Below are 124,168 nucleotides of genomic sequence, written 5' to 3'. Positions count from 1 at the left end.
ACAATTAGATCGACACTCGGAAATTGATTAATCTACGATTAGAAGAGGCAACGGCTGTTCGAGTATTAAAAATTACAGAACAGAGCGCGCGTTCTCCAAAAATCGGGCGGGAAAGGCTAGCTTTATCGATTGTACCAGGATACCTACTTAGCCGCCCAAGGACAATGGCCGCGCTACCTTCGCAGTGAAACGCTATACACGATTATTTCGAGCGATATATCGCCCCCGCGAGGCTGGCTGCTGGCAACACGGTAAAAGGACCTTTCGGGAGATCGAGATAGAGCTTATTGTCCTGGAACGACGCCCGGGCAGGTGTGTACGCTTAACAAATCGGCCGTCGTCCTCGCGAGACCGAGAGTACGACTTTCTTGCGCCTCCTTTTCTCGCTGTCTCCTACTCGGCCTACTTGGCGATTTTCCTCGATCCCCGGACGATAAATCACGGCTCGAGCACGCGGACGTGGAAGGTGAACGTCGTTAGCAGAGGAAGTGTCGTGTTTTGAAGTATGACGAGAGATTTTTGCAAAAGAGAGAGAGAGAGAGAAAGACAAAATCGTTAATAGTCCTCTCTGTGCTTGTTTTTCGCGATTCTCGAACGCGATTCTTAACCCATTAAGGGCCAAGCGATCATTTATCATAATATAATAGATGCAGATCAGATGAGCCTCCGATATCCGATCAATTAGGGAGAGAAAAGTGTTCGATTAATGGAACGTTCGGATAATAGAATTATCCGATTTTATTAAAACTTTACTCCTTGTTTCTCTTGTCTCGGATATTCGACGTCTGACCGGTTGTAAATTTTAATTTTAATTTTTTTCTTGCATTTTTTTTTTGTTTGATATGTTTCAGAGAAATAAACGTACAATTAAACATTTAAAAATCTAAGGTGTTAGAAATTAAAAATACATTTCAAACGTATCTTTAATGGATTAAAGAATATATGATTGAGAAAAAGTGGATCTTACAAAACAACGTTCTTTGACAAAATTTTCTTTCTAAAAACAACGAAGATATTCGAGTGCTAATTCTCATCGGACCACCCTTTATGTACTTACTACGTTCTGAAAGCTAATAGCTTTCAATCAAAGGATTGAAAGACTGAACATGCAGACGAAGTTCAAATGATCAGAGATCAGAGATTACGGAAATAGGATACTAAGAATTTTGAAGAACTTCAGAATTTGTAAACGGAGACTCTTCTTGGAAACGAAGGGCTTTGATAAACTTCAAAAAAATGAAAAGTTTCTGTGAAATTTCCTTTGTTTCGTTATAAAGTTATTCAGTGTAGAAAACACTTTACGTGGATAATTTTTACGTTGTATATATGAGTAGAGAAAGCATGTATAATTATTATATAATTATAATTAAAGCTTAATAATCTAAAATTATATAAATTATGCATTATTATTATTATTTTATTCAATTGTTTTACGATTAAATCTTAATATACTTGTATCATAATGTAATTGTTAATTAATTTTTATAAAAAAAGAATATATACATATTTGCAGTATTATATCACATATTACGATGTCAAAAGCAATAATTGCAGTATATTACGATATCAAAAGCATAACAGTATTATATTACATATTAGTAATAATAGACAATATAATAATACATAATAGTATTAATAGATATTACAACAGAAATATCAAATATCAAATGCTTGCCTAATTTGCGAAACTGACAAGTAAAATTCGAAAATCAACAGAAAAATGAATTTGTTTAAAATTCCTAAGTACAGTTTTAACACATACTTTTCATATATAATTCGTAATATATAATACTTAAGAGTACCTTCTACACTCGCCACGCAACGTTTCAACAAGTTACAATAACGTTTACTTAGAAAATTGATAGATGTTTACTGAAGAAATATAGTCAATGAGACATTCAATCACGAAATTTTGAACAATTATACGCATGATTGTGAGATCCGCCTCCATTCATTAGACTTATTAGGATTTTCAGCGAAAATCGGCGAAAAGAGCACGGAATTTGTTCAGCTGACGAAGGTCAACGCAGCCGATCAATTAGAAGCGTGGCTGTTAATTAGCGGGGGGGGGGGGGGGAATCGGGTAATTGATACCACACCGTGGTAAATCGCGATCGAATTAATCCCTCGGTATTCACGGGCTTAATTGGCTGGCGACGAATTAATCCTGCCCGATCGCGACGTCTCCAACGGGACTCGGTTTTTCCAGATTTTAATTGGTTCTCGCGAAGAAAGGAGGGAGAAAAGAGAAGATTCTCATTCGTATATATATATATATATATATATATATACGTACGCTCGTATCGTTCGGCATAACAGGGAATTTCATATCGTATCGCGTTATTAATGCCTTCATGAATTTTCATTGCGATTCTTTTCTTTTCTCTCTTAACAGATTCGAGCGGATCGAAACGCGAAGAAGCTCTCGTACAGCAGCAGGAACTGCTTTAATACTTTCGAGGTGCATAACAGAGGAAGTCAGTGCTCGAATCGGTCGGTGAAAATTTCGTTTAACATTTTGTCAAAACGTTTCGAACTCTGTTAATTATTTAACTTTCGGTGAAATTTTATTACGACGCGCGATGAGAATTCGAATGTAGCAATTGGTAACAAATTTCACATGTATGTGAATTCGGTTATACAGAGATATTAATAATAAATGAGCGAGATAAAAATATCTATTGAAATATTTTTAAAAAGTTATTTATAATATCTTTGAATATTTTTTGAATATTATTAAATATTTTCGAAGAATTAATGAAATCGTTCAATGGCTATAAATGAGCAACTGCCATTTCCAACATCCCCAACGACTGACGAACAATTTTCTACTGTTAATTTCATATTTTTCATATTTGTACATGTTCACAGCGACGTTTCATAAAATTTGCATAAGTTTTTTTCAACGTGGTTAGAAACGAATACTAAACTTTTACCAATGAATAGACACACCTAAAATCGCTCTTGCGAGATCCTTAGCCACCTCTTTCTACAAAAATCTATTAACTGTATGAAATTAAATTTAATTGAGATTAAATTAAAAAGCTTCGCTTGAATTATATTTCACGTTGCAATAATTCAGTTCAACGTTCAGATACTAACGCACGCTTGTGCATGAGTGTAGAATACTTAGAATAGATGCAACGAGTTTAAAACCTATCGCGAGTCAGGAAATTCTTACAGCTACCATGTAGCTCAGCTGTTATCAAATCATTGAGTATTCTGCAAAGTATGCTACTATAGCTGTGTGTATAACGGGCGAGCTTAGCTTCGTGACTTTCCAATCTAATCATTTTGCATGTATCTACTCGTTCGTTCTGTCTGTGTAACTGTAGAGCCTATCTACGTTCTACTAAACGTTTATCGTCACGTTGATCTACACTCTACTGTCAATGCTAATTGGAACTTTACGTTACGCGAGAAGTATGGTAAATCTGCTTTAGGCTTGACGAGAAATGACGAGAAGAAATGGCGCAGCAAGTTTTAAAGACCATCTATCAAATCTAGTCATGAAAAAAATTTTTTCAGTGATTTCAGAGACAAGTAGACTTTTACCATTTTTTTTTTTTTTTTTTCTGAGAAAAAAAAATATTTTTACTTTCTCATTCGTTGAAACATGAAAGTATCTTCAAAAAAAAAACAAACTCAAGATCAAAGTAGAGGATAATGTATTCTCTTATATCATTCCAAAGGTAAGTAAAGATACTTCTTTCCTCTCAAATTTCTTTTAAAAACAATCCTTCAAAATTAATTATACGATTTTCTTTCACAAATTTAAAATACAATTTCTCATTTATACCCATTGTATATAGAGTGTCCCAAACGACCACAAAGAAAGGCTTAATCTACACATAATAAAAAAAAAAATGTTACATAGAGTTTGTCAAAAAAACGCCTTGTTACAGAGTTACATTCAAATATTGTACATATGAAATAGATAACTACGAATTTTTCTTCACCATTTGATTTTCACTCGTGGAGTACTTTAAAACAGAAGATTGACTCAATACACGGAGAATTAGTGCAAAAAGTTAAAAAAACGTAATTTTATTCAAATATATTTCACGTTGAAACTCTCAGGAACTTTACAGGTTAATATAAATTTTATTATTCATTTTAATATTAATATCGATGGAATTAAAAATTATTTCCCATTGTGTCATTAAATTAACAAAATATATATTCAACTGTATATTCACTGATATTAATATCGATGGAATTAAAAATTATTTCCCATTGTGTCATTAAATTAACAAAATATATATTCAACTGTATATTCACTAATATTCAGCTCGAATGGAATTAACAATTATTTCCAATCTCTGTAACAAAGCGTTCAGCGTCGAATTTTATCCCTCTCTTTACCTGATAGATCAAGCCCTCGCAGCTTCAAGCCGTTTAAGCTTTAACACGCCGTGTACGTACAATGAACGAACGGTGTAACGAGCAAGAATTCTAGAACGAATCGATTCGTTATGGGATACCACGCGTTTTTTTTTCTTTTTTTTTTTTTTACGCCTCTGCGTTAACACGCGCGGGATAAAAGAATGTATTAAATAAATCTCCGCGGAGACCTCTGATGGAAGAACGTCGGATTAACGCGGGATTAAGCGATTCCTATTTCCGAACGCGCGCGCGTCCAACCAAGCTGCTCGCGTTAGTATGTGTGCGCGCGCGTGTGTGTGTGTGTGTGTGTGTGTGCGTAACGAGACGACGAGACAGGTACAGGAAAGCAAGATTCTTCCAGGGTTATAGACCCCCCTGGATTACACCGTTCGTAGACTACGTGGCCGCCGAGCGGAATCGCTGCCTACAAAGCACGACCGCTTATGAAATTACAATGTCCCATTTCGTGTCGGTGATTATTTTTTTTTTTTCCGTTCGCGGGCGTCGCGGAGCCAGCGATTTATTAGGACGAAGATGTTACGCGAAGATAGCGCCGGATATTCTACGCGTCGGGGTGAAGGGGTTAATTTCGTAAAAGAGAGAGAGAGAGAGAGAGAGAGAGAGAGAAAAAAGGAGAGGCGATAGTTTATCAGCGGAGGATGTTTGGAAGATAGCTGTGAGGAAGCTGTCGTACCGTTACAGGCCGAAATGTTGCAGAATTTTGTATAATAGCAAGTATTTTTTAATTGTGGATGATCGAAGTGGTTTCATTGTTTTCGCAAGTATTTTTATTATGATATTTGTACAATAGCAAGTATTTTTTGATCGTGGATGATCGAAGTGGGTTCATTGGTTTCGCAAGTATTTTTATTATGATAATGAATACTATGATAATATTGAAATATATAATTATTGAATATGGAATGCTATAATAATAATAATATAATTATTGATAATAATTTATTAGAATTAGAAGTAGAATCAATTGCTGGAGTCAAGAATTTTATTTATTCCGATATGATTAGTTTTGTGTATACTCGTCGTTTCGAATGTTGTCGCTTTAGAATCTCAATTTTCATTTTCGGCCGGTTAATCACGAAGTAAACTTCGTTCCAATAAATTTATAATTCTTTTATGCATAAAGTGATAGAAAATATTTGAGCATTCGCTGTATATAAAATATTTAATTTAGTTCATAATATGTATATGTAATTCAAATTATACATATTATATTATATGTATATTAATTAATATTATAATTTTCCTCCGGTTAATCATGGAGGAAACTTCGTTCCCATAAATTTATAATTCTTTTACAAATGAAGTGATAGAAAATATTTGAGCATTTACTGTATAAAATATTTAATTTAGTTAATAATATGTATATGTAATTCAAATTATACATATTATATTATATGTATATAATTTCAAAATTATAATATTAATTAATATTATAATTTTCCTCCGGTTAATCATGGAGGAAACTTCGTTCCTATAAATAATTCTTTTACAAATGAAGTGATAGAAAATATTTGAGCATTCACTGTGTGTAAAATGTTTAATTTACTTAATAATATGTATATGCAATTCAAATTACACATATTACATCATACGAATATAAAGTATTTTGAAATTTTATTGACGCTATAATGAAAAACGACTGATGAAACTTGAAATCAATCTGAAGATGTAACGACATAAAATCGACAATGACGTCTCTGAGACGTTCGCAAGTTAATATATAAGGATACGTACATATATAAGGATGTAAGGAAATATTGTTCTACATGCTTGATACGGCAAGATTATAAAAAATTATTTTCGTTAAGTTTACACAAATGTTAAAAACGAGAAATAAATATCATCGGTATTTATTTGATCACGTATACCAAGGGATTTTTAATTTCTTCAATTCATTCTTAAATGAAGTGTCGTGCCAAACACGTTCGAACGTGTAAGCAAAATTTTCCAACCATCTGCCCATTGTTCCCGAATCGATTGAAATCGGCACGAAGGCTTCGTCCTTCGGACCTATTCGCAACCGATAACGGTTGACCGTTAGCGGACCTTGAACGCGCGGGATCAGCTAGAACGACTCTCGCGTAATTTACTTGGCGAACGCGCCGCCGGCGTCGTTCTCGTTAGTTCGCCGATCTTGAGGATCAAAGGGGAGAAAGGAGCATCTGGGAGAGACAGAGAAGAGAACGTGAAAGTAAGAGGATCACCAGCCTCGCTGTCCGACCAACACACACACACACACACACACGACCAACCTATCTCGCTTCAGATGGAGACCGATCGATCGATGAATCACGATCGGAGATGGCGAACGGCTACGTATGCGTTGTCGCTTTGCGTGTCTCTCATCGTTGGGATAACAATATATTTTATAATTAGGTATTTAATAATAGGTATATAATATTATTTAATAATAATATTTATATTATTGTTAAATAATATTATTATTTTATTATATTATATTGTTACTTTTATATTATTATTTATTATTTAATAATAATATAATAAGGTATTTAATAATAATTACATAATTATTAATTATTATATAATTAGGTATTTAATAATAATGACATAGTTATTAATTATTATACAATTAGGTATTTAATAATAATTACATAATGATTAATTATTATATAATTATTATATAATATAAGCATTTAGTAATAATTACATAATTTTTAATTATTATATAATAAGGCATTTAATGATAATTACATAATTTTTAATTATTATATAATAAGGCATTTAATGATAATTACATAATTTTTAATTATTACGTAATTAGGTATTTAATAATAATTAGGTAGATATAATAATAATTTTTATAGCCTCGAACGGTCAAATCTCGTTCGTACACATACAAATTTCACTGTACATAAGTTTCACGCTGGTCTAGAAATGTTCAATTACATACAGATGTGAAAAATTAGACAGTGATCTAATTGTAGAATACTTTCTTTCCTCTTGTCGCTATACAATTTGCAAGAAATCTTCTATTCGTGGATCGAGAGATGAACATTGAAAAAGTTACGAATAATTTTGCTTTAGGGGGCCTCTTTCGACGACGCATGCTTCTTATCCGATAAGAGGAGGGGAAAAAAAACGAAAATTTGTTTTGTTTGGACGCGGTATTCGCTCCGTAAGTGGGCAAGATCGTCCGCCTTTCAGGGGTTATGCAAATTCTCGTTGCCTCGCCGGACGCGATAAAAGCGCCGATCGTCGCTCATTTTCATCGTGCCGGCGACATCGACGGATCGACAGGTTCGCGAAGATAGCGATTACCACGGTGATCGCGTATCGAATGCCACGGTGGCGGTTCATTATCAGTCGCTCGTTAATTTCATCGGCTAATGTGTCTCGGTATCTCTGTCATCGAGGCCGAGGAATTTCGAACGGACGCGCGCGCTCGTTTCTTCTTCTTTTTTCTTTTTTTTTCCTCTTTTGCCAATCCGTGAGACTGGCGCGCGCAATTTCGATACGCGACAAGTAAAGAAAAACGTTTTAATTGGAGATTTTTTTTTTTTGATGGAGGGTGGAAGAAGTTCGTCAGGTAATAAAAAGTGATCGTGCTCCTTTTTCATTCAAAATTAGAGTTTGTATCAAGTTAAATTTAAATAATTAAAATACGCTTGAAGTTTGAATTGGTAACCGTGCGATTTCTTCAGCTCTGTGTTTTTATTCAGCGAAAGAGAATTGATTAAAACTAGAAATATTCTGTAATTATATTATACCGTGATATGTTATTTTGCAGAAGTCGTTAGTTACCAAACCAAGAATTCATAGAGACAGTCAAATTCTGTCAAATCGGCCACTTGCGAATATAAATATGACACAGGTGTACAATCTAGTCTCAACAATTAGTTGTGTGAAAAAACAAATTATCGAGTCCAAAATAGGAATCACTGAAGTGCCGAGTTAATTAATCATTTAAGTCCAGCCCTGTAGCAACTGGCCCGCCAAAGCCGCTACATTGCTGCCTCTCTTTGGGAAACAATCCTCGACCCGTTATCTGTTCCCTCGAATCTGGAAATCGAACGCAACGACACTCAGAAACTGACAGATCGAACGGCGATTTTAATTGGAGGGCTCCGCCGAAAGAAACGCGAGCGAAGAGCTGCTGGCGGAGCGGATGCCCCCGTTACCTCTGTCACCGGTCGTCTATCCGCTGTCCTCTCGTTTAACGTCCGCCACAGTGTCACCGAGATTCCGCTAATTGGACGGCAGAGATTCTCTAAGAGGACGACTGTCTACGAGGACGCGAGGATTGCAACACGTATCCGGTGCAAGTTTGGCGAACGCGTTCGCTGCTCACTTGAATTTCCATTACTCACTGCGCTGTACGAGTCTTCGCGAGACGTGAAATTCTACTGCCTCGATTTTTCACATTCACGAAAATATCTTTCACTACGATTCTCAAATTTTTATATTTTATATAAATTCTTAATATTCTTTATTTTTATATTTTTTCTATGTTTATATTATACTGTGATATATTACATTTTATTTATATATAATTATTTATAATCATTTATATATATTATATTTATATTATCTTTATTTTATATATTTTATATACATACGATCCTAGCAAAATGTTGATCAACCATCGTGTTACTAATCAAATTGAAATTACTGATTTTATATCCCCGATGTTCAAATGAATACAGCGAGACGTGAGATTCTACTGCCTCGATTTTTCACACTACGAGAATATCTTTCACTACAATTCTCAAATTTTTATATTTTATATAAATTCTTAATATTCTTTATTTTTTTCTATTTTTTCTATGTTTACATTATACTGTAATATATAACATTTTATTTATATATATATTTATATATAATTATATATAATTATTTATATATATAATATTATATTTATATTATCTTTATTTTATATATTTTATATACATACGATCCTAGCAAAATGTTGATCAACCATCGTGTTACTAGTCAAATATATATTTCAATATATTACATTTTATTTATATATATATTTATATATAATTATATATAATTATTTATATATATTATATTATATTTATATTATCTTTATTTTATATATTTTATATACATACGATCCTAGCAAAATGTTGATCAACCGTCGACCATCGTGTTACTAATCAAATTGGAATTACTGACTTTATATCCCCGATGTTCAAATGAATACAACTTTATGCAAAAATTTTAATATCTCTGAATATCTTTGACCACTTGTCTCAATTTCCAGGATATCTGAATATCTTTGACCACTTGTCTCAATTTCGTGTCTCTACGTATCTTACGCTCATTATCAATTTGGTGAACGAGAAAGATCTCCGATTTATACAACCACCTTCAATCTCTTTCAAAGGAATAGTTTTCTGATTTACACAAATCTCCCTAAAGAAGTATTAACCTGCGTGTATCGAAAATACTTTATTAATTTTATTTTAGGAGAGACATACTAAGACACTTACCCTGTAAACGTAAAACGAAGCTGGCGCCTGTAAAACGAGTCAATAGAAGAGAGCGACGATCGATAACGATAATTAAAACGATTTTTTCTCTCCCCCCCCCCCTCCCCCGTCGCGGGGATGCTGAAGACTGTGAATCCTCCTCTCGAATTAGTACGGTATCTCCATCGGGAACATGGACGATCGCGTTCGGGGCAGGATCGAGGCAACCGAGCACAACGACCATCCACGTGGACGTCCGAGTCAACGGTCGTTAAATTTAATGGGCCTGCTCGTTAATTCCATATACCGACGGTTTCGCGTACGCAATAACAAATTACGCAAACGACCCGCTTCGCTTCGTTCACCTCGCCTCTCGCCGTGGACGTTTCGCGAACATTTTCATAATAACGTTACCCGGTCCGGGAGAACGAGAGCGTCGTCAATTAAGCGTGCGCCGCTTGAAACTCGACCGACCGGCCGAATTTCGCCGGGGCCGAGGAGGGATTAATTTCGACGCATGGCTCGAGCGATAGCGTTGCTGCAACCGCTTGCTATTGCTCGCGTGCGCGCGTACATGTGCATACGTCCGATATTGCACCGATGCGATATAAAGGCGTATTAACACGTTCGAGACGGTGGCCGACACTTCGTTATTGGTTTGGCCGACTCGCAATATTCGTTATTACAATATCTACTTGATTCTTATTAATATAAAGAGTAAAAAAATGAAAGTACAATTTGTGTGAGATAAAAAAAAATACACAAATTGTTAAACTGCGAAAATATCTTAGAAGTGATAATGCAAGTCAGGCCCACTGGCACCGTCGTAATTTGATGATCGTGTTACGAGTCTCGTAAATGTGCCATTTCGGTTAGAGCAGGTTGTTAGAGGAAAATTCAGTATTACTTGTGAAAAATCTAATAACGCGTGTGACATTATTATATTTTGAAATTGAAACTTTGGATCATATTGGTGAAACTCTCGTGAAAGGGAAGTATTGTAAAAATTATAGTACACGTACTATTATATTACATGAAATTGAAAATTTGAATTATGCTTACGTCAGTCAGAGATTCATGGAAGTATTTGAAAGTGTTAGAAATTAAATTAGGTTGCATAAATAGGTCTTTCGTATTTTGAATAAATTGTGTCGCTGCAATCGTAATTGTAAACAATATTTATATATAATAATTAATAAATAATCGTAATTGTAATTGTATATAATATTATACAATAATAGCATGACTAATATATTAGAAATAAATGCAATTTCGGTATTCTCAGGAAAACAGAATTCGATAACGTAAATTGATTGAAACAAGATTGCCAACGGAATGTTTCGTTGACATAAAATCAATCCTTCATGGATCGAACACTTTTTCATTATAGCGTATACGTTTCGTACAACACCATCGATGCATCGATGTGAAAAGACCACCAAATTTCATATATTATTTATTCAGAAATAAAAGTTACCTATATTTATTCACTTTCAATCGGGAAATTTCAATCGCGGAACAAAAAACCGTGTTAAAAAAAATTTCGCATCATAAAATCGCCAAACGTACACATATCGGCTGAATTTTTATGCATTTGCAGGAAATTTTAAAATGCGAAACTGCAGACAACACAGTATGAAGGAGTATATAAAATATCCACACAGCACAATGCTTTCAATAAAACATTTAGTATATAAAATTAAATGTTATTTTCTATGGGGGATCTATTTATTTAATTATATTCCCAAAGATGTAAATTTACATTAAAAAAGAATCGCTGTTCCTGTATAATTAAGAATTACAACATTTCATTTGCAATCATTTTCGATCGATTTACATTATCAAATATTATTCTTCGTTGTCGAGACTACGACAGAAAATTCCAAATATTTTTTTATTGTTACGTCTCCCAATCTGACCCTACAATTGTACGAAATTTAAAGTAGATTGAAGTATTTGATATTGTCATAAATTATTGCTTGGCCCATTTAATTAAGAAAAATTCACTTTCACGACAAGCAGAACGTTCGTTTGTACATTGAAAAACGACTTCTATTCTAAAATCCGCCAGATCGGAGAAAAATCAATAAGAGCTCCGAATGATCCGAGTATTCTTCCCGAACAGTTCAATGACACAACAATTCCCGCCGATCCTTTTACTTGAGAAACTCTCTGCTCGAGAAGAAGGCGAGAAGCTCGCCTGACTGTTGCAACGAACGTTGTCACAAACATCTCCGACAATTACTTAACCCTTGCTCACCGAGCAATGGATTCCTAGATCGACAACGCGGACGGCCAATGTCAAAGGTCGTCGAATAATTGTCTGTCACGACGCGTCCGAAACGGCACGGTTTCGTCACCATCGACGGATTCCTCTGGCTCTTCTTCCTCTTTCTCTCTCGGCCTGCCGTGTATCGTACGTCGGATCGCGAGTTGCTCTACGATTTAAGGAGCGTCGGCTTTGTCGAGTCGTGACGACGATCGGTTCGATCCCCTTGGTTGCAACATCCGTTCACAGCTCCGGCAAAACTACGACCGTTTCGGTTACATCGATCGCGAGGTTCCTCTCTTAACGATCCTCGATCCAGTATACCGATCGCCTCGATCGAAAGTGCACGGCTGCGCTTTTTCATTCAGCTCTCCGAACTGTTTGGAGGAAAATACTCGTCGAAGTAGCAGCACAATTTGAAACGTGGAATTTTGTAAGATGAAAGAAAACTGCGTCCAATTTTGTGAAATTAATTTCTGCGAGATCACTGCTGGATGAAAGTTCAGAATCTTCGTGGCCGGTAATGATTGAAATATCAAAATCTATGTTTTATCTATTCAATGTGGAACACAGTGAATAGAAAATAGAATGTGGATAGATTTTATATATAATTTTATAACAAACAGAGCGTATTTTTAAGTTTCTGTAAATTAAAGAAATTTGTTTGATTTATACAAGATGTAATAAATATTCTACTTTAGGTATCTTTGCATATTATGTCACAAAATTCTACTAATTAAAAAAATTCTAAATAATATACAAATAATATAATGAAAAATTCTAAATAAAATGTTACAAAAATTCTATTATAAAAAAAATTCTAAATAAAATAACATAAAAATTCTATTATCTAAATATAATATCATAAAAAAATTCTATTATCTATTTATAATATTCTATTATCTAAATACAATATCATAAAAAAAATCTAAATAAAATATCATAAAGATTCTATTATCTAAATAATATAATAAAAAATTCTAAATAAAATATCATAAAAAAATTCTATTATAGCATAAAAATTCTACTAATAAAATGTCGAAGACACAAAAACAGAGTACTATACTATATTACACGGACTTATGAAAATATTTGAATATTTTTAGAAAATATTTGACATAAAACAGTTGTAACTATACCTATATATCTAGATTATCTAAGATTGCACATACATTCATATGTAGTACGTATATATGATAGAATTTAGAAACAAACGCGCGACGAGCCGGCAAACCGGTGAGAGAACCGTTTGTTCCATCGTCATCGAGTCGCGAATCGGCTTCCCGATTTTTCCCGCGGCTCTCTTTTCTCTAGCGGCTGATTTTCGAGCCGGCCGATCGGGCAACCCTCGTTACGAGCCTCGACTAGCCGTAATCAATTTCATGCATTGATTAATACGAAGTAAATGAATACCTGGGAATCGTTGCGGGGCCTCTCGATGGCGCGAGCTCGCCAGCCCGCGAGATGATTTATCCGGCGTGGGTCGAGGGCTGGCCGGGCCGGCGCGCGTAATTATCATACGACAGCCGATTAAAATTGCGGCCGTGCTCGCGCTCAACATCAATTTCAAGCTAATTACATGCATTTTCGCGTCTGGAAGCGGACCGCGGAAAAATCGGTCGTTACGTGACCCGACCGCTGGATCTGCTCGCGAGATCGAGACCCGCCGCAGCGTGCTTTACCGGTTAGATCAGTGTTTCCCAACCCCGGTGACGGACGAATGCAGCTGTACGCGTTCTAAATTGACATTGGATCCGTCGTTCTTTGCAATTTTGAGAAATCTGAGATCTACGAGATAGAGGGTACATTTCACCGTGTGCGAATGGTTTATATAAAATTGGAATTCTTATAATCAGAGACCACCGATGATTCTTCCAATTAAATGTTAATTTAAATTTTATATATTAAATACAAGAATAAATTCATATAAAATTCTGTAGGGTCTTATCGTCCCGTAAAAAAAAATTCTTAAATTCATAATTTATATATGAGACGGTATATATTTTAATTGATCCTTTCATTCCAGATTTCATTTAAATATCAATTGATTATGCCACCTTTGTACAGTCACTTGTTGTTAGAGATTTTTCGTTCGTAGAATAGAAGCGGATTGAATCAGCAAGAATTCGTTTAATCGGGTATATTAGTTCAAATAATCGGAGGGTATTTCTGAAATAGTGGCCAGAAGGTGATTCCACGTGAGAGAATAAATCAAAAAGGAAGAATAAATTCTTTCAACTTGGGACTTCGTTTTCGAGAAAATTAAGTTTGAAAATTTACTAGTTCTAGAAAAGGATTATTAATAGGAGAGTATTCTATGTACTCTGAAATAAGTGAAAAATGTAGAATGAAATTTTTTCATTTTTGAATATGTTTCGTTAAAGGTTGCATGTATTTGATAACTTTTCAAGCTCGATTTTCTCAAAAACGAAGCGTCGTGTGAAAAAGTTTTATTCTTTTCTTTCGATTTATCTTTAAACGTAGAATCATACGTGGCCGGTTGTACCACGATTTTGGAAACATTCTGCAAATTATTGAGAGCAAAATCACACATTAGGAAAAGAAATTAGAAGTCGCAAAAGATTCAAATTAATAATACTTTCCATAAATAGAAATATAAAGATAATATAATAAAAAAAGTATAACAGAAATATAATATAATATAATAATAATAAATATAATAAATTAATAATATACTATACTATATAATATACTATATAATATACTAATATACTATATAGTAGTATATTAATAATATACTATAATATAATATTTTGCAGCTTTTCGTTTAATATGTTATACCTACATATTGTAATATATTAGATATATATTGTAATATATAGATTTCAAAATATATCACCCAGTTAATAGTTAAAGGGAATAATAATATACTACTATAGTAGTATACTAATATACTATAGTATAATAATATACTATATAATAGTATATTAATAATATACTATAATATAATACTTTGCAGCTTCTCGTTTAATATGTTATACCTATATGTTGTAATATATTATAGATTTCAAAATATATCACCCAGTTAATAGTTAAAAGAAATATATACAATATGCGGATATAATTATATTTACAGATCGTGATGTAAGCCAATAAATTTCATTGCATAATACAATACTATATATATAATATTATATAATATTCTGACTTTTAATTATCCCCTGTATAACATTCTGACTTTTCACAATTTAGTAATCTCTTCTCAGGAATCTGTCCGTAAGTACAAACTTGTTTCAACACCTAAATGTTCACTTCATCGTAATTTTTCGCGAATTTAGTTGCAACTTCTAATTTCATTGACCTATCATTCGTTTAGAAATCAGTTTCAATAGCCTATTCACTCACCGAAACGGCGCGAACGTCTGACGACCGTCCCCGGAAGACAGCTCCTTCGTTCGTTTTCCGTTTTTCAGCTTCTTCCGGAAGCTGTGCCTCGCGCGGATCCACGGAACGCTGGAAGACATCCTCGACAATCTCGATTCGCGTCCCTTCCCCACTGACGCAGTTAAACGCTCCCTCTTCTTAATTTCATTCACGCAAACCGAGCGCCCATCTCTGTTGCTCTTTTCATCAACGTCGACGAACCTCTCGCTGCTCGCTGTCTCAACTTTCGTCTCGCTTCTACGATGTGGATCTGGATCCTTTCCGGAGGCATCACCGACGTTGGAAAAAGAAGCGTCGGCGGTGAAACGCTTTCTCTTCTCTCGCACGAGGTCGATGGACGAGATATCTCTAGGAACTATCGAGGAACTCGACATGGAGGATTTCGAGAGGCTCAAACGTGGCACCGACGCGCCAACGTCGTCGAGCTGGGTCGAATCGACGTCCTCCAAGTTGCAATTGCTCCTCTCGCAGTTCCCCGTTCGGGATGATCGTCCGCTTCGAGAGGGATCGGGAACAACGGCGCGTTCCAAGGTCGAGGCTCTCGATGAATTTCGAAGCGTGAACTCCTCGTGAAGATTGCCGGCGACGTCCTCCAGCTCGGCTACGCGTTTCTCGAGGAACGCGATCCGACGATCGCGTGCTCGCAGCAGATGCAGGGCTTTCTGCGCTCGTTGCTCCTCGTCCAAGGCATTTCTGAAAAACGATCAAAGTGATACTTTATACTATATATGTGAGTTTAAATTCGAATCTTAAATTTAAATTTAAATTTGAAATCTTAGACCGGCGAAAAATTTCTCGGTTGTCGTTGAAATTCGCTTTGTACGAGTGCGGTGTTGAATTGATGTATTTATGAATGTTGTACTGTACATTTGGAATTGAAATTATATTTTTATATAACATTATATATAAATTATATATATTATATATAATATTATAATATTTAGTAATAAATATTATAAAATTAATTAATTATAAATATTTATTATATTTAATATTATAATATTTAATAATAAATATTATAAATATCAATTAATAAATATTATAATATTATAAATATTTATTATATTTAATATTATAACATTATAATATTTAGTAATAAATATTATAATATTATAATTAAAATATTATATATTAAAATATTTTATTAGAGAAATATTATAATATTTTAAGCAGTTTTTTAAATGTATTTTTGTTATTTATACTGGGCAAGTGCAGTTGAATGTATTGCATGTAATCTGCTTAGAGTTGAGATCTTCGTCAGAAAAATGTTATAGTATTATTATAATACAATATATTTAATATTATATTATAATATTTATTATATTATAATTATATATTATAATGTTTTATTACAGGAATATTATGAATGCAGTTCGACATTCTCTACAAAAAACGTGTGTCGAAAAATTATAAGATATTTCAATTTCATTTTTCTGTAACACACAAAAGACAAAAATAACACAAACCTTTAAACACTGTTTCGTGTATTTATTTCTGCATGCTATTCTATACAAAAGCCAAATAAAATAATTTGACACGTAAGTTGATATTTTTCTTTTACAGAAAATGATGTGTTGAAAAAAGTATGTAGTACAAGAAAACAAAATTGATCTTCAAATTACCTTTACACGTCCACTCAAGAAAAAAAAAAAGAAACCATCATCAAAATGTGTCCTCCCAGTCATTCGACTTTTATTTGAAATATTTCAACAACCAACATGTCGAACTTGGATAAAGATACATAAATGTCTCATCCCTGCATACACTTTCAGATTCATCTCAAACTTCTCAAATACATAATCATGATATTTAAGATATATCTCGCGAGGCTGTTAGAAACACCAAGAAGTGACAAGAGAGAGAGAAAGAGAGAGAGAGAGAGGATGGCGGTATTCACCAGTGGCATTCACGACAGTATTTTCATAAGCATTTATCAGGACGGCCAGTTTTCCAACGGGCTACCGGGAGGGAGGATAACACGGGTTCAGCAGCAAGTAAGAAGGAACTGCAGGAGCCGAAAGTTTATCCGCGAAGTTTCGAGTGCAGAGCCGGTTGATTTATCGGGCTCATTACTGCCAGGAAAGAGGGAGGACTACAGGCAACACAAGCCACCCCAGCGGCGTGTTTTACAAGACGGCATTAATTGCCCGAATTAAATATGCACCTCTCTCCGTGCCGTAATTTATTTCGGTTTCCTTAAGCACTTTAAGTCGCCGGGAACTCGCCGGCCGCTCGCGCACCATCGCCGACGCTTTCCACGTCGACGTTAATAATGGCCTCGTAGGATATTAATTGACGCTGCTTCTGTAAAAAGCTCCCGCTCTACACTTTAATCCTGACCGCGCGGGATGAACCCCCCCCACCGAACGGCCGATTTTATTCGCCAGGGATTAGACCATCTCTTTATTTCGTACATGTAGAGTTGCTTCGCGGATCTTGCTTTGATGAAAATTATGCAATTGTATCGAGCATTGATCGAGGAATTTCTCAAGAGTCGATCTTGAGATCGTGGTTGATTTCTGTAATCAGGGGCGAAGAATTTATTTCTACCGACTGAAATATCATTCACGGAATATATCGTGTGTATTAGAAATTATCATTGTTATGTATTGTGAGAATCGTATGTCATGATTGTATTGGCGAAATTTGAGGGAACTAAGTTGAAAACGTGTATCGAGAAGTGTAGCGAGATATGTTATTCATGTGAAACATTTTTCATTACGAATAACGATAGAGATGTCAAAATTAGATAAAAGACGCTCTGTATATTTTTTTTAGAGATTGCAAAAGTATTCGATTGGACGCTTACTATGTCACTTAATAATATTAATTATTAAGTGATATAGTTATTAATAATATTAATTTTTTATATCTTTGTCATAATTTTTACATGCAATATAAAATTATGCAAGTTGTGTAAATTTGTTACGATGCCAGTGACATTTCGAAATATCTTAAGCAAAATTTACAATATGAATATAAAAGTTCAAATATTTTCTTGAGCTTGTGCAATACGTATATTATCTCCTTCATTTCTGAAGAAGAAAAGACATTAATGACTTTGATATTTTCATACATCACGTAAAATTTGAAAAGATAAAGCTGAACGTAGATTTTGATATTTTATTGAGTGTGAGATAGAGCGTGATTTTGAAAAGTAAAGTGAAAAATACAGAAGCAATAAAGTTTACTGAAATTTTGTCGAATTGTGAAACTAGTTCTTTCGAAAATAACTTTCTCGAAAATATTAGCTGACTTGTATCGATAAAGCGTTTAATTACTCTGTATGTCTACGAATTTTATTTTATAATAACACGATCGCAATGTAAACCACTGCAAAAGATAATTTTTCTATTTATCATCTAACAATAACAAACTATTCGACGATATTCGTATGACTTCACTGAATTCTAAAATTAAAAGAAAGAAAAATGTGCCAATGAAAGTTTCACTTTTGTTAGAATTAACATAACTTTCTTCAACGTAGCACATAGTAACTAAATTATCGAGAAAACTAAAAAATAATTCTTAGCACGCGTCAATCACACAAAAGTCACACAGGAAAACTCGAAGCATTTGTCAAATTAACTCATCCCTAAAAATGAAAGTTTCACTTCTGTTAGAATTAACATAACTTTCTTCAACGTAGCACACAGTAACTAAGCTATCGAGAAAACTAAAAAATAATCCTTGACACGCGTCAATCACACAAAAGTCACACAGAAAAACTCGAAGCATTTGTCAAATTAACTCATCCCTAAAAATGAAAGTTTCACTTCTGTTAGAATTAACATAACTTTCTTCAACGTAGCACACAGTAACTAAGCTATCGAGAAAACTAAAAAATAATTCTTGACACGCGTCAATCACACAAAAGTCACACAGAAAAACTCGAAGCATTTGTCAAATTAACTCATCCCTAAAAATGAAAGTTTCACTTCTGTTAGAATTAACATAACTTTCTTCAACGTAGCACACAGTAACTAAGCTATCGAGAAAACTAAAAAATAATTCTTAGCGCGCGTCAATGTCACAGGAGAACTCGAAGCATTTGAGAAGAAATTTGTCAAATTAACTCAACTCCCTCCGCCCGAACGACAAATGTCCACGTTAATCTCGTCGATGAATCTTCTCCCGCCGTTTTTTACATGCCCCGCGCGATCTTCCAAGCATTATCGGAATTAATAACGTACCTCGTTCGAAATTAATCGGCTATTTAATACAGGACATTCTATGAAATCTAATTAAGAGGGGCCATCGGTCGGTAATCGCGCGCCACAAATCACCGCGCCGCCCCCGCGGGCCGTGAAACACGGTGTTGTTGTACCAGCGCGAATCCCCGTCCCCGTAAACTCGAGGCCTGTCTGCCCTCGGCCCTCCGGGATCTCCGCGGCGATTAATTAGGCATAAAAATCTGGTCGTTTGCGAGAAAAGAAAAAAANAAAAAAAAAAAAAAAAAAAGAAAGAAAGAAAAAGAAAAAGAAAAGAGAAGAAAGAAATGCCGCAGATTGCTCCACTTAATCCCCGGGCAGCCGCCTTCTGCGCTGGGGATGACGCCTCCTGACGTTCCGCTGGAAATTCATTAAAGCGATATCCCATTTATTCCGAACGAGCCCCCGCCCCCCCCCCCCTCTTAGTCCTCTAACCGACCGAAAAAACAAACGCCTAATCCGTTAATCAAATCGCCGTCGACCCCTCGGAATTGCTCTTCCCTCCCATTTTCTTCTTCTTTTTTTTTTTTTCCTCTCCGTTTTTCCTCCATTGTTTCGTCAGAGATGTGTATGTAGCGGAGCGGCAGACATATCTGAATCTTCAGTTTCTGTTGATGATTGCGAATTGGGTTACACTGGGTCTTGGATATTTACTGTTTACTCGTGAATTTTGCAATTCTGAGTGAATCTTTTGGTAATAATAATGATATTATACAATTGTGAAGCTGCAAACGGAAATACGATTTATCATCTTTGAGACGACACACGTGACGACAAATGGACGGAACTTGGAATTTCGTTTCATTTTATAACAAAATTAAAGGACGTGTACATTAAATTATGTACGTTTATGATTCGTTGCACATGCATATTCAATTTACAATGAAATATTGCAACCCTAAGTTGAAAAATATAAGTTCTGCAATTAAGTAACTTGTTCAAATTTCTATCTATTGGTTAAAGTGTTACGATCGTGTACTTTATACCTTATATTCAGTCATGCATCACGTACACATATATTCGTAACGATTAAACTCAAATTTTGTTGGAATAAAATATTGTTGATTTTGAGAAGTAACGCAAATATCCACAAATCATACATTTTCAATTACGCAGCTTCTTAGATTTGATTGATCGTTCGTGTTGTTTACACCCTAAATTCATCAAGTTCGTCATTCTGTACCACTTAATTCAGAATTACACTTGTGTGTAATTTCCAAACGACACGTTTCTTCTGAAACGTTCAACTGAAATATAATAAACATGACGTATAGTGAATATTTTGCTCGCGCTGGCAACTGATTGCGGACCGTAACGAGTGACCAAACCGGTCACCACAACAATTCGTCGCTTTCCTTTTCAACTAATAATTTCAAGTAATAAATTTATTATTTTGTTTTGCCTGGGTTATACTTAAACATACTTAAAATTTTTGGGACAAAAAGTTCGTGGCACGTCACTTCAGCGCAAGAGTATTTAATTCCTAGCTCGTCTGTTAATAAGAAACGAGCAAACAAACATCTCACTCAAAGAAAGAAACAGAAACAAAAATCATCTAACCACCGTTTAGAGGGAGGAAACTGGAACGCGTTTAACCAAAGTACGAATTATCCTGGGGACTTGGTCCGGCAGCTGGCGGGACAGACACAAAAGGAAGCCGTTTCCGTAGCTGCGAGCTCGTAATATGGCTTATTAAAATTACACTGGCGCCGGGGGAAAGGATGGCCCGGGTCCCGACCGCATCCCGTCTAGGGACAGACCACGACAGAGCCAAGACAGCCCGTGACCAGGGGCTGTCGAGTCTTCGGATCCATTCCACGGGACGTTGTTGCTTTATACCAGAATCCATCCAGCGACTCGACCACTGGGGATTCCTCTTCGTCGACCGCGAGCCAGGCGACCTTTCCGGTCGCCTCGTTGTCCTGGATTAATGTTATTGCCTACTAGACTACGCTTTACCTACGAAATTCCCGGGCAAATTGAAAATTCAGAGTGAATTTGTTTGGTTTGCACTTGTTTGCTCGCTCAACATTCTGAAACTCTTGAGATTTTTTTCGTTTGCGAGCATCGAACTGTGCAAGATTGCACAGAAGATATTTATATGAAAAAAAAAAAATATATATATATATATATAATCAGAAAGGAAATGATTTCATATACGTATATATTAAGAAAAAAAGGTATAAATAATTTTTTTTATCTGAGGCCTTCGTTTTCGAGAAAATCGAGTTTGAAAATTTATCTAATTCTGTGTATTTGAATTCTAGCTAATTCTAGACTAGACAGAAATGAATAATTAACAGTGGATTGTTCCAATTAGAAAAATAAGTAAAAAGAACGTGGAATTTCTTCGTTTAAAGTTTCAGCTTTAAGAAAATTGCTTTGGTATGCTTTATATGAGTAGGGATGTCCCATGCGATTTCGCATTTTGAAATTTTCTATAAGTGTATAAAAATATGCAGCTTTTGCATACGTAATATATTGCAAAAACTGCACAAGTCATCTATTTCACACATTTTAACAGTACGCATGTAAAAACATATATTTATGTTACAAAAATATATATTTATGCATTACACAAATCTATGAAAATTTGATGCTTGGATCAATTTTTTTCCTTAAACAGTGGTAGCGAATGCGTTAAATTTTTAATGTTAATTTTTTGTTATCAAAAATTACTTGTAATATGATATTATAATATTATAATATTATATTGTAATATTATTAATATAATATATATAAATATTATTAATCTAACATAAATATAATTTATAATACATTTATAATACATTTATGTATTTATATATAATACATTTATAATACATTTATATATTTGTATGTAATACATTTATAATACATTTATATATTTATATATAATACATTTATAATACATTTATATATTTATATATAATACATTTATAATACATTTATATATTTATATATAATAATATAAATGTATTATATATAAATATATATAATATTATACATATTTATATATAATACATTTATAATACATTTATATATTTATATTAGATTATTATTAATCTAATATAAATATAATACAATAAATTTTAATTATGAAATAATATGTTAATTTTAAATAATTAATATTTAATATAACACAATAAATATTATTGTGATATTATGTAATATTATAATAAATTTTTCACTCCCATCCTTCTTCATTTCATGTATCAAACCGACAAACGCACATTTTCCTTTGGCCCGGTACACCTCCAAAGAATTAAAATATATATCCACAAGAATCCATTAGAAAGTAGCGTCTGAAATTAATCTGATCAGATAAAGTTCGTGAACAGCAGGATAGACGGTTCGATCGTGACCTTCAACTGCGACATTGGGATGTGATTTAATGGCTGGAATTCTGACAGGTTTGCGAAATTACACGGGGAATAGGGTTTCAGGGGTAGTTTGGATATTTGGTGGTTGGAATATTGAGCGGGGTGACAGTAGACGGGCTTTGGGGATGGAAATTGATAAAGGTTACGGTAAATGGGGGTGATTTTGTTGATGAGTAAGGCACAAGTGAAAGCTTCGGTTATACAGTCGAATCTCAATAATTAATCTCAAGTTCTCCACTGGGTTTAACGAACGAAAATTCAATTAACAGACGTTAAGTTTTCGATTTGTGACGAGTGCAGAGAACATGTGAAAATTATATCGAATTAACCGAAACGTATTACCGAAATGGAAGCAAACGAAAAAGAAACTTCATTTTTTTCAAATTATAGAGAATGCGCCTGGAGATTCGAGTTATCGAGATTTGACTGTACAATAAAGGATGAAGTTTATTAAATGACGAAGTGAATCCTACTCATTATTATTATCCTACTGTGTGTGTGTGTGTGTCCTACTTTCTGACTTTGAAGAAAAATTTAGAAAATTACCATTGATACAACGGTTCTTAATTTCACATAATATACCATTATACACATACACGATAAATTATATACGTCAAATGTGTTTTTAGAGACTTGTACATCTTCAACGATCGCTCTGCAACGAAGCACCACTTGTCACGCTAATTTTCGAACAAGTTTTCTGGAAGACAGACACAACGGTACGTAACAAGCGTGTATCATTATATACACGTCGTTATACGCACCCTACCGTATCATTTCACATTATTTTATCTTCGAAATCGACGAAAACGACCGACGCTCCAATTACGTGTCACCCTTGTCTCCTTAAAAAAAGAAAAAAAGAATCCATCCACAGCTGCTTGAGTCGCGTTTATTCATCGACTCGAGCAAAAATACGATTCTAATCGCCAGGTAGACACGGTGTCCATAAATTTTCCCATTTCACGGGAAACGCGGCCGGAACGAATAAATCACGGCGCGGCCGCGTCTTTTTGTCCGGTGGATAAAGAGCGACTCTCTAATAAAACCGGTTCGCCAATTCTATTTCTTTTTCTCTCCCTTTTTTCCCCCCTTCTTTTTTTTTTCATCGCCGTTTAATTCGTTTCCTGGTTACGGTTCATAAAATGCCACCGCAGACGTAAACCGATTCCCTTTTACCTTTTGTTTTTCCTGTTTCTTGCTCGCCTCGAGAAGAACAGGAGAATACCTCGTGATGTCGTCGCGTCGGCTAGAAGCACAGGGCCAATTTATTAAGGATCTCGTTGTGATCGAATTTAACATTAGCTTGCGATCAGTTTATTGCTAGACGAAGTTTGACAAGTTTTGTTTTTGATTCTCTGTTTAAATTGATCTTTGATCATTTATTTCAATTCCTGGGTAGCTAAATGGTAAACATATAATATTTAGTATTTTTAATATTAAATATTTAATTTAAGTTTTAATATTTTTAATGTTAAATATTTAATTTAAATTTTAATATTTTTAATGTTAAATATTTAATTTAAATTCTTGGGTAGCTAAATTGTAAAAATATAATATTTAATATCAAATATTTAATTTGAATTCTTGGGTAGCTAAATTGTAAAAATATAATATTTAATATCAAATATTTAATTTAAATTCTTGGATAGCTAAATGATAAAAATATAAAAATATAAAAATATCAAATATTTTTAATATTAAATATTCAATAGAATATCAAATATTTTTAATATTAAATATTCAATAAAATATCAAATATTTTTAATATTAAATATTCAATATAATATCAAATATTTTTAATATTAAATATTTAATTTAAATTCTAGCAAAATAGTAAAAATAAAACACAATTCTACAAAAGTTACATTTTTTAATAATTTCACGAATGCGAACATTTCAATTCTCCATTCTTAGATAGTTAAATAACAAAAATATAATATAATTCCAAACAACTGACATTTTGTAATAATTTTAAAAATGCACATATTTTGATCCTGTCCCATTTGAATTCTTGGACAGATAAATAATAAGAATATAATATAATTCTACAATACTTATACTTCTTAGTAATTTTGCAAATGCAGACATGTCCTGTCCTATTTAAATTCTTGGCCGACTAAATAGTTTTAATAATTAATTAATTATTCTCTTTAACTACACATCAATATCTCAAAAGTATCTTAAGTTTCTTCTATCCCTGTTTTCGACTATTTGTATATTATTATATTATTACTATTTATTATACATTGTCACAGTAAAAATATTTCGTCTAGTAATTATTCTCCTCGACCACGCGTCAATCCATCGAAAGGGTTGCAAGTGCTATTGTACAGCTCTGAAAACGATGAGTTTCGATAGCTTAGCCGTCGTTAGCTCGGTCGAAAATAAAAGCGTGTCGAAAAGCGGCCGTTCCATTAGCCGTTCGCCGTGAACCGAGGTGATGGTGCCGCGATCCGAGGCTGAAGAACTGTCCGGTCGGCGGTGAGTCGGCTAATCTTCCGATTCACACGAGGCAAGGACGTGGAACGGCCTTTTGAAAGGTTCCGCGCCCTCCGAGACGACCACGCGGTGCACCATCCTTCTTGCCACCGCATTTACAATCGTTAGCGAGCCTCTCCTCGGGAATCGTTTAGCGTAATTACGCCTCTTGTCGCAGTCTGGCTTATTTTTCGACCGATCGTACGCTGCACCATCTATCTCTGATGGATACTCGGACGGTCGGAGTCTTTTGCAAGGTCTCTTCACCAACTGCTAGCTATTCGTGCATAAATAATTAGACACGATGCAATTCCAACGAAGGATGGATCCATATTTTTGATTCCCGTATTTTCGTAGTTACGGTCGAGTTTCTTCACTGTTCGTTTTCGCTTTATATCTTGTAACTGTAATATAACTGAGATCAGATGCTCTGTTAAGTTAAATTTGTCGCTGAATTTGTCCAGCTTCACGTTTACTGGTAATAAACGACTAATTTTACTTCGTAAAATTTATGTACGTTTACTTGAATGTCATTAAAAACAAGAGTTTCGATCGTGTTTCATGTGTCAATATTGTATCCTTGGTCAATTTTCAATTTTATTTTAAGTTACTTTCAATTTTATTTTAAATATATTACTTTCCCCTCCTCCAATGATGTTCCGTTCACTTAATAAAAGTTCAGGTTCAAGTAAGTGAATTTAGCCAGCAAGAGTTCATTTCACTGAAAATTTGGTATTTGGCATGTAGAACTCCATTACAAAATTTATATTCTTAAAATATAAAATAAAATATAAATATAAAATTATAATTATAAAATTAATACAGAATTAATATAAATACAAAAACTAATACAAAATTAATATAAAATTGAAATATAAAATTTATATTATTATTGTATTATATATATATATTATATTATTATTGTATTACGTTATTATATAAAATTTAAATAAATGTAACTATGTGTATTACGATAATAATTTATCACAATAACATACAACACTATATATGTATATTAAATATTATATTATATTAAATATAATATAATATTAAATATATATATAAATATTTAATATAATATTATGTTACATTATACCAAACATTACATACTATATTTTCCTATACAATTTCCTACGAATGTACAAAAGTTCACAGTCCACTGTCTCTGATCAGAGACGTATCGTTTACCATTATCCACTCGAGTCCCTCGCCACGCAAGCGATTTCTTCGCGCCGATCGGAAACCCGAATTACGAGGACGAGGAGAACAATCGGATGCCTATCGACCATCGTGGCACCACGCTATAACACACCGGACATAATCGTCCGTTAATTCGTTGACCAGCGGACAAAGGACGTGTCCGAGATTGATACAAAGTCGCCGTTTCGGTACAACGTGGCGGGGAACCGATCCTTCGCCTCGCTGGTTTCACTCAGCCGTTTTTGCCCACGTTGGCTTTTAAGCCCACTGCGATTTCTTTTCCGCCGCATCGCAGACGGTTATTATGCGGTTGATAATAGCGGTTGGCAAGTTAAATACAGCCGGGGACTCGCTTTTGTGGGAAACTGGCGTGGAGATTCTTTTCGAACGGCGATATCGCGTCGATTCACAAAAAAAAAAAAGTCGAAGGGACGTGATCGAAGGAGCGATGAGTTTCTTCAACAGGTCGGGATATCGGTGTCTCGTGGAATGGCGCTTCAGAAATATACGGAATATCGAAATAATAGAAATATAATATAAAAACTTTGACACTTTTTTTTTAAATAATATTACGAATGCAAATATTTTGATCCTGTCCTATTTAGATTCTTGGATAGTTAAATAATAAAAATGTAACGTAATTCTACGAGACTTGTACTTGTTAGTAAGTTTACAAATGCAGACATTTCGATCCTGTTCTATTATATTTAAATCCTTGACCGACTAAATAGTTTTCCTCCACATTCTAATACGAGCGAACGAAAATTTCTGAGAGTACACTTACAGTATTATGAAAATTTAGTTGAAACTGATGTTTTATTCTTTATTAAGTCAAGTTTCAAAGTCACGTAGTGAATCGTTTCTACGTATCGATGCTTTTCTTAAATATAATTTGTCATCGGAGAAATGTCTGTCTGATCTTTTAAATAAATTCATAGGAAATTTCTTCTAAATTTTGGGAATAATGGATATGATAAATCCTCCGTATCATGAGAAATAACCACTAATTACAAAAAGGCTGAATAGATTTCGAGAAGAAAGAGAACGAAAGTGGAAACATTTGTAAAAATCCCACTGGAATAAGAATAGATGCTCAGAATGACTATTTCTAAGGTAACAATTAAAATAAATAATTCTTACAAAAATTTTCAACTATTTGTATATACTCCAAAGTCGTAATAAATTCCAACATTCCTCATCCTACATATCAAATCATTCATAGAAATCTGAAATGGAACGACTGTTTCAAGGTTGATAATTTCAATGCAGACAATTAAAATAAACAACTTTATACCAACTTTCCGCTCGCACTTTGTACTGTCATCAAATTCTCGAAACTCGAAGCTCGCAATAAATTGCGACAAAGCATTCCCAAAGCTTTCTGAAGTTCCAGGTACATCTTCAAACAGTTTGAAGCCTAACTCGATCCAATATAATCAACCAGAGCCTGATACCGACAATTACTTAAGATAATATCGTGGTAATCTTTCAAAAAAATCTGCACACAGATTTACTCATATTTAAAGAGTATTTACAATAGATCACTGACGAGCGTGCATAACAAACAAGCAGATGAAACGAGGAGAGACAAGACTCCTCTTCGAAGAGCATCGTCGGTTGTTTCGTTGACGGTAATTACGTAACGTTACCGGTGATAGAAAGTATCGGGAAAGCCTGTTCTTAGGTCCCTAGAGAGAGGACGAGAGGAGGGTTCGACGCGTTCCTTTTACAGGGTTGCCCCCTTAACGATCTCTCGCGCGATACCACCTAATGACTAGCGGGCGCGCGCGCTCGTTCACGCTCGCGCGGCCATCTTCTTTCCATCCGCTGTCCCGATACGGCATTCGAAGAAAAGCATCGTCAGAGACTTCTCTGTGCCAGAAATCGAGCTGCAAGTCACGCCGGCGAGAGAAGTGCTTCCGAGATCGCAGCCATACACACTCGGTTCGTGATATATATATATATATGGCTCTTTCTCCTCTTCCTTTCTTCCTCCGGACGGTGGCGGCGTCGTGCCACCTCGAGCGGCTGCTTCTTTTGGGGCCATCACCGCCGAAGAAGTGGAATCCACGCTTATTGACAGGTTCACGGGCTGCCGAGGATGCTCCTCTGCTAAGGTATACGCGGCACGTATTCCCTTTTCTTTCTACCGTGGCCGCCGACTCGCGACCTCTCGAAAGTAACGCGTCGTCGTTCTCGAAAAAAAAGGAGGAAGGTCGAAGAGGTTTCCCTCCGGATGACTGACAATGAGTCTGTTCCCGAGATCGGCTAACAGAGGGTGATTAATGGGATTTTTGAGAAATCGGTTTCGCTCCGGACTGTTTCGGTTTCGGACTTCTTTTTTTTTTTTTCTTTTCTTTTCTTTTCCCTTTGCGAATGTGTCTGTTTTCTACGCGGAAATTTACATTCTTTCATTAGCACTAGTGTGAAAATTAAAGTACAGAACAATCGGTCATAAATCGATACAATTGTCGGTAATCCAGGTCGTCTCGAACTTGAAGAGTGACAACGAGACAAATACTTTCACAGAAACACGAACTTGCATAAAAATCCGCAACCTGGTTATAATGTTGGGATTTATTAATTTGGGGCAGTGGAATATTAATTCCGAAGGGTTTTTACTTTTAATATCATCTGAATTGAATATCTGATTTTATAGACACTTGTTTACTGTTCGCTAGCTTTATTCTTTCTAGAACTATCTTCGTTTTACATACCGTATATTATATACAAAATATATAACACAAGTATATAACACAAACTCTCACACTTTGACACGCGGTATAGGTTGGCAGTTACATTATAACATATAAGAATATCATAAATATTATAAAACTTTTTGTCAAAGTTCAATTAAATTAAACGTTCTAAAAATTTCGCGTTCACAGAAACCCTACTTTTGCACAATTTTTGTACCAGCTGTGAACCTAATGTGTTTTCGAAATACATTGCGATTGTATTCACACGTGGCAATCTTCGAAGCTCGAATTATATCGTGATCTCTCGATGACTGGCCAATGCCAATTACCTCAATTACGATCCTTGCAACAAACGACAGGCTCGGCAAATCACAAGAATCCTCTGTGGACCGTCACGAATTCCACCGATTGTCCACGCGACTGGTGAACAGCCAATTCATATCCATGCCCGATACAATCGATCGCGACCGAGACACACGTGTCTGAAACAAGCCGCGAAGAACGTGACCAGAGACCCCGAAGGAGCCGCGGCGACACCGAAGAGCGAAGAAGCGGAAAACGGTCCGCTGGATGGGAATAGGGTGTACCAATGGTTGACCATTAACACCTCCCGGACAAATCACTCGATTTTCTCGGACGATTTTCCCGCAGCACGTCCGGCAAATAAGAAAACACGATGTATCACCCGTGGGACACGAACCATGGCGAGGAACAAGGGGAGGAGAGGAGGAGAGGTTGGTTTACTGCCCGCCGGTAATGACGAAACAGATGGCCACCAACGGGACGAAGACGCACGAGGCAAAGGAGTTGTACGTGTCCCTGTCCCCGCAGGAAGAAGGGTCAGGGCTCTCGAAGGAAGCTTGATGAAGTGCCGCCATTATCGGGTACAGGACAAAACCCACTTCTGCCTGGACGTCCGGCGAGTTTATTACCCGCGAACACACGCTTCCACACGCCCGACCGAACTGTCGTTCGAGCTCTACGAAGCTTAACGAGCCTAACCGCTATCAGGGGCTCCGGCTTCCAGGCAACGTCGCGAAAACACCGCTCGAATCACTGTCTTGTGTTTCGCGTTCCTCTTTGCGCTTTTTTCTTTTTTTTTTCGTGCTTTCGTTTGAAGTCGTTCGATACGAAAATGACGGTACGAGAGAGAAAATTTGCTTGAACATGGTGGATTCACGCTGGCTCAGAAAAGTAGTTTGAGAACGCGGAGTGTCGTGACTTCCGGAGATGATTATATTGGAAATTCGCGACAGAGTTTGAAAATGTGTGAAATAATATAAGATCGTCTCACTGAATATTGATGCTTACCAATTGAGAGATAATACTAGCTTAAGGAACGTTATCATTAGTGACAAAGATATTCTAACAAATTTTACTGCTTTTTCTTATTATTATTATTATTCTGTAGTATTGTTTTATTATTCTTCTAATATCTTATTTAACAGAAAAAATGCGTAATAAAATGACGAAAACTATGGATGGGTTGATTGCTCAAATACTTTGTAATCTCAATAAAATACACATATTTGTATCGAATTTAAATCTTTTTCTACTTTCTTAAGTATATATACAATGTTATAAGCTTTATCAGTATAACCATGATAGCATCATTACAATGTAATAAAATTAATAAAATTTCAAAATGTCTCGTTTAACACATACAATGTAATAATTATTGCAAACGAACAAATATTATCGCATAATATAATTTGTTTGTTTGCAATGACATGATGTAATTTCACAATACTACGCAATAGAACTTATACATTTTTAAACATGTCCAAATACTCTCGTCGACCAATGTGATTCGTTCGATAGTTTTTAATTCGGTGTTACACCTTTTGCTGTAAGAACTTGCAATTTAAAAACGTTCTGTCTGTTTAAAAATATTCTCATTTTGTAATTAATAATATATCAGGGGAAAATCGAAGCAACCAACCCTTATCACACCTATGGTTATTAAAGTGAGTCAGGGGGTGCTTCGGACATCATTAAAACGCGAATGCGCGAGTAATTTCAATTCGAACCCCTTGCGCGTAATAATACATGTATATATCGAACAGCGATTAATGAATTGCTCTCGACATATTGCTTTCGTCTCTCATGTCGTGTAATTCTATCCTGTTACGATTTCACGGGCTATCGCTATTATAACCCTTCGTGCACCTCGTACTTCGTTAAATCGACATTTTGTAAACAGTACACGATGATTAAATAATTTGGGAGAATTTCAAAACTACGTGTTTTCATTATATTTTTAAATAATACAGTAGATGATTATTGGCAGCATTGAACATTGTTGTTTCCTTGCTGGCATTGCTGACTGCATAATTTAAAAAGTTATGCAAAATGTAACTTTTAACGCAGAATGAAACTGTATACAGGGTGATTTACGCAGATGTGAGCTGTACATTTTAATTGAAGTTGGAAGATATTGAATTAACATGAAATGAACAGTTCAAAATGCACTTGCGCCACTTTTCAAAATGAAGATTCATTTTGTGTGAAAAGATATTTATTAGGAAATTTATTAGAATTTTAGTTTCAAAATGTTGCAAGGTTGATCTCGTGCAAATTGTAAACAGTGTCTTTCAAAATTTATTAGAAAAATGTCTTAGAAAATTTATTAGAAAAGAATTTATTAGAATTTTAGTTTCAAAATGTTGCAAGGTTGATCTCGTGCAAATTGTAAACAGTGTCTTTCCAAAATAATCGTTCTTTGACCGCATTACTCTAACTTTTACTTTCTCACGTATAATCAGAGTATTGTGGAGTAAAACGTTTTCGTGTTAAAAGAATATTGCAACTGCAAATTGCACATGCATTATTTATGTCTAAATTTTGATTCGCCTCTTTCCTTCAATATCTTTTTCTCTAATGTCAATATTTTAATATCCTTCGATGTTAATTATTTTTAATATTACTAATTTCCTTTAATATTTTTCTTCAATCTCAACTGCAAAAAGAGATACGGTTTATTACAGTTGAGTCACCCTATATATCTCAGCTCTGGTCCAATTACGGTAGAAAAACGATAGAACGCGTTGTCACTACTGTTCGATTTAATACTCCTCTTAAGTATCCTTATATCTAATCTATGCCAAGGTTCGATAAATCGTTACACACGGCTCACATCCTCGTCTAATATATTTAACCGCGCGATTATTCGCGAAACCAGTTGTGCACAATTACACCGTGGTAATCGGCATCAGACGTAATTTGCCGAATGCAAAGTATTAATCCCAGCGAATATGTCAATAATCCTCGATGTTCTGTAGCTCGTAATTTATGTTGTCCAAGGTGATACGGCTAATTTATCGCGCGAAATTGCAGGATGTCATAGCTAGAAAAATATATGCTCGGCTTCGACGCACGGCGAATACTTAAGTGTCGCGTATGTTTGCATCGATGATCGAGCGTACCTAGCCATTTTTCTCCTTTTTTCACTGATAAGTGACGCAATAATTATCCCGTCCTTGCGAGGTTGTATAATATCAGGGGAAATGTTAAAGTATAAAACGAGAAAAATATCAATATTGCTATTTTCGTTACAATGGACGTGACTGAAAATGAGTTGATGCATCAAGCTTATACAGATGTTAATCAGGGACTATTTGTAAAATTAATAACGTTCTTCTGCATTTTCTTTTTGCAAGAAGATGATATTGAAGAAAAATTTGTAGTTAAAATTTAAAAAAATTAAAATTAAAGAGAACGTTGTACTTGATATATTAATATTATACTACTTGTTCCTTCTTTTTTTTTTAATAATAAAACGATAAGCAATAGAATTAAAGTTAATTTCTAATATTTAAAATTGATTTTACTACTTGACATTTTCACAAGAACTCAAGAAAAGAGACATTTCACTCGCGAAGAAATATATAATTTCTATAAAACTCAGTATCTTCTGAAAATTTTATTTTTGAAAAATCCTCTCCAATATGTTACATAAAAATTAAATATTTCTTCCGTACAAACCGTGCATCTGTAATTTACAACACCGTGGAGATGGTCGCTCAAAAATTCAACCACGATTTCAATTGAATTATACAAAAAAAAAAAAAAAAAAAAAAAGAAAAGGAAATGTGAAAATACGAGGAAAAGAATAGACAAACAATATCAGCACTGTTCCAAACTTTATCCCAATTTCATTCCTTTGTAAGAAAGAAAGCTAAATCAATTAATTTAACACGTTTAAGGTCATCGTTTTAGGATTACATTTAAGGATTTCATTTAAACTTATTCAGGTTCAACAGAAAACTGTAAATATGATTTTATTCCTTGTCGGATAGGGCAGGAGTGGCGAGAAAGACGAGTCGTATTCTCGAGCACACGTACTTGGGAGTTAGAAAAACTAACTTGCAAAAAGATATTAAAACGATCGTGCGGCTGGCAATTTCGCAAGGTGACAGTTGAATAAAAACCGAGGCAATCTCAGATGGTGGCTAGATCTAATTCAGCCGGTGCACGGTCGTTCTTGCGGGTAAATAATCACGCGATGAACTTGTTGGTATTCACCTCAATTAGTCACGCGATATTAAGCTGGCGTGCGTAGCGATGAAGAGGAGAGCGTTCTTTCCAACGGGGCTCAGCGAACGTTCGCACCAAATTATCAGTCGTGTAACAAATATTTCAGCTACCTGATTGCGTAACGAGCTAGTCCGTCTGGCCACGTCTGGTCGAATGGGTTGTAAGGATTTTCCAAGTTTAAACTGCTGTAACAGATCCATTTTTATCTAAAGGAGAACGTTGTTCTCACGTGAACTTCTCGGAAGGCAAATTGATTGACTCCATCTTTTATTATTTCCCAATGTTTCTTTCGGAATTTTTTTAAATTCAAATTTAAATTGACGTACAGATCCGTTTTTGTCCAGAGGAAAATGTTATTCTTATATATGAACTAAGCTTAACTTCATAATTTCGCAAATGCAAGATTAATATTTAATTCTTATGAAACAAGTGATTTACTTTCGTCTGTAGGAAATGACGTAGGTCAGTGATAAATTCTGAAATAAATTTGGAAAACAATGTTTATACCTACTACCATCATTTCTCTGTGCTTCTTAATTTATAGAGTTGATCAATATAGTATTTTGAGTGTCAATTAAATTACCATTTATTATTTGCTGCCATTTACTAATTTTTGTCCCGTTATTTTGCAACAGTTTCATTTAATATTATTAACGAATAAAAAATTCTTTTACACGCTAATTAGAATTATCACCAGTCACAATATTATCATAGTATTATTCTGAATCGAGCAAAATATTATCTTCTCAAGTAACGAATAATTAACAAGGCAAAAATACTGAGAACGACTCGGGAATATAAAGCACACAACAAAATACGCAATAATCAAGAAATAACCTACGCTATAAATTCCAAAAAGCTGACTGTCAACCTAATCATAGATCACAATATGGTTCCTATTTTATTCAAACATCGAGCAAACATTGCTTCCTCGAGTAATGGATAATTAACGAGCTAGCGCAAGGATACCGAGAACAACTCAGGAATATAAGTCACACAGCAATCAAAATACGCAATGATCAAGAATTAACCTACGCTGTAGACTCCAAAAAGTTGATCCCCAACCAATACGATCCCCAACCAATACGATCCCCTTAGAATCGAGAAAACGAGCGACCTCAGAGATACCGAGGGTAGCTGCGGACCATAACGAGTGACCGAGAACCGTATACGATAATTTGCGTCTTTTGAACTCGTCAGTATCATTCTATCACTGGATAGAAATTATTATTAAGTAACAAACTTAGTAATATTTAGTGATAAACTTGTCACTTGTTTTCTCTGCGTTGCATTTAAATATACTTATTAACTGAGAGAAAATACTGCAATTTGGGACAAAATACGTTCTCGACGTCGTTTCCAGCGCAAGAGGTTAACACAGTAGAAACAAGTTGCCGCGACCAATAACCACCGCGTTGCGTCAATCGTTGGGGAGGAAAGGGGAAACGAACGAACTTCCGTCTCGAGCCACTTTGAAATTTATTGCTCTATTCTGGCCAGTTCGACGCCAACAGTAATCAGAATTGTATTCCACTCGTTATTGCCTCATAAGCAGGGCTTAATTTATACGCGGCGCGGCACTTATAATATTCCGTCGGTGAGTCTCATTACGACTTTCTCTATTCGCCGAGGTGCGCGGCGTGTTCCCCGCGTGAGCGATTTATCGCATCGCCCCTCTCCCCGAGCCGAACGAACGAACGAAATCCATTACAGGATGGATGCACGACTACGGTTGTACGGTTGTGTAGGAATATAAATGTGAATCGCTCGTTCCGCGATGTTCCCTTGACGCGGTTGTGCACAGGGTGTCAAGCTAGCGATGGGCGCGAGTAGCTCGCGCGCAGCTGTCGCACAGAATGCGTTCTCGATTTTTGTAAACGGGCAACAAATTTTCTTCGTCGCCTCGTTTCTCGAAGGCTTTTTTTTTTTCTTTGATCCTAGAAAAACGCGCGTTTTTCTCGAAATGTGTTTTACATCGATGACGTGATCGTTCCTCTCGTGTTGAAAAATAGTTTTTCATTAGTGCATTGAAGATTCATGGTAATTGCAGTTCCGGCGTTTGAAAATGCAGTGGAATAACTTGTTTTCCATTACCGAATGTGTTTTGGAATTTTTAATGAAACGTGTGGAGATATGATAACGTGTACCTGGATACGTCGATGCTGAAACGAAGAGTTTCTTTCACCAGATTGTGAGATTGACAAGTCGATATAGGGGATGTGAATATGTTTACATGGTAAATATCTAGTGATAAATATTCAAACCTTCCGAAGTTTTCCAATACTGTAAAAAACGATTCGATATCTTAAAATTCTTAAAAATCTTGAAAGTTTCGGCAGATGATTGGAATGTAAATCTATGTGTATTTCCATATCTCAAACTTTCCAGGTATTTTTTTCAATATACAGAGTGTTTCAATTAAAATATCTCCTTCACTTTTTATGACATTAAATTTTAGTTAGTTTAGCTTTATGACAATTTGAAGAAATACCCCGAGAAACAAATTCTTTTTCAACTGATTTCTTTAGTGTTTCTTTTTTTTCAAGATTGTTAGTATTTTTTGTTCCAGAAACATGTATTTTTTTCTATTGCATTCTCCTTGAAAACCAATGTGATGAAATTGCTAACTTACTTAATAAATTATGTTAGTAAATGTTCAAAGTGTTCATCAGCATCGACCAACTTGGATAAAAATTTTTTTCCAGAATATTCCTTTATTGAAACTGTTCAAATTGCGCTATAAACATTTTTCGTGTCACAGAAACTGAAGTAATCCAATATTCCAAGCGATTCGAAGTCAATCACTACAAATGTCTTTAGAATGTTTCAAAAATTCTGCGAGAAGAAGGCAAAGATGAACTAAAGTTGAGAATATTAAGAGTACTATAAATTAAGAATTTAAAAAAGACATTCGTCTTAACGGGGATACGATTAATATTATGCTAATTTTAATAATTTAACTCGCACTGTATAATTATAAAATTACAATTTTCAAGGAGATCGAACTAGATGAATAAAAATTATATCAGACGTAGAAATCAATCTTGTGCTCTTACGATATATTGAATCAATCATAAATCTAAATTACCATTTGAAAATTTCACACAATCTCCAATTATGAATGGCGATTACTTTTGTTAAAGTATAGATATAATAGAATAAATAGAATAAAGTACTAATTTATCGATAAACGAACGATAGGATCTTAAAGCAAAGGCACCGAATTAATTTCTACGTCCAAAAAAAAAAAAAAAAATAATAAACAAATGTACAAATGTTCCATTAGTCTCTCTCGCGTTACGCCGCGCGTTGAGAACTCGCAAGATCTTGCAGACGTTAATTCTCCGGCAGCCCGAACGAAAGAAACGGACCGGACCGTTAAGGGTTAAAATGTAGATCGGCCGGTGTCTGGCACTCACCGTTACCTGTCAGCCAAATAAAACAGCGATCACCAACTACCGCGAGAAAGAGGCAAGAGGGGCAAACGAGAGGCTTCTAAATTGGATCGAAGGCGCGTGGCGTACATGCCCGGTCGTGCATAACCACCGTGGCAAAAACTATCCGCGATCTTGTGCGAACGTTCGGAAAGTATCATTCGATCGTCGATCATCAGGAGCCTCGTCGTTTGCGGTCGCGGAATCGGACAGGGACCCAAGACGATTTCGCGCCAAACGAGCAGGCTCGTTTATTCGAAACATTGTTGCGTGCGATCCGACATGTAACACACTTGCGACTGGTATAACACTATGGTGCAAGTCAAGGGACGTGATCTTTTTCAGTTTATTATCACTGCGAGGGTAAAACAATTTTTACGTCTATTTTTACACTTATTTTTACTATATAATAGTATAGAATACAATATAATACTATATACTATATAAAACTACATACTATAATACTATATAATACTATAATAATACTATACTATAATACTATAATACTATATAATACTATAATATATAATACTATAATCATAATAATACTATAATAATACTATAATACTATATAATACTATAATAATACTATAATACTTTATAATACTATATAATACTATAATACTATATAATACTATAATACTCTATAATACTATATAATACTATAATAATAGGATAATGCTATAATGTACTATAACAATACTATAATATACTATAACAATACTATATAATAATACAATACTATAACGTACTATAACAATACTATATAATAATACAATAATACTATATAATACCATAATAATACTATAATACTATAATACTATAATACTATAATACTATATAATACTATAATAACACTATAATACTATATAATACTATAATAGTACTATAATACTACATAATACTATAATACTATATAATACTATAATAATACTAATATACTATATAATACTATAATAATACTATGAAACTATATAATACTATAATACTATAATACTATATAATACTATAATACTATATAATACTATAATACTATAATACTATGTAATACTACAATAATACTATAATACTATAATACTATAATACTATAATACTATGTAATACTACAATAATACTATAATACTATAATACTATAATACTATGTAATACTACAATAATACTATAATACTATAATACTATAATACTATATAATATTATATAATATAGATGGAAAATGTATCAATAAAAATACGATTTTAAGGAGAGTTGATATATAGTAGAATATTACACTAATTGCAAGTTTAGAATCTAGGAATAGTAAAAGCGATCCCGAATTTTGAAATTTTCTCAATTTCTCAACTTCCAACAAGAATAAAACTATTTTTACTATATAATATAGATCGAAAATGCATCAATAAAAATATTTTAAGGAGAGTTGATACATAGTAGAATATTAAACTAATTGCAAGTTTGGAATCTGGGAATAGTAAAAGCGTTCCCGAATTTTTAAATTTCCTCAATTTCTCAACTTCCAACGATCGACGCAGACCGAGACCAATCTTTCCAATCATCGAAAACACAAAATTTTGATAGTCCATCAAAGACGAAAACAGGAGAAGAAAAAAGAAGAAACTTGTCGAGAGGCAACGATGTTCCGGATTCCCGGTGGATTTCAAGAAGCAGGAGGACAGGCAGGAGGTCGCGTGCAACGCGTAACAACAAACGCGATCGTCGCACCGAAAAAACTTTATGAACAGTTTATGAGCGCAATAATCCGCTCGCGAGTAACACAATACAGGCTAATTATAGAGGACGAGGTCCACAAGCTGGCCGACAGGCATTAACGTACGCGTTAAACTCACGGCCACGACAGCCTGGGTGGCTTCCCTATTTTCATCTTTTTTTTTTTTTTCTTTCTTTCTTTCTTCTCTCCCCTTTCTTTCCACCTCTTCTCGTCGCTCTTTCTCTCTCTCTCTACCCTACCGACTCGGTTGGTTCTCGCACTTTGATCATCAGCTAACGCTAATGCGTCTCTGTTATTTCAGTCCTTATCCCTGACAGCTAGACACCGACGGTGCGGAACGCGCGGCACCGAGAAATCGACTTTTTCGATTCGTTGTAAACCGATCTCGAACGTCCTCGCGCCGATCACCGGACCCGCGAGTTTAGCTCTCGGTGACATAAGTCTACCCTTTTATGGGTGCACCGGATTGGACTTACGTAACGGTGATCCAGCGACGATTTCGAAGGTGAAAGGAACGATTTTTCGCGAGAGACGGAGATTCCTTTGCAGTTTGCACGGTCGATCGCGGCGTGACTGCTAATCGCGAATTTTTTACATTTATTATTATTAACAATTAACGTACAGATAGCCTGACATTTATGATCAGGCACAAATGATTTGATGGACGAAGGACCAGAAAATAATATTTGTCATTATATATCGCGAGTGGATTTTATGGCGAATTTTTATCCGTTTGTGGGAAACTGTGGAACTCAGAATTGCAAAAAATACAGGAAATATAGTAATGATATTTAATATATGAAACAAACATTTCTTGAAATTGGAAATTCGTATAAAAATCCGCAGACTAGTTACGAATATTTGAATTTAACGTAAAGCTATAGAATCTAGATGGAAAGCAATTGATGAAAAAGCTACGAAGCTTTCCCATTCGCAGCTCCAATATTGAGAAGTATAAGAATTAATATGAATTAATCGAAAAGAATTGCGAATGAAACGTTAACATGACGTTGATCTTTGATCGGTGAAATCGTAATGAAAGTTTGGATGTAAGAAAGTATTCGCACAGTCGATGAAAAATTGTCGATAATTTTGAACTCTCATAATTTTGCGGAGGGAGAAGTCGTACAACGCATTTCAAAGAACCATAATGGATAAAAACGTGGCACGTCGTACTTTGTCTCGTCATTCTACCGCTTGTTTCTGTAATTTAATCTTTTCATCGATGAAATATTTATCAAAATTAATAAATCATAATAATTTAATAAATAATAATTTATAGTATATAATAATTTAGTAAATTTACATACCAAACGCACGAGGTATGCTCATTCTTCACCGATATAAAATGATCTTTACGCTTTACTGAAGAAATTGAATTTTTCTAAAATAAATACTTGAGAAGCTATTGTTTATTGCGACGCGTGGTAACCTTCTGCAACCATAATTTCTATTTACTAGGGAGAGAAAAAAAAAAAAGAATTATTAACGCTAAGAACTACCAAAATGGTCAAAATGATCATTCGAATATTATTGTTGGATATTTCATAGATATAAAACAGTGTGTTTTTGGAGACTTGAATCATTCTTTGTAAAATACATAAATAAAAGCTTGCGTAGCCCTACGTTTCTTTTACTTCAACGTCTCTAATCGGAAATTTTATACTTCGGTGTTAATTGATTAGCTATTGATTATAAATTCTGCGAGCTGTTAAATAAGCAATCTTCGATACTTGCGTGTTAACGAAACACAACGATCGGCGAAATAAGTATAGAGATACAATATAAATAATGCTTATTTAATGAAAATAATGATAATAGAGCAACAAATAATTAAACAAGACAAATTACTTTAAAATAACACGAATTAACAGCTCAAATATACTCTTTTAACAACAACAATTGACACTTTTTTGACAGTTCTTTTTCAATGCTCTCTCACGACTCTTTGTCTTATAAAAAAGAAAAGCGCTCCATGCTTACGTTAGACTTCATACTTTATCATATTTCTATGATCAACAAACATAGCCGTCTGTTACATTTAAACATAACTGAAATCACAAGTACAGATTAATCATAATAACCGATACTACATGCAAGCATCACGAATCACGATTTTGTAAAGTAACGAGGTTAACGACGTTCGTGCGAGACATTATTTTGCAGAAACGTTGCAATCGTTCCCTCACTTCCAGTTAATGGCCAAAGAAATTTTCGTAGAAACGCTTCTTTCGCCCGATCGTTTAACCGAGCCGCAGCTGGGTAATTTAATTACGGTATCGCGATGTGATATTACTCGGTCCTGTACGTGCGAGCGAGTGGCAATAGCTCGTAATTGATACATCCAGCCGGGGCATTAATTATTCCGGGGCAGAATGAATCTCTTGTTCCGAGACCGGAGACCTTCTGCAGCTTTTGCACGAGCCGGCGATGTGCGTGCTGGAAACGCGTAGTACAAGGTGCAACGTCCCGTTTCTGCCGATCGTCTTTGTTAGTCTCTCGCGAGTGTGATCGATTCGAGGGAGGTTGAGGCAGAGGTTGCGAGTCGGCCAGTCGCAAAAAAATGAAAACGATTTGCGGTCGGCATTGCCGCTCGGTTGAAATCGAGTTTCGGTGTTGGAGCTTTCCTCTCGGTACCATCTTCGGTGTACGACCGCAAATCGTTCCAATTTTTCCGCGAAACGAACGTTAATTCGTCTCCACGCTGCTATGCTAAAATGGATTTGTCCGACTGTGGCTGGAAAATTCCTCGTCTTTTCTTCTTTTTTCGCGGCGATAATGTGTCACGTGTGCTTGTGTCCAATGGAATCTGAGTTTTCAAGGACTCACCCATTGACCAGTTAGCTGTAGTGCCGCTTGTAACACTGGAACTATCGATTTGCGTATAATATTTCCATCAGAGACATTAAAAATGAAAAAAAAAACAGAAAAACTGTATAACAATAACTTTTTAATATAAATTTTTATCTATATATTTTACAGAAAAAAAAAAATCATTTAAATCTCTAAAAATGTACTGTTCGTATGTACAAAATTTCGAACGAAAAATTATAAACTGGTTTTGACCACTTTGGTAGTTCTAATGTTAAAAGTGTCGTGTCGTTAAACGCGATGACGATTATACTCGTCAAGCACAGAGTATGTGCAGCTACTATAAAATTAAATTAAATTTTAAGGGAATAAGTAGTTTTTTGGGGAGGAAAATCAATAATTAATATCAATCAATTAATTAATAATAATTAATATTAAGAGTAAAAAAGGTATTTAGAAATGATGTGAAAAGAACTAGTCGAGTCAAGTCGCAAAATATTTTAAAGTGTCTCAAATTTACAAATATGTTTTATTTCCTCCAAAAATTTGATTTAAGTAAGTAATTGTAATTATTTCTCTCGCGCGATGAGTATACTCGTCATTCACAGCTAAAAGGTTGAACAGCGGATTAAGAGAATGAGGGGAGGCAATTTTAGGCGATTGAATACCAAGCAAGTTCATCACATTATAAATACACACACACAACATTATAAATACTACAGTTCCTTCAAATTTCCTAAATCATTGTAAATCAATTTTTATAGTAATAAAAAAAAAGAAAATGTTACATTAACACAATGTCAGTTTTCAATGAATTAAATATCTGTGAACGTTTCAGCAATTGCCCTTTATTTGTCTAAACATTTCAAACTCGCCCAAGGAAGATTTCTAACCTCGTTGAGAAAAGATCAAAGATTTCTAACCTAACTTTTTTACGTAAGATCGCAGGATTTTATTTCCATTGAAAAGAAGCGGAAACATTCAATGGATTAAATATCTACGAAAGTTTCAGTAATTGCCCTTTATTTGTCTAAACATTTCAAACTCGCCCAAGGAAGATTTCTAACCTCGTTGAGAAAAGGTCAAAGATTTCTAACCTAACTTTTTGACGTAAGATCGCAGAAAGAAGCGGAAACGTTCAATGGATTAAATATATACGAACGTTTCAGTAATTGCCCTTTATTTGTCTAAACATTTCAAACTCGCCCAAGGAAGATTTCTAACCTCGTTGAGAAAAGGTCAAAGATTTCTAACCTAACTTTTTGACGTAAGATCGCAGAAAGAAGTGGAAACGTTCAATGGATTAAATATATACAAACGTTTCAGTAATTGCCCTTTATTTGTCTAAACATTTCAAACTCGCCCAAGAAAGATTTCTAACCTCGTTGAGAAAAGGTCAAAGATTTCTAACCTAACTTTTTGACGTAAGATCGCAGGATTTTATTTCCATTGGAAAGAAGCGGAAACATTCAATGGATTAAATATCTACGAACGTTTCAGTAATTGCTCTTTATTTGTCTAAACATTTCAAACCTGCCCAAGGAAGATTTCTAACCTAGTTGAGAAAAGGTCAAAGATTTCCTAACCTAACTTTTTGACGTAAGATCGCAGGGTTGTAATATCGCATGGGAAAGAAGCGAAAACAAAGAAAGAGTATCGCCGATTTATTAAACGCGACAGAAGGGAATAGACGAGCCTCCGAAGGATTTAATTATGATCCAGTGGCCGGTAGAGGTGGGAACAAGGTCGAGTTCTTTCGATGACCTTTCGCTTCGTGGAAGGAGCCCCGGTGATTCAATTTGTTTCCGAGTTTTTCTACGCTCGAGCGTATTAACATTCGTCTCGCGGAGACGGTATCAATTACAGTGACTGATCGAGGGAGACCGGGAAACAAAAATCCGTCCCTTCTGCTGGAGTGCTCGCTCGTTTTGCAAATCGGAGACAAGGTCGCGTGAAGTACACGTAAGCGAGAAGCTTTTTTCTCATCTGGCATGATGTAGCAAGTGGTACTTGTTGACCAGAGATTTCCAAATCGAATTAAATAAAAACTCGTTGTTGTATCATTATAATCAGACTGCGAGTTTTTATTTTGTTCGTTAACAGAGGAAACTCACTGTAGAAAGAAAAGGTACGTAGGTGCAAAGTATAATAATAAAATAAAACAGTACGAAACGAACAACAATTACCGCCTTGAAAATGAAAATTCTATGCATTTGTTACTCCATTTTAAAGTTACTTTTATAAGAGTTACTTTTATAACCATTACTGTATTTTCTGTGATTTCTGAGAAACTGTTGATATTTAATTGACAATTAGACATTAATCTATTTGGCTTTACTCTCGTAATTCCAGATTCATTTTTCTCAAAGATATTTTGTCATCGTCTAGCAAATGGAAGAAAATGAATTCAAGCTCGTGAAAGCGAGGATTTAAAACTGATCATTGCGCGATTCTTTTCACGATATTTTTGTACTAAAGGAAAAATCTCTAGAACAAACGGTCATTCATCAGCTTTTACGTAACAAGCGAATAATGCAAATGAATGGAAACGAACTACGAAAGCGAGTAGCGTATGTACCGTGTCACGGAGAGACTTACCAGCGACAAACATTGTGTATCGTGTGCTATAACAGACAAATGACGAATGTCAGACACAACCTTCGAAGTCAACACCATACACGAGTGGTCTCCATTATGCGATTTATACGCGGACGGATTTTCCCATAGCCGATCACACCAACTACGTGGTTTGTACGCGTGTAACCGAGCTCTTGAAGTAAATGTCAATGCTGTCAGATCCTGCAGATACGTATCTACGGATACTTGGAGATCTTTGCGCAGATATTGCGTACAAATGTTTCCAGATAACGGAATACCGAATAACCTCTGTTAAAAAATATCGTACAACAGCGCACAGGGCGTTTGTAAAACGGCTGCCCTTTGTTTCTGTTGCATTGTTGCCGTGTTGATTGATCGAGCCTTGGATGTATCATTGTTTTTCGTATTTTTATGGTAATATCGTTACGAAATCTCTCAGTACCGTGGAATGAAAAGCAACAATTTGACTCTCCGAGTCGTGCAACTCTCTAGTTTCAAAAATGTCACGGAATTATTAAAAAAAAAAAAAAAAATTCAATAGTTGATCAAGCATTATCGTACTCGAAAAATTATCAAATTTCTTTTCATTAAACGAATGACAGAAAATCTTTCTCTCAGTGTCTTCAACATGTAACGCAAATAACAGAAATTATATTTATTTCAATATAAAGAAAAGAAAACAATAGAAGTATGATAATATTTAGCGAGTCAAAATGATATTTCGTGGAAAACAAATGGATAGAAAGGAACGAGTTTGATAATTGTTTAACACTTGTATAACACCTCTTCTGCATTTAATAACGGTAGCCATTCTTTAAGGCAAAGGTTTATACAGTCTTTTGATGATTTCTTGGCCTATTTCTTCCCATTTCTTCGCTCGTACATTTTTTTAAGTTCATTGATAGTTGCGAATTGTCTTCTATTCCGATATATGGCCCTCGACAAACTCTCCCAACAATTTTCTATAATATTTAAGTCTGGAAACTTGGTTTCAAACGCGAATTCTTTCGTTTGAAAAGTATTGTGTCACTGCTTTTTTATTATTTTGAAAAATGTACTTATTTCCAGCACTTACTCGTGTCGTATACGTCAATCATTTCAGTAAAGTATAGAATAAAATTAAATAGTAAACAGTATACTGTTTACTATTTAATTTTCCTGCAATAAATTTTATTTCCAACTTACCGTCGTAACCAATATCTCCCCAAATCATTGCACAGTTACCTCCTATGAATCGACGACTCGACAGTTGTTGCTCCTTTCGTAAATCATGATGATAATTAAATCTCTTTTCATCGGTAAATGTGACACTCTGCTATTTCTTATTTATATAAATATATTTCTCTGTAAATTGCAAAGGCTTTCGTTGCAACTTTCGTTTCGAGTGTTCACAGTTCTTTAAAAGGCGTCGAACATTTCCAACATTTGTCCCAATTCCGGCATTTTCTGTAATTTATCACAAGCGGTCAAGCTTGAATTTGACACTATATGTATTATAGCACGTTTATCCCGAGCTCAGAATAATGCGATCGTTCACAATTATCGGGATCTTTTAGTAAATTCACTGTCATTTTACCACTTCTCATTAACTGTTTTGAGTATTTTTGTTTTTAATTTCAGTGTATGTATTTCAGCTGGATTTCATTTCTTTCCGCGACCCATTTTAACAAATGTCAGTACGCACTTAACCGACTGTATTTCACGCGTGTATGTTACGTTTTCGATAGTTTCTGCACGACTGGGGCGTAAATATTCGACTCGTTCAAATCTGTCTGCCTCGAGGCTGACGCTGAATATTTATATTCTCGTTTTTTGGGCAATTGTCTCTTGGAAATGACAACATCCAATATTCCAGGAAATCCTGATGTAACAATTTACTCTACGTTCGCTCTACTTTATTTACGACACATAATACAAGAAAATATAGAGTACGCTGTTCCCTTTCGTTCCTGGATGTATATTTTACACGTATTAATGATTTAAAGCCGATGAATAATTACCAAATTATTTATAAACAGTTTCACACAGTTAATTACCTAAAATATGCATGCTCCCGCAAAAACAAGTTCTAGAAAATGTTTTCACATTTATTATTCAATATCGTAGACGATAAAACATTCAAACAACTGTAGGCATATTTTGTGATATAATTGTTCATACACATTAGCATACACAGGCATTCGTATGTAAACTGATGCATTTGATTTACGACGCACAATACAAGAAAATATAGAGTGTATAGCCCCGTGAATATTGTCGTTCGCGTGTTCCAAGCGCCAAGTTACGAATGCTGAAGCGTAAAATTTGATATCGGTCGCGGCGTTTCGTGTTCCCCGGCGATAAACGTTACACTTGTGACCGCCGCTGCGTTAAACTACACTTTCTTTGAACGCTCTAAAACCAACACCTAACAACACCTCAGACCACGACAGAGAGAGAGAGAGAGAGAGAGACAACGTACCATCCCTCGCGTCCTCCGTTAATGGAGAACGAGTCGATCGCGTGAGACAAGCGAGATTACCTCGAGTAATCGCACGTGAAGGAGCCGGCGCGGCGATCCCGAGGCCGGTGGAAGAGGCGGGCCTCGCTCGTCGGCGAAACTACAAAAACCATCACCCTTGTCGTGGGTGACGAGGCGATTTCGACGACCCCCTCGTTTTGTAAACTAGGCGCGAGGGAATTTCCAGCTAAAAAGCGGGTGATTAATGATCGGGTGCCGGCTCTGAAGGAAAAAAAAAAAAAAAAAGGTCGTCGCGTCCCCTGCCTCTTCCGCACCGTGACCGTGCCAGTTCCTCAGGGCTGCCACGGACTAGTAATTGATTCCGGATTACTTGTCGCCGACAAGAAACACGACCGTCGCGAGAGAATCACTCTTGACATCGCGTCACGGTGTAATCTGTACCCTCCTCCTGCTCTAGTCACCGGCAGAAAATTATTCCAACACACGCCGAACCTCTCTTCTGCATTTCTTCGGCATTTCTTTCCTTCGTCGACGCTTTACGCGGAGATTAACTCGGTATCGGGACGTAATTTTCGACGACACGGTTCTTTCTTTTTCTTTTTTTTTTTTTTTTTTTTTCTTTTCCACGTAATAGGAATTAGCTCGTTCGTAAATATATTAGCGTGCATGTGCGGAAAGTGACCTGTGACATTTATTTACAGGTCAGGCAATACACACTTGTAACTACGTTTGAACGTAAAAATAAAAGTTTGACGTAGGGAAACTTCAAAGTAAGTAATTGATCATTCTATGACGTATCGTAGAACGTCATGGTCTACGTCATTTAGGTACTTAATGACGACGATTACGTAAACGCGGAACGCTATAAATATCATCGATAGCCTTCGTTACGAAACTATATCGACTTCCGATTTGAATCGGAACGTCTAGAGGTCCCTTATACTGTCGAATGTATATACACTCCGTTGTTAAATGAAAGAGAGGAAGAAGAAAAGAGAAGAGGGGAGAAAAGAAAAAAAAATATCGTGCTGTATTCGTTGCAGATAATTCTATACTGTCCTTTATATTTAGATGAGTCTGGAAATTATCGCGACGAAAAAAATTAAGTGGAGAGAGAAATCGATTTGATACGCTGTGTTGATCAACTCGGATAACGACTTCAGCTTCTCGAAGTCGTATCGAACCGACTTGCCCGTCAAGTCCACCGGCGTTTCTGCCGAGGGCAACGCCCTCGTCAGCCCTCTCATCCCCATTCAGAAGAAACGTCGAAGAAAAAGAGGAATGTCCCGAGCAAGAGGGCGGGAAGGGTGAGCTCTCGTAGGGGTAGAAATGACGGACGGGTTACCGAGTCGATTCACCCTGCCCCCGAGGCAGCCTGTTCCACAGGTGAATTCACCCTGACGCATCTTAATCCCGATTGCGTTTCACGCAGTCGTCAAGCGATGAATGCGTCACGATACATAATTGTTTCGTAAACAGCATTCACAACTTCAGATCCGACCAATTCTAAGCCAACGCGGGAGATAAACCAAACGTACAACCTTTTTGTGCTTTCCTCTTTATTCACCTCTCTCCCTTTTTTCAACAATTCAATTAAGTTTCACTCACCTTCTCTTCACCTGCGCCTGCACAGACTGCTGAGTGGACGTTGGAGATTGGAACGAAGTGGTCGACGGTTTCACGGTAGTCGATCCGGTCGACTTCTCGGATCTCTTCCGACGGTCTTCGTTCATGTAGTAACGGGAGTATGATGGAACGTCCCACACTTGGGGCATCTCATATCCCAAATCGTTCATCATGACCTTTCCGTAACTGAAACAGAAAAAGAAACAGGAACAGATCGTATCGATTGATTCGATTTCAAAGGTGAAGTATATTTCGATTTATTAAAAAAAAATCGCTTACTCGTAGCTTCTGTCGTATGGAGAAAAGGAATCACGATCGTAGACAGCGTTGTTTGGTATGTTAGAGTGAGAAGGCTTCTCCTCCTCGGCAAGAGCTGCTTTTAGCCCGCCTAGTCCGGATGCGGCTAGGGTCCCTTGAATCAAACGTTGATTATAAATCAGAATATTTCGAGGTACATTATTATAATATTTTATATATAATATTTAATATATATATATATATTATATTATTTATAATATATTATATTATAATATTTTTTAAGATACGAAAAATGATTGAATGGTGCTTGTTATTTAATACTTAAATACTCACTCTTTTCTGCGGTAGAGGTGTAAGATGCGCTTGGTTTTTTCTCCGGCTGGCGATTTTGTTGGTTACCGAACATCAACATTTCCTGTGCCCGTTTAGCTAGAATCGAAACGTGTCATTAGCGGGGCAAGTTATATAATTGTATTGTGAATCGTAGAAAATGATCCGATGTGCCTTACGTTTTGGTCTCATTGTTTGTTCAGTCTTTTTTGCATCGTCCGCCAGATTCGTTGGCAGAGATTGTGCTATCACGAGGAGGGAGCATAAAGTTAGTAACCACACCCAGTTGCACGTCATCTGGAAAAAAAAATATTAATCGTTGGGTTGTTGATCCAAGCTTCGACTAACTGATCTGATGAAATTTATCAGAGGGATAAGGGTAAAGATGTCTTTATCGACTATGCGCAAGGGTTTCTTGACCCTTTAATCAAATGTGAAATTGATTAAGGGTGCAGTTTGAAGAAGTATGGTCGCTATAAAGTGTGTACAGGTGGAAGTTTACACTCCTCGCAAGCGCAGGTAAATGAAGATAGCAGGTCACTACGAAAGAAGCTTAAATGTCACATAATGCGAAATGTCAAGAATCTATTTCCATTGCATGTAAAAAATTAACGGGTATACATGTCGGAAGTTCCATAGGAAATTGTAAATGTTTGTACGATTTTGTAAAGATCTAATAAAGATGGAGAAATTCTCTGAATTATTGACGATTCAATCAAGTCAGTGAAAAAATTTAATGCATCAATAATGCTCTCGTAAATATATCTTATCTTATCTTCTACTGTCTAATTTCAGAAGAATTTCTTGATAATAAAAAATAAGTTAAATTTAACGATAAATTTGACGACAAACATCAGTTTGCACGAAGTGGAATTAATTGTGTTATTCGTTTACTGGTCAGTTTCATGGAAAATGAACACCAGATGCTGGAAACTCTATGGCCTTAACAAGTGATGCTGATAATTTAATTACAAGAGCTTTGGAACATACGGGCAATTAGTTTACGTCGATGCACGGGAGTTACCGCTAATTAGATATGCAATTAACTAAATCTCAACAGAGACAGCCTGGAAATTTATAATCGACTGCTCGCAATGGTGGTTCCATTAGTTCGAAATATCAGAGTTCAAAAGGATGTTTCAATCGCATACGTGTATACATTTGGTAAATATTATGGGAAATTTACTTCGTTCATTTCTGTTTCTTCTTACATTACTTTCGTTTTAAAAGATTCAGTCTCAAACACATCGTGTACTCTACGACAATTATTCGCGATACTCAATAAACAAAATGAAATTTGCGATTTAATTCTGGTGATAGCATTGAGCAATTAAACCTGGCCAGGAAATAAAGCTAAATCGGATATAGTAGACCCAGAAATCGCACACTTGTTGCGTCTAGAAATACTATAGTCATTTATCGCGTTTGTATACGCGTCTATGTAACTCGCAATTAAAAATACATTTCATTGACTGTACTTTCATTGACAAATCCAGACGCGCGTAAAGCGTCAGTATTATCTGCTTCGACAAAATATGTTTTAAATAGTTTTCATAAGTCTTTACGAACCAACGTTAGAAAAGTTACAGACCTATCTGAAACTTGTTACTATTGTATTCGAAGCTAAGTATCTTCCAGCTGACAAACTTATATATGCGTGTGTAAAACATCTCCCACTGAAATTTCGAATCAAATTAATTTTCTATCTTTAGAGTTAAACGGCGGCACGAGGAAGTATAGTTACTTATCGTTGATAAGGAATCTTCGTGACTGAACACGAATTCTCTATTCTTACTCCCCTATTTATATCCCGAGCAATTTTAGCAGGTCTTTATCTCGCGAAAAATTGGCCAATTAAATCGATCGAACGATCGCCGTCCGTGATTTACAATTTCAAGCAGTAACATTTCGTACCGGAAAGGGCTGGATATTGATACAATTGAAAGATTGGTTCCTTCACCTTAATCAGCGTCGATTGTTCTCTTCGTTCTAGATCTCTGGCCAGTCTTCCAAAGACTTCTTCTCACGAGAGCGTTCCTCCGAAGGATGCAGAGAACTAGCGAGTTCGGCTGATCGAGGTAGAATGAACGTCGAGGCTGAGCAGGACGACTAGAAAACTGGCAGAGGGTACGGTCGATCAACCACCCCCACCTTGGTGAACGAGCACCCCTACCCTGAAAGCAACCCCTACCGCGTCTCTACGAAGTGATATGACGTGCACACGCGCACGGTTATATGAACATTCTACATGGAACATGTACACACACACACACACACACACACACACACACACTCCCATTGTACCACAAAATACGTCTACCCACGCGATGACCCGAGGCAGATCCTCCGAGCCAGCCTTGAAATTTTCTCTTGGTCACATCTTGGCTCCTTGTTTTTAGAGAACTCACCCTTCGAGGAGGAGGAACCCCTTGACAATTTTTTCAGCGACGTCTCGTTTCGATCCGTGCCTGATTTTATTCGACGAAACTAGCATACTGTATAATCTAAATTTTAAGGAAGTTAGAAATAGATGTACCGCTCTATACCTTGGAATTGTTACAAGTATTTGTGGCACATCCTTTGACGATGCTGAACTTCCTTCATTTTGCTTTGCGCTGAAGAAGTTGCGGGAATCTCGAGTTCTTCAAAATCCTTCTGTTCCAGTGCCTCGTGGCCGCAATTCAATCAAACGTTAAATGTTTTCTAAGAAGATAATCAAGCAATTAAAATATTTTCTCTGGTTTTAATCGAATTACATAATTTGTGGAATTTTATTGGTACATTGAACAAAAGACCGCGCTTACAGATTTCCTTTGCCTTAATTACCATGGAAATGTTTCGTAATATGTAGCTTTTATTGAGAAAAGCAGGATGAAGTGTAATAGAACATGCATTCTCAATAGAATTGCAATTGCAATTCAATGGATTTGGTGGTTTGGAGGAAGAATATTTTTCCCAGCGATATCGTGGCGCATTTTCTCTTGGTTCTCGTCGCAAATCCGTATTTTCTTTCATGTCTGGAACACCAGCGGTAGGGTGGTGGGCTGTGCCGGAGGAATTGTAGCACCGTTTTCCGTATTCAGTCCCCAGCCACTTTTCTTCAGCCCCCGCAACAGGCCAAACGCCTACGCCGTCGTATAACGCCCACGAGCACCCAACGCCCACGTATATTTTCTATGGCGTACGAGAAAAAGAGAAAAGGACGATGGGAAGAAGAAAAGAGAGCAAGCGAGGTTTTCGAAATTTTCTTTTTTTTTTCCTGGCCGCCCGGCGCTGACGTTTTGCAACAAAATTATTACCGTCGATGAAAAATTTTTAATGTACCTGCGAGACTCCTGTGGTCGAAATGCTTTTGAATTATGTATATATTTAATACTTTCTTCGTCTTATCAACGTGTAATTCTCTCGTCGACAAACAATTGATTTGATGCGTTCAACGGAGAGAGAAGAAATTGCTCTTTACTCTGGAAGAAAATGGAAATTCATTCAAGCTGAATATATAAAATTTTAATTTCGGTTCGTCTGTTTGCGTTCACCGCGTTTAGAAAACGAAGAGCGAACGACAGACGTCGAAGAAGAGCGGCATGGAATTATGTACTTGGGTGAAACTCTCTGGAGGGAAGTTGGCAAAATTCTCTGAAGCAACCGCTCTTTAGCGAAGTGTTTACTTGAGATACGACGCATCCTAGCGCACTGTGTGCTACCTTAGTAATTGACCTATTTCTAAAGAATCGGCTGCACGCTTGCGCGAATTAAAAGTAGTTGCACAAAAACAGGCATAACTCGCCTCGTCGGATTTCTTGCGAAATAACAACGCTCACGGTTGTATTACGGGGGCGCGTACAACAGATGATCAGAGACGGCCATTCCTAAAAGATACAAGTAAATTTGTTATATATTTTTATATATTTATATATTTTATATATTTGTTTTGTTTTATATGTTTTTATAAATTTGTTATAAATTTGTTATTTTAGAGGATACCTTTGGAATCTAACCTCTCTACTGTTTCGACCAAAAAAAGAAAAAACCGGAAATTACCATATTGTTGTTTATTCAACGTTCAAAATTTTCCTACTGTTTCGACTCGGGAGAATAGAAATTTCCATCGTTAATTGTATTTCATTCTAATTGTAAACTAAATTCACAAAATACGAAAGGTCAGATAGAATAGGAACACGCGATCGTTGTGAATTTTTTGCAGATATATTCCCTCTTTGAATTTGAAAATGAACCTCGATGAAACGCACAACTGCATTTTCTGCATTTATAGCAGAAAAGTTAATCTTCGTAATTTAACCAGAAGCTTGGAAATTCTACGGAGAAAGGATCCAGCCGTCGTTGTAATTACAGGGGCAAGTTCTGTGAAATAATATAATTCGACGTGCTCTATCCGAAGGTTGGTTCCCATTGACGTCAGTCGTTGATTCTGGAAACGACGAATCCCCGTGCTTCGAAAACTTAGTGGGGAGCATACGCATGAGGAAATGATTCGTGAGAGGGGAGCATGGATCTCCCAGGGACGTGAATACCACCAATACGATAAATCCAGGATTCAAATCATTTAACAACAAATAATAATCATGCAACTATAATTAACCATTATACTCATCTTTATCGACAATTACAGGCTGACTATAAAGTCGTAACATTTTAATTTCTCATGCGACTAATTGTACTTTCAACGCGATATTACATGTGCGTTCTTGAAGATTTAATAATGTTAAATTTTAAAAGTTTAAAATTCTATTTTATTCTAAATAAGAATTAAGAATGCAAAATATTAAAAGAAAAATTTACTATTCTTAATATTATTACTCTTCTTAATATTATTTCTCAAGAAAATAACTTGAAAAGCACAAAAGTACTTCAAAATTTCAATTAAATAACAAATTTTAGATAAACAAACACCGTAGTGTAAATTTATGTTGGGTCAGGTATTTCCGATTATTGATACTACCCTGTGAAATAGAACCTGTAACCAACAGCGAGAAGGGGATATCCCGAAGGAATAGATCGATGTTTCACTCTGTGTAGTAAGAGACGCCTGTTGCTGTAAAACAGGAGTAACTTCATTCATGAAAATGGTAAAACGTATATGCATTGTATCATTTTAGATTTTTGTAAAAATTAAAGACTATTCTAACTGCTGACGAATTTTAAAAGTAAACGTAATATTTCTATATTTTTATTAACTAATCCTCATATTTCATTTTATTGATAAATGATATATAACAATTGTTTATCAATTTATCAAAACTAACATAATACATGAAATAATATATTGATTATATATAATACATCAAGTAATGTATTAGTAATATATAATGAATAAAATGACATATTAATAATAAGTAATATATGAAATATATTATCTCCATTTTTCAATAACAGTATATCCTAATTTCTCAGTTATTTGTACCAAAGATTATTACTTTTATTTTATCGTAAGAATAACTACATTTAAAAATACTATATGTATTTTATACTCATTATTTACAAATACAAAAATCAATATTTTATTTTTCACGAATAATTTTTTTGCTTGGAATGCAATTTTAGCAATTTTCGTTGATTTAATGTCGTAGAATTCTTAAATGAAAAGTTTAAACAAAGGAAGTATTTTGCATTAATTTCATATTACGAAGTTTGTATTATGTATTCAAAAATGACAAGATGGCAGTGATGATGCCACTTCTGTTTAGTACGTTGAATTTTTAAATACGTGAGGTGTTATCAATTTTATGAATATAGATAAAAGAAAATCCAATAATAAATTGACCTTATTCGTTTAATTAGGTCATCGCAATCAATGCAATAATAAAACGAGTAAATGTAATAATAAAACAGGAAAATATGGCAGAACAATCGTACAGTATTGTTGAGTATTATGGTGAACAAGATAGATACAAATGTGGTTACTGTAAAAACCCAAACACAAATTTCAGTCATGGTAAGTATCAAAACGCTACAAATTCCATTTTAAATAATTTCACTTATATAGATAGAATTTCATGCTTCTGTCAATAGGTTATGTGGTATCAATGATTGCTTCATACATGTATAATTTTTGTTCCTGTCGTGTTAAGCCTTATGTATTGGCATGTCAATATCAATATGCACATCATATTATATATCATATTATATCTTAATTGTAATACATTTTAGGCATGGGCACACATATATTGACTGTTCAAGATTACCAAGCCCTAATAGATAGGGGTTGGAGAAGATGTGGTTCTTATTGTTATAAATCTATTTTGGAACGAACGTGTTGTCCAATGTATACTATTAAGTAAGATTAATAGTTTTTAATTGCTTTAGAAATTAATTTTCTATTTATTAAAAAATATACATGTACATACTGTATTATAAACTTTTTATATATCTAAATATTTATAATAGATGCGAAGCATTACAATTTAAAATTTCTAAATCGCAAAAAAAAATTTTGAAAAGAATGACTAAATTTTTAAAAAATGAATTGCATTATGATGATACTATGGATACATATGAAGGAGATTATCGTGATAATACTGGTGAAAATTTATATATGTTAAATTATTGTTTGTAGTATGAACTATAATATGTCATTTTACAAAGTCATTTTTTATAGATATTGAAGAACTTCCTACTCACAGCAAACACTTTTTAAATGCTGACAAAGATATTTCTAGTATAGATGTGAAATTTATTGATGATGAAATTAATGCAAGGTTACATCCTAGCGTATCAGACAAAAAGAAAAAAAAATATGACACAGGAATTAAAAAAAGTAATTCTGAAAGTGTACCTATGCCCTCAAGTCATAACAACGATTCTCATGGTACATCACAAAGTTTACAATCGATAGAAATGAATCCTACACGAGCACCTTGTATGAAAGCGAAGCTTTTACGTAAACAACGAAAGCAACATAAATTAATGACACAAGGAAAGACTCAAGAAGAAATAGAGACTATTTTCAAAAAAAATAAACAAGAAAATGAAGCTAAAAGCATAGAGCAATTATTTGATGAAATATACAAAGGAAACAATAGAAGATTAGAGGTAGGATGTATGTTGTACATTTATTTCTTCAAGTACTAAATGTTGTACATAAATGATTTTCACTGAGGTTGGTCTTCTTTTCTCCAATTTATTTAATATATAAAATAAATAGAAATATGAAAAGTAGTCAAACTATTATTCTTACCACTTACTGTACTTTAGTAAATACTATTTCATACATTTCTAACTATTGGATTTAGTTATAATAATTCATTACAGTTCAGTTTATTTTGATAAAATTTGCAATTTTTATTAGCTGAAACTAGTTAGAATTTCGCCAATGAGTAATGGATATTTAAATACTTCAAAACAATCTTATGAGATATATAGAAAATATGAAACAGCAATACATGGAGTTCTATCAGAAAAGATTACAGAGAAGCAATATACAAGATTTCTCGTGAAATCACCTTTACAGGTAACTTTGCAGTTACTATGATTTCCTGAGTTATATTAAAGCTTTTTACTCGCTGAAAAAAGATCATTACAATTTTTTATTGCTTTTATATATTTTATGATATCATACATGATTATTGTTAAATTATACAACTATACAATTATACAACTAACATTACTAGATTATTAGACAATAATTAAAAAATATACATGTATAAAACACTGTATTGAATAATTGTTATGATGTTATGATTGTTTAATTGGAGCAAAGTGGACCTCCTTGCAATATGTGTTATATGTTGTGTTTAATAAATATTATTTATATATTTAAATTTAAATCGTCAGATGAAATTAGTAAGAACATTGTCGGATGAATTTATTGAAACACTTAAAGTAAGTGCAAACCTTTTTAAAAAATATCAAATGACTATTCACGGTGAAACAGAAGAGGAGTCAGATGATGAATCGTTCTTCAACTTTCTTGTAAAAAGCTCTTTACAGGTACACTTTGTATTCAGGTTGTTGTTGCAATTTAATTTTATAATCTAATCTTATATAAAAAAAATAAAAAACAAAATTTTTAAAAGATATACAAAAATACTATTTTTTCACATTAAAATGTTTAACAAAATTATGTATGATACTTTATATTTATTAAATTTTTATATTTATTAAATTTACTTTATATTTTTATTAAATACTGCTTAAAAATTTCATTGCTTTGGATAAAGAACATATACAAATAAGGAGTTTATAATTTTGAAGCCATGGACACCGGATGATGGACCGCCGGATGGATATGGCTCTTTTCATGAACAATATTGGTTAGATAATGAATTAATTGCAGTTGGAGTGATAGACATTTTACCATCTTGTGTTTCAAGTGTTTACTTTTTTTATGATCCAGCTTATTCTCATCTCTCACTTGGCACATTTAGGTTGGTACCATCTTTCAATTTTATATTATTTGCAATAAATTGTCAACTTTTTGTATTTTATTTAGTTCACTTCGAGAAATTTATTTAACAAGACAATTGAATAAAGTTGCAAAAGATTTGAAATACTACTACATGGGATTTTATATACATTCATGCCCTAAAATGCGGTATAAGGCACGATTGAAACCATCAAAGCTATTATGTCCTGAAACTTATATGTGGTGTGACATTGAACCGTGCTTATCAAAATTAGATAAAGAAAAATATAGCAGATTTAATGATGATATTAATGCTATTGATGAAGATGGTAGGGTTGATATCTGCGAGGTAATATAAACAAGATCACTTATTTTTAAATCATGAATTGTTTCATTTTTATTAATAAATTTCCAGGTATTAATTTTGTATGGCAACATTGCGATGCCGTATAATATCTATAAAACGCAAGCCCAAAACGTCACGCAGGACGAGGAAGATGAGATTAAAACATACGCTAGTTTAGTTGGAATGAAATGTGCACAAAGATTGTTGCTTTATCGCTAAAGTTTATCAAGCATGCGAGAAATTTTAATTTATAGATATATTTACTTTTCATAGAAAACAATTATGTATTTGTTGTAAATTAACATGAATAATTAATAAATGAGATTAATAAAATTAACAGCTTTATATAAAGCATTTGTGATGATAAATGTGCAATAAATTAAATTCTTACCAAATAAAATTAATTTTTGTGCTGTGTACACACTTTGCAATATTTACTTTTCTTTCCTCTATCTTATTTTATATAATATCAAATAAGAAATAAATTAACGATATTTTCTAATTTTATAATTAATTGCTCTTTTCAAACTTTTGATCACGGTGGAACATCGATTCTCTGTACTAATTGGAAGACAAACCTATTAGGTGGATAGAGAAAAACCAAATTTGCGAGCATACCATAAATAAACCAAAAATTAAAATTTTCATATATTCATTTATTTTTACGTTTATTGCGTGAAAAAATACTTTGAAAGAATCGCGTGACTTTAGTACTTTAAAACTTCTATTATCGCCTAACACGGTATTTAAATTAATAATTATCTTTTGAATATGTACTGATAATGGTATATGTCAATTATTCATGAACCCGATCTATTTTACCTGGAAACGAAAATTCCTAATAATATTTAATTTATCTTTTCATTACAGCATCAATCTTTCTCTCTTTCAATATTCATAATATAAATGAAATCTATATAAAGTCAACAGGAAAGTCTTCTAAAATGTAAACATTCTTCAATATGTAGTTTAAATGTTTTTTTTTTATATCCATAAGTAAAGATGACAGTTTCTTAATATCATACACAAACATTTTATTTTTATATGTAAATATAATTGTTCTACTATATTCATATAAAGTACTTTTTATAAAATGATAAAAAGAGAATAGGAGTTTTAATTCAGATAAAAGTTTCAATTCATATAAATTTATTTAACGAAATATTTAATCATAATTCGTATAACATTCGTATAACATATAAAAAATTACTTAACAAACATTCATTTGAAATTCTAATAAAACGTGCGATAACAATTATTATAAAGGGACCTTTAAAATATTTACAATATTTCCGGGTCACAATAATTTTCTTTTTTTGGTTTGTCAATGCCTTAAAGATATTGTAAAACGCGATTATAAGTTAGATAGTGAAATTTTAAGTATAATTTCTTTTCATTACATATTTCACAGAAACGTCCAATGTTAATAAAATTGTAAAAATCCTAAAAATAATCAATTCGCCTCAAGTTCTGTATCGGGCCTGCTTCGAATCTCGTTCCAGCTTTGGGTCCTCCCGCTTCCCCCGAAAAGAAAAACGATCATGGAAGTTATGCACACCGCCGAACTGATCCAAAATAATATTTGCCATCTGTCGATAGGATCCTAAAAGAAAATAGAAGAAAAAGAAACCAGTTAGACATGAACCAATCTAAAAAAAAAAAAGGATAATTTTCACCAGAATAAAAAATACGTAAATTAATAAATTAATGGAGAGCAAGTTGATAGAACCATAGAGAAGTGACAGCGTTAACATGAATTTGGAATACACATACTCACATACGTGCATGTTTCTGTTAAGTACAGTGAAGATATCGAAACATTGATAGTGTAGATGATAGTGCAAACGTATTACTGCGTTGTGGATGATGGATTGCCTGATGATGCATCTACAAGGTACTTCCCGTACTATACATCTCTATCAATATAGAGACGAGGAGTACCTCCGAGATGCCATCACCGCAAGTATACTTGGATGGATGCGAGGTATGAGCTTAGCGAAGCCTTCTGCCATTTGACTCGAGCGATTTCTTACACCATGTGCATGTACCGATATTGACATTAATTAGTACTTTATGCGTCTACATGATATGAAAATTACAGAACATGTATTTCATATTACATTACATATGCTCGCTTGAAAACGCTCAACAATATGTTTATTTAAATAAATTATTCGAGTATAAGAAGTAGGATAAAGCGTGACCTATGAAATCCTGACTTGGTCAGTGAAATTTTGTATGTCGTTGGCAGTGTTTCGTTTTTGGAGATCTCGTGTGCACATACGATCTACAGTACTGCTCGTACTATGAGTTACGCAACATAGTACAAGGCTGTACTGAAGTTTCGAATGTGCTTAAGAGCAAAAACCTGTCAACTTGATTGTAACGAGATATCCGTCACACTCTATCTGTGTGATCGCGCGAATAAAAAAAAAATTATATAATTCACATGCAAAAATCATTCAACATACGATATCCCTTGCAGATATCTGCGCTGTAGAGCGAATAAGCAAATGTGAAGCGAAGCTGGCTGAGAAGTTATGATGAATCACAGAGAGAAACTACTTACTCCGTATTTTCCAGCTATTTCTTCGACCATCGGAGAAATAATTATGCCAGAAGCGCAACCGGCTGTGTTCATGATACCGTATAGAAAACCGGCGAAATTTGGCGACAGATCTTGATTGTTGGACAAGTTCGCAATACTCGCTGCCCCATTGAAACCCAGAGCCAGCACGAGGAAGACATTAGCGAGGACGAAATTACATCCAACGTATCCGACTAAAAGGAGGAAGACGCCCGGTAGAAGATGAGCTGCAACAAAAAAAACTCGCTTTCGTTCTTGAACGGTAGTTGAAATTAAAGTTTACTCACAGAATGTCGTAGCGCCTTTACGTATAAGGGTAACAGAGATGATCTCCTTCCTTTTGAGCGTGTCGCCAGCCCAGCTGAAGAAAAACCCGAACAGCATCCTGCAACCCCAAGGTAGGCTAGCAGCGAAACCTCCCTTCGTCAGTTCAAATCCTAAAGCTCTTGTCAAGTAAAGCATCATGACGTTTTGATAGAAGAACAAAAGGAACATATTCCCGAAGTGGCAGATGAGCAAGCTGAGGAAAGGTATCGAGGTGAATATCTCCTTGATCGGTGTTTCTTTCAACGAAGGTTTCTCTTTCCTCACTGTGCCTGCCTGCGCGCTGGAAAGACAAATACAGAGCAATTTATACAGGGTGTCCCGGGTTTTTCCCCCGCTAAACTGTGAGAGCTTATCCTAGGGGTCAAAAGAAGGAAACAATGTTACATGAAGTTTGCGAATCAACGCTTTATTGCAGAGATGTAATCAAAAATAGATACTTGGTATTTTACTGAGTTTCAATATTTCAATCATTCCTTTTCTTTGCACCAGCCTGTCTCATAATTGGAAATGAGTGTTGATAAATAAGTGTCGATCTTACACCGCTCGACTTTTATCTATGGGGCACCTTTGAAACAAAACTCCTTTCACTCCACCGAAGTGACTTCGTATGAAGATCTTGTGCAGCGTATTAAAAATGCAGTTATTGAGATGCAACAAGATACTGAGACACTGCGTAGAGCAATAAATTCAGTTTTTCATCGATGTAAAGCTTGTATCCGAGCAGAAGGACATCATTTTGAAATGAGACTTTAAAAATAGCGAGTAACTATTCATCACTATTTGTTTATATCTCCTTAACGAAGCGAACATTTTTTTTCTTTTGGCCACTGGAATAAGTTTGGCGGGAAAGAGCCGGGACACTATGTATATGGGACTAACAATAAATCAACGATCGATCAATCGATATTGGCTCCTGTGCTCACCTTTTTATGTACTCCCTTTCTTCTTCCGTGATACCAGGATGCTCTATAGGAGAGTCATACGCAACTATTGCCCAGACGACTATCCAGACCATCATTAGCAACGACGGAATGTACCATCCGGTCTCCCAGTTCGTGCTCTCCGCGATACCAGCGACCATCGGATACGTAAGGATTGTACCGAACGTGCCACCGAGCAACGACCAAACGAAACGAGCCCTCTCGTTCGGTGGTGCCCATTGCGCGACCAAGGCGTGACACGCTGGAAACGTTATTCCACCGGTAAGGCCTATAATTATTCTCGAGAACAGAAGCACTCCCCAGTGAAACTGGGCAAGGATCGGACTGATCAGTGACACCACAGCGGCTACTATAGACGTCCATAGAACCGCGTTCTTAGGGCCCCATTTGACGGCCATCACACCACCGATGAAGTTACCAGGAACGTTCCCGTAGCTGTACGCAGCGATCAATTGACCGCGGATCTCCGGCCTCCAGTCGAAAGGTAGACCATTGAACAGCTCTATGGGGCCATCCGATGGACGCGTCACCTGCTCGACGTCATTCCTGCGCACACGAACGCTGTGCATCTTGGCAATCATTTCATATTCCGCGGCTTCGATCTGCCTCGACAGAATGTAGTTATCCAAGTCGGCGCCCGGATCCAACCAAGAAACTGCGCGGCGAACTCGGAACTCGTCGGACGATCGACAAACGCCCTCCGTAACGTTTGGCTTTGCTACGGCTTTGATCATTGGAACGGCGAGTATCGGCATTTGCAAACGACACACGTAATTGGTCCAACAGGCCGTGAACGTCATTACGCAGATGAGAACTCGTGTCGGTATCCATCCTGTAACGAAGGACAAGATCGATAACGATAAGGTTCTTTCTTGATTTTCGTTTTCATGTTTTTTTTTTTTTTTTGGTGGGGGGGGGTTCCTTTTTATTATTTTGCTTCTAGAATAAAATTACTCAGTGAACCGAGTCGGGAATAATACGGTTCAAATTATCTACTCGCGTTCGCAATTCTTCACTCACTCAAACCTTTCCAAAATGGGGCTTCGGGTTTGTCGAAAAGTCCGGATATACCGGTAACGCCGTCCTGGATAGATCTAAGTATGAACATTCTAACGTTGAAGATAACTGGTTTAAAAAAGAAGCTTCTGTCCTAGTGACTGGCTCGTCAATGAAAAAAATTTGACGGGTTACCTTGCCAACTATGATTGCTCGATGTTTAGCAGCGACTTTGTTTTCCCGAGAATCTACTTACGCACGTTCAAATTTTTTTTTTTTTTAAATCTACGCGTTTGCAGCTAGAGAAGAGCAATGCAAAAATATAAATTAAAAATATTCTGATTTTTTGAAATAGATACGTTGCTAGATTGCACGATGTTTAGCAGCGACTTTGTTTTCCCGAGAATCTACTTACGCACGTTCAAATTTTTTTTTTTTTTTAAATCTACGCGTTTGCAGCTAGAGAAGAGCAATGCAAAAATATAAATTAAAAATATTCCGATTTTTTGAAATAGATACGTTGCTAGATGGGCGCTGAAGAATTGAAAAAAAAAAGGAAAAAAATTAAGCGATCCAAACTTGTACGTAGCGTTTCTTTTTAGCTGTTAACTTTCCTATAAGTAATGTGTAGCAGGTACTCGTTACTGCTAGTGCGTCTTTCAAAGAAAGTTCTCGACCACTTTCCAAACATTCCGCTCTGTATTTACAAATCGATCGTTACCGTATGCCGTTATGTACAAAATTGAAACTGCTCCGATTACAGATTCTACTTCCGTTTCTCGCGTACGATAAGTTTTCCCCTTTAGATATTCGAGTCGGTTGAACCAATCGATTTCCACGCGAAAACAATTTAACGATGTTGAATAAAAAAAGAAAACGAAGAATACGAAACAATGTAACTGTCAATTTCTTCAACTTCACGATCCGTAAGTTCGATTAATATCGATCGAACTCAAATTTTTTTTTTTTTTTTTTTTCACTCGAATAGATAGCAAAACTGTTGGACGAAAATTTTCCAGTAAGGAAAGAAATTGAATTAAGGAGTCTAAGCGATCGTCTTATAACAAGGTTAAATAACGGGTATGATAAAAACTATGCCGAGAAGAGTGAAAACATCGACGAATTTCGACGTCCGTTAAAAATCAACTTCCTACTTGGCCAAGTTGCCAATCGTTTGAAATAACATAAGTTACTCATTATACTCAGTAACTGAATTTATTATTTCTTTTTCTTTTTAAGAGGAATTTAATGATTGAGCCATCGTTTCGCGAAATTTAGCAACAAATGAAATAAAGAAATATGTGTATATTTTATTTACGTGGAGAGAATATAAATTTTTGCAATACTGCTTGTACATTCTGCGACTTGCAAAACAAGGTGTTTCGGTAACCGAACTTTTCTTTAATGGAGTAATTTAACGATCGAGCCATCGTTTCGCGAAATTTAACGACAAATAAAAGAAAGAAATACGTGTGCTTTACTTACGTGGAAAGAACTTCTTGTAATACTGTTTGTACATTCTGCGACTATGATAGAGTTCCGGACACGCACCAACTAACCCGACATTCGAGACAGATCGTCAGGACATTCTTTAGCAAAAGACTGGACGAAGCCTACGGAAACTAACTTTCTAATACAACGTTGTTCCGAAACTGCCGAAGGAGTAACTGATGACATCGGTTATCCAGCCTATTTAAATGGTCGAGAGGTAAGAGTAAGTGGGGGAACGAGGTACATCTCTTCCATGAAATGACAGGGAAATACAATGAGATTTAGGATTCGTACTGCACCACCCCTGCAGGGGTCTGTCATTTATCATCACGTCGAACAAAGAAAGAAGCTCGAAAAATATATGACTGGGCATCCTTCAAACGTTTCCCACTATCTGCTTTTAAGGGGATATTCTGAAAATTCGGTTTAAAAAAGTCGATTCTTTTTTTTAATTTTCTCAAAGTATATGCTTTCGAAAATGTCTATGCAAAAGGATTTGTTTGAATTGATAAAATTAGCAAAGTTATAGATGTTTAAAGGAAACGGTCCACTGCTCGCGACGTAAATATGAATATTTTTGTACAACGGGTAACAAAAACTTCAAATGTTTTTTTCTCAAAATATATTTTATTTTACAATATTATTATTTATATTATTATTTATTTTTATATTATTATTATTTCATAATATTTTATTTTTTGTACTGCTTGATTAATTGTAAGTATGAATATTTTTGTACAACCGGTAACAAGAACTTCAAATGTGTTTTTTCTCAAATCCATATTTTTTAAACCAGCTGACAGGATATCTCACGTTTTAGTCGACTGATTTTGGAGATCTTCATCGGACATACCTTTATCGCACGAACCACGGATTTCAAAATCTGATGTTTTTTCCTATTTTTTTTTTTTTTTTTTTTTACCACCCAAAAGACCAAAAGCACAAGGAAAATCGATATTTTAACTTCAAAATGCTACCATTTTTTTTAATTTTCGAAATTTCACTGTTTCCGTGGTTCATGTGATAGCCATACCTATACTAATTAAGATGCATTCTGATTTTTCAGTTTCAGATGAACCAGATGAACCGAAATCACGTCAACCATTCGAACCCGTTTTTAAAAACATGCTTTACCTAAGGCTACATAATTTCCACAACTTTCACTGATTTCTTTAAAAAAAAATTGTAAATACTCTTTAAGTATGAATAAATCTGTGTGCGAAAACTGCATACCGAAATGTATCATGGTTTCCTTAGAAAAAAATCCGAAAAAATTCGATTTTCTCAAACTCCCTTAAATTTTTCGTTAACGGACAATTATTAAATTCAGTTGGATCAAGTTGTTAAAACGCAGTTACGGTGTAACGATTTGTGCTGTTGCTGCAAAATTCTAATTGCACGCACTTTCCTGTTGAAACAATCCGTACGAAGATATACGAAATAAACGTTCGTCGTCGGGATCGAAAATGTTTTTCGTTTATAAAAAGAAAAAAAAAAAAAAGAAAAAAAAAGCCAAGGTGAACGAAACAAAAACGCAACAAATCGAGCTGCTCGCGTTCCTCTCTGTATTGTCGCGTGTTGTTCCACGCGACTCTGATTTGACATCGTGGAACGCGGCTTCCTTAATTTTCAATAATTTGCCAGCGTTTTACGTAATTCCGCGGTCTACGGATTGCACCATGAATTTGTGCATCGGCCGCGGCAACTTCTGCGCCGGTTTCTTTCCTTTTTTCTTTCTTTCTTTTACTAAACTATACTCCCTACTATATTCCCTAAAACTATAACTAAAATACTAATTACGTACAGATACATTAATCTCTGTACGTGTTTAATCAAACAGCTGTTTCGTTTCGCAGGAACGTGACGATTTGAAAAGGAAAACGCGCGTTGCTTAAAATATTCGCGTTTCCCTTTATACATTATTCGTACTGATGTTATGCAAAAGATCATTGTCTTTGACGGCCACCGATAAACTTTCATCGATAGGAGGCTGTCGATAACGAGCCCTGTCGTTGTCGACGTGAATCACGTCATTAACTGAAAGAAAATCTTATGAATCAGTAGCGTAGCTTGAAGAAACAAAGAAGGACATTTAAACTGTCTATGGACATTTAAATGTACAAACAATAACCGAGAGCTGACTTTTTCAGATTTACTTGGAACGAAAAGACAGGACACGAATACTTTTTTACAATTCAGATGTATCACGATGAGCAACGGAAACAATTAACCATGTATATAAGTATATATATCGTATGTTGCACCGATTCACAATAGTTGTTTAAATAAAAGTCGATCTTGAATTTAGATAAAAAAATATGTGATACTCTAATGATATGATTATGTAATCCACATGGAAGATTTCCATTTACTATTGTTCAAATAAATATTTCAGTTTCATTCATTTTGTTTCAAGGTTTTATTAAATATGCGCAACAATTCGAGTATTTACAGAGAAAATATTTTAACTGTAGATTAAATGGTCGTTCAATATCATTGAAAACAATTAAAAGAGATAGTTAGAGTTTATTAGTTATTTATTAGGAATATTCCACGCTTGAAAAATAGGGTGAGAAATGAAATTTGGTGCGGAGGAGCTAACATTTTAGGGCGTGTGATGAGTATTTTAAATGCAAACGATACATTAATTTTTCATTATTTCGACAGTCCTTTTATTTAAAAGCATTTTGTGTTGTATCCTGCAAGGTTAAAAAGTCACAACAATGGAAAAACATTTTCCATTCATTTCCCCAACTATTTATTTATTTATTTCCTCTTTCTATTACATTGGAACTTTCGACGCACAAATATATTTCCTTTCGAATTATGCATACGTAAAAATACGTCAACACGAAGAATGTTATTAACAACATATAAAAACAAAATGGTAAAAATGAAATTGCAAGTCATCTGCAATAATTTCGGAGAAATTAGTCTGCAACATTTTGTGCTCAGCAAAATATTCAGTATGTTTCAAACGTCTTAAATAGCTTTCTAAACGGCACTAAAAATTGTACGCTTTCTAAAAATTGCACGGAGCCTTGCCCTACGAAAATTGTCCCAACCATTCACACAGGATCGTCTTATCCTCTGTGTAGCCAGTATTTTGTACTCTTCGACGTTATGTATTTCTTAGTTAAATCCTAGGTACAGACAGTATATTCATATACTTCGTCTATGTCCTTAAGGCTTAAAGATAAATCGGCTGTTCCTGGTACAAAAGCATTCAACTACCTGGTGTACTGTATGTTTTCGAGCCTTAGAATCGGCAAGAACTTGTGCAGTGACAAACTTGCAGATAAAATATTCGTTGTAACGACTGGAAACAAGATTTATATATTACGAAATTTATTCGTAGTTTATATTGTAAGGAATTATATCGTAAAATTTATCTTACAGATATTTCAAGCCAGTGGAAATACAACAGACGATTGCATAATTGAATACGTGCGTAATTCGAGAATAGATGTGCATGTAATGCGCGGTTGTATTTCAGACCTCCTAATTTTGCTTCCTAAAGATAATGCAGTAGAAACGAAGTGGAAGATCAAACGTGATGTCGTAATAGATCAAAACTTTCAAAATTTTTTAAGTCCGGATAATGAATTGGATCCGGAATAAGGGAAATAGTGAGAATTAATTTTCAAAGAATTTGGGAGAGTAGTAACGTTTCTCGAGACCTTGAACCGTCGTGTTTCAACTACACAGTGTAAACCATAATTCCAAGATCCGTTGCCCTTTTCGCACAGAGCTTTGTTCAGGTACGCGTTTTTAGATAAGGGACAACAATTCGAAATAGAAACTGCCATCCAAATGACAGTTTCTATTTCAAACTTTGAATCACTTTCAAATTTTCATCTTTTCCCTTGCTTAATGGAAGAATTCAATTTCTAGCATTTATTAAATAAAATTCACGTTTGAATAAACATCTGACTTTTAAATAATATTAATCCTGATATTTATAAGAAATATTTAAATAAATAATATTCTTTTCTTTGAGATTGCAAAACCGAGATTGATTGAGATTACAATAATCTTGAATCAATTAGCAATTAGAAGAACATTAATAAAATATAAATTTCTGGAACAATCTCATATGGTGAATTTAATGTTACAATATATGTAATATATAATATATATGTATAGTGGTTCCAGAAAGTTTCCATATATATTATATGTAATGAAAAGTCGACAATATTTTAAACTTTTCTAACTTCGTAAAAACAAAAACTCGTGGATCAAATTTCGTTGTAAAGAAGAGACTCCAATCTTCAAAACTATGAATATTTTCGAGAGGGAAAGTATTTTTATTTAACCTCTTTTAAAATGATAAAGAAATGAATATGTGCACTGTAAAAATATAAATAGTGCTTAATAAATACAATATTGATTGAACTATGATCTTTATTGAGAAGTCATAGCACTCTAAAGTGTTGATAAATTTTCCATTCGACTTAGTATTCTCGCGTATGATAAAAAATTGACAACACTTTAAACTTATATGACTTCTTGGCGAAAAATCATTGATCAGGCGCTTTTATATCCACATATTTTCAGAGCACTGTGTTTCTTTTATTTCAAAGATGTTTTTATGTCATTTTGAAAGAAGTTAAATAAAGATACCTTTTCTCTCGAAAATTTTGTAAATTCAAACATCCTTATAGACGTTAAAAAAATTTTTATAATAACTATATTTACTATAATTTTGAAAATTAAAGTCTCCTCTTTGCAACAATCTTTTAAAATTTCACGTACGATTCTTTTTCACGTAGCAGTATAAAAACATCGACAATTTTTCATCGTATGTACGGAAACTTAATTAATAAAAACTTTTTTTTAGCAAGATAATTGCTGCATGATATTTAAAAATTGCTAATTTAAATAAATTTGCACAAAACTGCTTACTGAAGATTGCTAACTACGTGAAAATTAAATCTTACTTTTTGCTGGTTCCAAAGTTCACCTGCACGTCGGTAACAAATACGAAGTACAGCGACAGATTAGATAGTCGCTTGAAATTCTGGTAATGCAGAACATCGTCGAACGTTACACAGAGAAAATCTTTGAAAATGAAGAACGGAAATCAAATAGTTGCCGAAGCTTTGAAGAAACAGGTCTCACCTTTTTAATTTTTCTCTTTTCTTGTTTTTTCTTAATTCTCGTGTCAATTCTTGTCACAGTGACATTTAAGGTTATGTGAAATATTTACAAATATTATATATACGTATATATTATTTATATTCTTCATCGAAATTTAGACAATTTTTATTAGTAGTGATACAATTGGAATTGTACTATCAATGATCGAGCAGTGTATTGATTGTTGTAAATAACGAATCAAATTTATAAAAATTCCATTGCAAAATTGATTACAGTATCGATTTCAGGTAACAAAGTGATTTGTCATTGAATGTAGTAAACTGGTATAAAATATCATATATGCAAATGCATATTTAAATAGGAACTTCTAAATATATTACATGTATGAAAAATTTTGTGCGATACATGTATAAAAAACTATAAATTTCTATAGTCTTAGAGTTTAATATGATTATTCCTCGCAATCGATGCGACGTTGAAATCTGTCAAAAAAAAAAAAAAAAAATAATCGCGAAATTTCGAAAATTTAATATAATATAAAAATGAAAATTTTCCATAGTGAATGTGCAACTTTTACGAATCGCTACAAACGAGGAATTTTAATATTAATTTTATTTTTAATAAAATTCTTTAATTAATAAATCCAATTGCGATTAGTCAAATTTTAATTAGGAGATTCAAGGAAATAATATATTTCCATTAACTCGGGATTACCCTCGTGGGGGTCTAGTCGCCGAGATGTACCTGCGCTAGACCCCCAGGTGGATAATCCCGGGTTAAAAAAAAGCTTCTTAAAATATGTTTCTGACTTTATTTTATTTTAAAAGTAATGATTTGTACTTTATAACACGAACTTTTCAAATTTATCTACAAATAATTTATGTTTACAGATAACTTATTTTTTTAAGGGATTTATCCATTTTATAATGAAGATTTACAAAATTGATTAATCCCTGCGATTGTTAACTAATTAATAAATACTCACGTTTTTTTACTCGTGATACAAGCGGAACTCGTTCCTCATCATAGGAAAGCATTTCACTTCTGTTTTAATAAACTTTTGATCCAGTCGTATTCCAATCACTTTTTTAATTGATTTTTTAATTGATCGTTGTACAATCAACGTGCCCACTAAGTTATTTTTAAAGTATCGTAAACAAAATTCGACTCTTCGTTTTCGTAAAACACGTACAAGAAATTAATCATTCCATTGCAATGCGCAGATATTTTCTTGATAACGTGTACTCGCATAAATAGTGCACTTAACTTTATACATTTACAGTCGAAGTAGTTTTGTCATTTGAATTCATACAACTAGTCACCGCCAAGACAATCATTCTTGTTCTTCATATGGAAAAACAAACAAACGTACAGTTAACTTATCTGTTGTATTCTTAATTCTTTTCTTAATTTTATTGTTTTTCAAGTGATTTCTTGTTCGTCGTATATCAACCTGATAACAGTTGCCAGTTGTATACATGATTGTGCATACGTATATTCTAAAAAAAAAAAAAATGCATTATATTAATTATGTTGGATGATACGAAAATACAAAAGTTATTTTATTAAATTTCTTTATTTTGAAAATAAACAGGGTATCGAATATGTTTTTGGAATAATGGGACATCCCGTGATTGATCTAGCCTTATCCATACAAATAACGGGTATCCAATATCTTGGATTTAGAAATGAGCAAGCCGCATGCTACGCTGCGCAAGCTTATGGATATTTGACGGGTAAGCGCGCAAAATTTGAATAATTACCGTAAAGTATGAAAGGAACTGTTAGACGAAGCCAAACACATGATTTGAAGGATATAATTAATTCGTTATAGTACATAACAATCCTTTCGTACGCTTGCACGAGTACCGCAAGGATTAATTAATTATATTTAATTATTACATTTTTTTAATTAGGAAAACCGGCAGCAGTATTGTGCGTTTCTGGACCAGGATTGCTTCATGTTATCGGTGGTATGGCAAACGCTCAAGTAAATTGTTGGTGAGTCTTGTTCAAGCTCTTCCTTTCTTGCTTGTATATAATTTAAAATTTATAAATTAAAATTTTAAAATTTTTAATCAAAAGTGCTACTTGAAAACACAGAGCTAATATACATACTGTGGAAAATCCATTGGCGCAACATGTTGCAACGATTTAAAATTTTATGTTGTCTCGGATTACAATTAATGCAATTTCTATGATACACAAATCTTTTATCTCGTAAAAGAATAGTAATCTTATATGAAACGATTATAGTTGATTATGTAACCCGGTTCACATTTATTGTGCCATATTATTAAAGAAAACACATAGCGTGTAAGTTAGATAATGATTATGTAAACCGTGTCATATAAAGATTATATTATTAGAAAATGCAAAACCATTAGGAAAAAATCCTTGACTTTTTATTGCTAGTTACTAATTATATTTCTATAATTTGAACACTATAAATTCTTGCATAGGCCGCTTATAGTACTTGGTGGATCGTGTTCTGAAGACCATGAAGGTATTGGAGGTTTTCAGGAATGGCCGCAAGTAGAATCCAGTAAACTCTATTGTAAATATGCTGCCCGACCGCCATCCGCAACATTAATACCGCTCCATGTGGAAAAGGCTGTCCGAATTTCTATTTACGGTCGACCAGGTACATTCACTGTATACTATTTTTAGCAGAAGTATAAAATATTGCACGTTATAAATGTTCGTAGGTCCTACGTATTTAGACTTACCAGCTACTTTATTAAATCAATCAGTCGAAGAAGAAAGCATTTATGATGTTGAACCATGCCCACCACCACCACTGACGTTTCCCGATCAACGATTAATTCAACAAGCAGCTAATTTGCTTGTGCGAGCAAGAAAACCATTGTTAATTATAGGAAAAGGTAATTGATCGTGAGTATTAAAAAAAATTATTAACGTTGAAAAAATATATAATTGCAAAATTGTAGGGGCTGCCTATGGAAGAGCAGAGAATGAAGTCCGAAACCTTGTATATTCAACCAGGATTCCTTTTCTTCCGATGCCAATGGGCAAAGGAGTTGTTCCAGATACGAACGAACGATGCGTTTCTAGTGCTAGAACATTCGCATTGCAACAAAGCGATGTAATTTTGTTACTAGGTGCTCGATTAAATTGGATGTTACACTTTGGCAAACCACCTCGTTTTCAGGCTGATGTTAAAGTGATACAGGTATTACAATTTTATTCTTACGAAATAATTTCTATGAAAGAAAACTTAATGTGCTCGTCCTTTAGGTCGACTTATGTTCAGAAGAACTACACAATTCTGTTTCTTCTGCAGTTGCAATTCAATCTGATATATCTACAGCTACAGACAGTCTTATTACTGTTTTGAAAGAACGAAAATGGTTCGTTGAAGAAAATAGTCCATGGTGGAAAGATTTACAAGCCAGATCAAATAAAAATAAAGCAATAATTCAGGTGTCGTTATTATGTATCGATATTGATTTGAAAACTAACATATCTTGTTTTTATCATTAACATTTTTTTTTTTATTTTGCAGAAAATGTCAATGGATGTTTCAGTACCATTAAATTATTATGCCGTTTTTAAACATATTCAAGACGTGATCCCATCTGGTAACAATTTATGAAATGTTAATTTACAATATGAAGGAAACAATATTTTAACAATTAAGAAAATAAGTAAAAAGAATATTTAAATATCTTTTTATAGATTGTATTATTTGCTCAGAAGGAGCTAATACAATGGACATAGGAAAAACGATTTTATTAAATAATCAACCGCGTCATAGATTAGATGCTGCTACCTTTGGTACAATGGGAGTTGGTTTAGGTTTCGCCATAACAGCCGCCCTTTATTGTAAAAACAATGCCCCCACAAAAAAAGTTCTTTGTGTAGAAGGAGACAGTGCATTTGGATTTTCTGGCATGGAAATTGAAACAATGGTCAGGTAAATAACTTAAATTACTAAATACAAAATCATAAAAATTAAATTTCACTAATTATTTTTAATGTTTTAGATATAAACTGCCCATTATTATTATCATTCTAAATAATAATGGTATATATGGTGGTTTAGATAATGAAACATTCAGACAAATACAAGCCTCAGGCGAACCAACACAAGTGTAAGCTTTTTGTTCGATATCTTTTCAAAAATGAAAATAGATAATATTATTAGACAATATATATGTATATATACAATATGATATTATAATATATAGTATATATACATACATACATGTATATATTGATTTTTAGAACACCGCCGCATTGTTTAACATCAGAAACACATTATGAAAAAATGTTAGAGATGTTTGGTCGCAAAGGATACTTCTGCACTACTGTGCAAGATATACAACATGCACTCAGAGCATGCCTTCAAGTAAACATCATTTATATCTCTCATTTAATTCATATGATAATCAACAGCTATAATGAATAAATTTGTTACAGATCAATGATTCTCCCAGCTTAATAAACATTATGATTAATCCCCATGCTGATCGTAAAGAACAAAAATTTACTTGGCTAACAGAGTCAAAGCTTTAACAATGGAAAATAGGTAACTGCGCTGGGTTATAGTATAGGAAATATACTAAGTATAAATATATAGATAATATAGTATAAGAAAATAGATTTTATATTCTTTCTATTCCTTGTATAAAACAGTTTGTAAATAAAAGCATATGAAACGTTCAATAAAAATAATAAAAATTACATATTATTTAAACATGTTAATATTTTTTCTTGGAACGCAGCAGAAGATAGAATATCTCTCACATTGAATTGAGATTCATTTTCACCTTCATTATTACTTAAAACATTCTCAACATCTATGTCCATGTCTTTAGCTACTGTAGTTAAGGTTTTGCTTGCATCAACCACAGCTGTGTGAAGTTGTCCATCCTTTTTCACGAGTTCATTAATTATGTTCAACTCATTTTTTCTAAGAAATAAAAGAAACCGTTCCTGTTTATTCAGTAAATAAGATCCTTTAAAGTGACAGAAATGATTTATAACCCAGAATATAAATAAATAAAAATATAAGTAAATCTTACATTTTTAATGTTATGTCTTTAATAGACATCAAGGTCTTTTGGATTTCAATTTTAATATCAAAGTCACTATCCATTTGAATACATCGAAATAATACAACAGATTTAAAGCAACAGGTGTATATCAATTTCAACAAACAGAATAACGTATCATGAAATGTAATACATTATCAACAATACACGACAATCGTACAACTTAGAATGTCATATATCAAATAGTACGGTGCAACCAATGACTATCAATTTTAACGATCAAACGTAAATGACTTTCAAAAAATTTAGCTGAAATAAGTTCAAAATCTTGCTTGAATACTACTTTTTCATTGGTTATCTTTGTACTTGAGATACATATTAACGAAGCTCAATTTGCCAACGATACGTTGAAAAACGTCTATAACAAATATTATATCAGAATATGTCGAATTGTTATTGGCAATTCATTTGCGAAATCTATAACGAATTAATTAAAGTGTACATTATTGGTTGCTAGCAGCAATAACACTCTACCAATGGCAACACAGAAGGACTGTTGACTATCGTTTCACCAATGCATGTAGCTGACGTCACTTGGAATCGTGTCGCATGAAATAGAACCTTGAAACTGTAAATTATCGTAAAAAGTCATGACACCGAAAACATTGAGTACAGAACAGAACGACGAGACAAAACGTGTGATGATAATGAACCGAGGTCCATAAACTGGGGACCGTGTACACTTGAGGTTAATCTTTCTCGGTATCACGCTCCAAATGCTTGCGTAGTTTCATCGTAATTTTGTTCGAGTGCCTGGTTTTTCTATTAGCTGATGAATTTCGAATCATTCTGTGGAACCGCATAGTTAAACGACTGTCAAGCATTTTCTAGCCGTTTGCTGACAAAACAACATTGATATGGCAGATTTCGCGTTAAACGGATTTAGCAGCGATCAAACTGAAAAGATCCTGCAGTTTCAGGTGATTTATTGTGTTACATACTGTATCATTCAATTTTCAATGAATTTAATCTTTTTGTCACGATCATAAAACGAGAGTATGGCAATGATTTCAGGATTTAACAGGCATCGAGGATCTATCAATTTGCAGAGATGTTTTACAAAGACACAATTGGAATTTGGAGGTTGCAGTTCAGGTAGATTTCTTTAGCCACGTATTTTGTTTTGAATATTTTTAATTGCAAGGAATGGTGCACAAGATTGCATGATAAAGATTACATATGAGCCCAAATCTTTCAAAAGTTTAAAAAAAGTTTTTTTATACTATTTTTGTATCGTATATAGGTCAATTGTGTAATAGAATTACTAATAAGATTTCAAAGATATTATAATTTTATGCATATTTATCTTATGTATCTGAGTATTTTAATATTTATTAATTTATTTTTTCACTATTTATATAAACAGATCAAAGCTTGAAATTGTGTTATAATTAAAATGTTCATATTTATTCATTTAGGAACAACTAAATTTGTATGAAGGAAGACCATCTATGTATGCACAGGATTCAAGATCAAGACCACCACAAGTTGTTGATGATAGTAGTTCTAGAATATATTTTCATTATTCTGGAAGCCCTAATGGCAGGGGTAGTTATTTATGGTACATCTTTTCATTCTGTTATGAAAGAGTGATCAGCATCTTGCAACTACTTCTTTCAATATTTAGGAGAAATGTTAGACCTGGTATGTTTCATTTTCGTGCAAATTAATTTTAGAAAAAAATTTTACAACAAAAACTAATATGCTGATTGCATTTCAAGTATCTTCTGATCCTGTGGAAGATGTGATTAGCTTCATTCGATCCTATGAAGAAGCCTATGGTAACAGTCATCCTGTTTTTTATCAGGGTTCTTATAGCCAAGCTCTTTCTGATGCAAAACAAGAATTAAGGTTTTTATTGGTATATTTACATAAAGATGAAGCTCAAAATATTGATCAATGGTGCAGGTAATTTTATTAATTATGCTCTAGTGGCTGAAAATTTTGTAGAAAATAAATAAATTAAATCTTTATGTGCAGGAATACATTAGGTAATCTACAAATTATTCAATATATAAATATACACACCTTATTTTGGGCATGTAATGTGCAATCAGGTGAAGGTTACAAAGTAGCAGAAGCTCTAAAATCTGGTTCTTACCCTTTTCTGGCTGTTATCGTTTTAAAAGATAATAAAATGACAGTAGTTGGCAGGTACATAAAATAATATATGTGTATATATATAATTTTAATTTTTCTTATGTAATCTCTTAAATAATGAATACAATAGTATCAAAAACTGTATTTATCTTACAGGATGGAAGGTACACCATCACCTTCTGAATTAATATTTCGCTTACAAACAATTATAGACCACAACGAAATTAATTTAATACAAGCCCGTCAAGAAAGGTAGAAAGAATACAGATATCTCTATGTTAATAATTTTAACTTTATTTAGATGAAATATCGTTTAATTTACTTTATTATAGGGCAGAACGTAGTGCTGCGCAATCTTTGCGTCAACAACAAGATCAGGCATACGAGGAATCACTACGTGCGGATCAAGAAAAAGATCGGAGGAGAGAAGAGGAACGACGAGCACGCGAAGAACAAGAGGCCAGAGAAAAAGAACAATTAAATGCACAAGAAATGGAAATTCAACGCATTCGTCGCGAGAAAGAACTTACTGTTTGTAAAGTGCCTCTCGAACCAGAGCCTACTAATCCTAATGCGTGTCATCTTCAAATTAAGCTTGGTGAAAGGACAATGAAAAGACGTTTTCTAATGTCCGATACGTTAGAAGTGCGTTATCTATTTTTCTTTTTTTTCTGTTGTTTAATTTCAATATTGTAACAAATTATTTTCTTTTTCCAGGATGTATATCATTGGATATTTAGTCAACCGGATTCTCCAGTGAGTTTTGAAATAACGACCAGTTTTCCGAAGAGAATTTTATATCCATGTAGAGAAATTTTAACATTATTAGACGCTGGATTAACCCATAGAGAAGTTCTCCATGTTAATGATTTAGATGATTAACCTCTATTGATATTTCAATATTGCATTCTTTGTGTTTAAGTATCATTCCACGGAAAAAATGATACTGTCCTAAGAGACATTTATCAAAACAGATAATAATATATATATACATAAAAATTATATATGTATATATATATATATTTGATACATTCGAGTATTGTATGTGAAGCGTAGGTCAGTGTCAGGAGTGCAGTTTTACAACAGATCTATAAAACGTATTAGAAAAAAATCAAAGAATGGTTAATTATGTTGTATTTTCTGCATAGAACTACTGAATCAACTATAAGTACATTTATCATGTGCTGTGAACAATACGCTCACTGAAGTACACATTGAATAGAAAACAACAGATTTTGTTGTAGGAACTAAAAAAGCAATTTATATATATATATATATATATATATATACAGTATATATATATAAAAGCAATTATATATATATATAAATCTACAGTACATAATACGATTTCACAAAAGCTGTACACCAAACATTTATTATATTTGTCTTAATACATTTTAGCTTAAACAATTCTTTTAATAAACTGACTAAAAAATGTAAGTAATTTATAAAGTAATCAAAATTATAGCTAAAGCACAGATTTAATACGTATGTATGTATACTTCACAATTTTATGAAAGTTGAAGCTATATTATTATAATGTTGCATTGTTTTAAATCTGTACTTTAAATATAATCAATAAAAAATTTCTAGCAAGTATGGTACCTTCCGCATTTTACCATTTATACAATTTTGGTCAGTTTTATTAAAAATGCTATTAGATACAATAAAAGCGCAATAGATTTATTGATCACATTAAATTATATCCGATACAAGTTTCTGTATCAGAAAGAAGAAAAAAAAGTTAAGCAAAAATAATAGACTAATCGGATTTCTTTTGTATATCACGGTTTTATGAATGTGCATGCAGTGATAGCTTTTTTTTTTCTTTCCATTCAGAAATGTCTTCTTTTTATGGTTGAAAACTATAGTTGAAATTAAACATATGTTTTAAAGAATATCTTAAGAAAAAATTGATTGCTATTGTAAGTTCAAGTAATTTTTACTTTCGTAGTTTGTAAGAAAATTGTTTAGCATATATATTATTATTGGTTTAAATGTTGGGATATTGGAAGTCTAATATTTATAATTTTCAAAGTGTTCCTTTGAAATGTTCATGAATTAACTTTTTTTTATGCTATGCTTTTTTGTGTGAAAAAACAACCGAACAAACGCAAACATACGAATTTGTATTGCTCGTTCTAAATGTTCTATGGAAGAATACACAATATTCAAGAGCAATCTATAGCATTTATACATATATAAATATACACACACACATATATATACATATGCATATATAAATCATTTGATAACATGAATACAACAATCTGTGCAATGCATCAGATTTGTTAATCATTAAATGTGAACTTTTGTATACACATTTTGTGATCTAGTTTTGATACGTCTTTATTTTCCTTGGGATACTCTTCTGTATATACGTAAATACCAGAACATTTAATCCCAGCTACTGTCTGATGTTGGATATTGCTATCTTTCTTGGTTGCTTAAATAAACACGTTTGAGAATACATATTTTTCGTTTGTGGACATTTTATTATATAGTTGATTGTATTTTTAATACTGTTGAAAAGTATTAATAATAGACACCTCAATTATTTCAATTGAGTAGTATATATGTATTTGTATAATAATACTTTTTATATCAATATCAAGCATCAGATGTAAATACATCTGCTGGATGAAATGTAATTGAATGATTACTTGGAACAAATAATTAAAATAAATACGTTGCAAATAGCTTCATAGTGACATAAAAAATTTTTTTTATAGTGTAAAAAAAATGCAAGGACTAAGACTGTATAACAAAATATGTAATTGATGTACAAGTTTATGGAAACTAATTTTCGAAGTATTTGAGTGTATCTATATGATAGTATATAAAAATATTTCGTTATCTTTAGTATCTTTTGAAACGTATTAAATTCAAACTTCATTGTTTTTCTAAAATAGTCGGAAAATGGTTGATAATATAGTTGAATAATTTGCTAGACAATTATTTTTATAAATATTAGAATTTTTATATAATTGATTTGCGTAAAATATGAAACAACGTATCTTCTATCATGCCTAGTCTTATCGTGAAAAAAGAAGGAAAAATAAAAAGCGGGACATCTTTATGAATACGATATTTCAGAGGAGTTTCTTCATTTGTGAATATTGTGAATTTTAAATGTGAATAAATTTAAGTATCATAAATGTGAATTCATTCTATCCTAGATATTTAAATAATTTTTTGGTGAATCAAACATCCTATAATTAACAAGTAAATTGGTTTAACATAGATAGAAATTTTTTCTGTTATTTCTTCATCGCTATAATAGAAGAAAAATATAATTTTTACTTTGTTATCTTGTTTTAGATTCACGCAATAAATCCTAGTAGGCGAAATTGAGCGTCTTTTGCCAAAAACTGTAGTCAATTGACAAAATGATTCACTGAAGTGTTATGCTTCTTATGAACATATAAAAAATGTTTATTTATTTAGTAGCTTCAGTGGCTACGTTAGTTTTTATTTTTGGACTTTTTCATGTCAAACATCTGTAAGTAAAATTGTTGTAAATTATATTCCAATTATATTCCACATATTTAATGAAATGTTTCTAATTTAGTGATAATTGGTTACGATCATCGATACGTAGTTCATTGACCCTATATAACCGGTTGATATGCAGACCCGCGATCCAAACGACACTGAATAATGAAAATTCGGAATGTAATTCGACAACTGAGGGCCCTGTGGTAGTCAATGATATAGTAGAGGAATTTTTGACACAGAAGACAGTAGTTAACAATAATGAAAGATTATCAGAAATCTTTCTAAGAGAAGTTGAAAGTAGATCAAAGAATTTGAATCTACCACGGTATTCCTTGGAAGACACAGTATCAGAGGAAAAAGACAAAGATCTTGGATTACCTGGTATAGTGAATCTTAAATTTTTTACATATGCAAATAAATAGATAATGAGAGAAAAAAAGAATCATTTATATTTTGCAGTCAAGAAAACTCATCAATTAGAAATAACACAAGATAGTACTATCCGAACTAATAAACAAGAAGGGAAGGAAAATATATTTGAATCGTTGAAAAGTTCCGTTGAAAAGTTTAACTATCCATCTTCTCTGTTAAACAGACAAATATATAATCTGATTTTGAAAGAAACTCAGAAAGAAAGTGAAATAAGACAAAAATTATTCGACAGTGATAACAAGAAAATCAATGAATCATCATCAACTGAAGTGTAAGATAGATATTCATATCAGTGTAGTTGCAAGTTAAATTAGTTCATAAATCATGAAGTGATTTTATTCATAGGAAGGAATATCTTCCGTCATCATCGGAAAAGAAACCAGAACTAGATGATAACATTAACTAAATGATCAAAATTTAATTATATATTAAAATGTAATACACGTCAAAAATAAAATTATGTTATATAAAAATTTTATTGATATTTTTATAAAAAATTAATATTTTATACATAAGAATATATTAAATTACATTTTTTTAAATAATTTAATAAAAACAAAAAAAATTACTCATAATAAGAATATAAAATACCAATAAAGATTGTCGAAACGCAAGGAATATTATCACTTTCATATCTTTATACTAATATTAACAAAAATCTGCAATTCATACATCTATAACAAAGATTATCAACTTTAATTCTACTGATATCCTTAGTTATATAATGATTCCATGATGAAATGCACTTTTTTTTGCAATACTTATTTTCATCTTCCAGTTTTAGAATATGCTTAAAGAGTTGGAAACAACAATGTAACAATATAATCATTTATGAAATGACTCATTTCCAGATAGAACAGAAATATAGAATAATAGGAATAATTGTTTTGAAAAGTACAAAAAAATAATTTGTTTTAGTTTTATACACTATTAATAGAGAAATAATTTTAGTAACAGGAATGAGTTCATAGACTAATGAAGGTCATTTATTTTTAAACAAAGCAAATGACAGATATATTCATTTTATATACAATATTTTTTAAATAATAAAATAGCAATTAATAAGATTCATTTATTTAGTTCTTTGTGTCTTTATATTACAATATAATAATGTTAATATCATTACAACATTCAACAAATGTTTAATGTCAAAAATAATTATATTTTAATAGCTCTAAAATCAATCTTGTTTTAATATAATTGAGTAGTTTGCATTTACATATAAGAAGGAAAAGCCTATTAAGTAATATAATAATAAAGTGTCATAAATTTAAATTCAAACATATTATCATAATGTATTTACACTTACAAGATATTTGATTATTTTATTTTGTATGTAGTCGTGTTTTTGCTTTCTGTCTGGAACACTGAGCATGACTATGAGCTCTTAAACTGTTGAACACTTTATTATTTAGTTTGACATCAAATCCTCCTGTGTCTCCTGTATCAATACCTGGTGGAAATTGTAAAACTCTGCAAGCATTTATTCTTGAAGACATTAACATATCATGTTTTGTAACAATTTGGGAGCCTTTACCACCCATTTTTCTATATCCACAACGTGGTATAGAAGCATATTCCTTTTCTATACTCTATAAAATATAAAGTATGTATCAAATGTTTAATATTCTGATTTTGTTATATGTTAGAAAGTATTTACCACAAATCTATCAAAATCTCTGGTTGTATCTTCAATGTCTGAATCTTTTTCATCTTGGTCCTCACAAAGAGAAGTTCGGTAATTCATATAAGTTATATTGACTATAAGATACAAAAGTCATAAAATTTGAAATAAGATTTATTAAAAAAAACATTTTACCTTTGGAATCACGATTGAATTTTTCCTCTGTGCGTTTTAGCATTAGATCATATTCTTTGTTAAACTGATCTTGCATCATATGTGCAATTACTTCGTCATTATCTGTATCATTACTTTCACATATTGCACAATTCTCGATATTTGCATCATCTACTCTTTCAATTTGATGCTTTTTTAATTCTCTATTAGTAAAAATATACATTATACTAACAAACCATGAACATAACATAATAAAAATGTAAAAAATTATTTGACTTACTTTTCTTGTAAACTTTTTGCAAGTTGTTCTGAAGTAATTTCCAATAAATTGATAGGGCCTTCTACTGGCTGAATTTTCGCCCATGGAGTTGACATTTTTACAAATAATAAATTAAACTACAAACCTGAAAAAACAAATGTGTCACGCATATTTTTTTATTAATAGAGTATATGGTAAGGTTAAGTTGATTAAAATAAAAAATTATTTATAAAATATAAAACAAAATATGTTAAACTTTTTTTATCATTTTACTGAAATGAATTTTGTAATGATCTTCATGATTAATACTATTTTCTTCATTATAATTAATACATAAAAATAATCGTGTCGTAGTAGTCTTTCTCAATATTTTGCAATACATCTGCTTGATGTAAGTAGTATCGTAAAATAAATATTTTGACAATTTATGATATTTTTACAAGAAAATTAAGAAGAAAATATGTACTTACCTTACAACTAGAATAATTAAAAATATGGAAGACGATAAAAGATAAACGAATGAAGAGTTAAAAATGTCAGTGTATCAAAATATATCACGTGAAGTTAAGACGAGGTGTAGAAGATCGATAAGCGTTTGACACAAGTAGATTTAAATTGAATTTGAAATCTAATAGTTACGTAATACATTCAGTTAAAATTTTATGTTTATAATTTCTAGTATTCTTTACAATTATATTTTCTTTTATTTTTAACATTTTTTATCCACTGACCAAATTAAAAAAATTTTTTTTAATAATAAAATTGACATATAAAAGGATGAAAATGAGGATATAAAATGATTTTTTGAATTAATATTATTTCAATATTACAGATTTTATTGTATACAAGTATTCAAATTTAAGTGCAATTTTAATTTGCTTATTGTGCAGTTTCAATTTCTCCCAGATATATTTGTTTATCACTGGAGCCAGAGCAAACTGAAAATAAGCAAACATATTTAAAATATTATAATATTTTATATTACAACAGATTACAACGTTTGTTTTATATGTATTACCAATTGGTTCCTTTGGATGAAAGTCAATATCATTAACAGAACCATTATGGCCAGGTAATTTATACAATATTCTACGACTTGTAGTATCCCAAATATAGTGAAATCTATCTGATGATCCAGCTGATACTTTACTACCATCTGGGGACCATGCACATCTCAGGAGATTCTGCAATTATTTAAATAAATAAATAATTATTTAAATAAATAAAATTATAAAATCTCAATAATACACATACTGTCTTCCAAAATTATGCTGATATATCCACTTACTTTCTCAAAGTTATGCTGATGCCCAGAAAGAATTTTTACACAACGTTCATAAGGAGCAAATGGTCTCACATCCCAAATTCTTAATGTATTGTCTATAGCATTAGATAATATATATGAACCATCTGGACTAAGACTTAATCCAGTTATACTATCAGAATGTCCTTTTAGTTTATAAAGAATAGAATTTTTTCTTAAATCCCATACTTTTATATCATTGTCTATTCCTCCACTTATTACTTGTTCTGCTGTATCGTTAAATGTTACAGCAGTAACCTAAATTTAAAAAGACAGAAACAGAGAGAGAGAGAGGGGGGGAAGGGAAGAATGTTAAAACTTTATAAATAAAAAATTAGAAACTATTATGAAAACAATATTACCTGATATGTATTGTTTAGTGTATAACACTGTCCTCTTTTTCTAGGATCCCAAACACGTATTGTACTATCATCACTACCTGAACAAAGTTGTGTAATACCTCTTCTTGCTCCAGACACAGAGTTTACAAAGGAAGTATGTCCTTTAAGTTTTTTTATTCTAGTTCCAGCAACTATGTCCCATAAACCTAATGTCATATCTGTACTTGCTGTATATAAATGATTTCCATCTGGACTAAAATGTAATTCCATGACTGCTCCACTATGTCCAGTTAATACAGAAATATTTTCACATTCTCCGTAAACATTCCAAATAACTGAAAATATAAAAAAATATGTAATATATAAAATATAAAAATATGTAATATGTCCAAAATATTTCAAATGATTGATAACATACAAATTTGTCTGTCAAAGCCTGACGAAGCAAGATATTGACCCTCTGGATGAAATTCAAGAGAAAATATATCCCCTTGATGTCCTTCAAGCAACATAATAGGTGCAAACAAAGAAGATGTTCTAGGTGGACCCTGAAAAACAATAATATAACTTTTATTTCAAAGCTACATTCAATAAATATAAGAATAAGGTTAAGTTTAGTTTACGTTTTGTACAACAGCTTTCTCTCTACTGCTAAACACCACCTCATTTTTTGTACGTTTTGAGGCAGGAACTAATGCTAAAATATCATCTCCTTTACGTTTATCTAAAATCGGCATAATGAATAATTTTAATTATAAAATGTACGATCCTTTGCAAACAAACTATGACAGACAAGAACGTAAGTTTACTAAATGGCAGCAGAATTGTCAGATCGTAAGCATAAGTGACGTCACAATATTCCCACTACCACTCTACCTACTTTCTACCGGCAAATTCCCCCACGCGGAGATAAACTATGTTTGTCTAATCTGACAATGGCCAGAAGACGTTATCTTTTCCATCTGAGGAAAGTAGTGGTTTTAAGAACAATACAACGTCATCTTGTCTCTATGATTTGGTAATTGTGAATGACAATTCAATCATTATGATCGAATATCGCGCTTTGTCTGTGTTTCAAAAATTGATCACTATGTAATCAATATGACTATTATTACACGATAATTTTATTATAGATACTATTTTGCATATCTACATATAACGTAAGTTTAAAAATAAGAACAATATTAAACCTTTAAATTAGAATTTATTAAATATGATACACATTTGTGTATATTATTTACTATAAACATTTTGACACATTTCGCTTAACAATTTCCCCTAAGTTTCAATTGAATTATTGCAATATATGATGGCCATAATATTATTTCATAAATACACATATTTACACGTGGCCACTACTATTGCTATGGGGAAGATGTGGTTTTTCAATAATAAAGTAATGAGATTGTTATTTCTTTTAGTAGTGAAATAAATAGTCAGTCTTATACTTTATATTCACTGAAAAACCACACGCATATATATATATATATATAGGACGTCTCGTTTGATTTTGACATTTTGATTTACAAAGTTATTATTCGTATGCATTAAAAAATATAGTTTCATTAAAAAAAAAAAATAAAATAGATCTTCATACAACTTTTACGTATCTACTCACGAAAAAACTAGTAAGATTCAAATATATCATTCAATTTCATTTTTTTAAATAAATCCCAAGTAAATAAAAATCAAGTGAGACATCCTGTATATAGTAAATTAGGAAAAATGTCAAATTCTCCTGCCCTAATGATATTTTTGATATTAAAAGAGATAAAATATACCTTTGAAAAATTTGAATTCATCGAAAATTGATGATTTACAAATGCGTAAAGTAAATTTGATGTTGTATTATACATAAATATACAGAATACTTTTGGACCAAAAGTTTTGGTCAGTTATCTGAATGAGAAAATGTTTTTTTTTCATATAATTTGCACCTGTCCAAACTACCCCACTGAACATTTCAATGGTTGAATTTACTACAACAGCATAGTTGTTGGATTTTCAATGAAATTCTTAAAAGCTGATAGCCATTGTGCGCCTACTGCACCGTCTACGGTACGATGATCACAGCTGGCAGTGACGGACATAAATTGGGAAATTGTGAATCTAAAAAAAGTTAGCAAGTAATGAAATGAGAAAAATATTAAATAAAGAGAATATAGAAGAGACATTTACCCTTTTTCATTCTTGGCAGGTATTAACCTAGTTTCAGTTGTGCCTACAGCTAGAATGATTGATTGAGGAGGATTTATAATAGCAGAAAAGTTCTTAATGCCAAACATTCCTAAATTCGATAAAGTAATAGTTCCTCCTTGGAACTCTTGCGGTTGCAATTTTCCTTCTCTTGCTTTTGTAGCTAATGCTTTTATATCCTTGCTGATTTGAACTATACCTTTTGTGTCTGCACTAAAAACTATCGGAGTAATTAGGCCACTTTCTGTACTCACTGCTACACTTACATCAACATTATTGTATCTGAAAAAAAAAGAAAAGAAATTTAACCCATGCGATTATTATTTCTGCTACTGGTAGTAATTGTTTATTATAATTGTTTATTATACAATGTGTTCATTTAAAAATTTCCAAATATATCGGAAACAACACTTTTTCGTCAAAAATGTTTTACAGTTGCGGTGAGTACACAAGTACATTTAGTACAACTATTATATTTTTTTACCTTATTTTTTTATTACATAATTAATCAGAATGGTGTTGCACAATCCTTAAAAAAGATTTTCAGAATATTCTCCATTTTGTGTTAGACGATGGTACAATTTCTGCTCAAATTTTATTCTTACTTTCCTAAGATTGTACCATTACCTAGCATAAGATGAAGAACATTTTGAAAATCTCTTTTAATAACGATTGTATCATTTTCACTTTATCATTTTAAAAATGACCAGAAAAATTAAATAAGTTTTGTTCATTTTTCTGTTTTCTATAACTGTAAAAAATAAGTGTAAAACTGTAAAAATAACTGTAAACTGTAAAAAATAAATTTCTAATAAATATTTCTTTAAGGATATATCCGAAAAATGTTTCATACAAGTTTTCTCTTTTTTACTACAAAATAAGAATCTGCAAAGAAAAATATATCTTTTCATTTAAAAAAAGAAAATTGACCTTTAAGATTATAATTTAATTAATTAAGATTATAACTTAACAAATAAAAAGCAAGTAACAGTTGTAACTTCTTCCTCAAAACTTTTGTATTAAACATTTTCTTCCAAAAAACATTGTTTCCAAGATATTTGAATTAAAAATTTTCAAATGGACACACAATATGTTTATTACTTACTGCCTAATAATTTCTCCCAACCATGCACTGTTACCTTCAGGTACTTTTTTACAAGCCATCGCCATTCCTTTGATAATAATATCGTTTACACTAAGTTTTATTTTGTCTTTCTCTAGCATTTTATTAAACTGTTCTCGCATTTCAAGAGCGGCGTCCATTTTTACATCTATTGATAAATAATAATGTGGAATTGTTTGTTTACTTTCCAATAAACGTTTCGCAATTACTGCGCGGATATTGGATACAGGAACATCTACTCCTGGTACACCTGTAGCTGTTATTGCAGGTTGAGAAACTGCAACTGATGCACCTGCTAAATCTTTGGACGTTATGGCTCCATATAATCCTGAACCTATTAGACCCTTTAAGAAAAGAATACAATTATTCCACATTCTTTAATTTTATATAATCTAAAACTTACTTGCAGACTAAGGCCTTTCTCAGCTGCAAGCCTTTTAGCCAATGGGCTAGCATATATTCTCTCTCCTGGTGTCGTAGGCAGTGGTTTTGGGGCAGAAGGTGCTGTAGGTGCTGCAGGTGCTGGCGGTGTTACAGGAGATGGTGGAGGAGTGGCCGGAGTAGGAGCACTTGGTGCAGGGGAAGCTGGAGCATCATCCTTAAAATCTTTGAAGACAGTAACAGATGCTTCATCTGAGACAATTATACAAACTAGTTTGCCTATAGCAACATTTTTTGTTCCTGCTGGTACTATAATTTTTGCCAAATAGCCCTCTTCTGGTGTTTCAAAACCCATTGTTGCTTTATCAGTTTCAATTTCAGCAAGTAAATCACCTTCATTCAACTTATCACCTAAAATAACAATAAAGTAAAGTTAAAAATCAATAATGATCTTATTAGATATCGTGAATTATTTATATTACCTTCTTTCTTGTGCCAACTGACAATTGTGCCTGTTTCCATAGTTGGTGACAATGCTGGCAGTTGTACTTTGACATGATCTGGATAATCTGCATAGTATCTCAACTGTTGTTTCCATGGAGTTACCATAAAACGTAAGCTATTATGAACTTGAATCCTAAATTTTAAAAAATTAGTAAATAGTAGTCTCATATTTATATAATATAAATGTCAATCTATGTTATTAAATATTTTGAATGAATAGAAATTAAATATAATAAACACAGAAAAAAGACAGAAAAATCATTCTAGAAATCAGTTACAAATACGGTTTTGATTATACTCGGTGATAACAGGTGGAAGTAAAACTTTCAAGCAAAATTAAAAGAAAGAATGAATATTTATTAAGATAACTTTAATCACAATTGACGAAATAAATCTTAGTCAGAGGATGACAATACATGGAGCGATAGGCGAAGATGACAGTAACAAAAAATGAGATACCTCTGTAAATATTTTCTGTGAAGACATCGTATGACCACCGATCTTACGGTATTCGTCCGCACAGAACTTCGTAGTATTGCGTGTGCCAATTCATTACGTAGACTTGTTGTCGTTCGTATCATATCTCGGATGATTCGTGGATCTTTTACTACCAGTTTTAGTAGCAAGTCGTAAGAAATTCGACGTTACACTGGCTTTTTTACTTAGACAATGGGCAATGAACGTGTACCGAACGTGTCAATGATGTAGGGGTTATCGTGAAACACGACCAGAAACGGATGATACGAATACCAAATTAGAGGTCGTTTGCAAGGTCACGTGGCTTCACATTTAATGGTAGTTTCCAAACGACAGTACGGCACTGATTTTCAATGATAAAATCAAAATTAAAATGAAAAGAGAGAAAAAAGAAGAAAAAAATGTCTCAGGCAAATTTTCCAATGTATCAGTAAGATTTTAATGAGAAAAGAGTTTAGATTGGAACGTTGCGCTAAGTAAACGTGGGTGCAGAATAGAAGAACAATCATATTTGGATTGTGATTTTTTTTTATGTTTCTTTTTTTTTTGGCTTTGATGCAAAAGTGACAAAAGTGACTCGAATATAAACAGTATATAAGCAGTTTATAAACAATTTATATGTGTCATCAATAAAAAATTTTAAGCTACTAGGATACAGACATCACTATATAGTATGAATGAAGCTTTATTAGAAAAAGCATCATGGCGTCGCCGGTCTTTCCGGCAAGTAGGTTGTGCCATTGTGTCCCACGTCTTTCGTATTGAAGGTACAGAATGACGGACGACGTGGTTGTCCTAGAAGATGCTGTTCATAGGGAGGAAGAGATAGCTCATTTTCAAGCTCCTGCAATTCAGCATAATCCCGATGGTTGGGGACCATGTGAATTACCTGACCAATTTAAGGACATACCCTATCAACCATTTTCAAAAGGGGATAGATTGGGGAAGGTTCGTCATTAAATCTGGTTTCAGTTTTCCTCATTTATGAAAATTTTTTACATATGCACATTTTTTTTTTTATGTAGATATCTGATTGGACTACACCAGCTTTCCAAGATAAGAAATTTCCTAGTAAGTATTATTTTTTTGATCTACTCCATTTAATTAACCTATACATTTCTATCTAATGTGGGATTATTTGTTAGAGGTAATATGAATGCAAATGATTGTATTTTAATTAGTTTGTAAGTTAGGAATATCTTAATTAAAACAATATTGTAAACATCATAGATTAATGTAAATAAATTAATATAAAGTAATTTTTTATGTTAATAATTTATAATTTTTTACGTTTGATTCTAGTAAGTTTTGATAATAAATTTTATAGTTCATGAATTAATGCATTTAAAGATTATGTGACAATTATATTAATTTATTCATAAATTATTTTGAATATTTTTTACAAATTACTTTATAATCATAAATGAAAATATGTTAACTTAATTGAACATAAACATGTTAACTTAATAAATATAAACATAAGAATAATAATAAATAATGAAAATATATTACATATAAAGAAATCTAAAGAATGTTTGACATATATGTTATTATATGATATAAGCTAAAAGAATTATGAAAGTTATATATGTTACATGTAATATTATGTCCTTGGAAAATAGGTTTCTTAGTTTACATTTTATTTCAACATAATGATATTGATAATTATACTATTAAAAAAATTGAAGATCATCTTAATTTGTCCAAAAATAATGCAAACAAAATTTATATATATTATTTTGTTATTTATGAAAGTGTTGTTTATATACCTATCTAATTATATACTTGTTTAATAAAGAAGTCCTTCATTTTTTACAGACAAATATACATCGCAGTTTGGTTCAGGTAGCCAATATGCATACTATCATGATGAAGATGAAACAACTTTCCATTTGGTTGATACTACCCGTGTACAAAAGCCACCTTATCAACGTGGTGGTAGATTCCGTCATAACCAAAGGAACTTACGCGGTCGTGGAAGCCAACGTGGTTCGTTGAGCCAAATGCAACAACTTGGTAAATTAAAACTTCGCGAAAGAGATCGCAAAGGGCAAGCAAAACGTTGGGGTAGACAACAAGGTCTACGCAATCATAAAAATCAACCGCCAATTAAAATTCGCGATGCATCTGTTACTGTAAGACCCGATTGGGTAACAATTGAAGAAATGGATTTTCCACGTTTAGCAAAACTATCTTTACCTGGTGTAAAAGATGGGGAAGATATTTTATGTTGTGGATCTCTTGAATATTATGATAAAACTTATGACAGAGTGAATGTCAAAAGTGAAAAGCCATTGCAAAGAATTGATAGAATTTTCCATACAGTTACTACTACTGATGATCCAATAGTTCGTAAGCTTTCAAAGACAGAAGGAAATGTTTATGCTACAGACGCAATCTTAGCAACAATAATGTGTTGTACTCGTAGCAATTACTCTTGGGACATTGTAATTGAAAAAATTGGAGACAAGCTATTCTTTGATAAACGAGATAATACTGAATTTGATTTATTAACTGTAAATGAAACCAGCGTTGAGCCTCCTCAAGATGATGGCAATTCTTTAAATTCTCCGAGAAACTTAGCATTAGAAGCTACATTCATTAATCACAACTTTTCTCAACAAGTATTGAAATCCAATGAACCTAGATACAAATTTGAGGAAGGAAATCCATTTATTTCAGAAGAAGAAGAAGGTGATGTTGCTAGTGTTGCATATCGGTATAGAAAATGGGATTTAAATAATGGAATTGTTCTTGTTGCAAGATGCGAACATGATGCTGTAATGCAGGGTCCCAACAATGAAACTCAATTTTTAACAATTAAAGCTTTAAATGAATGGGATTCAAAGTTAGCCAACGGTGTTGAATGGAGGCAAAAATTAGACACACAGCGTGGTGCAGTATTAGCGAATGAATTGCGCAATAATGCTTGTAAATTAGCTAAGTGGACTGTCCAAGCATTATTAGCAGGCTCAGATCAATTGAAATTTGGTTATGTCTCTAGAGCAATGGTTAGAGATTCCAGTAAACATGTCATTCTTGGTACACAGCAATATAAGCCAAATGAATTTGCAACACAAATTAATCTTAATATGGATAATGCATGGGGTATTTTACGATGTATTATCGACATTTGTATGAAGCAGAAAGATGGAAAATATTTAATTATGAAAGATCCAAATAAACCAATGATAAGATTATACGATATTCCGGATAACACATTTGAAAGTGAAGGAGAAGAAGATGATGATGACGACGAACCAGTCAATGATGCATTTCAAAGTTAACAGTTTTAAATCTTAAATTTTTCTGGATTAATATCTTTTTGGATTAAAATCACTAATTTGTATGATTACATATTGTAAGAAGAATGAAAATTGGTATAATAAACAATTTATAATTCAGCTGTTCATCATCCAATTCTAAAAACCTTTTTGAATTAATTTCACATTAACATAAAGTATTTATGTATTTTATTATATATGATTTTATATAGTCAAATTTCATTTTGTTCAATTTAAAATTAAACTTTTCATCAATTACCTAAGTATTATTCTTATTTAATTTTTTCTGTTTCCTTCGATTATAATAAGCAAAACTTTCGTGATAAAATACTAATTGATAATATAATTTTATTTTAATTTAATACTAATTATATAGTATATAAATTTTAGTTTAAGAAGTTGCAAATAACCTTAATTTCATTATTATGTTTATTGATAAATTCATTAATAATCTTTTTTATTATATTGTTAAATTTATTTGATAATGTTAAAAAATAATAATTGGTTGGGGACAAAATATACTATAGTGCTCGTAACATCATTATTTCACCATACATTTCAAATTCTGAAATTGATTAATGTAGCCAGCTGTAAATGATTAATATGTAAATTGATTAATGTAGCCAGAATGTATTTTGAAATGTTAGAAAGAAGTGTTTTAACTGTTAGAAAGAAAATAATATGATATAAAGGCAAGAGAGATTTCTATTCGTTCTAATCATCAAGTAATGCAATTGAACAACAAATTTAATCATATCAACCAATAATATTACAGCCGAAAATACGTTGCCTATATAGATGGCCACAGATGTTGCCTGTTATTTATTATCAATTAAAGTTTATCTTCTTCTTAGTACTGACTTATATGCATCATCTGTATCTTATTTTTATTTTTTTATTTAAATTTGATATTTATAGAAATTTAATATTTATTAATAATTTTAGAAAATTTATTTTATATTTCTAGTTAATAAATCCAAAAAGCACGTCACAGTAATGACATTAAATACATATATTTTTTTAAGTAAATGATCTATAAGGTTCATATTCATGCTTGTTATTTCACATGCAGATGCATTGGCGTAAGAGATCAATATGGCTTCTTCCGTGGTTGCTGCAGCAACTGTTCGAGCTGTCAAAGGAAGAAAAATACTTGCGACGCGAGCTGCGCTTACATTAGTAAGTGAATAATTAATATATATATATATAAATATGTAATAATTTTGGATTATTGGTGCCTGATATTAGTTAATAACACTGTAAATGTATATATATTTTTAACATTGAAAGATAAAGGTTAAGTTTTCAATCTATATTAATATTGACATGTAATTCTTACGTTCAAAACTAATTTTATTAATTTTATAACAATATACTGGGCATTTACTTTCATAAATGTATATATATTTTTAACATTGAAAGATGAAGGTTAAATTTTCAATCTATGTTAATATTGACATGTAATTCTTACGTTCAAAACTAATTTTATTAGTTTTATAGTAATATATTGAGCATTTATTTATTTTAATAGCAGTTTTCATGACATTAGATTTTTATACATTTTATGCACATATATATATATATTTTTATACCTTTATATATTTTTTAAGAACTTTATATAATATATATTAAATTAGTCATAATTTAACTTTGAATTACTATTTAAAGTTAAATATAACTACACAATGTATGACATGAATATAAATATTAATACAAATATAAAACCAAAATATTTTAATGATTAACGATTAATAATTATTATTATTAATTAATAATAACTATTATTACATTAATAATAATAATATTACATATATAAATAGTTACAATGTATTACAATTATAATTAGTTACAATGTATTATTATAATATATAATATATGTATTATATATAAGGTTGTAATATAGATTATTTATAATTTACTTTGCAGTGATTAAATATTTATATTAAATGGAAAGAGAAATTAACAATATAAGAACTGTTATTAGTTTCTTTTTCTAAAATAATGAAACTATGTTAAATTTATTAAATGCAAATATTAAATGATATTATCATTGTTAAATAATATATGTGTAAGCAGGAATGATTTTTTTTATATGTATACATTCCAAATTATATAATCAATGTAAACATTTAATGAAATACTTATTTTTTAATTTTAAAAATATCTTTGGAACATCCTTTTGTTTATATATTTGCTTTCTTAAAATAAATAGAGATATTATAGATTTTTATTTTATTATTAATTACTATTAATTATCTTATTTCAGACACCAAATGCAGTGAAAAAGGTTAAAGAATTATTAAAAGATAAAACTGATTTTGTAAGTAAATAATTTAATATCTCCATTTGTGTTTTTTTTTTCAAATCATTTTTAATACCAGTCATTTTTTTAAAGACAAATTTATATTATGCGTGTTGTATTAATTTTAAAAGTAAATATAAACATTATTTCCTATTCCTATTTCAGATTGGTCTAAGAGTGAGTGTAAAACAGCGTGGGTGTAATGGCCTCAGTTACACCCTTGATTATGCCAAAGAAAAATCTAAACTTGACGAGGAGGTTATTCAAGATGGTGTTTGCATTATGATAGACAAAAAGGCACAGTTATCTTTGTTGGGTACAGAAATGGATTATGTAGAAACTAAATTAAGTTCTGAATTTATTTTTAATAATCCAAATATCAAAGGAACTTGTGGATGTGGAGAAAGTTTTTCTGTTTAGTCATTTTACAAACTTATAGTCATCCTAGATTACTTAATTATTACAAATTTTAGTAAAATGTAACTTCTAAATAACTTCTAATTTTACTAAGGATCCATCAATGTGGGCATATGATTTTTAAATATAATTACACTATAATTATCAAATAAAAAACATAGTGCATAATAGAAAAATTATTTAATCGAAACAAACATAAATAACAATTTAAAATGAGACAATTATTCAACATTATGTGGTACAAGATGTGAAAGAATTTTTTGTGACAATTGTAGACAAATTAATCGAGATTTATAAAAAAGAAATTTTGAAATTTATAATTATATTTGTGTTTTATTTCTCTTTTTTCTCAAGTTTAATAATTTTTTGTTGACAAATTATTTCATTTTCTGCTAGATAATAAATTTTGTTAAATGAAGGTTATTAATCGTAAAAATTATAATTTCGAATAAAAAGCATCTGTCAATATATTATTATATTTTTTTGTAAAATATTGTTAAAACATGCAAACATGCATAAATTGCATGTTAAACAGATTTGGAGAAAAAATCTAGGAGTTATATAAATATTAAATGTTTGTAGTATTGTATATCTATTTTGTGATTAAGTATTATGTATAAAATAATTAATATGACACGTGTATACTAATTAATACAAAATATTTTCGTTGTTACAATAAGTTCTTTATAAAAATTTATTTCCGCTTTTCATCATGTATATATATTTTGACAGTTACTATAATTATATGTTGTACATATATATGTATATTGTTATGTACATATATGCTGATCATCACATTACATTGTATCATATATCACCGTTTTTGCAAATTTAAATAAAAATGATATATTTTGCAAATAATTACCCTTAAATAATTAAAATACCTAGTTACTGATAGCTTTTTTAAAACCATCAATTGATATTTTTCTGTCTTTTAGAGAAATTAGCGTTTTGTAATTTAATATATTCTTCAAATACTGTAATTATAGTTTATAAATATAATTATAAATCATTTCCTGAGAATTATTTAAGCTTTTCTAGTTCAAAATTAGCCAAATTAAAACACATTTGATAAATTTTCACATTAAAATTTCTCGAAACAAATCTTTGAACGAAAAAATTTCAATTGTGTGTTGAATTATCTCCATTTCGGCTGAATTACTATCTCTGTTCTATTGTATAGCTACAAACTTACATTATTTATTTGTTAGGCTTTTTTTTCAATAGATTTTTTCAATTCTTTTTTCAATAGATCGAAGAATGTCCTTGTCGCACACTATCGCTTTTCTTGTCTAGCGTCATTAGACAAGGAGAGAATTAGCGTGGGACGAGGACAGAAATATACTTAAACAAAACATAAAACACAAGGTTAGGGTCTCTAAAATCGAAGACGCAACCATAGCAGTTCACAAATGATTTCTATTAATTAATTTCTTCTCGTAATTTGTGGAAAAACTGTCACTTGTCAATGTTTACAAATAATGGTGGCGCCATCTATTGATAATTCGGTTGTACTAAAAACAGAATTTTCTACTTTTAGTACCACCGACTGATCAATAGATGTCGCCACAGTCGCCACAAAGCGGCGCTAGTGTTTCTTACCCCGTAAAACAGAGAAATTTTCATTTGCGAAGAAACCTAATTTAGCGAATTGAATTGTGAATTTTGGCGATTTTATTATCCTAATTAGACCCTTAGCTTTCTTTTCATATCCTATTTGATCCGTAAAATGCAAAAATAAGTATTTTTATAAATAATTAGTACCACTGAGTTACCGCTAGATGGCGCCACCATGTCCATTTTGTGACAGTTCGCAATAATTACGAAAAAACCTGATTAGGAGGAATAATTTGCGAACTTTTTTATAGGCGTCCTTAAAATTAGGCACCCCGCTTTTTTTCTATGTGCGTTTTGTCCTAGAAAAACGTGTGTGTAAAAAGTTGAATTATTTTTTCAATAGATCGAAGGATGTCCTTGTCGCACACTGTTGCTTTCCTTGTCTAGCGTCATTAGACAAGGAGAGCATTAGTGTGGGACAAGGACAGACATGTTCGCACGGTAGACAAGGAGAACGATAGTGTGCGACAAGGATAACAATATAAATTAGTTTCGGTACCTATCCTAAGGGTGATTCACACGGTGCATGCTTAAAAGTAAAATTAACGGGAAACATCCAATTTCTGTTATGGTTTTTGAACTTTTATATTTCAATCTCAGCCTCGTTTCAACAAACAAAAGTTTTTAGTGTTTAGAAAACCATAGACTGAAAGAAAACATATGATTGAAACAACAAAATCAAAATCACAATCAATGTATTATTGTGAAAAAAATGTTATATGGTTCAATATATTATCGTGAAAATGTAATTGAATGAAATATGGTTAAATATTAATGCATGGAAAAGAAATAGTAAATTTTTGGAATGTATTGAATAATAGTAATTGAAAATGAATACTTCGTGGAAGAACACTCGTTACGCTTTAAAAAATTTTGCGAATGTATTGAAGTGTAACAAATGGTAATATAATATGTTGAGTAATATATAATATATTAATTGAGAAAAATTTATATTTTTTAGATTTTCTTGCATGCGTGTGCGCATATTATTCATGTGCATTTTATCTTTGAATTTTATTCTTTAATGAATTTCTTTAATGAATGAAAAAAAAATTTGAATTCACAATTTTGACAGTATTAAAATTTAATTTAATTTAATATTACAATTAAAAATATATCTCGAAATTAATATAACTTTTAACTAGCATTTTTTTAAATATATTTACATACGTATAATTTTCTTTATTTTTTCTTTGTTTTAGTGGAAATAAACCAATAAATGCAACGAGATACACTAATTGTGGTCACTTTTTTTGCAAACAATGTGCTAGCAGCGATTCAATTTGTAAAATTTGTAAAACACCTGTACAACCAATTGAAACATGTAGTGATCATTTAATTGAGAGTCTTGTGTCTCATTGTAATGTTATTGCAGAAATAATACAGGAAAGGTATTATAAGAACATATTTTAACACTCGCATTATTTAAAGTATATTCAAATCATATTAAACATATGAATAAATATATTTAATCTTACAAAACTTTATTGTAAGTTACATTTTATAAATTAAATTTAAATTTAATAGAGATTTATGGAATTCAGCCAGGAATTCAAATGCAATACAATTATCTACAATGACAAAAAATACTTCTACACCATGTACAAAATATCATATACCAAAGAAAAACATAAATAAATTAAACAATAAAGGAGAAACACAATTACATATTGCGTGTTTAAAGGTAAATAGTCAGAATATATATTGGATAATTGAGTAATTAAAAAGTAAAAAATACAACTAAATCTATGTAAAATCTATCAAAATACAACTAAATTTAAACAAAATTTAGGGGGAAATTCAAGAAGATTACATAAAAGCTCTATTAGCTGCTGGTGCAAATCCAAATACAAAGGATTATTCTGGTTGGACTCCTTTGGTAATTATTTTATTGTAAAATAAAATTAAATTATACTTAAGTTGTGTATATCATAAATATGATTTGCATAGCAAGAAGTTGTAAGCTTTGGTCATACCAACATATGTCGGTTATTATTAGAATGTGGTGCATTACCAAATACACCTGGCGAAGGAAATAGAACAGCATTACATGAAGCTGCTAAAGAAAATAGATTATCAGAAGCAAAACTACTGTTAAAATATTCAGCTAGTAAAGATGTATATGATAATTCTGGAAAAAAGCCTATGTATGTATTAATTAATATTGGTTTATTGAACTATTAAAGATAATATTGAATGTTAATATATATAAACATATAAAAGTTTAAAGTTGTTAAAGTTGTTAAAATTGTAATATTTTATTACATGTAAACTCCTCTTTATGTTATAATTTTACATTACTTCATATCGTATTTTAGAGATTATTGTATACCATATAGTGAGATGTGGAATATTTTGAAAGATAAAAATGAATTGGACAATGCGTCCAAACAAGATCTTAATCATACTTTGAATAAATCGTTTACCACAACAAGGACATTTGATACTGTTGTTATATATGCATCAAATTTGAAAGAAGAGAATAAAAAATACCTGAATGAAATAGCTTCAAAGAATAAAATTAAAGTTGTATCTACATTTCAGTATGTTGTTGATGTTTTTTTAGCACATTAATTATGTCAAAAATTAAATGTAAAAAATTATAAATATTACATATAATTTATATTGTAGATTATCTGTGACTCATGTTATAGTAGAAGCCAATAATGCAAATGTTGTACAACTATCATATGATGTAATGATGGCACTTTTACGTGGAACCTGGTTACTTAATACTGAATGTAAGTTTATTTATAAATTGATAACTTGTATATAGTTATTAAAAAACAAATTTTTATAATATTTTGTGTTATATAAAAGGGATTCAGTTAGGTATGGATATAGGTGATATATTGAAAGAAGATTTAGAAATATTTGAAGTTAGTGGTGCACCAATTAAAGGTATTCCAAAAAAAGCTAGAGAAAGTGCACGAAATCAGGTAAAATTAATTACAATTAGGTGAAATTAATTGTATCAGAAAATTAAATAATTTATTGAACATTTTTGATTATCCTTTTAGAATCCGGGTCTCTTTAATCAATGTTACTTTTATTTTGCGTGGCAATCAAAGAATGTTTATATAAATAATATGCAATTAACAAAAGATGCATTATTGGCATTAATACAAGAAGGTGGTGGAACAGTTTTAAAAAGAGAACCAAATCCAGAAGATATAAAAAACAAAGAACAGTTTATTCCTTTTCATATTGCAAGTGAACCTACTCATCCTTTATATAAGTGTACACATTATATCATATATAAACCAGAAAAAGATGAACCGATTGTAAAATATAATATGCCACATATAAAGACACTCCCGCTCATATGGCTAATTGAATGTATAGAAAAATTTACATTAGTTGATCCATCGCAATTAGGTTTACTTATTTAAGTTTAATTATTTTAATTATTTTAATTAAACATGTTTTGTGATTTTAATTGTTCTATAAAAATTAATATTATAAATAAGTGCTATTAACTGGTGCAATGCCATTTTATATTTTATATTGTTTATTACGTAAACATATTAGTTTAGTAGTTTTTATACTTAATGACACTTCGATTGAAATGAGTAATAAAATTTTAAAGAAATATTCATCTTTTTAGTTGGATTTTTTAAGCAGACATATGTTAATATCGTACTATGATTACGAAGAATTGACCGTTGCGCAAAGAACGATAAATTCCAAAGGGAAATATCGTACGGTATCCTGTACATTTACGGGTAAAGTACCGCTAGTCGTGCACATATACTTACATATACATGCGATGAGAAAGAGGGAATGGAAGAAAAAAGTTGGATGGGAGCGAGAGAGAGGTAAAGAGGAAGGACAGTGTGAACATGAAAAATAGAAAAAAGAAATATTCTAATATAGTTGAGATTATATAATAAGAAAAATCAAATATAAATAAAAAGTAACAAATTAAGTTAATATATAAGTTAAAAATATAAAATAGTAATTAACTGTAATGAAACAAAAATGAATACAGCAATCGTTTTAAGTTTAGGGATGATTTACGTATGTTAGAACGCGTTTTGTATTAATAACATTTTAAGTTACTAATTTTATTAATAATATATATTATTAATAAAATAAACATTTCATTTTTTATGAAATTTATAAATATATATCGACTCAAAATTTTTAAGTTAAGCTGTTGTCAAAATAGTGAAATTAAATGACTAATAAATTAATAATAAAATTATTAATTTTACGTACATATGACGTTTGGTAATGTTGAATATATGCTTCAAATTTGTAACTATTAAAACATGTTAGAGAATGGTTAGAAATTAGTTATTTGTTATCATGTAATAAATTATAAAGTTCTGTTTATTTTTTATTCAAATTTTGATTGATCATTTTCTTTTATCCGATATCTTATTAACTTATCGTTACTTTATAGTCGCAATTAGTAAAAATAAAAGCTTTTAATAATGACGGAAAGTTGCAAATTTTCAAAAGTGTCTGATTTTAATGCCAACAACCCTTCCCCCTCTTTTTGCGTAATTCTTAGTGAGGTCGTCGACGATCGTTCTCTCTATTTCTCCGCCTTCGTTCTTTTCTCTCCTTTTTCCGACTGGTGCAAAAGAGGGGACCCGCACCCTGACCCACAAGTGGGCCCCGGTACCTCCTCAGTCAGTCAGTCAGTCAGTCAAACAAGTCTAACAGGCAATGCGGGCCCACATAATACCGTGGCTGCCGAACTCGCGGTAAAGTAGTTTGACACGCACGTGTTCGAACCGGGTAACGACACAGTGTGTCTTCCTTTAACTGTTTTTGCGGTTACCTTTTTAAATTGAAGAAAAAGAAGCGGGAAAGAAAGAAAAAGAAGGAGAAAAGAGAGAGAGAGAGAAAGAGAATGAGGAAAGCGAAGATGATACTGAGAACAGTCCCTGGGGGCATCGTCCTTTTTCTCCTACTTAGCGGATCGATTGCTGCTCAGGATGACGATTCTTTGGCTGGCAGTTTTTTGTCAGGTAAATCAATTATTTCTCTTCGTTTGGAATTACTGCAATAATAAATTTTAACATTTTGAGAATTTTAAATAATTGTTTTTACTCTTACGTGGCTTTTAAATTTTTATACGCGTTCTTAAAATTTTCCGTTCTTTTCCTCCTACGTTGACTTTACTTCTATTAAAATGAAGAGAAATTGGAGAATTATTGTAAACATGAAATAGATAAACTACATTATTATAATATATATTTTGTATAATATTATTAATATTGATAAAATAAATAAACAAAACGTATAATGTAATTTGTTTTATATACATATTTCATAAATAAAAATAAGATAAGGTAGTACATCATACACACACCATAGTAATACAGATATACTCATACATAGTAGTACAGATATACACATATATAGTTTGATGTATGATCTACAAATAATAAATAATAAGGAATATCTGATTAAATATTAGTTTATTTCTAAATTTTCTCTCTATATTTTATTTATAAAATTATTTCTCTTTTTTGATTCATTAAATTTTCTATGTTTTTTCTTACAATGAATTTAAAAATTTTTTATTTATTCGATCTATCTTCTTTTCGTTACTTTCGCATAGAATTGTATTATTTGTTATAGAAAATGTTACACAAGATTTAATTTGGGAATAAATCAATGTATAATTATTCCAGAAGAAGCAAAAAAGAATTGCAATTAAAAAACTCAAATTACCTTTGATACTTTCTCTCTTGTGGATAATTCCAAAAAATTCTCGATTAATTATTTAAGTGGTTTGTCAAAGTATATAGTAAATAGCTGTAAATAAAATTAGTTCGTAGCAGAGGAGGTTTCGAGAAATAGAAATTCGCGTGCGTGAATGTATGCTGTGTACGCTTGTATAGATAGTATCTGGAAGGATGTGATTGTCCTACTTAGGAGTTGTACAACGCTATGCGGATGACGCTCAAGTCCAATGTTGGTGAGAAGGCCATTGGCGAACTTGAAAAGTACGCCATGATACATATATTTAGTAATTAGCGATCGTTTAATTATGTCTTCATAAAAAGAGAAATAAAACTAGTAAATCTATCATGTTTTAATAGCTCGTTATCTTTGGACGTCAATTTCTTTTTAATGAGTACTTTGATACGAATCTTGATATTTATACATCAATCCAAGTGTATAGTCAATTAAGTCACAGCATTATATTATGATCTTGTATGTTTTGCCGTGTCATTCGCAGCTTGCAATAAATTTCATTTTTCATATACCTCGGAAAAAATGGTTTATGTAATGATATCAAAGCCGGAGAACTTCTTCCATGTCCAATTCATTGATCCTTGTGGTACCAGAGGTGCTTATTATTTCTTCTGTTCACATTGTTAAAAGAATTCGACATGATAAATTTTCTAACAAAGATGGTAGTATGTTATTTAAAAATAGGATACTTTTATTCTGTTAAAATACAATTTGTTTATTTAATATTCAATCATAATAATGATAAGCCAAACGTTTAAAATATATTATCAACGAAATCAATATAGATTTAATATGATACGATGTGATAAACGAATTGTATTGATTCTGATGATTACCTGTAGTAATCTCACTCTCATTTCTTACAGTTTTCGGGCATCGTATCCATCAGAATATTTTAAATTTTAAAATTTTATCCCCTTGCATTATAATTAAGAATCACTTGTCACGCGAAGATGATCGATCGATATGTTTTTAACTAGAAACTGTGAGATTCAACTATGATCACAATTCAAAAATTCCAATGAAATAAAAAAAAAAAAATCTGTAAGTTAAAAAGTAGTTAATTTCGTTCAATCGGTTATTCTCACGTACCTTATTTTATATAGAATTAATTTTTCATATAACGTTTTAAAGTTCGAAAGAAGATTTTGACGTTGATGTAATTGTATAACACTAATTGAATGCGATACAATTGTACGACACTACACGGAATATTAATGTGGGCTTGTCATCAATCTAAGACAATTACGTTAGAAAAGGCACGTATAGTATCAAAAACGGTCATACGATGAAGCCAAGCCATTTAATTAACTACCGTTATGTTTGTTTGGGCCGTTATGCCTGCTAAAGTGAAAACAGCTAGAAGTCTGCACTACGAGCCGTGCGAATTTCTTGAAACTTATTTGTTTAACAACATTGGTAAAGATTAACGATATTTTATACGCTACATTTATCAGATCACAGTGAAAAATACATTTTTTATTGTTTATCGTTTATACATTTTTTCATCGTTGAATCTGCAAATTAAGTAACTTTACAAGAAGAGATAATTATAATTATTTTTTTTTCTTCTAACCTATAATTTTCTTTCACTTTTGTATGTTTTGTTAATAAACACTTACTATGATAGTGCAGGGGATGCTATAAGTTGTTAATCAGTGAAGAATGTAACACTTTTATTAAGTGATTTATTATGTGTTTCATTTTTTAGCACAGTGTATTTTTGTTATGGTGTAAGATTTTTGCAACAAACAATGATATTGGATCTGATATTTATAAATCTGATATTTATAAATAATGTAGTCTTTCAATAGTTGCAGACAAAAATTCTTGTCCAAAATTTTGTGTTATGGTAAAATTTAAATTTACTTCATTCCAATGTTGGCAGTATTTTAAAAAAATTTGTTTTTCAAGATCTTTGACTCTAAATTAAACTATTATATGTCTCCATTATATTATATATTACCAGCATATTATATATATCATATATTACCAGTATATATATTACTATATATTATACCAGCATTGATCTATCACCGTTTTTTATAGGTATAAATATTTCGAAATTAGTCCCTCTTTTTACTTCCTTGATACTCTCACTCTTCTATCACTACCATAAATTTACTCTTGTCGGCAAAAATAGTATTATTCTCTCATTGACTTTCATTTGAAGTATGCTTCTTTACAAATTGCAATATCTTTCTTTCGTATATTAAATTAATGTTTGAATTTTCTATTTACTGCGGTTCTTACGATAATGTTTCAATATTTTAGGGAAATGCCACATTCCTGCGTTTTTCATTTAGCATTGCTGTCAATTTTTAAATTTGTCCGTGGTGGAATAGTTTCAACGGATTGTTAGTTTCCTTGAGAAGTTTACCACCTGTCAAGTTCAAGTTCAGTCATGCTTGAGCATTTTATTTTATAAGTGGAGCGTAAGATTACGTATGCAGGAATTTCTTTTGACTCAACGTGCCTTCGCACCTGTACCCGATAGTTAATATTCAATTTGTAACACACATTGAATTTTGTAATAAAAATATCTCGCAAGAGATTTTCGTAATAAGATATTTAACAATCGTTAATTTTGAATTATAAATTTATAAATATTAAATTTTTCATTTACATGATAGCAGAATTTTTACAGTTTAAACAATTTTATTTAATACCTAAATTAAGGATGAAATAAAATCCAATTAATTTATAAGCGTGATCCACAAGTATGTTCAATAACTTTTATTTATTAACTTTTATTTGCATTTTCAAAAAATTAGTGAAGAAGTATTTGTAACTTCAGGAATTGTATCACATAGATATTTTTATTTTTTTTCAGGTCTATTAGATTCCATAACAAGTACAGCCAACAGTGCAGATTGTCCAGGTGTGTGTGTACATGCATTTGCAACGTTAATATGTTACGAAGTTCTTGAGCATGTAGAATGCCCTACTAGTATGCGATGTTGTATTGAGGCGCCTATAAATGGTACCGGAACTTCTGAAAATGCTGTCTCTCCGCATGACGATGACTCTACTTCAACTATTATCACTACCGTTAAGACAACAACCACCACGAGTACAACAACACCTTCGACCACTACGGCACTTACAACTGTGCCTTCAACAACATCTGTAAAAGCTACTTCCGTATGTTCACAGAAGTTGTATATTGGTATTACAAATGCTTACATATGCTAAAATATGCTTTATTTATTTTTCAGGAAAGTCAGAAAGAAGCAGTGAACAAAACGTCGTGTATGTATCTTTTATCTGTATATATCATATTCAAGTAAAATTGCATATTTTGCAGTCAACGATCCTACCGTGTTTATTATATCAACTGTTTTTCACTTTAGCAAAAACGTGTTCAGGAATCTGTATGGCAGAAAGAATTGCTGATTACTGCGATGCAGTTTTGGTAATAGATACCCTTTGCAAGCCAGGTTACAAATGTTGCGTATCCAGAGATGCATTTGGAGATTCACCTCCGCCAGAACTACTAGTCATCGACCGAGCCAATTCAAGTCGTTTCGATGAAAAGACAGGTCTCAACACATCTTACAAAGGTTCCTCGCCTTCTACAACTATGAGGCCAAATATGATTACTTCTACGAGCATAGCTAGTACTACAATAGCAACCACTACTATGATAACGAAACAACCAACAACTACGATAAGACCAAAGATTACGATGAGAAAGCCATGTAAAGGTGAATGCGTTAGTGGCTTCTTCGCTCTTTTGTGCGATAAAGTGGATGGGGAAGCTGAATGTCCTGATGATGGATCTTGTTGCGTCATCGATGCTTTCTTAAAAACGGTAAAAAGATGAAACTATACAGAAGTACATATAATCTTTAAAGGCAATGCCATATTCAATCATAATCGATTGAATAGGAAACAACAATCACAACAACGACAATTGGACCAACTACAAAACCGCCGGAACCAAAATTGCAACCGTGCCCCGGATTTTGCCTGTTAACCATTATGGCAGCTTTCTGTGAACGGCCAAGTGCAATAATAGCGAAGACTTCGACTTGTCAATCCGGATATATTTGTTGTGACAACACGAAAAGCTCACCGCAGGTGATTCTATTTCTTTTTTACGGTAGAACCCTTTCTCAATGGAACGATTAAATTGAGGCAAGTAAGATATTGAATACAAAACCCATGCAAAAAAGAAAATTGAAATTATTGACATACATATAGACAGTAAACGTAGTGACACCATCTTCTCCATATCAGACACCAAGGCCAAGGCCAAGGCCCACAGCAAGACCATCAATTACTACAATTTCTTTACCAAGGGACACACGCGCAGAGTGTCCTGGATCCTGTATTGTTTCCTATTTATCATTCACTTGTTTCAGTAAGTATTTATTTTTATTATTTTAAAATCCAATATAAAATAATAATTAATAATTTGATGATAAATAAAATATTGTTGCTTGTTGTATACAAATAAAATTTCTCAATGTTTTTTTTTTGTAGGAAATGCCGAACTAACAAATTTGTTCAAATGTAAGAAACAAGGGCATCAGTGTTGTGCTCCAAAATCATTGATACGAGAATTGAACGGTGGAAATTCCACTGAAGCAATTTTGAGTAATAGAAACGACACTATGTATGTTACTTCAAGGCCATATACAACACCACTTTCAACGTCTGTATGTAAGTTATAGAATATATACATACTCTAGCATGATAATAATAGTTATTAATCGCTGAAAATCACATGACGCCTCAGTAGCGTCACTGCGTTGTCATAATGTCAATGAAATGCTCGTTGTGAGATTTTTTATATATTAATATGACGCTAACTTTGTAGATGAAACAACAACAATGATGACGACAATGAGAAGCCCTGTGTACAGTAAATACGTGTGTGGGGTAAAAGGAACTTCCCGTGGACCGATCCAAGCGCGTAGTCTTGAAAGAGGAGCTCGCGTTGTTGGAGGGGAAGACGCAGATGCTAATGAATGGTGCTGGCAAGTTGCTCTGATTAATTCCTTGAATCAATATCTCTGTGGCGGTGCGCTCATTGGCACGCAGTGGGTATTGACTGCTGCACATTGTGTAACAAAGTAAGCGTTCTGAATCTTAATAAAATTATCATTTACTAATTTTCCTAAATTTTGTAAGAAATTGTAAAGTTAAAGAGATAATAGAGAAGTAAATATTTTAAATAATTTTATTATTTTATTTTTTATTTATAGCATTGTGAGGTCTGGCGATGCGATTTATGTAAGGGTAGGTGATCACGATTTGACAAGGAAATATGGAAGTCCTGGTGCTCAAACTTTGCGAGTAGCAACCACTTACATTCATCACAATCATAACAGTCAAACTCTTGATAATGATATAGCACTATTAAAGCTTCATGGACAAGCAGAACTTAAAGATGGTGTTTGTTTAGTATGTTTGCCTGCACGGGGAGTTAGTCATACAGCTGGTAAACGATGCACCGTCACTGGTTATGGATATATGGGAGAAGGTAAGTCTCTTGTATCATTCATTAATTCTCTCTACATACTATCAATTAATAAATATATTTTGTATGTTTGTATATAGCTGGTCCTATCCCGCTTCGTGTACGAGAAGCGGAAATACCGATTGTAAGCGACGCAGAATGCATACGAAAAGTGAATGCTGTAACTGAAAAAATTTTCATTTTGCCAGCAAGTAGTTTCTGTGCTGGTGGTGAACAAGGCAACGATGCATGTCAGGTAATATTAATTATGCTTTACGTATATATATATATTCTACAGAGAAATTTTTGTACCCAAAGGAGCAGGTTTTGTAATTTATTGTAGACAGTAACGAATACTAGTGATAAATTTTAATTTATTAATCAGGTACAATTAAATATTAGTAAAAATAATTAAAAATAGAACAATAATAAGAATATAACAAGAAAAGTTACGTAAGTAATATTTGATAGGGCGATGGAGGAGGTCCTTTAGTATGCCAAGATGACGGATTCTTTGAATTAGCTGGGCTGGTATCATGGGGCTTCGGTTGTGGAAGATTGGATGTTCCTGGAGTTTATGTCAAAGTTTCGGCGTTCATTGGTTGGATCAATCAAATTATTTCCGTAAATAATCTTTAGCTTTTTTATATTCTACTAATAAAAGTTAAAGTATTTATTTATTAAGGAAATGTTATAGTACCTTTACGCGCTTGATGACGTAACAACTTGCGTTACGTATCCAGCAAAGATAACTAAGAAAAGTTTTCTTGAATATTATTTAATTATATAAATTAAAAAATGTGAAAAAAAGAGAAACTTTTTTGTAATGTTATTTTGAAAATATTACGATACTCGTAATATATTTATAAAGATCGTAATAATAATAATTAATTACCTTTAATAATTGAAGGTAACTAAAAATTTGTTTCGGCAATATAATTTTATATGATTAATGCAATAAACTTCCGTTTATCCATTTTGAGTTATTTGAACCATTGAATATTGAATTTTCGCCAAATATAATAAATGTCTACAATTTTAACATTAAAAGATTTTGGTAAATAAAAGTCACATACTTTTAAAACATTAATATCATGAGGTAAATAAATTTTATATTTGTTAGTTATATATGTATATGTTTTATAAATTTTAATAAATTTTAATAAATTGTGGTTATTCAAACATAATTTTATAATATAGGAAAAACGAAAGTTTATTATATCTATCAATTAATAGAATTAAAATTTTAATATCATTGGTAAAAAGTAGATATATTAAGTTTAATTTATGATTTTCTTCTGGTAATCGTGCCATCAAGTGCGTCAATTTTAGACAAAAAAATGCTGTCTTACATAATAAAGATTCTTTGTTAATAATGAAAATTATGCAATAAAATAAAATTATTGGTAAATATAAATTTACTTAAAAAATATTAATTAAAAAGTTATGTAGAAGTACAAAATATTGAAACTTTGTGAAATATTAGGTATAAAGTAAAACTATCGAATATTATTATCTATTAATAATTTTATCTAGTAATAATTTTTTATTTTTCAAAAATTTTAACAAATAGATTAAAATGTAAATCTATTATTATCATGTAAAATCTATAATAGATTTCAAATAGTTTCAATGTTCAAATAAGTAAAAATATGTATCATTTTATTGCTTATTTTAGCAATAGAAAGATAAAACATAAAATTTCTTAATTCTGATTTTCCTTGTATCTTTACCAACAATTTTATGGTTAATTTATTTATATTATGTATATGTCATTTATTTATATTAATGACATATTAGAAATGAAAGTCAATTTCATAGAAATTAGAGCATTCTTGTTAAGGCCAAAATATAGTGAATTACTGAATTACTGTAATAGAAAATATATATATTTAAAATAATAACAATAATTTTAATAATAATTTATGTAAAACATTGCAACTGATATAACATGTATGTATGTATGTTTATTTTTATTGTTATATGTGTATATTTATCAAGTTTATGAAATTGGCTCTTTATTATATATATATATATATATATATATATATATACATATACATATACATACACACATTGTGTAGATTCAGAATAGTTGGGGGCAATATCATATTGCTTTGTACATTATTGCTTCGTTCATATGTATCTTTCAAGCTATAATTATAAGAACGTTTTATCGATTTAAGAAAGAGTGAAATATTAAATGTGAATATAAAAGTTAGTCATTAAGTGTTTTAAATCTATAAAACATTACTGTAAAAAATTTTTGACAATTCAATATAAATATTATGTACCTTCAAAAAATGGATATTATTTTATTACAAATATAAATTTTTATTGCAAATTAATATAAAACTTGTTATCTATTGTAAAGTCAATATCGATCAATAATAAACAGTCGGAATACGGCAACTTTTTCTTATAAAAATTATTTCATGGTCCTCTGTTTAACATTCAATCGTAGCTTTTTCTTTATTTCATTCCCGTAATATTAATTTATTATTCATATAATACCATAAATAATTACATCTGCTAATTTAATAATCAAGCAATTTATTTATTTATATTATTTATAAGTATTTTGTAGTACTATTTGAAATTATATGCATATTACATTATAAATTTCCCATTGAATTAAAAATTAAGAACTTAAAGATAAATTAAGCAAACACTAAAACATTTTTAAGATCATTATTATTTTTGTTTATAAAATAAATAATTATTACTAGTATTTATTTTTTACAACAAAAATTATATATATTATGTATTATGTATCATCATTTATATACATTTACAATAATTAGTATTAGTTGAATTGTAGCTTGTAATTAATTTAATATAAAGTAAATTAAAATACCTAAGAAAATAGTATTAACATTTAAATATGTGATATATATAAAATAAACAAATTAGTAAATTTTTTTTTTTGACAAAAATCTAATATCTTCAACTATTTTATCAGAACAACGATATACATATATTTAAATCTTTTTATATTGAAATTTACATAAAAAATTATATTTTAATAGAAAAACTAGCACCACAACTACAACCTTGTTCAGCTAAAGGATTATTAATTATTCTAAATGCAGAACGTATCAATTCTGTATGATACTCTATTGTTGATCCTTTAATATATTCTAAAGATGTTGTATCTATAACCACTTTTGCACCATCTTTTTGAAATATTCTGCAATACATCATTGTATTTAATTATCTTTCAGTAATATTATATGTAGTTGCATAAACTATTTTAATTACTTTTATGACACTTACTTATCATTTTCATTTATATTTGTATCCAAGTCAAATTTATATTGAAAACCAGAACAACCTCCACCTTCTACTGTAACTCTTAAATAAGCATTGTTATCTGTAATTTCCTTTAAACGCTGAACACAACTATCTGTAATGATGATATCATTTTTGGAATCTGGTCTATCTTCTGTTATTGTTTTATTTAGTAATGAATCTGTAGACACATTGTACCACTGAGAACTATGGGCAAAAATTCATTTCCAGTTCATTGCAAAATAACATTGTTGGAAAGTGTATAGCATAAATTCACATTTACTGTCAAATTTTTGGTTTCTTCTGAATCTTGTATTTTAGAATTAAATTGAAATTGTTTCGTTGGAAAAAAAGTTTAAAAATAAATGCAACATAAAGTAATAAAAAATTTTCGTTGAAAACTTACGTTAACAAACGTGAGAAATATCGATTTGCAGCAAAATTTGAAGAAACATTCCAAATCGTGTGTTTCAATTTCGCCATGTTTCTAATGTGTATCTGTGTGTGCGACAGTCGCAAATATATGTATATACTGATTACTATACATAGTAGATGCAAATAAAATATGTATTTGACAAAAATAAATTTGTTACCTAATTCATACAATAGATAAAAAAACATGTTGAAAAATCAAGAAAAATGCTTAATTAATAAATATTAGTTACAATATCATCGCATTAATGTGTTAATATTATATATTATATATATTTATAATTATATTTATTAGTGTAAAATACAGAAGATTGATAGAATAATTTACATATTAACATATTCTAATATTAGATATATCACTATTATATTTCATGTACGCATAATCCGCATTGGACATCTGCCTTAAAAGCCATTGATAAATTAGCACTCCAAGTGGCCAGATGAAGTACTATACATTTTAAATTCTTTGATATTTAAATCGTAACGAACAGTCTGCATTATTTTTAAGAAGCGAGTGTAATTCATGTGATGTTTAAAACGGGATCTATGAAAAGAAATAACGAAAATCCATAAAGAGAGAAGATAAAAGTCTGCCAAAAGTTTCAGTTCAACAAAAGTCAGTATAATTTGAATAATAATAAAAATGAATGATACACGTTGCGGTAAGAAAGGTCAACAGATACAGGTATTTGTTCGTATTAGGTGAGTGATATAATGTTTCTTTCAGTTATTATTTCAAGAGACTACCAGTTAAAAGATTCAGAATACATAAAGTAAATTATACTTTACTATTAATTGTTTTACACTTTAATGTTTAGCATACACATTGCGTTTATTTTATTAGAATGTAATTTGTCTTTACATAAGAAGCATACTCTTTACTGTCTTATTTTTCAATTTTTATTTTCTTAGACCTCTTAATAGTTCTGAGCAAAATCTTCAGTCTACAACTGTATTGGATATCCCAAATAACAAAGAGATAATAGTACATGAACGTCCAAATGATAAAGTTTCTAAAAAGTTCAGGTTTAATAATGTGTTTGGACCTCTGTCGAAACAGGTACGTGTTTGTTATTAGCTTATTCATGCCCTGAGCCATATATGTAAACAGTTAATTTATGTTCTACAGAAAAACTACTTCATAATGTGAACTGTCACTTCTGAAATGTGAACTTAATTTTTTTATGTGTTATTTACTTTATTTACCAAAAATGAAATGAAACGAAATTTCTTTGTTATAACTGAAATTAAAAATTGTCCCTGAAGAGATTAATAAGCACATATATTTAAAGAAATAACAGTTTACTATATATTTTTAATTGACAGATCGATGTGTATAATAATGTTGTTAGTCCATTATTGGAGCAAGTTTTGGCTGGATATAACTGTACAGTATTTGCATATGGTCAAACTGGCACTGGGAAAACATACACAATGGAAGGAATTAACATTGATCCAACTTTACATTGGAATAGTGTAAGATATTTTCTACACTTATTTATTCGCATAATATAAAATTTTAATTATAAATAAATTTATACAAAAGTATAGTGTTTTTAAAAAGTATTCAATAATAAATTATATGACTAATCTAGAGGGTCATACTAGAGGGTAATAATAATGATAGTAACAAAATAAAATAATCAGTTAGTAGTCATGTAAAATATGAAAGAGCATTATTTACATTTATATATATTCTAGGATTCATCTGCTGGTATGATACCACGTTCCTTAAATCATTTATTTTACAAATTGCAATTATTAGAGATACAAGAATATACAATTAGAGTTAGTTTTCTTGAACTCTATAATGAAGATTTGTTTGATCTTTTATCAACTAGCAGTGACGCATCTAAATTGAGGTATGTAATACAAGTTTTTTAAATCAAAAGGAAATGCTTAAATATTTTGACCAATTGTTTTATTCATCTAATTGAATAGATTGTACGAAGATGCATCGAAGAAAGGTGCAGTAATTATACATGGGTTAGAAGAAGTGACAATACACAATACAAGTGAAGTTTATAAAATTCTTAAGAAAGGAGCAGATAAAAGGCAAACAGCTGCAACATTGATGAATGCTCAATCTAGGTTATTCCTCTATCTTTTTTTTCATAATTGTTCATGATGCATGCTTATAAATATTTTGTATATTATATAACTTTATGTTTCGGAATATATTGGTTTAATATTTAAACATAATTACAGTCGGTCTCATACAATATTCTCAATCACTATACACATGAAAGAAAGTACTATTGATGGTGAAGAGATTCTAAAAACGGGAAAATTAAATTTAGTGGACCTAGCTGGCAGTGAAAACGTTGGAAGATCTGGCTCTGTAGACAAGAGAGCAAGAGAAGCTGGCAGCATAAATCAGTCTTTATTGACTCTTGGCCGAGTTATAACAGCTCTTGTTGAAAGAGCACCTCATATACCTTATCGGTAACAAATATTTTGTCTTTAAAAATGAAATCATTAATATAATTTTTTATAATATTACTTTTTATGTCATGTAGGGAATCTAAGCTTACAAGATTACTGCAGGAGTCATTAGGTGGTCGTACAAAAACGTCGATTATTGCCACTATATCGCCTGCTAGTATTAATCTTGAGGAAACATTATCAACGTTAGATTATGCGCATCGTGCAAAAAATATCACGAATCGGCCAGAAATAAATCAGAAACTTTCGAAACGAGAATTTTTAAAACAATATACAGAAGAAATTGAAAAACTGCGAAGAGATTTATTAGCTTCACGTGATAGAAATGGTGTTTATCTAGCGGATGATAATTATAAAGAAATGCAAACACTAATTTCACAACAGACTAAACAAATAGAAGAAAAAATTAATCATATAAAAGCGCTTGAAAAAGCTATGCAAGACAAAGAGGTACATCTTTATTAATGAACAAAGTTTTGATATTTTTTTCTATACTTTTTAATTCCTTTTTTAAATATATACTTCTTTTTAGAAAATTTTTTATGAACTTGAATTACAAAATATTGCTCAGACAGAAGAATTAAATGAAGTCAAGATTAAGTTAAATAATGTCACTGATGCTCTACAATCGACAAACTACCGATTAAAATTAACAACGCAGGAACGAGATGAGCATAAATATTTAGTAGAAAAACATATGAATACAGAACAATCTTTATTGAATCAAGGTCATACTTTATTAAATGTTGCAGATACAGCAATAACAGATTCATATAAATTACATGATAAAATTGATCGGAAAAGGTTTGTCAATTACATTTACAACTTTTTACAACTATATAAAATGTTAATTTTATAAATTTGAAATGTACAAAATATCTTTTCGTAGACATAATATTTTATATTTTATATGTTATTTCATAATGAAATAATTTTTTACTATCTTCTCTCTCTTTCTAGTAAAACAGAACAAAAATTCGAAAATCTTGGCAATACCTTAAGAAGCAATATTTCTGAATATGTACAAAATGTAGAAAAAGATGTATCTATATATGGTGAAAAATTGAAGGAACTATTTACTTCAATAAAAAATGACCTTGGTAATATATGCTTTTCATTACGATAGGAATTTTTATACTTTATTTATTAATTATTATTTCTATCGCTTCTGTTGTATAGAAATTTCTATAAAATCTAATACTGCCGATACAGTAACACATCAAAACGCAACGAGTAATCTGAACCACTCTGATATTACTAACTTAACAACAAATATAAATGAATCTGTATGTATTTGTTAATTTTTATGAAGTTACTGTTTTTTTCTTATCTTTAATTATAAATGTTTATCTTTTTTTTTAACGCCATAGCATACAAAATATCAAAATTGGATACAAAATGAAATAAGAAATATGGTTGGCACAGTAGAATATGAAGATGAATTAATCAGTGTCAGTCATCAGCGACTAATTCAAAGCATCAACAATAAGATAGAAAATGTAATAACTAAAAACCTTCAGATCATGAGGAATAATATATGTGAAAAATTGACAGAAGCTTCAATTCGTTTAGAAAAAATGATAGATACTTCCTGTAATTATGAATTAAAAATTAATGATCGTACGATTGAAAATGTCAGAAGTATCATGAAAGACATTGAAGTACTTCGTAACAAACAAAAATTTAGCGAGAAACAACATTTATTTGCCGAAGTATAAACAATATGATTATATTATTGTATTATTTCAATTTCGGAATTTTATAAAATTATTATTTTTTAGATGATGCAAAATGTATTTTCGCAGTTTAACGAATTACGTAAAATTCAAGAAGAACATTATTCTACTGTAACTGATAAATGTAATTATGTTAATACAGTTTGTAATGAAGTTAATAATCAAGCGATAAATAATTCTAATATGAATGTTAAAATGAGAAATGATTTGAAAGATCACATACAAAGTGATATAAAGAAAATTGAAAATACTGTTATTGTTGGAACAAAACAGGTAATTTTTGTGTATTTTTTATATAAATAAAAACCCCGATTTTATTTCTTCATTCAACCTTAAATGTTTATATTTGTTTTTAATATACTGTATTTTATTTTGCTAATAGAATGAAGAAATTGCAAACAGAATTACAAACCAAGGCGAAGATTTGATAAATGAATTAAAGTCAAATGTGAATGAAAATTGTAATGCATCAATGCAGTATAAGAATACTATGGAAAGTAATATGAAAGAAGAACAACTGAAAATAGAAGCAGATAAGAATACAGCCCTTTCGTCAATTAATGTAAATTTATAAGATATGTTTAATTTAATCTATCATAAAATATCAAATATTAACAAATGTAACATGTTTATAGGATGCAGATAAAGTAATTTCAGATATAAGTAAAAATCATGCAAAATTCGTGGAAGATAAAAAGGTGGAAATTGAAAATGTGTGTCAAAATATATCTACTCAATTAAAAAATCAAATAATGGAATCATGTATGCGGAATGATAATGTTATTGGCCAATTAGAAACGGCAGTTGGCGAAATTAATAAATTTTTTGATGAAGATGTACAACGTGATATCCCAACAGGTTTATTATCACGTATAATTTAATAGAAAAAGAAAATACTCGTTTTTCATAAAATTTACTTCATAAAATTTTTATAGGATTAACTCCTGCTAGGAAAAACTTTTCCTATCCTCGTCAATTTAAAACAACGTCTCCGCATGAACGAATTCTTCAAAAATTTAGAGAAACTGGAAAATTGCTTAATGTAACAGAAGATGAAGTAAGTAGTATAAATACGATATTTTATATACTTTTAATATCTCACATATTTGTGTCGTTTCCAGGATACACAAGAAAACATTTCTATGATTGGTGAAACGACAATGAAGCAAATTGCAAATTCAACAGCATTATCTGATATTACCCTCGTATCTTCTGCAATTGAGAATACAATGTTTGATACATGTCTATCAAAGAACAACGAACAAAGTTTGTCTACAGATTCTCATATTGAAAATATTACACAAACGTTAGATGTATCAAAATCAATGCAATTCCATACTCAATCTGAATCTGCAATTTATAGAAAAGTGAGTACTTAAATGCATTCTTTTCTTCATTATTACTACGTAATATAATTAATTCTGCGTAATTTAATTTGATAATGCTTAATTAATGTTACAGAATGAAAACAAAGAAAATGATAACAATGTTTTCACTCAATTAGAAGAACAAAAATCAAAGTGATATATTAAACATTAAAAAAAACTTTTTTGGTTTCAATATATAATATAATGATATTACTTTTCTGGATCATTATAAAATGATCATTGTAAAAAAAAAAAATATAATATCTGATGAAATCGAATAATATATGTACATAATACTCTCTTCAATTAAAAAATCAGAAGATTGCAAGATGATAAAGTAGAATCATAGAAAGTAATGGACATTGTGTAATCAATTAAATAAGGTAACAACAATAATAATATAAATTAATTTTATGTTGCAGTTTTGTAAAATGGATATAACCTTCTCATGATCTCAATAATTTTTTTTATAAAATAAACATAAATGTTTACTATTTTCTTGATAAATATTACTTTTCAATTTAATTTCAATGTACGTATAAAACATATATTAATAAATTTTTATAATATGACATTTTTCACTTCAATTTGAAAAATTTCTTGCAATTCTTTATTATTTAAGAATATTATTTTTATTAGCGATAATTATATATATTTATTTATTTTTATTTGGTGATTTGTTTAATTTAAATTTTATTTATGAAAATTGAAAAAAATGAATTATAATTGTTTAGATATTTTTTATGTTATGTGTGTACAGTATGCCTCATGACAGAATCGTTGCTCGTAGGGATGAAACTTCCATATCCGCCAATTGTTTTATGCCTAGGCATGCAAAAAAGTGCTAATATTGATATAAAGAAAAGGAATAATAATAATTTACTATTATTTTGTTAAAACGGGAGTTTAAGATTTTCACCAAAAAAGTAAAATTTTCAGTCTGTTTAATTATTTTATTTATATATTATATATTTAATACTCAAGAATATCAGATGTTTTAATTTATTTCATATTAAATGAAATACAAAGAGAAATTTTAATTGAACTTATGAAACAAAAATTTGTTCAAGCTGATTCTGGACACATCAGTGACAATATCATGTATTCTACATAATTTGCAATTTTCGTTGTAAATATTCATAAATTTAACGTCAATAATAATTTTTATTTATTTTATAAATAATAGATTTCAGTGTTATTATCAATTATTATTGATAATAATATTGATTTTGAAAATTTAATGACACAGTTAAAGTGTAGTGAAAAATAATTACTGTTTATCAGGTAAGTTGCATATGTACACAAAACTAAAATTACTAATAATTCATGTTGTTGGAATGTTAATAATTGTTAACTTATAATCTGATTTGTATCACTTTTGTTTTCCCTTTTTATTGTTCTGAAAATTATTAAACCATATACTGAGTATTTAAAATAATTCTATTCAAATTTATAAGAAATTGTTACCTTATTTACAAGTTGAAATTTTAATTGTTGTATTTCCTCTGTTTGCGATATAAGTTTTTCATTCATATTAGCAAGATGTTCGCTCATAGTACTGAGCTGTGCTTTATAATTTCCTTCTTGTATTTCTTTATCTTTTTGTAAAATATTGCAATTTGAAAGTGCTTCTGTAAGAGCTGACTCACATTTTTCTCTTTTTGATTCACTCGTATCTAAATGAGCTTGTAGAACTTCGTTCTGGAAAATAATTTTTCAATTAAGCATATAGCAGAAAATATAAGTTTTATGTACTTATAAACTTATATAATTACATTAGCAGCCATAGCTAAATTTTTCACATGGTAAATATGTTTTTCTGATATCAACTTGTCAATCTCTTGCAGGAAATATTCTCTGATTTTTGCTTCCCTAGCTTCAATTTCTTCTGGTATTGCAAAAGGTACTGTTAGTTTTCCAATCTGTCATAAATATTCATTAATTAGATTATCTTAATTGAAAATTCTTACAAATAATTTAAAATAAATACTACCATATTATTTATTTCTACAGGTTGCAAAGATTCATGTTCAATCTGCCTATTATTTATGGACTCTCTTTGCTGTATTTCATCATATTTTATTTTAAATATATGATATTGTGCTTTCCAATGGTTAATTTCTTTCTCCAAGTCGCATGATTTTGAAAAATAAAAATCGTTATTTTCTTCTTGTACCTTAGACTGACCCTCACTAATAGACTTTAATGATCTACGTGATGCAGATGGGGATGAAAATGGTGACGGTTCTACCTCTGGAAAATTGGAGTGTCCTATTCTATTGTCAGATTCATATCCATCCCTTTTACCTTCATTACTAGACCATGATGTACTTTCCTCTTGCTTTTGGTTATCATTTAACTTCTTTTGCATATCATTTCTTTCTCTTTCTAGTTTGTCTATAGTATTCTGATATTGACACTCTAATTCGATTTTAGATTTTTCACAATAATCTAATTTAGATTCTAGCTGTTGTATCCTTTCAATTAAAGTTTCAATTTCGCTATCTTTGTCACTGATTTGTGACAATAATTGCGCATTTTCGACTATCTTTTTTTGAAATTCTTCATCCAAGATATGGTTTGGAGATGCCAATACTTGGCTATTATTTTCTGCTAATTTGTTCTTTCCTTTCTTAGGTTTATTTTGTGTTTTATCAAGCTCTTCTTGCAATACAGTTATACGTTTAGTTAATTGTTGATTTCGAAATGATAAACTGTCTAATTCCTGTTCTGCTCTGCGAAGCTCTACCTCCTTCTCTTTCAGTTGTTCTCGAATATCAGCATTACGTGCTTGTTCATCAATCACAGCTCTCTTTAAAACGTTTGCTTGAGCACGAATCTGAGAAAGAAATGATAATGACTTTGATAATGACTTTCATGCGATTTATAAATATTACTATAACTATAGAAAGCAGTAACTCATTTCACGAACAGATGACAGTGCATGATATAAAAGGCAAAATTACCACTTCTATTCAAATCTATAAATTTTCAGAAATTGGATTATACAAATGATATATTGAATATTTCTTACTTTTGAATATTCTGTAGCAATTTTTTGATATTTCATTTGTAACTGTCCATTAACACCCTCCATAACGTTCTCCATTCTTTCTGTCTTCAATATGTTATGGCAATTTTCTATAGTAGTCATTAAAAATTACTTATTGTTATATCTGTTGAGGCACGATATTTTCTAATAGGGAATGCACACATATTAGCACCTCCAAACAAATGTCAATGAATTAGAAATTCCCGACAACTTCTGATGGATTGCATTTGTAGAAAATAAAGGTAATTGTAACAGAACTCCGGAAATGAAAAGTACATGAACTTAACGCCCCCCAAATACTATATACTTTTATATGAAATTCTATATTCACTGCCCAATAATCGTCAATTGTCAAGATATCTTTCTAGTAGCACCGACGAGGTATATGAATAGACCTTACACCTTACAGGGTTTCTTGGCCGGGGATCTGAAATATCGACGAGGTAAAAAATCATTGGTTTTTTTAGCGCACTCTACATTCAAAAAACGGTGAATTGGGGAATTACATCAAGTAAAACGATCGAGGTTAGTTAAGTAGTGAATGCGCCAGGAATATGATTTTTGAAACCCAATACAGTGTTGTCATACTTTCAATACCGAAATGTGAAGCTAGTAATTAACCGAAATCATTTACGTATTAGATATTCACTCACATCGGTGAGTGAATATTTGTTCATTCTCATTTTACCAACTGGTAATATAGTTGGTTTCTACATTATCGAAACATGATAACTTTATATATTCTATTTTTAGCATTTTAGTTTTAGCAGCCTCCGTTAGATAGCAACATATAGCTTATTCCCGTCACATTTTAAACTACTTTTCTGTTAAAAATGCGTATATATTTATCTTTATCACTATTATTCTCTTTATCTACAGATTCGATAGATAGCAGCACTTTGCTTATTCGCAGTAAAAACGCGGAACAGTGATAGATTTTAAAAAAGATATATATATATATATTTTAATTATTGTGTAAAATTTCAGGATCTATATAATTTCAACTAAAAAGCATACATGTTATTTCAAATTCTTACATTTCTTTAAATCGTTTGAGTTTGGCGAATATAGCACGTACATAAACCTTGCCTGACTATACATTTATCAATTTCACTGTCGAATATTTTAAAGTGAATGTCTAATCAGATTACTTATTTCACCATTTCAGTTTCAATTTATGACTAGCAAAAATGTTCCTTTCGGCGTGGAACTGAGAATGAGTCGAATCGGCTATGGATCGTTTTAAAAATTAAGGAGAAAAGTCTAAAAGCTGGTGCTACAAAAGGAAACGTGTTCCAGGTCAACTCGTGTATATCGAACACAGGACCCATAGGGTTTTCTATTCGAAATATCTGAAGCATCTAAATTTTTAAAATCTAGCATTTTGAACAATAACAAATTTCGAACATTTCGATATTTTATTGTAAATGTTCAATGTCTGTAATGAAATTCGAAGCTGTTTTAATTCTGCTAGTAACGGATGATTCACAGCGAAGAACGCATTTTAACGATGAAAAATTGTCGATACTTTAAATTGTAAAAACTTGACTCTGACAATACCGAGTCCTTTTCTTTCAAAGATATTTTTGCATGATGCAGTGAAGATTGTAAAAATTCGAACGTTTTTACAAACATTAACAAATTTGTTTCGTGACTAGATTTTGAAGATTGAACTCTTTTTCCCTCCTCTTTTTGGAACTTCCACCACTTTTATTAAACTTCGGACGTTAATATATTTTTTCGCGCAAAAATTGCATCAACATTCCAATCAAGAAAACAGGGAAATTGATCATTGAAACGTCTGTGCAGCCCGGCGAAATCTACATGCTTCTACAATTTTGCCCTGTACATAAATAGCGAACTCGTAATTCTTTTTATAAAACAATTTTTCATAGAAACGCTGACTGACGAACTGTTCGCGAAACACGTCGATTAGATATTGTACATATGTGTATACCACAATGCTACTCGTACATAGCCTACGAATAATGACCCTCGTGCAGCTTCGTTCCGCTCTACGTTAATACTCCACAATTAGTACTCTGATTTAGAGCACGCCATTATCAGGATTTACAAATATTGACAGAAACAATCAGCACTAGACTAACGTAATAATCACGCAATTATATTTAGTTGCACATACGTAGGTCTAATTTCCTCAGGAACGAAAACTCGTGTTTGTTCGTCGATGCTCGTGAACGTTAATCACTCGAAGAGTTCAAACACTTTTTGAAAAGTTTGCGCCGCCTGATGCGAACACGACACTTGAAAATCGTGTATAAGAGAATAAGAACAGAATGCTCGTTTTAAAGAAAAATCGTCTTAACCATGAGTTAACAGAAACGCTGTTTCAGTCGAAGTACCAAAGAGGTCGAAATGACCAATTTATCATTGGCCCATGGAAATTTTGTATATTTGTAACGAGCGTATGTTTAGAGAACGATTTTTAGTAAAATATATAAATGAAAGCTTGTGTTTTTTTATTGTATTACTTTAGTCGTATTACTTTTATTACTGTATTAAATTACTTGTATTGTAAATACTTTAGTTCGCAGTTCTGGCGTTAAAGACTATGATGTTAGAAGACACGTATAATATATCAAAAAAAGGGAATATGTAAGAGACGAAATGAAATAACAAAATGTTTCAATATTTTAATTTCATTATTTCTTAATTTGCAACAACAATAAATGGATTTTGCGTTTCGTTTAGTTTCAAGTTATTCTTGAACATTTTTAACGCCTTTTTTTCTCGAACACGATGTTTGAAAATGCAGCAATTATTTCATAGAATTGCTTCAGAATTCGGAAAATAAGCCCACGTCTTTCGACTTAGAATAAAATTTTCATTAGAAACTGAAAGTGCGACAAAAATAAAATTCCTACTGGTCCGAAGGTTAAATAAATATAACGTATATTAATGCGTCTCCCGGAAATGTTACTTCACTCGTTTTGAAACGCAACAGAGATTCTGTCGATCGAAATTATGCATCAAAATGCATGCACGTCGTACAATGGAAAAGCATTTTCCTGTCCTTCTACAAGAACATGCTTCGTACTGTCAAGAATCCTCGACGCACGCCAAAAATTGTGAAACATTCGGGGATTCCACGAACCAAAAGACCATGAAACTGAAAGACGCGTGTAATATACAGATCACGTGGATCGTTATGCATAAAAATTTTTATAATTTTTATGCGCGTCGTTGGAGAACTAAAGCCTAAATGACTTGCTTTCGTATTTTATATGTTATAAAGAGTGTTCTGTAGTGGATATTTTATGTGTATGTTTGAAGAAGGCCACCTTTTATGACGTTAAAAATGTTTGAACGAACTTGAGCTTTAATGAACGAACACTCCACGAAACGAGTCTATTTGTCAGATAATTTTTCCCGTGTATCTTCCGAGGTTTGGTATTTTTATATATACAGGGTGTTCCCGGGTTAAATCGCAAAACTTTAGATATGAATTTAGGATCCTAGGATAAACAAATGCAAGTATGCTCGCAAATGCTTCCTTTGAGAATTAGGAATGGATAACATTGAACTATCTTTCGAGTAACAATTAGAATTATTTTTAGTAACAAGTACAATAATTTTTTTTAGCAATATACGTAATAAACCTGAATTATTTCGATGGCACACGTTACTAAGTCCTAGTAACTTTAGTAGCAAATACTACCTTTTGAAGGTTGGTTGGTTAGGTTTGGATTGGGAAGCATTTACGAGCATACTCATACAGGAGAAATTTGTTCTACGATCCTAAATTGATATCTAAAGTTTGGCGATTCACTCACGCGTACTGTATTCATTTTTCTTTTTTTTTTCTTTTGTAACCACTTGCACTAGCAACTGACTGCGGACCATAACGAGTGACCAAACCATACATAATAATTCGTCGCTTTCTTTTTGAACTCGTCAGTGTGATATGATATCACTGGATAGAACAATTATCGAGAAGTAACAAATTTATTATTTGTTTTACTTAAATATACTTAAAACTGAGGAGATATTGTAATTTTGCCACGCACGTCGACAACTCTTTTGCCCCAAATTGCAACATTCTCTCAGTTTTAAGTATATTTAAATGTAGCCCAGGCAAAACAAATGACAAGCTTGTTACTTCTTCATAATTTCTATAATACCGACAAGTTCAA

At 31.9% G+C, this 124,168-nt stretch overlaps 18 protein-coding genes and 1 long non-coding RNA gene across 35 annotated transcripts in view; 9 read left to right on the top strand and 10 right to left on the bottom strand.

The window, feature by feature from the left end:
- The window catches only part of LOC122535460, a 30,853-nt gene extending 14,643 nt beyond the window's left edge, over nt 1–16,210 (bottom strand). Inside the window, exon 1 of the mRNA XM_043667012.1 lies at nt 15,478–16,210. Coding sequence (XP_043522947.1) covers nt 15,478–15,890 — 413 coding nt within the window. The 5' untranslated portion in view covers nt 15,891–16,210. The remainder of the gene's footprint in view (nt 1–15,477) is intronic.
- A 32,380-nt stretch (nt 16,211–48,590) lies between these two features.
- On the bottom strand, nt 48,591–51,368 carry LOC122535466 (prohormone-2-like). Its single transcript, XM_043667020.1, has 5 exons — nt 51,207–51,368; nt 49,426–49,543; nt 49,250–49,345; nt 48,938–49,070; nt 48,591–48,844 (listed from the first exon to the last, which is right to left on the bottom strand). The coding sequence occupies exons 2-5, from the start codon at nt 49,541–49,543 to the stop codon at nt 48,637–48,639; spliced, it is 555 nt and encodes a 184-aa protein (XP_043522955.1). The 5' UTR covers nt 51,207–51,368; the 3' UTR covers nt 48,591–48,636.
- A 3,550-nt stretch (nt 51,369–54,918) lies between these two features.
- On the top strand, nt 54,919–58,371 carry LOC122535465 (arginyl-tRNA--protein transferase 1). Of its 2 annotated transcripts, XM_043667017.1 has the most exons (9): nt 54,919–54,950; nt 55,046–55,199; nt 55,415–55,541; nt 55,652–55,785; nt 55,863–56,296; nt 56,553–56,714; nt 57,458–57,630; nt 57,696–57,957; nt 58,024–58,371. In XM_043667017.1, the coding sequence occupies exons 2-9, from the start codon at nt 55,103–55,105 to the stop codon at nt 58,171–58,173; spliced, it is 1,539 nt and encodes a 512-aa protein (XP_043522952.1). In that variant the 5' UTR covers nt 54,919–54,950; nt 55,046–55,102; the 3' UTR covers nt 58,174–58,371. The 2 variants fall into 2 exon arrangements, with proteins under 2 accessions (XP_043522952.1, XP_043522954.1); XM_043667019.1 differs by lacking the exons at nt 54,919–54,950; nt 56,553–56,714 and adding an exon at nt 57,038–57,193 and having other exon boundaries at nt 54,957–55,199.
- Nucleotides 58,372–59,169: 798 nt separating this feature from the next.
- Nucleotides 59,170–70,692, bottom strand: LOC122535470 (sialin-like). 2 transcript variants are annotated; one of them, XM_043667032.1, is made up of 5 exons: nt 70,382–70,692; nt 61,792–62,641; nt 60,829–61,148; nt 60,524–60,768; nt 59,170–59,557 (listed from the first exon to the last, which is right to left on the bottom strand). In XM_043667032.1, exons 1-5 carry the CDS (start codon nt 70,431–70,433, stop codon nt 59,408–59,410), a joined length of 1,617 nt encoding a protein of 538 aa, XP_043522967.1. In that variant the 5' UTR covers nt 70,434–70,692; the 3' UTR covers nt 59,170–59,407. The 2 variants fall into 2 exon arrangements, with proteins under 2 accessions (XP_043522967.1, XP_043522968.1); XM_043667033.1 differs by lacking the exon at nt 70,382–70,692 and adding an exon at nt 64,291–64,479.
- On the top strand, nt 69,265–74,018 carry LOC122535468 (2-hydroxyacyl-CoA lyase 1). 2 transcript variants are annotated; one of them, XM_043667030.1, is made up of 12 exons: nt 69,265–69,410; nt 70,991–71,132; nt 71,313–71,397; nt 71,859–72,040; nt 72,105–72,281; nt 72,348–72,589; nt 72,655–72,840; nt 72,923–72,998; nt 73,096–73,328; nt 73,399–73,511; nt 73,645–73,768; nt 73,840–74,018. In XM_043667030.1, the coding sequence occupies exons 1-12, from the start codon at nt 69,366–69,368 to the stop codon at nt 73,933–73,935; spliced, it is 1,701 nt and encodes a 566-aa protein (XP_043522965.1). In that variant the 5' UTR covers nt 69,265–69,365; the 3' UTR covers nt 73,936–74,018. The 2 variants fall into 2 exon arrangements, with proteins under 2 accessions (XP_043522965.1, XP_043522964.1); XM_043667029.1 differs by having other exon boundaries at nt 73,096–73,333; nt 73,404–73,511.
- Nucleotides 74,019–74,085: 67 nt separating this feature from the next.
- On the bottom strand, nt 74,086–74,845 carry LOC122535478. The gene is made up of 2 exons (XM_043667048.1): nt 74,445–74,845; nt 74,086–74,332 (listed from the first exon to the last, which is right to left on the bottom strand). Exons 1-2 carry the CDS (start codon nt 74,516–74,518, stop codon nt 74,101–74,103), a joined length of 306 nt encoding a protein of 101 aa, XP_043522983.1. The 5' UTR covers nt 74,519–74,845; the 3' UTR covers nt 74,086–74,100.
- A 166-nt stretch (nt 74,846–75,011) lies between these two features.
- On the top strand, nt 75,012–77,677 carry LOC122535473 (FAS-associated factor 2). Its single transcript, XM_043667037.1, has 8 exons — nt 75,012–75,394; nt 75,489–75,569; nt 75,893–76,118; nt 76,196–76,382; nt 76,455–76,628; nt 76,731–76,826; nt 76,907–77,219; nt 77,292–77,677. Exons 1-8 carry the CDS (start codon nt 75,332–75,334, stop codon nt 77,454–77,456), a joined length of 1,305 nt encoding a protein of 434 aa, XP_043522972.1. The 5' UTR covers nt 75,012–75,331; the 3' UTR covers nt 77,457–77,677.
- Nucleotides 77,678–77,832: 155 nt separating this feature from the next.
- On the top strand, nt 77,833–80,983 carry LOC122535475. 2 transcript variants are annotated; one of them, XM_043667040.1, is made up of 6 exons: nt 77,833–77,865; nt 77,910–79,799; nt 79,896–80,076; nt 80,146–80,453; nt 80,532–80,775; nt 80,850–80,983. In XM_043667040.1, exons 3-6 carry the CDS (start codon nt 80,006–80,008, stop codon nt 80,908–80,910), a joined length of 684 nt encoding a protein of 227 aa, XP_043522975.1. In that variant the 5' UTR covers nt 77,833–77,865; nt 77,910–79,799; nt 79,896–80,005; the 3' UTR covers nt 80,911–80,983. The 2 variants fall into 2 exon arrangements, with proteins under 2 accessions (XP_043522975.1, XP_043522974.1); XM_043667039.1 differs by having other exon boundaries at nt 77,910–80,076.
- A 579-nt stretch (nt 80,984–81,562) lies between these two features.
- Nucleotides 81,563–83,166, bottom strand: LOC122535476 (serine/threonine-protein kinase RIO3-like). 3 transcript variants are annotated; one of them, XM_043667042.1, is made up of 6 exons: nt 83,032–83,166; nt 82,583–82,706; nt 82,324–82,505; nt 82,165–82,265; nt 81,814–82,096; nt 81,563–81,740 (listed from the first exon to the last, which is right to left on the bottom strand). In XM_043667042.1, exons 2-5 carry the CDS (start codon nt 82,675–82,677, stop codon nt 81,830–81,832), a joined length of 645 nt encoding a protein of 214 aa, XP_043522977.1. In that variant the 5' UTR covers nt 82,678–82,706; nt 83,032–83,166; the 3' UTR covers nt 81,563–81,740; nt 81,814–81,829. The 3 variants fall into 3 exon arrangements, with proteins under 3 accessions (XP_043522977.1, XP_043522976.1, XP_043522980.1); XM_043667041.1 differs by having other exon boundaries at nt 81,563–82,096; nt 83,032–83,165; XM_043667045.1 differs by lacking the exon at nt 83,032–83,166 and adding an exon at nt 82,835–82,897 and having other exon boundaries at nt 81,563–82,096.
- Nucleotides 83,167–83,376: 210 nt separating this feature from the next.
- Nucleotides 83,377–85,044, bottom strand: LOC122535474 (U5 small nuclear ribonucleoprotein 40 kDa protein). The gene is made up of 6 exons (XM_043667038.1): nt 84,829–85,044; nt 84,624–84,753; nt 84,227–84,540; nt 83,850–84,122; nt 83,580–83,745; nt 83,377–83,499 (listed from the first exon to the last, which is right to left on the bottom strand). The coding sequence occupies exons 1-6, from the start codon at nt 84,940–84,942 to the stop codon at nt 83,441–83,443; spliced, it is 1,056 nt and encodes a 351-aa protein (XP_043522973.1). The 5' UTR covers nt 84,943–85,044; the 3' UTR covers nt 83,377–83,440.
- A 348-nt stretch (nt 85,045–85,392) lies between these two features.
- LOC122535472 (dihydrolipoyllysine-residue acetyltransferase component of pyruvate dehydrogenase complex, mitochondrial) lies at nt 85,393–89,152 on the bottom strand. The gene is made up of 6 exons (XM_043667036.1): nt 88,869–89,152; nt 88,388–88,542; nt 87,928–88,316; nt 87,507–87,868; nt 86,384–86,683; nt 85,393–86,314 (listed from the first exon to the last, which is right to left on the bottom strand). Exons 1-6 carry the CDS (start codon nt 88,988–88,990, stop codon nt 86,185–86,187), a joined length of 1,458 nt encoding a protein of 485 aa, XP_043522971.1. The 5' UTR covers nt 88,991–89,152; the 3' UTR covers nt 85,393–86,184.
- A 369-nt stretch (nt 89,153–89,521) lies between these two features.
- LOC122535469 (eukaryotic translation initiation factor 3 subunit D) lies at nt 89,522–92,290 on the top strand. Its single transcript, XM_043667031.1, has 3 exons — nt 89,522–89,834; nt 89,912–89,957; nt 90,705–92,290. Exons 1-3 carry the CDS (start codon nt 89,661–89,663, stop codon nt 92,171–92,173), a joined length of 1,689 nt encoding a protein of 562 aa, XP_043522966.1. The 5' UTR covers nt 89,522–89,660; the 3' UTR covers nt 92,174–92,290.
- Nucleotides 92,291–93,185: 895 nt separating this feature from the next.
- On the top strand, nt 93,186–95,206 carry LOC122535477 (iron-sulfur cluster assembly 1 homolog, mitochondrial). 2 transcript variants are annotated; one of them, XM_043667046.1, is made up of 3 exons: nt 93,186–93,349; nt 94,437–94,490; nt 94,638–95,206. In XM_043667046.1, exons 1-3 carry the CDS (start codon nt 93,266–93,268, stop codon nt 94,890–94,892), a joined length of 393 nt encoding a protein of 130 aa, XP_043522981.1. In that variant the 5' UTR covers nt 93,186–93,265; the 3' UTR covers nt 94,893–95,206. The 2 variants fall into 2 exon arrangements, with proteins under 2 accessions (XP_043522981.1, XP_043522982.1); XM_043667047.1 differs by lacking the exon at nt 94,437–94,490 and having other exon boundaries at nt 93,232–93,349.
- Nucleotides 95,207–96,957: 1,751 nt separating this feature from the next.
- Nucleotides 96,958–100,412, top strand: LOC122535471 (BRCA1-associated RING domain protein 1-like). 2 transcript variants are annotated; one of them, XM_043667035.1, is made up of 9 exons: nt 96,958–97,407; nt 97,709–97,897; nt 98,055–98,190; nt 98,299–98,385; nt 98,457–98,653; nt 98,825–99,049; nt 99,138–99,247; nt 99,327–99,445; nt 99,527–100,412. In XM_043667035.1, the coding sequence occupies exons 1-9, from the start codon at nt 97,337–97,339 to the stop codon at nt 99,896–99,898; spliced, it is 1,506 nt and encodes a 501-aa protein (XP_043522970.1). In that variant the 5' UTR covers nt 96,958–97,336; the 3' UTR covers nt 99,899–100,412. The 2 variants fall into 2 exon arrangements, with proteins under 2 accessions (XP_043522970.1, XP_043522969.1); XM_043667034.1 differs by having other exon boundaries at nt 96,962–97,407; nt 98,034–98,190.
- A 481-nt stretch (nt 100,413–100,893) lies between these two features.
- Nucleotides 100,894–108,545, top strand: LOC122535467 (protein masquerade). 7 transcript variants are annotated; one of them, XM_043667023.1, is made up of 11 exons: nt 100,894–101,488; nt 105,058–105,368; nt 105,443–105,476; nt 105,578–106,038; nt 106,116–106,307; nt 106,467–106,590; nt 106,713–106,892; nt 107,050–107,305; nt 107,438–107,715; nt 107,793–107,947; nt 108,163–108,545. In XM_043667023.1, exons 1-11 carry the CDS (start codon nt 101,371–101,373, stop codon nt 108,328–108,330), a joined length of 2,277 nt encoding a protein of 758 aa, XP_043522958.1. In that variant the 5' UTR covers nt 100,894–101,370; the 3' UTR covers nt 108,331–108,545. The 7 variants fall into 7 exon arrangements, with proteins under 7 accessions (XP_043522958.1, XP_043522956.1, XP_043522960.1 ...); XM_043667021.1 differs by having other exon boundaries at nt 106,431–106,590; XM_043667025.1 differs by lacking the exon at nt 100,894–101,488 and adding an exon at nt 102,408–102,444 and having other exon boundaries at nt 106,431–106,590.
- A 2,043-nt stretch (nt 108,546–110,588) lies between these two features.
- LOC122535459 (iron-sulfur cluster assembly 2 homolog, mitochondrial) lies at nt 110,589–111,561 on the bottom strand. The gene is made up of 3 exons (XM_043667011.1): nt 111,389–111,561; nt 110,968–111,189; nt 110,589–110,881 (listed from the first exon to the last, which is right to left on the bottom strand). Exons 1-3 carry the CDS (start codon nt 111,463–111,465, stop codon nt 110,707–110,709), a joined length of 474 nt encoding a protein of 157 aa, XP_043522946.1. The 5' UTR covers nt 111,466–111,561; the 3' UTR covers nt 110,589–110,706.
- A 208-nt stretch (nt 111,562–111,769) lies between these two features.
- On the bottom strand, nt 111,770–120,440 carry LOC122535462 (spindle pole body component 110). Of its 3 annotated transcripts, none has more exons than XM_043667015.1 (5): nt 119,997–120,440; nt 118,956–119,801; nt 118,738–118,884; nt 118,430–118,663; nt 111,770–111,958 (listed from the first exon to the last, which is right to left on the bottom strand). In XM_043667015.1, exons 1-5 carry the CDS (start codon nt 120,114–120,116, stop codon nt 111,947–111,949), a joined length of 1,359 nt encoding a protein of 452 aa, XP_043522950.1. In that variant the 5' UTR covers nt 120,117–120,440; the 3' UTR covers nt 111,770–111,946. The 3 variants fall into 3 exon arrangements, with proteins under 3 accessions (XP_043522950.1, XP_043522949.1, XP_043522951.1); XM_043667014.1 differs by lacking the exon at nt 111,770–111,958 and adding an exon at nt 117,683–118,361 and having other exon boundaries at nt 119,997–120,439; XM_043667016.1 differs by lacking the exon at nt 111,770–111,958 and adding an exon at nt 117,683–117,787 and having other exon boundaries at nt 119,997–120,439.
- LOC122535461 (kinesin-like protein Klp61F) lies at nt 111,982–117,310 on the top strand. The gene is made up of 17 exons (XM_043667013.1): nt 111,982–112,116; nt 112,327–112,474; nt 112,741–112,890; nt 113,116–113,276; nt 113,356–113,505; nt 113,623–113,859; nt 113,934–114,309; nt 114,392–114,663; nt 114,820–114,959; nt 115,039–115,145; nt 115,230–115,571; nt 115,641–115,868; nt 115,978–116,157; nt 116,231–116,453; nt 116,531–116,652; nt 116,717–116,962; nt 117,057–117,310. Exons 1-17 carry the CDS (start codon nt 112,058–112,060, stop codon nt 117,117–117,119), a joined length of 3,204 nt encoding a protein of 1,067 aa, XP_043522948.1. The 5' UTR covers nt 111,982–112,057; the 3' UTR covers nt 117,120–117,310.
- On the bottom strand, nt 112,700–114,035 carry LOC122535464. Its single transcript, XR_006308175.1, has 2 exons — nt 113,949–114,035; nt 112,700–113,875 (listed from the first exon to the last, which is right to left on the bottom strand). It is a non-coding gene; the product is annotated as an uncharacterized LOC122535464 (long non-coding RNA).
- Nucleotides 120,441–124,168: the final 3,728 nt, after the last annotated feature.

The sequence above is a fragment of the Frieseomelitta varia genome, unplaced genomic scaffold, assembly GCF_011392965.1.
Source record: "Frieseomelitta varia isolate USP_RPSP 00005682 unplaced genomic scaffold, Fvar_1.2 scaffold_727, whole genome shotgun sequence".
Classification (NCBI taxonomy): Eukaryota; Metazoa; Arthropoda; class Insecta; order Hymenoptera; family Apidae; genus Frieseomelitta; species Frieseomelitta varia.
This window is presented reverse-complemented; position numbering and strand designations above follow the sequence as displayed.

Coding starts and splice junctions, on each gene's coding strand:
- LOC122535469 (XM_043667031.1), top strand. CDS start 89,661: ATGACGGACGACGTGGTTGTCCTAGAAGATGCTGTTCATAGGGAGGAA. Junction 89,835..89,911: donor AAGGGGATAGATTGGGGAAG/GTTCGTCATTAA, acceptor TTTTTTATGTAG/ATATCTGATTGGACTACACC. Junction 89,958..90,704: donor CCAAGATAAGAAATTTCCTA/GTAAGTATTATT, acceptor CATTTTTTACAG/ACAAATATACATCGCAGTTT.
- LOC122535461 (XM_043667013.1), top strand. CDS start 112,058: ATGAATGATACACGTTGCGGTAAGAAAGGTCAACAGATACAGGTATTT. Junction 115,146..115,229: donor CAACAAATATAAATGAATCT/GTATGTATTTGT, acceptor TTAACGCCATAG/CATACAAAATATCAAAATTG. Junction 116,158..116,230: donor CAGCCCTTTCGTCAATTAAT/GTAAATTTATAA, acceptor ACATGTTTATAG/GATGCAGATAAAGTAATTTC.
- LOC122535465 (XM_043667017.1), top strand. CDS start 55,103: ATGGCAGAACAATCGTACAGTATTGTTGAGTATTATGGTGAACAAGAT. Junction 55,542..55,651: donor TGTCCAATGTATACTATTAA/GTAAGATTAATA, acceptor TATTTATAATAG/ATGCGAAGCATTACAATTTA. Junction 56,715..57,457: donor TCGTGAAATCACCTTTACAG/GTAACTTTGCAG, acceptor ATAATTTTGAAG/CCATGGACACCGGATGATGG.
- LOC122535474 (XM_043667038.1), bottom strand. CDS start 84,942: ATGCCGATTTTAGATAAACGTAAAGGAGATGATATTTTAGCATTAGTT. Junction 84,541..84,623: donor AGGCTTTGACAGACAAATTT/GTATGTTATCAA, acceptor TTATATTTTCAG/TTATTTGGAATGTTTACGGA. Junction 83,500..83,579: donor TCATCCAAAGGAACCAATTG/GTAATACATATA, acceptor GCTTATTTTCAG/TTTGCTCTGGCTCCAGTGAT.
- LOC122535476 (XM_043667042.1), bottom strand. CDS start 82,677: ATGTCAACTCCATGGGCGAAAATTCAGCCAGTAGAAGGCCCTATCAAT. Junction 82,506..82,582: donor GCAAAAAGTTTACAAGAAAA/GTAAGTCAAATA, acceptor TTTTACTAATAG/AGAATTAAAAAAGCATCAAA. Junction 82,266..82,323: donor ATTCAATCGTGATTCCAAAG/GTAAAATGTTTT, acceptor TGTATCTTATAG/TCAATATAACTTATATGAAT.
- LOC122535478 (XM_043667048.1), bottom strand. CDS start 74,518: ATGGATAGTGACTTTGATATTAAAATTGAAATCCAAAAGACCTTGATG. Junction 74,333..74,444: donor AAAGACATAACATTAAAAAT/GTAAGATTTACT, acceptor TTTATTTCTTAG/AAAAAATGAGTTGAACATAA.
- LOC122535470 (XM_043667032.1), bottom strand. CDS start 70,433: ATGCTTTCCTATGATGAGGAACGAGTTCCGCTTGTATCACGAGTAAAA. Junction 62,642..70,381: donor TGTATCACGAGTAAAAAAAC/GTGAGTATTTAT, acceptor CCTTCGTTACAG/GATGGATACCGACACGAGTT. Junction 61,149..61,791: donor GAAAGGGAGTACATAAAAAG/GTGAGCACAGGA, acceptor TTGTCTTTCCAG/CGCGCAGGCAGGCACAGTGA.
- LOC122535472 (XM_043667036.1), bottom strand. CDS start 88,990: ATGATACGAACGACAACAAGTCTACGTAATGAATTGGCACACGCAATA. Junction 88,317..88,387: donor CAGTTGGCACAAGAAAGAAG/GTAATATAAATA, acceptor TTGTTATTTTAG/GTGATAAGTTGAATGAAGGT. Junction 86,684..87,506: donor TTGGGAGAAATTATTAGGCA/GTAAGTAATAAA, acceptor TTTTTTTTTCAG/ATACAATAATGTTGATGTAA.
- LOC122535459 (XM_043667011.1), bottom strand. CDS start 111,465: ATGGCGAAATTGAAACACACGATTTGGAATGTTTCTTCAAATTTTGCT. Junction 111,190..111,388: donor TATTTCTCACGTTTGTTAAC/GTAAGTTTTCAA, acceptor TTTTGCCCATAG/TTCTCAGTGGTACAATGTGT. Junction 110,882..110,967: donor AATATAAATGAAAATGATAA/GTAAGTGTCATA, acceptor GATGTATTGCAG/AATATTTCAAAAAGATGGTG.
- LOC122535468 (XM_043667030.1), top strand. CDS start 69,366: ATGAAGAACGGAAATCAAATAGTTGCCGAAGCTTTGAAGAAACAG. Junction 71,133..71,312: donor AGCTTATGGATATTTGACGG/GTAAGCGCGCAA, acceptor TTTTTTAATTAG/GAAAACCGGCAGCAGTATTG. Junction 73,329..73,398: donor GCATGGAAATTGAAACAATG/GTCAGGTAAATA, acceptor TATTTTTAATGT/TTTAGATATAAACTGCCCAT.
- LOC122535473 (XM_043667037.1), top strand. CDS start 75,332: ATGGCAGATTTCGCGTTAAACGGATTTAGCAGCGATCAAACTGAAAAG. Junction 76,629..76,730: donor AAAATGACAGTAGTTGGCAG/GTACATAAAATA, acceptor TTTATCTTACAG/GATGGAAGGTACACCATCAC. Junction 77,220..77,291: donor TAATGTCCGATACGTTAGAA/GTGCGTTATCTA, acceptor TTCTTTTTCCAG/GATGTATATCATTGGATATT.
- LOC122535467 (XM_043667021.1), top strand. CDS start 101,371: ATGAGGAAAGCGAAGATGATACTGAGAACAGTCCCTGGGGGCATCGTC. Junction 106,591..106,712: donor TTTATCATTCACTTGTTTCA/GTAAGTATTTAT, acceptor TTTTTTTTGTAG/GAAATGCCGAACTAACAAAT. Junction 106,893..107,049: donor ACCACTTTCAACGTCTGTAT/GTAAGTTATAGA, acceptor CTAACTTTGTAG/ATGAAACAACAACAATGATG.
- LOC122535462 (XM_043667014.1), bottom strand. CDS start 120,116: ATGACTACTATAGAAAATTGCCATAACATATTGAAGACAGAAAGAATG. Junction 118,885..118,955: donor CTGTAGAAATAAATAATATG/GTAGTATTTATT, acceptor TATTTATGACAG/ATTGGAAAACTAACAGTACC. Junction 118,664..118,737: donor ATTTAGCTATGGCTGCTAAT/GTAATTATATAA, acceptor ATTATTTTCCAG/AACGAAGTTCTACAAGCTCA.
- LOC122535471 (XM_043667034.1), top strand. CDS start 97,337: ATGAATACTTCGTGGAAGAACACTCGTTACGCTTTAAAAAATTTTGCG. Junction 97,898..98,033: donor GCAGAAATAATACAGGAAAG/GTATTATAAGAA, acceptor TAAATTTAATAG/AGATTTATGGAATTCAGCCA. Junction 99,050..99,137: donor AAAGTTGTATCTACATTTCA/GTATGTTGTTGA, acceptor TTTATATTGTAG/ATTATCTGTGACTCATGTTA.
- LOC122535475 (XM_043667040.1), top strand. CDS start 80,006: ATGTTTATTTATTTAGTAGCTTCAGTGGCTACGTTAGTTTTTATTTTT. Junction 80,454..80,531: donor CAAAGATCTTGGATTACCTG/GTATAGTGAATC, acceptor TATATTTTGCAG/TCAAGAAAACTCATCAATTA. Junction 80,776..80,849: donor GAATCATCATCAACTGAAGT/GTAAGATAGATA, acceptor TTTTATTCATAG/GAAGGAATATCTTCCGTCAT.
- LOC122535466 (XM_043667020.1), bottom strand. CDS start 49,543: ATGACGTGCAACTGGGTGTGGTTACTAACTTTATGCTCCCTCCTCGTG. Junction 49,071..49,249: donor CACCTCTACCGCAGAAAAGA/GTGAGTATTTAA, acceptor GTTTGATTCAAG/GGACCCTAGCCGCATCCGGA. Junction 48,845..48,937: donor CCATACGACAGAAGCTACGA/GTAAGCGATTTT, acceptor TTTCTGTTTCAG/TTACGGAAAGGTCATGATGA.
- LOC122535477 (XM_043667046.1), top strand. CDS start 93,266: ATGGCTTCTTCCGTGGTTGCTGCAGCAACTGTTCGAGCTGTCAAAGGA. Junction 93,350..94,436: donor CGCGAGCTGCGCTTACATTA/GTAAGTGAATAA, acceptor ATCTTATTTCAG/ACACCAAATGCAGTGAAAAA. Junction 94,491..94,637: donor TAAAAGATAAAACTGATTTT/GTAAGTAAATAA, acceptor TTCCTATTTCAG/ATTGGTCTAAGAGTGAGTGT.